This window comes from Schistocerca gregaria, chromosome 2, assembly GCF_023897955.1.
Source record: "Schistocerca gregaria isolate iqSchGreg1 chromosome 2, iqSchGreg1.2, whole genome shotgun sequence".
Classification (NCBI taxonomy): Eukaryota; Metazoa; Arthropoda; class Insecta; order Orthoptera; family Acrididae; genus Schistocerca; species Schistocerca gregaria.
Window position 1 is genome coordinate 823,251,200 of NC_064921.1, and position 144,179 is coordinate 823,395,378.

The window sequence follows — 144,179 nt, forward strand, 5'->3', positions numbered from 1 at the left end:
CGGGGACTTGTTTCGACTTAGGTCTTTCAGTGCTCTGTCAAACTCTTCACGCAGTATCGTATCTCCCATTTCATCTTCATCTACATCCTCTTCCGTTTTCATTATATTGTCCTCAAGTATATCGCCCTTTTATAAACCCTCTATATACTCCTTCCACCTTTCTGCTTTCCCCTCTTTGCTTAGAACTAGGTTTCGATCTGAGCTCTTGATATTCATGCAAGTGGTTCTCTTTTCTCCTCAGGTCTCTTTAATTTTCCTGTAGGCAGTATCTATCTTACCCCGCGTAAGATAAGCCTCTACCCCTTGACATTTGTCCTCTAGCCATCTCTGCTTAGCCATTTTGCACTTCCTGTCGATCTCATTTTTGAGACGTTTGTATTCCTTTTTGCCTGCTTCATTTACTGCAATTTTGTTTTTCTCCTTTCATCAATTAAATTCCGTATGACTTCTGTTACCCAAGGATTTCTACTAGCCCTCTTGTTTTTACCTACTTAATCCTCTGTTGCCTTCACTATTTCATCCCTCAAAGCGACCCCTTGTTCTTCTACTGTATTTCTTTCCCCCATTACTGTCAATCGTTCCGTTACGCTCTCCCTGAAACTCTCTTCAACCTCTGGTTCTTTCAGTTTATCCATCTCCTAAAAATTCCCACCCTTTTGCAGTTTCTTCAGTTTTAATTTACAGTTCATAACCAATAGATTGTGGTCAGAGTCCACATCTGCTCCTGGAAATGTCTTACTATTTAAAACCTGGTTCCTAAATCTCTGTCTTCCCATTATATAATTATATAATTATATTGAATCAAGTGTTAGCTATTATTAAGTTATGCTCTGCACAAAACTCTGCCAGGCGGCTTCCTCTTTCATTTCTGTCCCCCAATCCATATTCACCTACTACGTTTCCTTCTCTCTTTTCCTACTCGTGAATTCCAGTCACCAATGACTATTAAATTTTCGTCTCCCTTCACTACCTGAATAATTTCTTTTATCTCATCATGCATTTCATCAATTTCTTCATCATCTGCAGAGCTAGTTGGCATATAAACTTGTACTACCGTAGTAGGCGTGGGCTTCGTATCTATCTAGGCCACAAGAATGCATTCACTATGCTGTTTGTAGCAGCTTAGCCGCACTCCTACTTTTTATTCATTATTAAACCTACTCCAGCATTACACCTATTTGATTTTGTATTTGTAACCCTGTATTCACCTGACCAGTAGTCTTGTTCCTCCTGCCACTGAACTTCACTAATTCCCACTATATCTAACTTTAACCTACTCATTTCCCTTTTTAAATTTTCTTCCCTACCTGCCCGATTAAGTGATCTGACATTCCACGCTCCGATCCGCAGAACGCCAGTTTTCTTTCACCTCATAGCGGCGTTCTCTTGAGTAGTCCCCGCCCGGAGATCCGATTGGGGGACTATTTTACATCCGGAATACTTTACCCAAGAGGACGCCATCATAAATTAATCATACAGTAAAGCTGCATGCCCTCGGGAAAAATTACGGCTGTAGTTTCCCCTTGCTTTCAGCCGTTCGCAGTACCACAACAGCAAGGCCGTTTTGGTTAGCGTTGCAAGGCCAGATCAGTCAATCATTCAGACTGTTGCCCGTGCAACAACTGAAAAGGCTGCTGCCCCTGTTCAGGAACCACACGTTTGTCTGGCCTCTCAACAGATACCCCTCCGTTGTGGTTTCACCTACAATACGGCTATCTGTATCGTTGAGGCACGCAAGCCTCCCCACCAACGGCAAGGACGATGGTTCATAGGGGGAAGCTGAACACTGTAGTGTGTCTTTTATTAAGTAACTTATATGTGAAACAGTAGTGTACGGTAGAGATAAGCGGAAAGAGCTGGCACTGTTATAAACAACTTGGCCTTGTATTGAAGTGGATGGAGGCTCCAATCTTCATCCTACCGTCTTGATTTAGGATTTTCCGAGATATCTCTAAATTACTTAAATCACATGCCATGATGGTTCCTACTATAAGGCAATGTCTTATCCTTGTCATCTTGTTGTTCTGGTATTCAATTTGAAGACCGGTTTGATGCAGCTCACGAAGGTACTTTATCCTGTGAAAGCCTCTTCATCTTCAAGTAGCTACTGCAATCTACACCTTTATGAATCTGCTTACTGTATTAATCTCTTGGTCTTCGTCCACGATTTTTACCCCCTGCTGTCATACTAGGCCTTTAAGTGGGTTGATGTCTGTATATGTGATTTAGTGTATCTTATTTGTTGTTCTTGAATGATAATAAAGTGTAAAAGGTATCTACAGATGAATAAAACTGTTACTACTACTACTGTTGCTAACGCTGCAGACCTGAATGGTAGGAGTCAGAGAACATGAAAGCGAAGCAGAAGTTGAGAAGGAACTGAGATATGGTTGTAGCCTATACCCGGTGTTATTCCTACTGTACAAACACTAAAGGAAGCCGAGGAGATATCCGGCCATTAAAATTGCTACACCACGAAGACTACGTGCTTCAGGCGCAAAATTTAACCTACAGGAAGACGATGCTGTGATATGCAAATGATTAGCTTTTCAGAGCATTCACACAAGGTTGGCGCCGGTGGCGACACCTGCAACGTGATGACATGAGGAAAGTTTCCAACAGATTTCTCATACACAAACAGCAGTTGACCGACGTTGCCTGGTGAAACGTCATTGTGATGCCTCGTGTAAGGAGGAGAACTGCGTACCATCACTTTTCCGATTTTGATAAAGGCCGGATTGTAGCCTATCGCCATTGCTCTTTATCGTATCGTGACTTTGCTGCTCGCGTTGGTCGCGATCCAATGACTGTTAGCAGAATATGGAATCGGTGGCTTCAGGAGGGTAATACGCAACGCCGTGCTGAATCCCAACGGCTTCGTATCACTAGCAGTCGAGATGACAGCCATCTTATCCGCATGGCTGTAACGGATCCTGCAGCCACGTCTCGATCCCTGAGTCAACAGATGGGGACGTTTGCAAGACAACAACCACCTGCACGAACAGTTCGACGACGTTTGCAGCAGCATGAACTATCAGTTCGGAGAGCATGGCTGCGGTTACCCTTGACGCTGCATCACAGACAGGAGCGTCTGCGATGGTGTACTCAGCGACGAACCTGGGTGCATGAATGGCGAAACGTAATTTTTTCGGATGAATCCAGGTTCTGTTTACAGCATCATGATGCTCGTATCCGTGTTTGGCGACATCGTGGTGAACGCACATTGGAAGCGTGTATTCGTCATCGCCATATTGGCATATCACCCGGCGTGATGGAATGGGGTGTCACTGGTTACACGTCTCGGTCACCTCTTGTTCGCATTGACGGAACTTTGAACAGTGGACGTTACATTTCAGATGTGTTACGCCCCCTGGCTGTACCCTTCATTCGATCCCTGCTAAACCCTACATTTCAGCAGGATAACGTACTACCACATGTTGCAGGCCCTGTACGGACCTTTCTGGGTACAGATAATGTTCGACTGCTGCCCTGGCGAGCACATTCTCCACATCTCTGACCAATTGAAACCGTCTGGTCAATGGTGGCCAAGCAACTGGTTCGTCACAATACGCTAGTCCCTACTCTTGATGAACTGTGGTATCGTGTTGAAGCTGCATGAGCAGCTGTACCTGTACGCGCCATCCAAGCTTTGTTTGACTCAATGCCCAGGCGTATCAAGGCCGTTATTACTGCCAGAGGTGGTTGTTCTGGGTACTGATTTCTCAGGATCTACGCACCCAAATTGCGTGAAAATGTAATCACAGGTCAGTTCTAGTATGATATATTTGTCCAATGAATACCCGTTTATCATCTGCCTTTTTTCTTGGCGTAGCAATTTTAATGACCAGTAGTGTATATTCCAGGAAGAAGAAATAAAAACTCTGATGTTTCCCTATGACATTGTAATTGAGGGACGGAAAGAACGTAGAAGAGCAGTTCATTGGATTGGATAGCGTCTTGAAAAGCATTCATTGTTGCATTGTCTGTGTTTGGCATTGTCTGTAAGGATCAATGCATCCATGTTCGAAGGAACAGATACGTCTGACGATTTATAGCCGTATTAAATCAGGAAATGTATTTGCAGATTGCGAATACCGGTACCCGCGTAAGCTTTTGTAATAAGCAATGGCTACTATCTGCGGTTTCAGCTTACAAGAGCTGATGAATATACCGGTTATTTTTACGTGAGACTTTCTGACTGATGTCTCTCGGCAGAATTCAGCCACTATGTATTTAGAGGGGTTGATGAAGACGAAGTGTATGGTCGAAACCGGTTGCCAATAAATTGATAATGAAATTACATCTGACGGCAGTGTTGAAAACTGTAATATTACTATCGTCTGTGGTCCTCTCTTCCTATTTAACAAGGATGAATATGCCAGAAACACCGTTGGTTTTGAAATAGTGCCATACGCCTCTTCTCCAAGCAGATAAGCCCGCTATCGCTGATTACTATTTCCACTCGTCGCTGGATGAAATATAATGAAACGACAGTTGTGGCCCATACGCCAAAGATTTGGAGCTCAATCATCAATGAATCAGTGGAAATACGGCTGTCTAAGTCCTTTATGAATCGAGACGGCAGTTTCCAGTTGCATTCTGCATGGAACTTCATAATGGCAAACCTTCATGTTCTGCGTAATCAGTGTCAGCCTGAGATTTTACCGTGCGAAGACAATCGTCCTGATAATCGAACTGGCGAGCTGTCTCGACGGAGGGCGCGCAAAGAAGCGCACAGACACAGCAGCAGCACATGCGACGAGATCTTAAATAGGGGTGCTCAGTATATTGTTCGTCAATATTCACCTGAATATGACCGAAAGACTCTACGTCGAAATATCGTACCAGCAAGTTACAGACCTCCAGCAGTTCTCCCGAAATTTTATAGAACAATCTGTACGCCGTGAAAGTTTGACAATTTAACTATTCGTTCAAAGTCATTGGTAGGCATCACACCGTTCCGTAAAACATCTTAAACATTTCATACATCAAGATTGAGAAATTATGTAGTGTATCTCAATGTACACTCTGTACCAACACTTTATTAACACAAGATGGCTACGCAAGCGTTCTTTTTTCTGTATCAGTTCAGCATATATCAAAGACCAACGACATAGGAGACTTGTACATTAGTGATAATGTATTTTAATACTGAGAATTACATACATACATACACTGTTATTGCATTTACACTTTAAAGGACACACATAAATAATAAATCACAACCATAGCACACTGGCATTTCAGTTAATGGCTATGCACAGTAAGAACGTAAAAACATTTCTGTGACCAGATATAGCAAATATTTACTCACGCTCCTTTACATATATGTTTCGGTACTCTTATGTAAATAGAAAGACGCTAGAGACTCAGTGGAATACGATTTTTGTTGAAAAAAGATGGTATTTTTTGCATTTTAAGAGTGTTATTGAGATACACAACATTAACTGAAAGTCGTATGAACACCACTTGCACGTGAATTTTGTTATTCATGCATATGCAAAACGAAAACATGAACAATATGTGTTTGTTGAAATATTAGATATAGAAATTTTGTAAAACAGTTCTCACTTAATATCACGTAATACTAATATAGAATTTGTCTACTGAGGTTGCCCAGCTTAAATTGGGCCAAAAATCTGTTTGGGTTACTTTATTTCGTGGTTGTTAGTTACATTTTCCGTAACCGTTAGATTTACTGAACTCGGTGTAGCTACTGTCGGCTATCATGCAGAAAAGTAATAACATGATGCACACTGTCAATGCCAAAAGCACTTGAAGATGTGCATAAGTACCACGGATACCTGTGACTAATATCCCTTTACCAGAAGTAGAGGTATGTTAAGGTTTATTGACAGACTTTTTTGTTTTTATTCTGGTTGTACGCCATACTGCTAACTCATATATACAGACAAAATTCGCTTGTGATTCGGGGACAGTCGGAACTATTGTATAGTGAGAACATGATGTAAGACGTATTGACTCATATGTGCAAAAGCAACCGTGTTCACATTCACGCAGCAACGGAGGGAGTTAGTAGTGGACAAACTGTTAGCTGAATAAACAACTGTATTGCATTGAAGAATGTTAAAAATTAAATGTGTAAAAGAATTAGAGCCTAAGGTATTTGGAAACGTTAGACCTGTGGTCAAGACAGGGACAGCGAGAAACGATGAATTACTATCATCAAACTTATTAGAAATGAGACTAATAAGTTAATGTACTTTATGAATTTTAGCTTGAGATAGGAAGCTGAGGATTCATAATCGGCTACATGTCTCTTGATCAGACGATCTCTTATCTATCTTAACGATCATCTTCCTAAGCTCAGCATGAAACAGAGGTGTTTAATCTTTACCAATAAAGACAGTGTTACTATTTAGGAGACATTGAAATGTCTTGTGTCTAGATAAATCTTTTTTTACTATCACTGAAGAATTCTGTTATCAGCTTAGGTCTCAATCATTTATGAACGTCATATTTCTTATTAATTCCTCACACGTCTTAAAACAATAAAAATTTTTTTAGGCATATTGGTTTTAACTGGTACCGATAAACCTTCTTTGACTTTAACTTGGAGCTAATGTTTTCGTAAGTGCTAAATTCTGAGATGTTAACAGTGCTAAGTGATGTCTGAATGACAAAATCATTTTAAACGTCCTCCAAGGTTGTCAGTTCTTCATACAAGATGACCTTTAATGTATTACTTACTACGTCACATTCATCTACATCTAAATCTACTGATTACTCTGCAATTCACGATTAACTGCCTGGCAGAGGGTTCATCGAAGCTCTTTCGAGCTAGACTGAAAACCGAAAGAAACTGATACACCTGCCTAACACCGTATAGGACCACTCGCGAGCACACTGAAGTGCCTGACCACAATGTGGCATGGACTCGACAATGTCTGAAGTAGTGCTGGAGGGAATTGACAACATGAATCCTGCAGGGCTGTCCATAAATCCGTATGAGTAAGAGAGGGTGGAGATCTCTTCTGAATAGCACGTTGCACGGCATCCCAGATATGCACAATAATGTTCATGTTTGGGGACTTTGGTGGCCAGTGGAAATATTGAAACTGAAGCCACCCTATAGCAATTTTGGGAATGTCGGGTGTCGCATTGTCCTGCTGGAGTTATCCAAGACCGTCGGAATGCACAATGGACGTGACTGGAAGCAAGTGATCAAACAGGATGCATTCATACGTGTCGCCCGTCAGAGTCGTATCTAGACGTATCAGGGGTCCCATACCAGTCCAACTGCACCCGTCGCACACCATTACCGAGCCCCCACCAGCTTGAACAGTCCCCTGCTGACATAAAGCGTCCGTGGATTCATGCGGTTGCCTCCACAGCCGTACACGTCCATCCGCTACATACAATCAGAAACGAGACACGTCCGACCAAGCAACATGTATCCAGTCATCAACAGTCCAATGTTGGTGCTGACGGGAGCAGGTGAAGCGTAAAGCTTTGTGTCGTCCAGTCATCAAGGTTACACGAGTGGGCCTTCGGCTCCTAAAGTCCATATCGATGATGTTTCGTTGAACAGTTCGCACGCTGACACTTGTTGATGGCCCAGCATTGAAATCTGCAGGAATCTGCGGAAGGGTTGCACTTCTATCACGTTAACTGATTCTCTTCAGTCATCATTGGTCTCGTACTTGCAGGGTCTTTCTCTGGCAGCAGAGGTGTGGGAGATCTGATGTTTTACCAGATTCCTGATATTCACGGTGCACTCGTGAAATGCTCCTACGGGAAATCCCCACTTCATCACCACCTCGGAGATGCTGCGTCCCACCGCTCATACGCCGACTGTAACACCATGTTCAGACTCGTATCTTGATAACCTTCCATTGTAGCAGCAGCAACCGATCTAACAACTACGCCAGACACTTGTCTTGCATAGGCGTTGCCGACTGCATCGCCATATTCTGCCTGTTTAGATATCTCCATATTTGGATTCGCATGCCATACCCATTTCTTTGATGCTTTAGTGTATTTCTCTACCCATCCACTCTCGAACAGCGAGCGGGAAAAACAAATATTTAATCTTTCTGTGCGAGCTCTGTTTTCTCTTACTTTATTATGACTTAAATAGGTGACTTAAATAGGTGGGCGCCAACAAAATATTTTCACACTCTAAGGAGAAAGTTTTGGTGATTGAAATTTCGTGAGAAGATCTTGCCACAACAAGAAACACGTTTGTTTAAATGATTGCCACCCCAATTCATGTATCATAGCCATAGACCTCTCTCCCCTACTTCGCGACAGTCCGAAACGAGCTGCCGCTCTTTGAACTTTTTCGATGTCCTCCGTCGATCCCATCTGATGAGAGCCTACACCGCAAGGCAGTACTCCAGGAGAAGGCGGACAAGCGTAGTGTGGGGCGTCTCTTTCGTAAACCTGCTGTATTTTCTCAGTATTCTGCCGATGAACCGTAGTCTTTGACTTGCTTTACCCGCAACATTGTCTGTGTGATCGTTCCAACTTATATTATTCTTAACTGTAATGCCTAAATATTTAACTGAATTTACAGCCTTTGCATTTATGTACTTTATCATGTAACTGAAATTTAGCGGATTCCTTTTGGTACTCATGTGGATGACTTCACACTTTTTATTATTTAGAGTCAATTGCCAATATTCGCGCCGTACAATACCTTGCCTAAACGTTTCGCAATCCCTGGCTAACATTCACCTATACGTTTCACAAATCACTTACCTCACAAAAATCTTGGTTACTACTGCAATACAGCGAGAGTACTACCAGAGTAAGAGGCAGAATGGGTAGTGTTGGGACAAGCATTCGTTAAATGCCAATGAGAATTCCTCAACCACTGTATGGCGTACCTGATAAAAAGGATTGCTGCAAAGACGCTGCTTGTTGGACGATGTAACTGGGACGGAACATAGATTTTGGGTGGACACAGGGGCTTATGTGTTGGTAACTACTCTGAATCTCGTAGGTAGGAAGAGACTGACGTCTCCACGATGTACGTTACATGGAATAGGTGGCAGTGACGTGGGGTTACTGGGGTGAACGCTACTCACTTTCAGTGTTGGAGCAACAAAGTATGAAAGTGTTACCATATTTCAGTGAGCGGTATTGCGCCATCCTAGGGCTTGAGTTTCTGTGTAAGCATCAAGTAAAAGATGACATTTCGCAGTGTACTACCAAACTCAGTGGGACGTTGTTTCACCTGGGAACGACCACCGCAGGTGTTCCATTGTCATCTGGATCATGAAGGGCACTAAAGTTCAATTCACATGATAAAGTACCGAGAGGTACAGGAGGAGATAAGCGTTTAACGTTCTGTCGACAACGAAGTCATTAGAGACAAAGCGGAAGTTCGGATTATGGCCTGTGGACAAGGAAAGTGGCTGAAGGAACCATCCTGGCCTGTGCCTTAAACGATTTAAGAAAATCACGAAAACCTAAATCGCGATGGCCGAATGTTGTTCTCCCGCACGCTAGTCCAGTTTGCTAACCACTGCGCTACCCCGCTGCTCAGTGAGACATGCAGAGAATTTACTCTGGGTGACTGCGGGAACAGACCTACAAGTGTTGCAGAGCCTGTAAGGATCCGATGATCGATATCCTTGTCAGTGAGCTTCCTGGCAGTAGGCGCTATCTGGCGATCCATAGCTTTTAGAACTTTCTTTTTCAGCAGTCGACAATGCGAGTTAGTAGCAAGATTCCAAGGCTTAGAATAGGAATGTTGAATCGTCCGTGGTCTTTTTTTTCTTTTTCTTTTTTGAGTGAATGAATTAAGAGTTTTTCTGTATCATCCAAGAAGTATGTGAGATGCGATCAAGCATGTTTCTATTCTTTGGAAGTGGAATAAACTACGTTAAATGGTATCAAAGTATACTGAAGAAGGACCTTACAATCTTTTACGGTTAATTTTCGTGTAAATGATAAGACATCGAAACCAGGTAGGCAGTATGCTTTATCAGTCATGGCTATAGTCCGACAGCCAACCGTTAGGGTAACGGCCAGACCACTCAAAATTAGCGGGGTTATAGCTTAAAGGTAGCCTACCGTCCCATTATGCAGTTTTCGGATTTAATAATCGCAGGAAGGAACCATACTGATAAACACAAGTCAAAAATAGGATAGGCGCTCTGCGCACTAACAGCAGCAGTTGCTGATATGTACAGGGGAAGCGTCGCATGAAGATTATTATCATGCAGAAGAGGAGACCGGTTACAACGGTACGGGTTATCACATCAGAACACATCTACAGCAGCAGCTCAGTGAGCTACGTTATGAAGCGGAAAAACGTGTAAGCATCGAAAAACTTTACTGGCGTAGTCGGTTGCATGTGGCACAGCTGCTGTAGGCATTTATGAGCAGTAGCAGATGTGCATTTTCGGTGTGTGCGAGGAAGAAACTAATATATTATGTCAGAAAGTGAAAATTAGTGTAACGAAGCTAAAATAATAGAAGTCACGGAGAAAAGTATCGAGACAAAAAGTGAAAACAATTTTACACTACACAAGCTACGATTCGAAATAGTCGTGGCTGAAAAAAAGGTAGATGCAGATTGAGAAAACGCTGAAACGTCAAGAACAGAATCTGGTTTCATCGATGGACAGGGGAACTGATAGACAGTAGTACACCAATTACACTTCCGTGACTCTGGCTCTGGGACATGGTACTGTATCTGCAACACCAATATGAGCAGCAGTTGACACCACACTGACACAACGAACTGCCACTTCAGTTCAAAATGGTTCAAATGGCTCTGAGCAGTATTAGACTTAACATCTGAGGTCCTCAGTCCCCTAGAACTTAGAACTACTTAAACCTAACTAACCTAAACATCTGTGGTCATCAGTCCCCTAGAACTTAGAACTACTTAAACCTAACTAACCTAAGAACATCACACACACCCATGCCCGAGGCAGGATTCGAACCTGCGACCGCAGCGGTCACGCGGTTCCAGACTGAAGCGCCTAGAACCACGCGGCCACACCAGCCGGCTGCGAATTTGTATGACAGCAGGAGCACTATTGTGGTTACCCCACGAAACCTGACTGCAAATCTATACGTAAATCCGCTGATTCGACCTGTTGTGCTGTCATTCATGAGCGGCTGCCAGGGGGCGTTTCCCAACAGGTTAAAGCTCGCCCACATACCGCTGTTGTAATCCAACACGTTCTACAGAGATTCGACATATTGCCGTGGTCTGCTTAATCACCAGATCTGTTTCCAATCGAGCACATATAGGAAATCGTAGGAGAACTCTAGCGTCATCCACAAACAGCATTAACTGTCCTGTATTGGCCGGCCAGATGCAACAAGCATGGAACTCCATCCCACAAAATGACTGCCGGTACAAGAAAATGCATGCACAGTTGTACGCTTGGTTTCAACATTGTGGCGCTGACAATTATTATTAGTGCACCAGCATTTCACATTATCTCATGCTTTCATTAAATTATGATATTGTAATGTTTATCAATTAATTACGTTACCTTGACAAACGAAATTCTGAAATTTCCTTCCTCTATATCAATTATTTTTTTGTGTTGAAATTTTTTTCCGTCAGTATGTATTATACAGAAAGGAGCTGGAAACATAAATACAGGAGTTAAGAGTATAGTAATAACTGGCTTGGAGGAAATACGAGCTATAGTTAAGAAGTGCAACATATTCTGACTGTGAGGAAGACACACCTATGCAGGCTTAAAAGAGCAGTACCCGAGAAATCATCATCATAATCATCATCATCATTTATTGCGCAAACACAGGTAATTTAGGTTCATGGCAAAAGACAAAAATATACAAATACAAATACATACGTACAACATGATGACATGATTAACACATCAAGTCCACGAATCATGACAAAATAATTGTAACAATACAGAAATGTATTACTTATGTTCGCCCATTTACTGCTGTCTCGAGCATCTTCAGTGCTGGCTGTTGGATCTGCTTCTTCCAGGGTCACTAAGTTCCCGTCACTCCGCCTCATTTGCGGGTGACCTCATGGACGTCTAAAAACTGAGTGATGTAGAAATTACCTGTTATGAAGAGTGCCCTCTGCTCGTAGAACATGTCCAGCCCACTGCAGCCTTCCTTTTGCAATCACTCTCCCAACCTCAGTTTTCTTAAACCGCAGATACAGAAGTATACAGTGTTTTCTTTCCCATCTTGCAGTTGCTGCGTTGTATACCGGGTCATTTTTTTTTTTTTTAATCTTCCTCTCAAACTCATGAATGCACTCTTCCATTGTCTGTGGAGTTGCTCATGTCTATACAACACAACCGGTTGCACCACTGACATGTATAGCTGTATCTTGCTCTCATGGGGTATGCAGCGTGAAATACATAGGTGCTTTAGACTGTAGTACACCCGGTTCGCACTTATTATTGTTTGTCGAATTTCCTTATCTATTTCACTTTTATTTGACAGTATTCACCCAACGTATTTGAAATTTTCAACTCTTTCAAAATTACACTCCTGGAAATGGAAAAAAGAACACATTGACACCAGTGTGTGAGACCCACCATACTTGCTCCGGACACTGCGAGAGGGCTGTACAAGCAATGATCACACGCACGGCACAGCGGACACACCAGGAACCGCGGTGTTGGCCGTCGAGTGGCGCTAGCTGCGCAGCATTTGTGCACCGCCGCCGTCAGTGTCAGCCAGTTTGCCGTGGCATACGGAGCTCCATCGCAGTCTTTAACACTGGTAGCATGCCGCGACAGCGTGGACGTGAACCGTATGTGCAGTTGACAGACTTTGAGCGAGGGCGTATAGTGGGCATGCTGGAGGCCGGGTGGACGTACCGCCGAATTGATCAACACGTGGGGCGTCAGGTCTCCACAGTACATCGATGTTGTCGCCAGTGGTCGGCGGAAGGTGCACGTGCCCGTCGACCTGGGACCGGACCGCAGCGACGCACGGATGCACGCCAAGACCGTAGGATACTACGCAGTGCCGTAGGGGACCGCACCGCCACTTCCCAGCAAATTAGGGACACTGTTGCTCCTGGGGTATCGGCGAGGACCATTCGCAATCGGCTCCATGAAGCTGGGCTACGGTCCCACACTCCGTTAGGCCGTCTTCCGCTCACGCCCCAACATCGTGCAGCCCGCCTCCAGTGGTGTCGCGACAGGCGTGAATGGAGGGACGAATGGAGACGTGTCGTCTTTAGCGATGAGAGTCGCTTCTGCCTTGGTGCCAATGATGGTCGTATGCGTGTTTGGCGCCGTGCAGGTGAGCGCCACAATCAGGACTGCATACGACCGAGGCACACAGGGCCAACACCCGGCATCATGGTGTGGGGAGCGATCTCCTACAGTGGCCGTACACCTCTGGTGATCGTCGAGGGGACACTAAATAGTGCACGGTACATCCAAACCGTCATCGAACCCATCGTTCTACCATTCCTAGATCGGCAAGGGAACTTGCTGTTCCAACAGGACAATGCACGTTCGCATGTATCCCGTGCCACCCAACGTGCTCTAGAAGGTGTAAGTCAACTACCCTGGGCAGCAAGATCTGCGGATCTGTCCCCCATTGCGCATGTGTGGGACTGGATGAAGCGTCGTCTCACGCGGTCTGCATGTCCAGTACGAACGCTGGTCCAACTGAGGCGCCAGGTGGAAATGGCATGGCAAGCCGTTCCACAGGACTACATCCAGCATCTCTACGATCGTCTCCATGGGAGAATAGCAGCCTGCATTGCTGCGAAATGTGGATATACACTGTACTAGTGCCGACATTGTACATGCTCTGTTGCTTGTGTCTATGTGCCTGTGGTTCTGTCAGTGTGATCATGTGATGTATCTGACCCCAGGAATGTGTCAATAAAGTTCCCCCTTCCTGGGACAATGAATTCACGGTGTTCGTATTTCAATTTCCAGGAGTGTATGACCGTTATACTGATGGCATCCACTTCGTTTTGTCAACGAGAGACTACAATATACTTTTTTCTCATCATTGAACAGTAACCTTAGTTTGCTAGCTTAAAGCATTAATAGGGAAAAAAGAATAGATTTTGCGGTGAGTCGTATTTTTTTTGTCTTAGAGGGTATTTCATGATTAGAATTATGGATGTAAATTTATCCTTCTCACAGACCACAAACATTTAGTGGCTGGCTTTGGATCGAAGAATACTGTTTCTATGCAGGCAGCTCAAAGTTTGCACCGCTGGGCGCTACTTTCGTAGAATTATGACCACGAAATTATATTCACGCCCACAGTAGAACACTCGAACGTAGATTTGCTTTCACGTTTGTGTAGCAAATAATTTCAGTTCAAGCAAGTATCCTGACCAAATCTGATCAAATCTGACAATGAATGTAATATTAAGTTGTTGTTGACAACATTTTTTGTATAGATTATTTCTACGATAGCCATTCTGACCTTCCTTGTGTAGCAGATCATTTCAGTTAAGCAACTACCCTGACCGAATCTGATCAAATCTCACAATAACAGAAAATTAAGTCGTTGTTGATAAACATTTTTATGTAGGTTCTGTCTACGAAAGCCATTCCGACCTTTTTCTGTTAAATTAATAGAATATATTGGTTTCCTTTCTTCCTCTTTGTTCTGCCTCGGTGCTAGAATGTTGCATTACTCTTGTATCTTGAAGTTTGTTGTGTAACTATAATGCTATTTGAATTATATCATCTGTATTGTGTAATACAGTGCATAACATTACGTTCCCAAACTAGCGAAGCTTTTGTATATTACTTGACTTTTTAAATTAGTCGGAAGTGCTCAGTTTGATGACACTAGGATCGCTCGTCATAAGCACTCTATCGTCTTTTCATTTCATTATTTGTAACTCGAAGCTTCAATCTGCTTCTATACACGAAGTTCGATTACTATTATGCAAACTATTTCTTTGCACAGACATTTAACAGCAACACGGTTTCTTGTCACGAAGCTCGTTGCATTCCAATGATGAGTTCTTGGCGTGCAGATAATTATTCCATGAGAATGAAATGAAAATCGTAGTCTCTTATAGAATCTCTTAGACCACAAAAAAGGTAAAAGAACCAATGCCTTATTTCTAATTTCATGATTAGATGTTTCCTTTTCTTATTGGCAAATGGTGTATCTTTTCTTCTATAGCAATGTAGTCTCACGAACAAATTTAAAATAACACAACCCATACTGAGAAAGAAAGGAGTTACATTACACTGGCAACAGTTCGACAGGACGAATTTACATCAGTTTTGTGGCATTATATTATTACACGTTGTTTTTCTCTGTTTCATGTACTAAATAGAAACTGTAAAATACTGTACTGTCGAAAACGAACTGAAGTGAAGAAGAATATGTCTCATTGAAAAGGAGCAACATTAAATAAGAGAAATTTCAAACATTTTAAGAAGCAAGGAGGAAACAGGAACAGTAATAATTTTTTTGAAACTATTTATGTTCTTTATGCCTCAACGTATGAGGTAAGGACAATATTACTTGTTTCCTTTGCTTACGCAAATTATAATTGTTGCCTATTGAATTAATTATTCACTGCCCATTTATTGTTCAAAGTATGAAAATTCTAATATGTTTGTAACTGTATGCGATATCATAACGCTATGTTGTATAAGGTGCTTGACTTTGTGCACCGAGTGCATTGTTTCAACAGACTCATCTTCTCACTGAAATGTTCACGTTCTGCGTTGTTATTACTATATGCATGTGTGCTGTTATCAAATTAAAATACGCAATTAGCTCAGACAGTTTCAGCCATCTATGTGTTACGCTAAAGATAGGAAAATCTGTAAATCTGGAATCTGAAGAACATATGTAGAACAATATGCCAAAGCTAGAGAATTCGCTGATACAGCCATCGAAAACATTTACGCTTCAGGATGCGAAATGAAACTGCTGATGAGAGTGAATAAAATATTCAACCAGCTAGTCGTAGCTGCAGCGAAGTTCAGAGACGATGATGAAAACGAGTTTTGAATCCTTATTATTACAGGAAGATAAAATGTTGTCTAAGCTGACAAAATATTCATCGCAGCAGTGTGCCTTAACAACCGTAATTTCGAAACTGAAAACGGTATACCAGGGCATTCCTGGGCCCGTACGAAAATTGATGTTAGGGAAAACAGCTCGTAAAATTGTTGTTTGTCAAAACAAAACCGGTTTCGCGGCCTAAAGCCGCGCCATCAGGTGCAACAACTTTAAATGATCATACGCATACCCATCGCTCACAAAATTTACTATTCAGTGAATATATTCAGTACTATGGCAAGATAACGAAGATGTGCTCCACTCATTAAAATTGGCCTATATCGGTGCGACGGCAGAGTAGCTCGGTGCAGGGCAAAGTAAAATCGACCCTACGAACGAGAAACAGAGACTAGGCCCCGAAACTGGTTGTGTTTAAATAAACAACAATTTGACCGGCTGTTAGCGGAGTTTTTCCTATCATCCCTTTCACCGGCTTCGTTTGCCCGGAATAGAAAATAGTTATATGAAAATGGAATCTGTTCCTTCGGACATAACCGTGCAGCTCTCTAGAATAAAATGATAATTAAATCAAGACCCTAAGCTCCCGATTGGCGTTGATATACATAAACGGCTGTAGTTGAAAATGTGTGCCCTGACCGGGACTCGAATGCAGGATCTCCTGCTTACAAGCAGACGCTCTATACGTCTGAGCCACCGAGGGCACAGAGGATAGTGCGACTCCTGGGACATATCCCTTACACGCTCCCCGTGAGACCCACATTCCCAACTTAATGTCCACACACTACATTCATAGTGCCCCTGCCCATTACACTCATTACTCGCGACAGACTATCTTACCGACTCCTGTAAGAGTTTGGGCAGTGCGTGTGCATCAGCACAGAAGAAGGTCAATGGCCGGTTGGCCTTAACTATATGAAGATGATATGGAAGTTAAGTTGACTCATGTCGTTTTTCACGTCTCCAATACAGTATGACATTTTTAGTGAGACAGCTAATTCTGTTTTCTAGAGATATTAATTTCTCCTATATCTATTGAATTTTGAAGGATTAGACTGATATTGATATATGAAAGATAGGTCAGTATAAGCCAGGTGTATGATTTGTAGATTCTGATGTTCTGAGTAGCCAATGACACATTATAGACTCTGTTTTAAGGTATACAAGCTACCACCACTAGTAAATAAATGCCCTGGGGTACAGCGAGAGGTTGTTTTTTCCAGGCACCAGTTTTGCGAAAAGAGTCCCCAGCAGTCTTAACCTTAATCGTTACGAGGGCTACTGTTTTTATCCGTGCCCTTGTGAAAGCTCATTAGCTGTGACAGCAAAACTATTATTTTAAGAAAATTTTAAGAAAATTTTCGCCACTATTTATGAACTTTCAGCGCTCAGTGCACAACTTATCAACATTTATCACTTGAGCCAACAAATGAAAGAGGACGGGAAAATTTATGTTTAATATTTCGGGGCTGCGGTGTTTTTTATGCAGTTTTGAAAAAGTCCTTGCGGTTAAGAGATATTTTTGTCGGAACTGTGTTGCTGAATTACATTGCCCTTGCCATTTAGACAAACTTTACCATGCGATTAAACGATAAAATTTTTTCTTAGTTTTACATCATTAAATAAATTAACATTGCTTTAAAAAATCATGCTGGACCAAGAATTTCCTTGCGAGGATCACCTCGTGACGATGTAAAACTACACGTATTTACGAAATCTGATGTTGCAATTTTTTCAGCTGTTGCAGAGCAGGAGAGTTGAGAGGGATGTCCTTACCCATTGACTTTAGGTCAAGGCGAGTTGAGCGCTTAGCTTGCCCACGACCACAGGAAGGAGTCAGAAGAAGTCGCCAGCATGCGCCAACTTTTCATCGCTGTGCTGTCCGCCTTGTCGGGAGTTGACATGCAACAACCCCTTTCGGAACTTAAACCACGACTTAAACAATTTTGTGGCAGAGTTTTGTGACACAATCACGACAAGAGAAAATGCACACACTTGTGATGTAAAACAGTCCGTTGTTACTCAGTTCATGCTCAATGGAGAAATTTCTGTTTTATTTTGTTGTATTATTCTCACGGGGGTGGGGGGGGAGGGGGCGATCCTTTTGAAAATGTGTGTTATTTTTAAAAGAAAGTAGTCGCAAGGTGAAGATAGTTTAATGTAATGTAAGTAACTGAGTTTAATGTAATGTAAGTAACTGATTTAGAAACTGAATCTGTGGCAAATATCACCACAAAATGGAGCAACGTATGCTCAGAGAGGTGTATCTTTCTGTACAGTGATTGTATCAGGTCAGAACAAAAATCCACGGCGCCCTACCTTCAGAATTAAATTTTCTGCTTTGTTTTCTTGCCGCCAGAATAGTGTGATGTTTGATTAACATAGCTGCACACGTATTTAAAAGACTATTTTTTTCCTTATGCAAACACACTTAATTTCGTGATCCAATTTGTTAGCTATTATGGACACATGTGGATGCAAAGACACTTTTACTTATCAGATGAGCTCCTCTGTTCCAACCATGCTTTTTTACCAAAAACAGAATTTAGTTCAGATGTATATTTTGTCACTTTTATGCAAACACATCCGGCTGTAATGTCATAATAAATATCCAAGTAAATGGGACAAAATACGCCTAGTGTACAACATAACACTCGCAAAGGTGAGAAATCCCAGTAGTAAGTTTTATTTTTTCTTTAAATTTCAAATAACAATGCTTATTTAAATGATTTAAATATTCAGGTAAACATCCATTTGAGCCGGCAGGGGTGGTAGAGCGGTTCTAGGCGCTACAGTCTGGAACCGCGCGAATGCTACGGTCGCAGGTTCGAATCCTGCCTCGGGCATGGATGTGTGTGATGTTCTTAGGTTAGTTAGGTTTAAGTAGTTCTAAGTTCTAGGGGACTGATGACCTCAGAAGTTAAGTCCCATAGTGTTCAGAACCATTTGAACCAGCCGTCAATTTAACAAAAGCAAATACAGATTCACATCGTTTGTATATCTACATATTATATTGTCATTCATAAAAAATTCATAAAATTTTAATTTATGAATAATGTATGTATGAAATCAACACTGCACGGTCACCAAGCCTGACATATTAATGTGTTTCAATTTCTCTGTGTATGTGAGACCCAAATTCTACGCTTACCTGTTTTTGTGTTGTTTACAAGTTTCTGTTTAAGTGCAAGACATGAGGTACTCTAATTATCCTGACTGTTTTTCCTTATTCTTTGTTATATCAGTGAAACAGTCATTTACCCATCTTGCCGGATCATATATGTTTGCTTTAAGACTGAAAGTGGTCCTTATTTTCACTTTTGTTTGACTAAATCAGTTAATTTGTTGTATGGATACTTAAACCAAGTGGCGGATGAAAGGGGGCGACTTTATTCCTTTTCGAAGAAGGACAAAGTAGTGATGTAACATGGTTTTGCGATTTTGTTTGATATCTGGTACAGTTATGTGCTAATTAATTGCGCGACCTTGGTACGTCTTGCTGGCAGGGGGGAGTAGGTCTGGAGCGGCCAGCAGTCCTGTGGTTTCGGCAGAAGGCTTTACATGATGTCTCAAAAGTAGGCAACGAGCGCCTCCTGGCTTGCAGCCAGTTTTTGCCAAAATTGGTCCTGTTTCCAGAATTGCTTATTGTGGACGGTTCCAGGTGCTGATCTGCTTTCCACAGGTATGGTGCTGCCAGTCACCACAGCTTTCCTCTGAAGGCACTTCAGGGTGAAATCTGCTATTTTTGGTCCACAAATTAAAGAGGAACTGTCTACCGGCGCTATCCGGGTGCGAGAAATTTCGGTGGTTTCGTCCAAAATTACAGACTGTCCACTTCAAAGCAACATCCCTGCTACCAGATGCAGTGTGGATGGTGCTGACCACTCGAGAGGTACTGCTCAAAACCAGTATCAACCTCATGGGTCGTAATGATGCTTTTAGCATTGTTTGATTGGGAAGTTCCTGCTGCTTTCCCCGACTTTACGTAGAAAACGGAACATTTTCGTTTCTACTCTATATGAAGATAATATCCTTTCCCGAAAGAACGGTTACCTTTGATGACCGTGCAGTTTCTCTACAATGGAATGATAATTAAATCGACACCGTAGCTGCAAACAGGCGTTGATATACATCATTGGAGACATATTGAAAATGTGTGCCCCGAACGGGACTCGAACCTGCGATATCCTGCTTATATGGCAGACACTCTGTCCATCTGAGCCACCGAAAGTACAGTAGATAGTGCGCCTGCAGTTACTTATTCCTTGCTCGCTCACCGTGAGAGGAGCGTGGCCGCGGTGGCTCAGATGGAGAGAGTCCCGGTCGGGGCACACATTTTCCGTATATCCCCAGTGATGTATATCAACGACGAGATGGCAGGAAATTTGACTTTACAAGAGCGCGCCCAGGTCGGTTCACGTTTTGAAGTGTTCCGATATGTAGCCCACGTTCAGCGGCAGTGGCAAGACCTTCGTGGCCGCCGTGCCACACTTGATGCTAAAACCATTAGGAACTGTCACACCAAGCTAACGACAACTGGGTAAGCGCAGTTCTGGTAAATCAACACGCCCGGCAGCTCGTAAGATGGAATCAGCAGGCACGCGGTGCGTATTGTGTTAAAGAAGGACTTGATCTGGAAATCCCAATATGGTCAGGAGTAATCGAGAGAGGATTTAGAGAAGTGAATGGAATACGTGGAAATGATGCTGTCACGGCATAACGGTTGGCCAGATTTGTTCAAGAACATTATTTGGAGCGTTGGGGTCAATCGGCACAACTGCCATTATTGGACAGAAACAAGTCCAGAAATTACAATCGAAAAATCACAAAATCTACCAAAATTAACAGTATGGGGCGGTATGACCGCAGATCATCTCACTGGACCATTCATACTGCGAATCACCATGAACAGCGACCGGTAACACCTGATGGTGAATGAATGTGTATGGCCACTAATATCGCAGTGGGACATTGTTGCGGATATTCCTTGTCAGCAGGACGGAGTACCACCTCACTTTGCCAGCGTCTTTCGTGATTGGCTGGACGAACATTTTCCAGGACTTTGGCTTGGACGGCGAAGGCCTCATGAATGGCCCCCTGTGACTTCTTCTTGTATATAAAAAGTAGACATGATTGTCTCAATGGGAATTCTTCTTGTATGTTGCGAAAAAAAGGAGGTATATTGAACAAACCCACGGTCTCTGGACGAATTAGAGGAGAGGATCACAGTTGTCCTCGGAAATGTAACTGTGACTTTCCTGCAGAAATCACTTGATGACATTCCTAGACGTTTACGTCGTTTAGTCGACAGCGCAGAAGCATCTGTGGAATTGTAGTGTAGTCCACATATTCTCATGGTCCTGAGAACCGTATTCAACTGGATCGGTGTACAAATATACATTAATAAAAAATTTATGGACATTTAAAACTAGGGAGCGACTTCTCACCCACCCTGCATTTCAAATATTTGTCTCATTATCTTGCTTTTGCAACCTGATGAAGTCTTACTAGTTTTGCTTCCTACAGTCTTCCAGTTAAACACTAGTCCCACGAAGTTTAGAATCATTTTAATTGGCTACAGTTTTCAGAAAATTTCTCTGTATTATTTATTATCAGTTGCCCATTTTATGAGCTTAAATAAAAGTTTTGTCCTCTCGACCTGACTTACGTTTGGGGATTCCTAATTGTCATACAACTTCCATATGTTAGACAGCCCTTAAATATAATGAGCCACATTTCTTGGATGTTTGCTTGATTGTGGTGATTATCTGTTGAGTGCAGCGACTGATTATTAATTTTAAATATGTAAGTGGTGCAGAGTTAGTAGCTAATGTCAGACGCTCACGAGCTGTTGCGCCTTACTTAGACCTCTTCCCAATCACTGTTCACGTTACTTGGGTCATGCGTCCCTGTAGGAACATTTTGCATAATTTACATTTAATTTTCGCAGGCACTAAATGAAGTGATTACACGCCGATGTAAGTATTTATTACACGATGAGGGATATAATTTTCAATACATGAAATTTTCTTTATTTGACCTACAGTTTCTACTCACTGTGGGTTAGCATAAAATAATAAAATATTTTGTATAAATATCGACCATGAACTTTCTCTTAAAAACAGACTCACTGAGGAACCTGTTGTGTCATTAGCAGACCATAATGTTTTCTAAAAGAAATTGAGTGATGCCTGTTTCAAGAGAGGTGCAATATTTTCGTCTACAGTTTTCTGGCTGCGGCCACCAATGATGCAATGTCGATGTAGCACTTTGGCCCTTCCGTATCCTTTGATAATCCTTTCAGTTTCTCTGCACGCTGTATCCAGTCATCAATGAAATCCTCCTTTAGGTCTTCTGGAACGCGGTTTACGAATGCACACGCCGATGTCAAGAGATCTGAAAGAATAAAAAGGTAGGAATTATTATTAAAAATTACAAATAAAATGCAAGTATGAAATTTAGTAGCGATTTAAATTATGGAAGCTATGGTTTTGACATATGACAGGATGCAAAAGGCTGAGTTTTCTGCTGTACGTTCAATGCTTGAGGTTTTTACCTACCAATAAACGGAAGCAGTTCTGACGTATTTTAGGCAGAGCTGTAATGTTATTGTCAATAAAGAACTTTCGAAAGTAGAAGTATACAAACTACATACGACATTTCGTATCGTTTGCAGTTGAGTTACACGCAAAAGAAGTTAGAAATGTTGCAAGCAAAAATGCCAAAACTGTCTCCGCTTTGCAGATTTCCATCCAGTGAAAAGACCGCAAATTCGGTTACAAACTGGCTATACCTTTTGTGTTGCTCTTGTTTTTGGTATCTTTCTAGCCCTTTCTGTCAACGGTTCTTACGTGAATCAAATCTAGTGACATTTCATTATTATCAACTTTGGAATAGCTTCTAACGTTGGCAAAAAGTGCATGGATTCATTTCAAAAAAGTTTAGGTACTTCGATAGCTCTCAGACAAACAATATCATCTCATTCCACGTTGTCTGGCAAGAGAACTGCTTTGGATGTACTCACTCAACCGTTCGTGAAATTTTACCGCTCACCACGTCAGCAGATGCTTTCCTTTATGACGGTGACCAGACGAATGGTAATTGCATTTTCCAACGTGTCTAATAAAACGGATAGTTTCTAGAGGTGCTTTTATTTTCACGGGTTATGGTTTTTATTTCAAAAAGGCATATGTAACCCTCGGAGCACAAAATGTAGGACTGCGATTATTAAGATCCCTGACATAACAGCTCGAACTCCCAATTAAGGTCAGTGAAACAGGCGCAATACCATCAGACTGCAAGGAGAATGCAACAATCTCTATTCTAAAGAAGGCTTGTGTATTACCTTCCTAAAATTTAAAAAGACATGCTTGCAAAATACTGACACGAATTAATTAGAGAAGGATATAACGATTAGTACAGGGTGACCTGGAAAAAGATTGGTTGGGTTTCAGAGAAATGAAGGAAAATGCGAACCAACACCAATCCTACGACTTATCTAGGAAACAGCTTGACGAGGGGAAAATCCACAATTACACCGTCTTTAGATCAGTAAAGGAAACCAAAGAGAAATTTGGTAAAAGGGAACTGATGTTCACAGAAAAGAAATGAAAACCTAAAGATTTGCCAGTGACATTATAAAAAGGGATGGCAAAACCCTTGGAATCAGTTGAACTGAATGAATAGTTTCCTAAAAAGAGATTTGAAATAATCACCAACAAAAGTAAAACAAGGATATGGAAATGTAATAGAATTAAATTAGGCGATGCCGAGGAAATTAAATAAGGAACACTTACAGAAGTTTTTTACTGCTTCGCCATCACAAGAGTAAACGATGCAAATAGGCCTATAATCTGTCAGTATCAATAAAGTAGGTTCTTAAAAGGGAATTCAAAGTTTAGTCAGAAGATCTTGCCTCAAAATATTTATGTGGCGTGTAGCCTTATATGAAAGTGAAATATGCACGACAAACAGGTAAGCAGCAGCAGTGTGACGTTACAGAAGAGTTACTTCGTTGAATTATTAAGAAAATAAGGCACGTCCCTCCCACCACCCACCCACCCCCACCATGAATCATTGAACTTACCGTTGGTGGGGAGGCTTGCATGCCTCAGCGATACAGATAGCCAGCCGTACCGTAGGTGCAACCACAACGGAGGGGTCTCTGTTGAGAGGCCAGACAAACGTGTGGTTCCTGAAGAGGGCAGCAGCCTTTTCAGTAGTTGCAGGGGCAACAGTCTGGATGATTGACTGATCTGGCTTTGCAACACTAACCGAACAGGTCTTGCTGTGCTGGTACTGTGAACGGCCGAAAGCAAGGGGAAACTACTGCCGTAATTTTTCCCGAGGGCATGCAGCTTTACTGTATCGTTAAATGATGATGGCATCCTCGTGGGTAAAATATTCCGGAGGTATTATCGTCCCCCTTTCGGATCCCCAGGCGGGGACTACTCGAGAGGACGTCGTCATCAGGAGAAAGAAAACTGGCATTCTACGGATCGGAGTGTGGAATGTCAGATCTCTTAATCGGGCAGGAAGGTTAGAAAATTTAGAAAGGGAAATGGGTAGGTTAAAATTAGATATAGTGGGAATTAGTGAAGTTCGGTGGCAGGAGCAACAAGACTTTTGGTCAGGTGAATACGGGGTTATAAATACAAAATCAAATAGGGGTAATGCATGAGTAGGTTTAATAATGAATAAAAAATAGGAATGCGGGTAAGCTACTGCAAACAGCATAGTGAACGCATTATTGTGGCCAAGATAGATACGAAGCCCATGCCTATTACAGTAGTACAAAATTATATACCAACTAGCTCTGCAGATGATGAAGAAATTGATAAAATGTATGATGAGATAAAAGAAATTATTCAGGTAGTGAAGGGAGACGAAAATTTAATAGTCATGGGTGACTGGAATTCACGAGTAGGAAAAGAGAGAAGGAAACGTAGTAGGTGAACATGGATTGGGGGACAGAAATGAAAGAGGAAGCCGCCTGGTAGAGTTTTGTGCAGAGCATAACTTAATAATAGCTAACACTTGATTCAAGAATCATAAAAGAAGGTCGCATACATGTGAGAATCCTGGAGATAGTAGAAGGTATCAGATAGATTATATAATGGTAAGAAAGAAATTTAAGAACCAGATTTTAAATTGTAAGACATTTCTAGGGGCAGATGTGGACTCTGACCACATTCTGCTGGTTATGAACTGTAGATTAAAACAGAAGAAACTGCAAAAAAGGTAGGAATTTAAGGAGATGGGACCTCGATAAACTGACTAAACCAGAGGTTGTACAGAGTTTCAGAGAGAGCATAAGGGAACAATTGACAGGAATGAGGGAAAGAAATACAGTAGAAGAAGAATGGGTAGCTCTGAGGGATCAAGTAGTGAAGGCAGCAGAGGATCAAGTAGGTAAAAAAACAAGGGCTAGTACAAATTCTTGGGTAACAGAACAAATATTGGATTTAATCGATGAATAGAGAAAATACACTCCTCGAAATTGAAATAAGAACACCGTGAATTCATTGTCCCAGGAAGGGGGAAGTTTATTGACACATTCCTGGGGTCAGATACATCACATGATCACACTGACAGAACCACAGGCACATAGACACAGGCAACAGAGCATGCACATTTTCGGCACTAGTACAGTGTATATCCACCTTTCGCAGCAATGCAGGCTGCTATTCTCCCATGGAGACGATCGTAGAGATGCTGGATGTAGTCCTGTGGAACGGCTTGCCATGCCATTTCCACCTGGCGCCTCAGTTGGACCAGCGTTCGTGCTGGACGTGCAGACCGCGTGAGACAACGCTTCATCCAGTCCCAAACATGCTCAATGGGGGACAGATCCGGAGATCTTGCTGGCCAGGGTAGTTGACTTACACCTTCTAGAGCACGTTGGGTGGCACGGGATACATGCGGACGTGCATTGTCCTGTTGGAACAGCAAGTTCCCTTGCCGATCTAGGAATGGTAGAACGATGGGTTCGATGACGGTTTGGATATACCGTGCACTATTCAGTGTCCCCTCGACGATCACCAGAGGTGTACGGCCAGTGTAGGAGATCGCTCCCCACACCATGATGCCGGGTGTTGGCCCTGTGTGCCTCGGTCGTATGCAGTCCTGATTGTGGCGCTCACCTGCACGGCGCCGAACACGCATACGACCATCATTGGCACCAAGGCAGAAGCGACTCTCATCGCTGAAGACGACACGTCTCCATTCCATTCGTTCCTCCATTCACGCCTGTCGCGACACCACTGGAGGCGGGCTGTACGATGTTGGGGCGTGAGCGGAAGACGGCCTAACGGTGTGCGGGACCGTAGCCCAGCTTCATGGAGACGGTTGCGAATGGTCCTCGCCGATACCCCAGGAGCAACAGTGTCCCTAATTTACTGGGAAGTGGCGGTGCGGTCCCCTACGGCACTGCGTAGGATCCTACGGTCTTGGCGTGCATCCGTGCGTCGCTGCGGTCCGGTCCCAGGTCGACGGGCACGTGCACCTTCCGCCGACCACTGGCGACAACATCGATGTACTGTGGAGACCTCACGCCCCACGTGTTGAGCAATTCGGCGGTACGTCCACCCGGCCTCCCGCATGCCCACTATACGCCCTCGCTCAAAGTCCGTCAACTGCACATACGGTCCACGTCCACGCTGTCGCGGCATGCTACCAGTGTTAAAGACTTCGATAGAGCTCCGTATGCCACGGCAAACTGGCTGATACTGACGGCGGCGGTGCACAAATGCTGCACAGCTAGCGCCATTCGACGGCCAACACCGCGGTTCCTGGTGTGTCCGCTGTGCCGTGCGTGTGATCATTGCTTGTACAGCCCTCTCGCAGCGTCCGGAGCAAATATGGTGAGTCTGACACACCGATGTCAATGTGTTCTTTTTTCCATTTCCAGGAGTGTATATAAATGCAGTAAGTGAAGCAGGCAAAAAGGAATACAAACGTCTCAAAAATGAGATCGACAGGAAGTGCAAAATGGCTAAGCAGGCATAGCTAGAGGTCAAATGTAAGGATATAGAGGCTTATCTCACACGGGGTAAGATAGATACTGCCTACAGAAAAATTAAAGAGACCTTTGGAGAAAAGAAGGCCACTTGTATGAATATCAAGAGCTCAGATGGAAACCCAGTTCTAAACAAAGAAGGGAAAGCAGAAAGGTGGAAGGGGTATATAGGGGGTCTATATAAGGGCGATGTACTTGAGGACAACATTACGGAAATGGAAGAGGATGTAGATGAAGATGAAATGGGAGATACGATACTGCGTGAAGAGTTTGACAGAGCACTGAAAGACCTGAGTCGAAACAAGGCCCCAGGAGTAGACAACATTCCATTAGAACTACGGACGGCCTTGGGAGCAAGATGTATGAGACAGGTGAAATACCCTCAGACTTCAAGAAGAATATAATAATTCCAATCCCAAAGAAAGCAGGTGTTGACAGATGTGAAAATTACCGAGCTATCAGTTTGATAAGCCACAACTGCTAAATACTAACTCGAATCCTTTACAGACGAATGGAAAAACGTAGAAGCCGACCTCGGGGAATATCAGTTTGGATTTCGCAGAAATGTTGGAAAACGTCCGGCAATACTGGCCTTACTACTTATCTTAGAAGAAAGATTAAGGAAAGCGTTTCTGAAGAGGAGAAATTTGTTAACATCCAGTATAGATTTAAGTGTCAGGAAGTCGTTTCTGAAAGTATTTGTATGGAGTGTAGCCATGTATGGAACTGAAACGTGGACGATAAATAGTTTGGACGAGAAGAGAATAAATGCTTTCGAAACGTGGTGCTACAGAAGAATGCTGAAGATTAGATGGGTAGATCACATAACTAATGGGGAGGTATTGAATAGAATTGGGGAGAAGAGAAGTTCGTGGCACAACTTGACAAGAAGAAGGTACCGGTTGGTAGGACATGTTCTGAGGCATCAAGGGATCACAAATTTGGCATTGCAGGACAGCATGGAGGGTAAAAACGTAGAGGGAGACCAAGAGATGAATATACTAAGCAGATTGAGAAGGATGTAGGTTGCAGTAAGTACTGGGAGATGATGGAGCTTGCACAGAATAGAGTAGCATGGAGAGCTGCATCAAACCAGTCTCAGGACTTAAGATGACAACAACAACAACAACAACAACAATAAGGCACGTCAGACTACTTAACAACGAGATGGGATCGGTTGATAGAACACATACTGAAGCATGTAGGAAGAGTTAATTTGGTAATGGAGAGAAGGGTTCAGGGTACAATCGGGTAAAGGAAACCAAGATTTGACCTGAGTGAGCAGGCTCTAACGGATTTAGGGTTCAGTGGTTATGCAGAGATGAAGAGATTTAGGCAGGATATATTAGCGTGGAGAGCGTTATCAAAGCACTCTTCGGAGTGAAGAATGCAACAACCATAACAACAACTGTCCAAATGGTTCAAATGGCTCTGAGCACTATGGGACTCAACTGCTGTGGTCATTAGTCCCCTAGAACTTAGAACTACTTAAACCTAACTAACCAAAGGACATCACACACATCCATGCCCGAGGCAGGATTCGAACCTGCGACCGTAGCAGTCGCATGGTTCCGGACTGCGCGCCTAGAACCGCGAGACCACCGCGGCCGGCAACAACAACTGTAGTTCTCGATGTGGGAAATGCACACGTTTGTTAATTGTGCTGCAGCAAATGTGGTTACCAGTGGCAGCAGTATAGTTCGTTTAAGATGGGTTAATTACAGTACTGGCCATTTTTCATTGTCGTCATTCCAATGTACAGCCTATGTAGTTCGTAAAAATGGTTCATACACACAAGAGCAAATACGTTTCCTCACATAATGTAATACGAGTATTTTGGCCTAACCGCCAGCATATTCAGTACAAGAAGCTCTGCTTAGAGCAATTAAGAAGGCGTCGTGAGAAAGACCGCCGGAATTGTGGTCCTCCTCCATGATTGGTTGCTGCGTCCGGAAGCTGTGCCCCGATATGATAATCTTCTGTTATTAATATTAGAAAAACTGAATAGTGTATTTACTCGCATTTCATGTAAGGTATCTCTCAACAGCAGGCTTATTTCAAAACTGTTAATCACCAGCAGAATAAAAAACAATACCTAAACGAAAAGACAGACGAAGCACTTCGGTTATCTTCGGATGACGCCTATCTCGGATGGCGGACGAAGTGGTTCGGCTGTCAGAGCTGGTTCGGCAGTCTCGGAAGACAGATATGTGGTCTGCCTTGGTCGGTATCGGTTAAAGATTTAATTAGCAATCTCTGGTTGTTTTGATATGTAATTGAGAACAATTTGATAGTAATTTGCAAATACGCAGGTTATTGTTTTGTTGATTTCCTATGGAAGTGGGAAGAATGAAAATTATTTGTGACTCAAAAAGTGGACTATTATTGTGCAGTTTCTCGTGTTCTGCCAATAAAAAGCGAGAGGCACCCCGTGGAAACAAACTAATTGAAAATTTAATTGTTTATACAACAGCAGTTCCATGCAAAGAATTTGTTGCAGCCTCAAGATAACAGGTTCACGACCTACGTGCTGTTTTCTCCGCGGGGGACAACAACTACAAAAGACAGCAGGTTGGTGAACATTACTCAAAACTTACGCGTGCAGTCATGAAAAATAGGCACCTCACCTGCACTGCAATCTTACTAAAAATGAGTTCAGTGACACGTCGTCTGTGGTAACACAGAGGAGGTATGAAGCATAGAAATTTTCGGGGGAGGAGATTTATCATACACACACACATATATTCCCATATCTATATTACGGCAAGTTGAAAAAGAAAGGAATAGATACACACACACACACACACACATATATATATATATATATATATATATATATATATATATATATATATATATATTAAAGTTGACAGAGTTCTTGTTATTCTTGATGCACTTCATTTTCTAGATAGAATTCACTAACGGACTTGAGCCAGTACATGCATGTTTTTCTCTAACAGTCACTGTATTCTCGAATTCGTGATCCTCCATCAATTAGTGAATTTAAGGAACAACAAAAAATCAGTCTTTCTTTCTTGATTGATGAAGGCAATTAACACAGAAAGGTACTTAAAGCAGGAATGGGCTCTTACAAACTGCTTCATCAGGCTCAATTTGGATGGGCAGCGGTGAAAGCAATATTTTTTTGTTAGCAACAAGCTGTTCGTCTAAGATATTTTTAGTCTCAGGCACAAAATATCTCCGATTTGGCCAGACCTTTACACTCTAATGCATTTGCTTCGCCTGTCTACGCCACTCTCTCGAATGCCCTGCTGGCTACGCCATGAAACTCCTATAACCGAAAATTTGTTCCATTGCAGTACCGTACGTTTTACAACCAAGGACAGTTTGGTAATAATCTTAAAAGGATTAGTGAAGAACATCTGATATCATGCAGACTGGTATAATCTTCTCGTCAACGCAGAAAAGAATCCAGATTTCATTTTTGTCTGCGGGCAGCGCGCCTTTTCATTGGACAAATGGTGATGTTTCTGTTTCAACAGTGACAAGGATAAACAGTTAAAAGACATAACACAGGCTTAGATGGAAAACTACGTGGTGAAACTGCAGCTGTCTCCATACAAGCCATCCGCTTTTCCTAAGCCTCTTCGGATACGCTGTTACCTTACAGTCCTCTTCACAAAATTCATATCTGAGTCTTTGTCACTGTCCTATAAAGTAGAACCAAAAGAAAACAGGACTCATCTTAAGAGCCCCAGCCTCTCTATGTGTATCATATAACGGCGGAATGTTGCAATGGAGGAATCCAGTCGCTTTCATATATACCCTAGATACTTTTGCGAGAAGTTTCAACGTCATCATCAACAAGAGTCATATTGCTACACTCGTTTTAAAGAGCTTTCGTGTACCGTTTTATCCATAAAAAATACCTTACTTGCCTCAGTGTCTTGGTTGGTAAAAGAGTTATGAGTAGTTCAAAAATGGTTCAAATCGTTCTGAGCACTATGGGACTTAACATCTATGGTCAGCAGTCCCCTAGCACTTAAAACTACTTAAACCGAACTAACCTAAGGACAGCACACAACACCCAGTCATCAAGAGGCCTATGAGTAGTGTATCTGATGAAAAGAAAACTGCTGCTGGTGTAGGACGAAGTTTTTCGGTATAGTGCAACGGGTGTGTGCAGAATGGTTCACGGAAGGCCGTACAACACGACGAGATGGGTCAGGTCGCACTACCCAGACCACCCCTCTTAGAACATCGACTCCTCATCCGAATGGCACTCCAGGACACATCTGCGTCTTCCTCGGCTCTGCCACAACAGTGGAACATTGCAAATCATCGTACACTTTCAGGGGTTATAGTCCGTCGGCATTTATTACGGCATGGTTTACGTGTGTGTCGTCCAGTTCTCCACCTGCCTTTGACGATTGTACAGGAACATGCTAGACGGCAATGGTGTATGGATCGACGTCGCTGGGGACAGGAATGGCATCAGATAGTGTTTTCCGGCGAATCCAGGTTGTGTTTGATGGCCGTATTTTACTTCGCCGCAGACAGGGGGAGCTGCAGCAAAGTGTCTCCATTCGCACAAGACATTCAGTGCCAACTCAAGGCTTTATGGTGTGGGGTGCTATTGGGTACAACCACAAATCACGGTTGGTGCATGTCCAGATCACTGTGACCAGTGTGGCCTACGTGAATGAGATCCTGCCCCCCGCAGCTACATCCTTTCTGCACAACACCTCAGACGGAATTTTTCAACGAGACAATGCACAAACACATGTTTCTGTATGAACACCTGCCTTCTTGGTGTCACAAGACGTCAACCTTTTGCCCTAGCCCGAAGATCTCCAGATTTGTCGTCAATTGAAAATGTGTGGCATTGGTGAAACGACAAGTGCAGCATTGTGATCCAATGCCAACCACCACAGATGAACGGCCTTGACACACCTTGGCATTGAGTCAAACATAACTTGGTTGGCGTGTACCCATGCAGTTTCAACACGATACCACAGTTCATCAAGAGTAGTGACTGGCGTATTTTGACGAGCCAGTTGCTCGGCCACCATTAACCAGACGTTTTCAATTGGTGACAGATCTGGAGAAAGTGCTGGCCAGGGAAGCAGTCGAACATTTTCTGTATCCAGAAAGGCCCGTACAGGACCTGCAATATGCGGTCGTGCATTATCCTGCTGAAATGTAGGGTTTCGCAGGGATCTAATGAAGGGTAGAGCCACGGTCGTAACACATCTGAAATGTAACGTCCACTGTTGAAAGTGCCGTCAGTGCTACGAGTAACAAGAGGTGACCGAGGCGTGTAACCAATGGCATCCCACACCATAACAACAGGTGAATGGCCTTTCAGATCATGATGCACAAATTTTAACTCTAAAAGATTTTTGTGCTGCAACACGTGTTAAATATAGTCATCAGCTGTTTAGGAAAGCTGATCCAGTTTCTGTAGAGACCTTTGTAAACCTTATCAAGGATCAAGAGTGGCAAGATGTTTATAGCGCTGATACAGTAGACGATAAATATAATGCTTTTCTCAAGACTTTTCTCGTGCTCTTTGAAAGTTGCTTTCCGTTAGAACGTTCAAAACAGGGTACTAGCACAAACAGGCAGCCTGGGTGGCTAAATAGAGGGATAAGAATATCTTGTAGGACAAAGTGGCAATTATATCAATACGTTAGAAACAGTAAGAATCTAAATGCATCAGCCCATTACAAACGGTAGTGTAAGGTGCTTAAAAATGTTATTAGGAAGGCAAAAAGTATGATGTATGCAGATAGAATAACTAAGTCTCAGGATAAAATTAAAACCATATGGTCAGTCGTAAAGGAAGTGGCTGGTCTGCAGAGACAGGTCGAGGATATAGAATCAGTGCATAGTGGGAATGTCCGTGTTACTGATAAGTCGCATATATGTACAGTATTTAATAATCACTTTCTGAATATAGCAGGTGAACTAAATAGAAACCTAGTCCCAAAAGGAAATCATATAGCGCTTTTAGAAAAAGTGTTCCGAGACTGTTACCTGAAATGCTCCTCCATGATACTGATAAGAGGGAGATTGAGTTAATAATTAAATCACTAATGACCATGAACTCTCATGGATATAACGGGGTATCTAGCAGAATACTGAAGTTAGCCCAGTACTTAGCCATATCTGTACCTTTTCCTTTAGGAGTGGTCGGTTTCCTGACCGATTAAAGTACTCGGTAGTGAAGCCACTTTATAAAAAGGGAGACAGGGATAATATTGATAATTATAGACCTATTTCTATGCCATCAGTGTTTGCTAAAGTTATCGAGAAAGTTGTATATATAAGGTTACTGGAGCATTTAAATTCACATAATTTGCTGTCAAATGTTCAGTTTGGTTTTAGAAATGGTTTAACAACTGAAAATGCTATACTCTCTTTTCTCTGTGAGGTTTTGGACGGATTAAATAAAAGGTTGCGAACGCTAGGAGTTTTCCTTGATTTAACGAAGGCTTTTGACTGTGTTGACCACAAAATATTACTGCAGAAGTTGGACCATTATGGAGTAATGGGAATAGCTTACAATTGGTTCGCCTCTTACTTTAAGAACAGAAAGCAGAAGGTAATTCTCCGCAATATTGAGAGTGGTAGTGATGTTCAGTCCCAATGGGGCACTGTTAAGTGGGGCGTTCCCCAAGGGTCAGTGCTGGGGCAACTGCTGTTTCTTATTTATATAAACGATATGCCTTCTAGTATTGCAGGTGATTCAAAAATATTTCTGTTTGCTGATGACACCAGCTTGGTAGTGAAGGATCTTGTGTGTAATATTGAAACAGTATCAAATAATGTAGTTCATGAAATACGTTCGTGGCTTGTGGAAAATAATTTGATGTCAAATCACAGTAAGACTCAGTTTTTACAGTTTCTAACTCACAATTCAATAAGAACCGATATTTTGATCAGACAGAATGGGCACATTATAAGCGAGACGGAACAGTTCAAGTTCCTAGGCGTTCGGATAGATAGTAAGCTGTTGTGGAAAGCCCATGTCCAAGATCTTGTTCAGAAACTAAATGCTGCTTTATTAACCATTAGAACAGTATCTGAAATAAGTGACAGTTCAACGCAAAAAGTAGTCTACTTCGCATATTTTCATACGCTTATGTCGTATGGTATTATTTTTTGGGGTAATACTTCTGATTCAAAAAGGGTATTTTTGGCTCAAAAACGGGCTCTTCGAGCTATATGTGATGTAAGTTCAAGAACCTCTTGTCGACCCCTATTCAATAGTCTGGGAATTCTGACATTGCCCTCACAGTATATATTTTCTTTAATGTCGTTTGTTGTTTGCAATATTCGCCTATTCCAAAGAGTTTGCAGCTTTCACTCAGTTAATACTAGGCAGAAATCCAATCTGCACTTCCTTGACTCTTGTGCAGAAAGGAGTGCAGTATTCTGCTGCATCCATTTTCAATAAGCTACCACAAGAACTCAAAAATCTTAGCAGTAGCCCAAACTCTTTTAAGTCTAAACTGAAGAGTTTCCTCACGGCTCACTCCCTCTATTCTGTCGAGGAGCTCCTAGAAGATCTAAAAAATTAAACAAATTCCTGTGTTACATTGTTGATTTTCTTTATTTAAACTTACTTGTCACCTGAATATGTTTTTATATTTCATTTTATCTGTTTCTAATATCGTGTTATAATTTCATGTGTTGACTTGTTCCATGACCATGGAGACTTCTCCTTAATTTGGTCCCACGGAACAATAAATAAATAAATTTAAAAAATGGCGATGACGAATACACGCTTCCAATGTGCGTTCACCGCGATGTCACCCAACACGGATGCGACCATCATGATGCTGTAAACAGAACCTGGATTCATCCGAAAAAATGACTTTTTGCCATTCGTGCACCCAGGTTAGTCATTGAGTACACAATCGCAGGCGCTCCTGTCTCCGATGCAGCGTCAAGGGTAACCGCAGTCCTGGTCTCCGAGCTGGTAGTCCATGCTGCTGCAAACGTCGTCGAACTGTTCGTGCAGATGGTTGTTGTCTTGCAAACGTCCGCATCTGTTGACTCAGGGATCGAGACGTGGCTGCACGATCCGTTACAGCCATGCGGATAAGATGTCTGTCATCTCGACTGCTAGTGATACGAGGCCGTTGGGATCCAGTACGGCGTTCCGTATCACTCACCCGAACCCACCGATTCCATATTATGCTAACAGTCATTGGATCTCGACCAACGTGAGCTGCAGTGTCGCGATACGATAAACCGCATTTACGATAGGCTACAATCCGACCTTTATCAAAGTCGATAACGTGATGGTACGCAATTCTCCTCTTTATACGAGGCATCACAAAAACGTTTCACCAGGCAACACCGGTTAAGTGCTGTTTGTGTATGAGAAATCGGTTGGAAACGTTTCTCATGTGAGCACGTTGTAGCTGTCACCACCGGCGCCAACCTTGTGTGAATGGTCTGAGAAGCTGTTCATTTGCATAACATAGTATCTTCTTCCTATGGGTTACATTTCGCGTCTGTAGCACGTCATCTTCTTAGTATAGCAATTTTAATGGCCAGTAGTGTATATGTCCGGCAATATGAACGTTGAAGGTGTTCTGTTTTTTTTCTTCTTCTTCTTCTTCTTCTTCCGAAGATGAGTATAGTCCTTTACGCAAAGTCGCGGTGCTGGCTGGACTCCTCCTAGCACTCTGATACTCACGAGGAATTTCTTGGGCTGATTTCATTCGATTCTTTTACAAACTCCTTCCGCTACGCCCGACGGTCGCTGCCAGTCACTTCAGGACATCCTTCTCCTCTTAGTTTAGTTGTCGTTGTTCCTTCGCGTTTCCACTTCACGATCACCAGCAGTCGATTTGGACAGCTTTAGATGTTTTATAATGTCCCTGGTGCATGAGTGACTCAGGCGACATCCAGTGGCCAGGCCGCGTTCGAAGTCAGTGAGCAGTGCTGACCAACACATAGTGCTGTCTCTACTTCCCTACTGACAACACAATTCTCCTCGACTCGTTTTATACTGGCGGCCCGACCTCTCGTGAAATCTAGTGGTCAGTTCCGCAATTACATACTTTTGATCAGATACTGTATGCATCATACGGTGCTTTCAAAAAGTCTCTCCGCAGTGCCGTATGATTTTTAGCCGCGTGTGCCGTGTGACTGTTCGCCTGCCTGGGTTACTTCCATTTAAGTTGACTCTCCCAACATTACACTGTTTCGTTTATCTCAGCCAGCGTCAGTAGTAGACCTAACGTTGGTGTGTGCCGTTACATGTTGACGTGAACGTATAAGTTTAGTTCCTTTGTTCGTATGTTTCGTTTTTGTCACTGTTATAATGCTAACCATTGAAGAACGTGTGTTTTTCGTCGAACAAGTGTTAAAAGATGGCGGTAAACACAGAGTTTCAGTTCGTCAAACATTTAATTCAGTTTTCCCGGAGACAACACTCCCGCATCGCGATACTGTGCGAGATTTGATTAACAAATTTCGAAGTACGGGTTCAGTGACAGATGCACCGAGAAGTGGTCGTCCTAGCGTTTTGTCTGAGAATAACTGCTCGATATTTCCGATAAAATGTCCATCAGTCCGAACAAGTCAGTAAGAAAACTCGCCCAGGAAATCGATGTTAGTGTCGGAACGGCCCACTCATCAGTAACGAAAAAATTAGAACTTTTCCCAAACAAAGTGACAGTCGTCCAAGAACTGAAAAATACTGATCATGGCAAGATACTGCATTATTGTTATTGTTTCAAAAATTTCGTTCAACACAATGGAAGGGATATTCTTAATGAAACGTTTTTCACTGATGGACTAGCAAAATTCTCACATGTGGAGTACTGCAAATCCATTGTGTATTCCTGAAGAACCACTTCATTCTGTGAAAATAGGAGTTTGGATTTCAATTTCTAGGCGTCGGAATGTGGGTCCCATATTTTTCAACGAAACAATAAACGCACAACGATACTGCAGTGATATTCTGTACCCATTCATTGGAGAACTTGTGTTAAGTGAGATACTGAACGGTTATTTTCAACAATATGGTGCAACCGCGCATACAGCTCGCGTTTCAATGCCACTGCTTGCTGATTTTTTTGGTGATCGCATACTCTCACAGGGACTTTGGCCTCCACGGTTGCCTGACCTAACACCACCTGACTTTTTCTTCTGGGATGCAGCTAAAGCGACTGTCTATAAAAACCGTCCAAAATCCATCGATGAAACGAAAACTGCAATATCCACTTTCACTGGTTCTGTTACAGAACACACGTTACAGCTTGTGTTTGGAAACATGATTAGGCGAATTGAATTGTGTATTCAACAACAGGGGGGACACTCAACACTTAATGTGAAAATTTATGAGTAAAAATGAACATTAAATAAATTAAGAACTTGTATTTCACTGAGTTTCGTTTCGGTATATTCACTGCCGCATACGGCACGCGCAGCTAACAATCATACCCCACGGCGAGGAGACTTTTTGAACACCCCGTACAACAAAACATGTGGCACTTAGTGTGCTAGCATTTGTCGAAAACACCCTTAAGATATTTTGAACAGTTCACGAAATAAAAAGTCTACTACTTCTCACGTAGCTCGTTTTGTACATACAGAGCACTCTGAACCGACTGTACACTGAGCTGACGAAAGTCACACGATACCTCCTAATATCGGGTTCAAAATGACTCTGAGCACTATGGGACTTAACATCTGAGGTCATCAGTCCCCTAGAACTTAGAACTACTTAAACCTAAGTAACCTAAGGACGTCACACACATCCATGCCCGAGGCAGGATTCGAAACTGCGACCGTAGCGCCTAGAACCGCTCGGCCACCCCGGCCGGCCCTAAAATCGCGTCCCACGTCCTTCCGCTCAGCGTGGTGCAGCATCTCAACGTGGCATGGACTCAACAAGTCATTGGAAGTCCCCTCCAGAAATACTGAGCCGCCGGCCGCTGTGACCGACGGTTCTAGGCGCTTCAGTCCGGAACCGCACTGTTGATCCGGTCGCAGGTACGAATCCTGCCTCGGGCATGGATGTGTACCATGTCCTTAGGTTAGTTAGGTTTAAGCAGTTCTAAGTCTAGGAGATGATGACCTCAGATGTTAAGTCACATAGTGCTTAGAGCCATTTGAATATTGAGCCATCTCGCCTCTTCAGCCGTCCATAATTTCGAAATTATTGCCGCCGCAAGACTTTGTTCACAAACTGACGTCTCGATTGTGTCCCATAAATGTTCGATGGGATCCATGTTAGGCCATGTGGCTGGCCAAATTATTCTCTCGAATTGTGCAGAATAATCTTCAAACAAATGGCGAGCAATTGTCACCCTGTGACATGACGCTTTGTCATCCGAGTCCACGAATGGCTGCAAATGAGCTCCAAATAGCCGAACATAACAATTTCCAGTCAAGGATCCGTTCAGTTGGACCAGAGGACCCAATCCATTGCATGTAAACACAGTCCACACAATTATGAAGCCACCACCAACTTGTACAGTGCCTTCTCGACAACTTGGGTCCATAGATTCGTGGGGTCTACGCCACACTCAAAGCGTACCATTAGCTATTACCAACTGAAATCGGAACTCATGTGACCAGGCCACGGTTTCCATTCGCCAGTCGCGTCGGTCATCTGAGGCCATAGTCCATTAACGCCAAATTTCCTGCACTCTCCTAACGGATACGTTCATCATTCGTTCTGCTTTTATTTCGGTAGTTATTTTACTCAGTGTTGCTTGTCTTTCAACACTGACAACTTTCCGCAAACGCCGCTGCTCAAGGTCGTTAGGTGAAAGCTGTTGAGCACTGTGTTGGGTATGGTGAGAGGGAACGTCTGAAATTTGATGTTCTAGGCACACTCTTGACAATGTGGATCTCAGAATACTGAATTCCCTAACGATTTCCGAAATGGAATGTCCCATGCGTCTAGCTCCAACAACCATTCCTCGTTTAAAGTCTGTTAATTCCCGTCGAGCGACCATAATCACGTCGGACACCTTTTCACATGAATCACCCTAGTACAAATGACAGCTCCGCCAATGCAATGTTGTTTTACATCTCGTGTACGCGGACTACTGCCATCTGTATATGTGCACATCGCTATCCAATGACTTTTGTCACTTCAGTGTGCCGACATTGTTCCTCGCGAATAGTTCGTTCGTGTATTATTGGTAAAATAAGTATTATACATGTCCCGCGAATACACCTTACGTGTCATAAGTACAGTGGTTTCGATTGTCTTCTTCATCCTCATGCTGTTATTCGTTGGTGACTATGTAACACGTGTATATTTCTATTGTCTATTGTCAAACCACAATTTATGGAAGATGTATATATTTTATTAATAGGATTAAGTAGGAATAAACAATATTTGTCATTTTGGTAATAATTGTGTTAGCAGGGAATATCTGCACCAAAGTATTGTTGGCAGGAGAGACCGCACATTGCTATAATTTTAAAAATGGCTGGAGAGACCGCGTATGGATACATTTTAAGAAAAGAGCGAGAAAGACTGCGCATTGATACATTTTGTAATGGTAGCAGGGTCTGGCTGCACCAGAAAGCATTGTTGGCGGGAGAGGCCGCACTTTAGCGTTCGTAGGAAGTCAGTAGTAAGCGAGATGTGAAGCGAGTCGGCAGCAGGTCTGAAGCGAGAAGTTGAGAGGAGCGGTGTGTGTGTGCCAGCCACGAGGGTAACAGCGAGTAGGCCCTTTTTGAGGTTTTAGTGTCCATACATATAACAAAATTTAATGTAAGTAGTATGTATGTTACACGCTTTCTACTAAACCATTGTATTGATTTCAACCAAATTTGATGGGTAAGAATCACTTACTTCTCAAACAGGTAGAGGTCAAAAAGGATTGCAGCTCACGATTCACAGCTACCCAGAGAATGAGAGGACTTCGTGACTTGCAACAAACTTTACACATAATGTCAAACCTTTATGAGACTTATCTCGCTGACACTCCCCGCAAAATGATGAATGGAAAAATTGTTTATCACTTACTGCATTTCGCTCTTCATTCAGTAAAACTGCTGCATCAGGCATGACATTTTAATTCATTACTTCTTTACCACTATTTGATACACACTTCGCAGACAGTACCACTGGATGTACCTGTCAAATCAGATCATTGTGCAACGCATAGTTCTGGAAATATAACGTCACCAACATTGAGCTATGTGGAAACGAAACTACAGGGCGAAAATTGCAAGAGATACAAGCGAAATATGTGTACAGCTACGTGTGAAATACGCTAAATACATGTGAAATACATGTGATATGTGCGTTCTTGGGTAAAGCTATGGGTAAAAAGCTCCTTCTCGCCCCCTGCATAGTTTCAACCACACTTGGCACACATACCACTACCTACCTGAGAAATAATATTGTGGGGATAAGAACCAGCAAACGTTTATGGGAGTGAAGGTGAAAACGTGGAAAAAGTATTGGGGGGGGGGGGGAGAAGATGGACAGACACAGAGGGCAAAAAGAGGACATGAGCAGGGAGTGGAGCATGGAGGAGATAGACAGCTAGAGGAAGAGGAGGTGTAGTTAGAAGGGGGAGAGCAGATGGACAAAGGGCAAAGAAGCAGACAGACAAAGGGAGGAGGAGCAGATGGACAGAGAGAGGTGGCGAGGAGCAGATGGACAGAGAGAGGTGTGGAGGAGCAAAGGACAGAGAGCGAAGGGTGGTAGACAGAGAGAAGGAGATGGACAGTGGCGGGGGAGGGGGGGAGGGGGGCGGCGGCGGCGAAGGAATTGAACTAACAGAAGACTAGAATAAATACTTGTGAGAGCAATGCCAGGTATTCATCTAGTTTCTACATATTACTCTCCATGTTCTGTAGCTAAGGTTTTACATGCATGAAAAACATTAGTACACAATGTTGGTTATCTTTTTTGCCCACTTCTACGTTCCTGTAGACAACAAAAAAATCTAGTGCCTCTACAAATGAGCACCTTTCTTGAACTGAAACGACGTAATATAGTTCCACTGCTCAGCTTAAGCGATTTGACACTGTAACGCTGACAGAGTGAAAAAGTGGAAGCTGTAGTAGAGTCTGCGGAAGTTGTTGATTCCTGACACTTGCAGTGGGCTGGGTGTGGCAGCTTTGTTGGCCTACCTCAATGATGAACTAAAGCAATTTTATAAATGTCTCCAGGGCAACGTCTCAGTGTTGTCACAGCTCTATAGACGGCTACTGTTTTTGCCTGCTTTGCAGTTTAGAGCTGGCAACATCGCTACGAGCTGTCAGAGATATTGACTATCGGCTGAGAGCAACGGGAGAGGCAGTTACAGACAATGACGGACGTAGATATGGATCGACCACACTAAATATTCTACACCATTTGTGGACAACACCGACAACACCTTGACAGGGTGTTGGCTTCTGCATGCAACAGCATGGTCCATCAGAATTATTGCCAGCTGTGTCACAGCATTTCTGCGCATTATAGCCACATTGCAGCAATGTTAATGGCAAGATAATTGCGGCCACACACAGCCGTAAAATATGGCTGACGTAAACACTTCTTTAGCTTTTACAGGCAGTGTTTACAGCTTTCAACTGTCTGGCAATGTTGTGCAGAGAAAAAAGAGAAGAGCACGAAACTGATGGCCACATTAGAGATGAAAAAGCTGCTCACCTCTGCGTTCCGCCTCAGACGCGCAGACGAACGAGTGCGGACTCAAGTCACAGCGCAGAACCTGGAAGCCCTCGCTCTGCAGCAGCTCACGGAACTCGCTGGCTGGGTCCTCACTGTGCTGGTATGGCGATACGAACTTCTCCACGTCCTGCGAGGAAGGGAAACCATCACAACAGCGCTTGCTTCATTTAGGCAAAAAATAGCATCCCTCAAGGTACTGTTATACAATCAAAGAGCGATAGCTCATTTACCTTTAAAAAAATAATATTGTTAATATTAGCAGTCTTTCTTCCTCAGCAGCTATTTCAGTTCTGTTTATCAGGTTGCTAAGAAAAATTTCGTCTTTTCCCACTTAATGCTTATTTCGTTTTCAACCAAATATGTTTTACCTGCCCATGACTGGCCTGTAATACAAATAAATCATTTAATCATACACATTTTGTGAGGAGGTGTGTAGTGCTCCCTGACATCACGTTTTAATTACGTATTTGTAAATCTGTGGGTACAGATTTATTGCTCAGTTTCATTCTTATATTCTTTTCCTGTATTCATTAATTCTTTCGTAGACACTGTGTGGGCACAATACAGTTTTCCAATTCATAGTAGTTCATATTTACACATTTCACTACATATAATCTCTTCTGCTCCACAATGCACGAGGCCCTACAAAAAACTACATCTAAATCTACATCCATACACCGCAAGCCACCTGACAGTGTGTGGAGGAGGGTACTTTGAGTACCTCTATCGGTACTCCCTTCTATTCCAGTCTTGTATGGTTCGTGAAAAAAAAGATTGTCGGTATGCCTCTGATCTCTCTGATTTTATGCTCATGGTCTCTTCGCGAGATGTACGTAGGAGGGAGCAATATACTGCTTGACTCCTCGGTGAAAGTATGTTCTCGAAACTTCAACAAAAGCCCGTACCGAGCTACTGAGCGTCTCTCCTGCAATGTCTTCCACTGGAGTTTATCTATCATCTCCGTAACGCTTTCGCGATTACTAACTGATCCTGTAACGAAGCGCGCTGCTCTCCGTTGGATCTTCTCTATATCTTCTATCAACTCTATCTGGTACGGATCCCACACTGCTGAGCAATATTCAAGCAACGGGCGAACAAGTGTACTGTAACCTACTTCCTTTGTTTTCGTATTGCATTTCCTTAGGACTCTTCCAATGAATCGCAGAATGGCATGTGCTTTACCGACGATCAACTTTATATGATCATTCCATTTTAAATCACTCCTAATGCGTACTCCCAGATAATTTATGGAATTAACTGCTTCCAGTTGCTGACCTGCTATATTATAGCTAATTGATAAAGGATCTTTCTTTCTGTGTATTCGCAGCACATTACACTTGTCTGCACTGAGATTCAATTGCCATTCCCTGCACCATGCGTCAATTCGTCGCAGATCCTCCTGCATTTCACTACAATTTTCCATTGTTACAACCTCTCGATATACTACAGCATCATCCGCAAAAAGCCTCAGTTAACTTCTGATGTTATCCACAAGATCATTTATGTATGTCGTGAATAGCAACGGTCCTACGACACTCCCCTGCGGCACACCTGAAATCACTCTTACTTCGGAAGACTTCTCTCCATTGAGAATGACATGCTGCGTTCTGTTATCTAGGAACTCATCAATCCAATCACACAATTGGTCTGATAGTCCATACGCTCTTACTTTGTTCATTAAACGACTGTGGGAAACTGTATCGAACGCCTTGCGGAAGTCAAGAATCACGGCATCTACCTGGGAACCCGTGTCTATAGCCCTCTGAGTCTCGTGGACGAATAGCATGAGCTGGGTTTCACACGATCGTGTTTTTCGAAACCCATGCTGGTTCCTAGAGAGTAGATTTCTAGTCTCCAGAAAAGTCATTATACTCGAACATGATACGTGTTCCAAAATTCTACAACTGATCGACGTTAGAGATATAGGTCTTCAGTTCTGCACATCTGTTCGACGTCCCTTCTTGAAAACGGGGATGACCTGTGCCCTTTTCCAATTCTTTGGAATGCTACGCTCTTCTAGAGACCTACGGTACACCGCTGCAAGAACGGGGCAAGTTCCTTCGCGTACTCTGTGTAAAATCGAACTGGTATCCCATCAGGTCCAGCGGCCTTTCCTCTTTTTAGCGATTTTAATTGTTTCTCTATCCCTCTGTCGTCTACTTCGATATCTACCATTTTGTCATTTATGCGACAATCTAGAGAGTGCAGTCTTCCTCTGTGAAACAGCCTTGGAAAAAGACATTTAGTAAATCGGCCTTTAGTCTATCATCCTCTGTTTCGCTACTATTTTGGTCACAGAGTGTCTGGACATTTTATTTTGAACCACTTACTGCTTCGATATGAGACCAAATGTAATAAATGTAATAAATAAAAAGGAAGTTAGAAAATTTAGAAAGACTCACACAGTGCAATGACCACCAAGTCTCCATCTTTTCCCACACCAACACCCCCCTCCATTCTCGCCCTCTGTAGCTCCCACGATCCTGCAGTAAACCTTACTGCAAGTGGGCAAGGTAGTGTGCAACAAGAAAGGTAATGAAAGGTACAAAGGTCAGCTACTATCAACTGTAAATGTGTAGTGTGTGCATCTGGTGTCAGCAGATGATCCAATACACACATCTACATCTACATATATACTTCTCTAGCCACCAAGTGGTGTGTGACGGAGGGCACTATTCGCACCAAAGTCATATTTCCCTCCCTCTGTTCGACTCGCGGATCGCGCGGGGGAGAAACGACTGTCTGATCCCCTCAGTACGAGCTCCAATTTCCCATATCTTTGAATGGTGATCATTGTGCGATATGAAAGTTGGTGGTAATAATATATGCTCTACATCCTCGGGAAGATCGGATTTTGGAATTTAGTGAGCAGCCTCTTCCGTTTAGCGCGTCGTCTGTCTGCAAGTGAGTCCCTCTTCAAACTTTCTATGGGACTTGTAACGCTCTCACGATGGCTAAATGTACCTGTCACGAATCTTGCCACTCTTCTTTGGACCTTCTCAGTCTCTTGAGTCAATCCCAACTGGTAATGGTCCCATACAGTCGAGCAGAACTCTAAGACTGGACGAACTAACATATTGTAAGCAATTTCCTTTGTTGAAGAACGGCATCGCTTCAGGATTCTACCAATAAACCTCAATCTAGAGTTCGCCTTACCCGCTACTTGTCTAATCTGATCGTTCCATTTGAGATCATTTCGAATAGTCACAGCCACATAACTGACGGATGTTACCGCTTCCAAAGACTGGGCATTTATTTTGTACTCGTACATTCATGGGGATTTTCGCTTTGTTATACGCAGTAGGTCACTTACTAATATTGAGAGATCACTTCCAGTCATTACACCACGTATTTATTTTCTGCAAACCCTCATTGGCTTGTTCACAACTTTCGTGCGATACTACTTTCTAGTAGACTATAGCATCATCGGCAGTCTAATGTTTCGGTCAGTACCATCAACCAGATCGTTTATGTAAATCGTAAAAAGCAGCTACCCTGCGGCACACCTGATTTTACTCTTGTTTCTGTTGAAGTCTCCCCATTCAGGACGACATACTGCTCTCTGTCTGTTAGAATGCTTACTATCCAACCGTATATGTTATCGGATACACCGTAACCGCGCAATTTTTCGAGCAAGTGACAGTGTGGAACTGAGTCGAACGCCTTTCGAAAGCCGAGGAATATGGCTTCAACCTGGGAGCGGGTATCTACAACCTGTTGTATATCATGCACAAAGAGGGCAAACTGTATCTCGCATGACCGCTGTCTCCTAAAACCGTGCTGGTTTCTGCAGATGAGCTTCTCAGAGTCTAGAAAGGTCATTATATCTGAACACAAAATACGTTCCATGATTCTACAACACATCGATGTCAGTGAAATTGGCCGGTAATTATGTGCAGACGATTTTCTACCCTGTTTATAGAGTGCTATGACCTGGACCTTTCTACAGACCCGTGGAACTTTCCGCTGTTCCAGTGATCTCTGATAGATGATGGGATAAATCACAACAATATATTCATAAATCCAGGGGGGCGTGTATGTTCCAGATCTCCTCGTAAACAACCGGACCGATTTCAACCAAACGTCTTACACATGTCTCTTCCTGTCGGACAACAATAGCTGTTGGGAGTAAAAATCACCTATTCATCACATTTCAAGAAATATGACGTCATAAACACTGAGATGCGTGAAAAAATGCCGCATCATGCATGAAGTTTTTATATATTTATTCTTTACCTCTGAGACACTCCTACAGTAGAGTCAATATAAGGAAATCCATGACACCTGACATCTCTTTTGACAGCTTTAAACTTGTAAACGTAAACGTCTGTAGGCGAAAACGATAGCAGTTGATAAAGCTATGAAGAGGTGTTGCCATAGTGACGTTTTCAAAATCGCGTTGTAGACACGCGGCCCGGCCTGCAAAAACTGTCCGGGTCTTGTTTCTTAATTTGGATGCTGTGCTTACACATTTGTACATTGTGTATATTTCCTTGTACGACTATTTAGTATTCTCAAAGGTGTCTTCACGAAAATGTAATGGAATTTTTACGATACTGCACTAGCAACAGTTACTTCCTTGTTTTCGTTTCTAATACAGATCTGGCAAAAGTAATACCTTAGCAATGCTCACTCTGTCAGAATAGTTTAAATGTGATGCCGCAATGAAATACAGATCGCCTAAGAAAATGTGTGTAGTTAAATAATGTTCTTTATATTATAGGTCACCGACCAAGCCGGGAACGAACATTTTGTTTAAAAACAGGATAGGCATTCGTCTGCAAAATAAGTTTTTCTTAGCTACACGAAAAGCATAATTAAAAAAGAGACACATTCAGTAACATTATTCAATTTATTTCAAATTATAAATCGTTCTATTGAGAAATTATTGTTATGAGGAGGTGAATTATTACACGTCCACAGTGGAATTTTCGCTCCATTTCCCTCATTTTTCGAAATTTTTCAGTGTTCTTTAGAAACTTCCCATTCTGAAAACGCGAAATAGCGGAATGTCACATACTGTATCGCTGCGACGCGCTAAGTGCACCAGTGAGACACGTGAAACGACCGAGAAATACGTTTCCCATCTCCCACAGGCTGTGCAGAACCTGCTCTTGCAAGGAAGCGACGTCTTTTCTGGCCTCTGAGAACAGAGACGCCACAACAACCTGACAAAAAAGGTCTGCATTTGTCTAATGGTGGAGTTGCGCGGTGAATGTGGTGCATAGCACGGGCTATTATTTGCAGCTACATAATTTAATCAGTTATCGGTCAGGTGCTGCGAACGTGCAGTGAAAAATATACATATTGCAAGACAATATTTTATTCCTTTTCAGTTATGTGTCGTTAATTCGTAGCGCCTGTGATAGAGTGTGATACACACAGCACAATGACAATTAATGGAAAAATATTATGGCAACCTTAGAAGCTACACAATCCTTCTTGGCTAATAGTGTAGCCATCTTTATTGCTGTCAAGGTGGATGTCATCAATAGACCAATGACAGTAATAAATTTGCACAATGGGATAAAAATATTATGGCATCCATAAAAATCATTAAGGGCGTATGTCAAGCCAATCGACAATCGTAATCTACATCTACATCCATACTCCGCAAGCCACCTGACGGTGTGTGGCGAAGGGTACTTTGAGTACCTCTGTCGGTTCTCCCTACTATTCCAGTCTCGTATTGTTCGTGGAAAGAAAAATTGTCGGTATGCCTCTGTGTGCGCTCTAATCTCTCTGATTTTATCTTCATGGTCTCTTCGCGAGATATACGTAGGAGGGAGCAATATACTACTTGACTCCGCGGTGAAGGTATGTTCTCGAAACTTCAACAAAAGCCCATACCGAGCTACTGAGTGTCTCACATTACACTTGTCTAAATTGAGATTCAATTGCCAGTCCCTGCACCATGCGTCAATTCGTTGCAGATCCTCCTGCATTTCACTACAATTTTCCATTGTTACAACCTCTCGGTACACTACAGCGTCATCCGCAAAAAGCCTCAGTGAACTTCAGATGTTATCCACAAGGTCATTTATGTATATTGTAAATAGCAATGGTGCTACGACACTCCCCTGCGGCACACCTGAAATCACTCTTACTTCGGAAGACTTCTCTCCATTGAGAATGACATGCTGTGTTCTGTTATCTTGAAACTCTTCAATCCAATCACACAATTGGTCCGATAGTCCATATGCTCTTACTTTGTTCATTAAACGACTGTGGGGAACTGTATCGAACGCCTTGCGAAAGTCAAGAAACACGGCATCTACCTGGAACCTGGGAATCTGTTCTTTGGTACGTCCGCCGCGTCACAATACCAGACTTTTCCCAATAAACAAATGAGTCCTTTCCCAGTTACTTGATGTTCTGTAGTTGAAACATGAGCCAGAGATGGTTTTTCTGGTAATTCACTGATGAAATGATCATTTCCAAAACACAAAACAAACAATGGACAGTGTTGTTTTGCACGTAGAGAATATCTTACCTGCATGTACTGCGCCCAGCGAGGGTCTTTCGCCATTTCTTCATACGCAGCGAAAAGTCCCATGTTAGCTATCATTGTGAAAACAGCTTCTCCGCCTACGGACAGCAGTTTGTGCACATTCTGGACACCACGCCTGTGAAAACACCCACTTATTACGACTACTATAATGAAAATTATTGTTCTCTAGATATGAAATTAAAGTTTGTTAGCCTATGACTGTTTGGTAGAGTATAGAATAAGATTTTAGTTTGTCCCAGCGTCACGGTGGTTGAGCTGACGATTACACGCGTCGTGGTGTGCACCCTACGACAAAGAATCACTGCCGTTTTGAGTGCTGTGTGTCTATACTGGCCCAAAATACAGCTCAGGGATGGAGGTGTTGCTTGGCGTATAATGTGAACTGCTTCTCTCTGTTAGCATGCGATGCTGCTGACATTACTCCAGTCAGTGAGGACAATAGAAAGTTTGACTTTTCCTACCGACTGTTGAGTGGCGCCATTCCGTGCCCGACATTCTCGTTGTTGGGTTAGCCTGTTTGGGGGAAAAGACCAAACTGCGAAGTCATCAGTCTCATCGGATTAAGGAAGGACGGGGAAGGACGTCGGCCGTGCCCTTTCAAAGGAACCATCCCGGCATTTGCCTGGACCGATTTAAGGAAATCACGGAAAACCTAAATCAGGATGGCCAGAGACGGGATTGAACCGACGTCCTCCCGTATGCGAGTCCAGTGTGCTAACCACTGCGCCACCTCGATCGGCCCGACGTTTTCGTTTTAGCTTGGAGATTACGCACCCATACCTCATCTCTTGCAACAATTTTGCCCAGATATCCAACGTCTGCCACCTGGAAACGGTGCAAACGTTCTTCAAAGGCATCAACGCAATAATGTCTCTATCAGTCAACTGATGTTGCACCCATCTCGCGGACTTTTTACTGAATCCCAGCACAACATAGACAGTGTTGTGTTCTGCACCAAGACTAATTGCCCAAACAGTGACTATTTGGTTTACACTATGTTTTCTTTCACAAGCTGTTCCATTGCTGCAATGTTTCTGTTCGCCAGTACGCCAATTTTCTGCACCATTCATACACTTGCTGCAGGGACACACTCGAATTGTATTGAGCTTTCATTTTTGGATACGTTCCATGGGTTTATCAGCTTTACTAGTCCCCCACCCGGTAGCTGAGTGGTCAGCGCGACAGAATGTCGATTCCTTATGGCTCGGGTTCGATTCCCGGCTGCGTCGGAGATTTTCTCCGGTCAGGGACTGGGTGTTATTTTGTCCTAATCATCATCATTTCATCCCCATCGACGCGGAAGTCGCCGAAGTGGCGTCAAATCGAAAGACTTGCACCCGGCGAACGGTCTACCCGACGGGAGGCCCTAGTCACACGACATTTACATATTAACAGCTTTACCACTAAACATACGTGTCACAGACCGCTACTTCAGCGCTGTGAAAGTAGACAGTGAGGCGACCATCATTGCATTGACACAGCTTCGTTTTCTGTGATGCGACAATATGTAACTTTCGATCATTTGTCGAAACACAAGGACACGTCCCGCTACTTGCAAACTACATACTTCAAATTTTAGGAATGTTACAGCTCTTTTAGCTCTTTTAAGCTTTTCATCAATCCCGTATTTGACGTCACTGTTTAAAAAATAACTGAACGGTTAAAATTTTTACCATTCTGACTAAAGTAGCTCGATTTCTAGTGGAGGTAGTAGTGGGGTTACTGCAGTCGACAGTACAAAGTCAGTCCATTTTAAGCAGACCAAACTGCAGTCTCGTGGTTGGAAGCCATCAATCGCCATACGTCAGCCTGGTTATTAACGCTATATACGTCGCTGTTTTGCAAACATAAGTAAACTGTGACAGAGAGAACACAAGCAGCTCCCACAAATCTCAGAAAAGCACATTTTATTGAAGAAAATATATAGTACTTCAGCACTTGAAAACAAAATAATTAAAGAAAATAACAGTGCACTAAAATCCTACGAAGACCCACGTAAATTCTGCATGAGAATAACCAGCCGATATTACTTGAAAATGTGAACATTTTGAGTTAGGTTTGAGCGTGACCCTTACGAGTATCAGTTAATATAGAAAGTGTATGCGACACCCGAGTCACCTGTAGTGCAGCCTGTGTCCAGTTACAGACAGTGCCACAAACAGCCTAAAACTCGTATTACAAATCGTCCGTGCCTAATCATCAATTTAAATCTGCTTACTAATAGAGACTGTCACATTATCTTCGATTATCGAAGTAGACCGATCGCGATACCTGCCAACAAACTCTTTGAATATAAGCGAAAATTCAATATCTGTAAATTCCATTTTTATACGTAAGTCATATTTATGACAACAGTACAATATTGCTAATCGGTTATTGATTATATTCATGCGAAACAATATTTCCGAAATTGTACCACAGGGTAAGGTAAGAAATTCGTATTTCGAATGCTGAAAACACATTAATACGTTACCCAATATTTTGTAGCCGTGAACTGTGGATCAATAGCAGGTAAAGACTATAGTAAAATTGAGGATTAATGGGGAACCACCTCATTTAGTTAGTTCCAAAATTGTGTTGCATATGAAAAAGGAAGTTGTTATGTAATGTTGACATTCAATTAAATGATTGTTTTGAAAAGTGACATTTATTCAGTAGATGCTGGAGGACAAAAAATATGTGTCATGAATTATGCAAGCACTCGTAATCTAAAAGCATCTCAGTTAGTATTACTAAAATATTACTTTGCAAATATTACCGACTCCCAAAATCTAAGAGCAGTTTTGGAATCAGTAAGGAAAAGCCTTTTACATGAGAAAGTGCATAAATGAATCTTAGCCCTTTTAAATACTGTGAATTTTTTTTAATTTGCTGATGTAGCTACCAGGTCTAGGGATATAACAGTAGACTCTAGTGTGGTTGCCATCACGTTAATACACATTCAAGCAAATGTCACATGCAAAAGGATAATGCTTGTGTGTTAACGCATTGCCTGCTGGCTTCTGCTTCAGGTTCTTGGACCGGCGTTTTTTTTTAATGATTATTCTAACGTTTCGCCAGCACTAGTGGTTGGCATCGTCAAACATTCAGTCTCCATCACTGGTGGTGGAGATTGTTCACTAATGAGCAGAACATTAGACCACCTGCTTAATAGCTCGTTTGTCCGTCTTTGGAACGAAACACTTCACTATTTTGGGTAGAAATCCAACACTTTATTGGCAGGTTTGTGGAGGTGTGTGGCATTAGTTGTCTTGGCATAGGTCATGTAATTCGCGTAAATAACGAGCCGCTGAGTTGCGTACGCGGTGATGGCGCCCAATAGCGAAGCAGAAGGGTTCCATAGGGTTTCCATTAGGCGAATTTGGTCGCCAAGATGTCAACGTGAGTTCCCTATTCACTATTATGCTCCTCAAATGACTGTATATATGCTCTGGCTCCGAGACAAGGACAATTATACTGCTGAAAGATGATACCGCCTTCGGGGAAGACATCAAGCATGAATGGATGCAGGTAGTTCACAGCTGTCAGCATATGTTCGATTACCACCACAATTACTACGCAAGCGCAGTAGAATGTGTCCATAGCATAATTCTGCTCCCACTAGCCTGCGTCCGTGGCGAGCTGCACGTTTCTAGCCGGTGTTCGCCTCGATGACGGTTTGTGGAGACGACCATCGACTTAGTGCAGTAGAAATGTGTTTCACCCGGAGAGTCCACAAGTTTATACTGATCGACGGTCGAATCCTGATGGTCCCGTATCCACTGCAATCGTAACTGACGATTTCGTTCGGTCAACTTGTGAACACCTAGGGGTGATGTGCTGCAGAGCTCCACGTTCAACAATGTACGATGAACGGTGTGCTCCGAAACACTTGTGCTTGCACCAGCATTGTGCTCTTCAGGTAGAGATGTCACAGATCACCATCTATCTTACTTTACAGAGCAGGCAATCCTCCGAGCCCCACGTTCTGTGAAGAGGCGTGGACATCCAACCACTTTGCGCCTAGTACTAGTTTCACTATATTTCTTCCTGTTTCAGTAGATGCTCAAGACAGTAGCACGTGAATATTCGACCGGCTTCGCCGTTTCCAACTACTCGTACACAGACTCTGGATAATAATAATCTGTCCTTGTCAAAATCGATTATCTCAATAGATTTCCTGATTTGCAGCGTATATTTTCGCTTGGGTGATCCCCCATCCGTGTCTGCTACGCTTACATACTTTTGTTACGTGCCTGCAAAGCCACCAGCAGCATCCAACGTCGCGAGTGTCATTGGTCATAATATTTTGGCTTAACAGTGTAATTATGTACACGACGCGCCAACGCCTGAGCCGAGGGCTTTTCCCTGGTCATTACGAATGTGGTTCTCCCCTTACTACCTGCAACGTCGTTGGCTGCAGCACAGAAATCCAGGATCCGTTTTTCTTGGAACTCTCCTCTTTCTTGTTGAAACTACTGGCATGTTCGTGTATTTCTATGGCTTTCCTGAGCAGCCGGGAGCGGTAGCTCTTCTCCACATCGATATCTTCAGTGTTAGTGAATTTTATTATGTGATCGGTCTCATACAGCGATTATTCAGCCAAAGTCAGTTTTTCCGGCCACCCAGTCTGCAGTACCGTTTATGATTGGTGATCATGGTACTGACGGATCGTCCAGTCTTTCCAACATACACTTCTCCACATTTATGCGGCGTTAGGTATATTCCCGACATTGCAAGCGGGCTCATTTGTGCTTTGCCGACCTAAGTTATATTTTGATCTTTTTTGTCGGTTTGTAAATAGTCTTGAAAGATATACAGCTGATTCTGGCCGTCATCCTGTGGAAGTATGGCACAAAGGTCAAACCCGACACTTCTTAGTCCGATATGTCAGTTCGCCGAATGTTGGGTTCCATGACATTTCTTATATGAACGCTGAAGCACCCATTGCGCCCCAGAAAGAATTCTCGCATCCAAAAGAAATAAGACTGGAGTTTACCGTCGCGTCAATATCGAGGCTAGAGGCCGAGCACACGCTGGGAATGTTTCATGTATGAGGACAGAAATCGGCCGTTTGCTACGGTTCTGATATACGTTTTGCGCACTCTACGAGAGTATTAATCATTCCTATTTTCCGACTCGGGTGATGATTTGACAGTGTGTGCAGCTATCGGTCCGTGATTGTCGGTTTTCGATACATGTCGTGTTTCAAATTCTCACAATTCTTCGTAAGCAGCACATCTAGAAAGGGTAGCTGTCTGTCCTTTTCTACCTCCGTAGCAAATCTTATATTAGCCTTGAGACTGTTCCAATATTCAAGGAAGTCAGTCAGGTATTTCTCACCACTGCTCCGCAAGACGAAAGTGTCGTCGACATACCTGTCCCACACCTTAGGTTCAAAAGCTGCCAAGTTCACGGCATTTCTTTCGAAATGCGCCATGAAGAAGTTGGCTATTTCTACATTAAGTGAACGTCATTCCACATAAGGATGTAGTTCGTGATAGGACATGCATGAAAGAGCCTATTAATGTTTTGTGAAAAAGTGAAATCGACATGTTCCGGGGAGACAAGGAGAGGCACCTTGGTAAACAAATAAATAACGACATAGCTGAGCAGGATGTCTTTTGGTTCAAGTTGCAGTTTCTTCGGGTTCTCAATAAAATGTCCCAAGTCTTTTATGTACAAGTCCGTTTTTCCGATGTGCAGCGGAAGAGGCCAAGTGTTTCGCTAATTTATATGTCAGTGACACAGGAGCGCTTAGGGTCGGTCTTAGTACAAGATCTTCGGGAATTTTTTGATAATCCATACAGGTGGGGTAGCAGAGCTTCCGTATTGCGCAGTTTACTCTGACGTCCTAATTAACCGGTTCGTATTTGGTATGATTCACTGCGTTCAGATTGTGCTTAGCATAGAACCATACCAGAGCTCTTTAGGAATAGGGTTCCCAAGGAAGGGGAGGGATCTAATGTACACTCTATGTGCACACCGGGAGGAGTCGTTCCAGATGTGGAAGGGGTTCTTCTGGATACCATCACGACCACATGGTACAGCCAACTGCAGGTGGTGGCTCACGTCGGTACTAACGATGTGTGTCGCTTCGGATCGGAAGATATTCTCCTTTCGGGGTCCTAGTTGAAGCCGTAAAGATTGACAGTCTTGCTTCCGAGATGAAGGTGGAGTTCACCATCTTCAGCATCCGACTACGGATCTTTGGTACAGAGCCGAGAGCCGAGTGGAGGGTCTGAATCAGAGGCCCAGACGCTCGTGGGCTGCAGATTTCTCAAGTTGCAGGTGGTGGGTTTTCGAGTTCCGTTTAATAAGTTATTGGCCCACTACACGCAGAAGGTGGCTACATGGGTAGGATTGGGTGGTTTCTTAGGTTAAAAGGTCTCGGGAAACTACAGAAGTATTAAAGGATGTAGGGCAAACACAGGATAAGGGTAGACCTGGCAACAGTAGGTATTAATGTTATAAAGTTTTGTAGATGTGTTGGGAAAGTTCCAAGGGCTAATAGAAAGCGCTGAAGTTGAAATCATTATAGGTACTGATAGCTGGCTGAAGTCGAAGATAAGTTCATCAGAAATTTGTACAAAATACCTAAACGTGTTTACAAAGGTTGGATGAAATACAGATGGCGTGGAGTGTTTGTCGCTATCAGAATTTGATGTTTGGTTTGGGGGGCGCTCAACTGCGCGGTCATCAGCGCCCGTATGGAGTCTCAATTTTTACATACTCCAATATAGCCACTGTCGTGAATGATGATGATGATGATGATGATGATGATGAGGACAAACTGACACCCAGTCCCCGGGCAGAGAAAATCCCCAACCCCACCGGGAATCGAACCCGAGAATCCGTGATCCAGAGGCAGCAACACAAGCCACTAGGCCACAAGCTGCGGACTCTGTCAGAAGTAGTTTAGCTTGTAGGGAAACTGAAACAAATAATTTCTGTGACTGAGAATAGTTAGAGGTTATACTTGACAACCGAAATAAATTAGTAATTGGTTCCCCGCCCTCTCAGATGATAGAGTTGTTTGAAATTTCAAAGAAAATTTAAACTTGAGTCGCATTTTAATTAGGTATTCCATTCATACAATTACAATTGTTGGTGGTTACTTCCATTACCCTCAATATAATGGCGGAACTACACGTTTAAGGTTGATGGTAGACATAAAACGTCGTTCGAAATAATACTGAATGTTGACATAGAAAATTATTTTGAACTATTTGCTCAGGAGCCAACTCTAAGTGTAAATCGCTGCGGAAACATAGTTAGGCTCTTGGTAACAAATAATCCTGACCAAATAGGAAGCATTATGGCTGATAGCACACCACACCACAACGTCGTCGTACCAATACTGAATATCGCAACATCCAAACCCACAAAAAATAAACGCTAAATATATTTATTTAAAAAGGCAGATAAAATTCGCTCGATGACTTCTGAAGAGACAGTCTCCACCACTTCCAATCTAACCATGTAAGCATGGAACAGATGTTTAAATTCAACGAAAAAGTACTACTGCCGGGCGGGACAGCCGCACGGTGTTAGACGTCTTGTCACGGTCCTCGCCGCTTCCCCCGTCGGAGTTTAGAATCCTCCCTCCGGCATGCGTCTGTGTGATGTCCTTAGTGGTCTAGGGGTAGCGTCTTTGATTCATAATCAAAACGTCTTCGGTCCCGCGTTCGATCCCCGCCACGGCCTAATTTTTATAAATAATCAGCACTGGCGGCCGAAGATTTCCGGCACAAGAAGTCAGCCTCACTCTGCCAACGGCCTTGTCAAAGAGGGCGGAGGAGCGGATAGAGGTTCCGGGCACTCTCTTGTCCTAGGGGTGGGAAATTGCCCCTAAAGGAGGAAGAATCAGCAATGATCAACGACATGAGGATGCAGAAGGCAATGGAAACCACTGCATTAAAGACACATAACGTGTATCCACAGGACATGTGGCCTGTAGTTGAAGAAGTGTCTTGATGATCTCTCCATTGGCAAAAGATTCCGGAATAGTCCCCCATTCGGATCTCCGGGAGGGGACTGCCAAGCGGGAGGTTACCATGAGAAAAAGATTGAATAATCAACAAATGGATAATGTTCTACGAATCGGGGCGTGGAATGTCAGAAGCTTGAACGTGGTAGGGAAACTAGAAAATCTGAAAAGGGAGATGCAAAGGCTCAATCTAGATATAGTAAGGGTCAGTGAAGTGAAGTGGAAGGAAGACAAGGATTTCTGGTCAGATGAGTATCGGGTAATATCAACAGCAGCAGAAAATGGTATAACAGGTGTAGGATTCGTTATGAATAGGAAGGTAGGGCAGAGGGTCTGTTACTGTGAACAGTTCAGTGACCGGGTTGTTCTAATCAGAATCGACAGCAGACCAACACCGACAACGATAGTTCAGGTATACATGCCGACGTCGCAAGCTGAAGATGAACAGGTAGAGAAAGTGTATGAGGATATTGAAAGGGTAATGCAGTATGTAAAGGGGGACGAAAATCTAATAGTCATGGGCGACTGGAATGCAGTTGTAGGGGAAGGAGTAGAAGAAAAGGTTTATAGGAGAATATGGGCTTGGGACAAGGAATGAAAGAGGAAAAAGACTAATTGAGTTCTGTAACAAGTTTCAGCTAGTAATAGCGAATACCCTGTTCAAGAATCACAAGAGAAGGAGGTATACTTGGAAAAGGCCGGAAGATACAGGAAGATTTCAATTAGATTACATCATGGTCAGAGAGAGATTCCGAAATCAGATACAGGATTGTAAGGCGTACCAAGGAGCAGATATAGACTCAGATCACAATATAGTAGTGATGAAGAGTAGGCTGAAGTTCAAGACATTAGTCAGAGAGAATCAATACGCTAAGAAGTGGGATACGGAAGTTCTAAGGAATGACGAGATATGTTTAAAGTTCTCTAACGCTATAGATACAGCAATAAGGAATAGCGCAGTAGGCAGTACAGTTGAAGAGGAATGGACATCTCGAAAAAGGGCCATCACAGAAGTTGGGAAGGAAAATATAGGTACAAAGAAGGTAACTGCGAAGAAACCATGGATAACAGAAGAAATACTTCAGTTGATTGATGAAAGGAGGAAGTACAAATATGTCCCAGGAAAATGAGGAATACAGAAATACAAGTCGCTGAGGAATGAAATAAATAGGAAGTGCAGGGAAGCTAAGACGAAATGGCTGCAGGAAAAATATGAAGACATCGAAAAAGATATGATTGTCGGAAGGACAGACTCAGCATACAGGAAAGTCAAAACAACCTGTGGTGACATTAAAAGCAATGGTGGTAACATTAAGAGTGCAACGGGAATTCCACTGTTAAATGCAAGGGAGAGAGCATATAGGTAGAAAGAATACATTGAAAGCCTCTTTGAGGGTGAATATTTGTCTGATGTGTTAGGAAAAGAAACAGGAGTCAATTTAGAAGAGATAGGGGATCCAGTATTAGAATCGGAATTTAAAACAGCTTTGGAGGACTTACGGTCAAGTAAGGCAGAAGGGATAGATAACATTCCATCAGAATTTCTAAAATTATCATTGGGGGAAGTGGCAACAAAACGACTATTCACGTTGGTGTGTAGAATATATGAGTCTGGCGACATACCATCTGACTTTCGGAAAAGCATCATCCACCCAATTCCGAAGACTGCAAGAGCTGACAAGTGCGAGAATTATCGCATAATCAGCTTAACAGCTCATGCATCGAAGCTGCTCACAAGAATAATATACAGAAGAATGGAAAAGAAAAGTGAGAATGCGCTAGGTGACGATCAGTTTGGCTTTAGGAAAAGTAAAGGCACGAGAGAGGCAATTCTGACGTTACGGCTAATAATGGAAGCAAGGCTGAAGAAAAATCAAGACACGTTCATAGGATTTGTAGATCTGGGAAAAGCGTTCGACAATATAAAATGGTGCAAGCTGTTCGAGATTCTGAAAAAAGTAGGGGTAAGCTATAGGGAGAGACGGGTCATATACACTCCTGGAAATTGAAATAAGAACACAGTGAATTCATTGTCCCAGGAAGGGGAAACTTTATTGACACATTCCTGGGGTCAGATACACCACATGATCACACTGACAGAACCACAGGCACATAGACACAGGCAACAGAGCATGCAAAATGTCGGCACTAGTACAGTGTATATCGACCTTTCGCAGCAATGCAGGCTGCTATTCTCCCATGGAGACGATCGTAGAGATGCTGGATGTAGTCCTGTGGAACGGCTTGCCATGCCATTTCCAACTGGCGCCTCAGCTGGATCAGCGTTCGTGCTGGACGTGCAGATCGCGTGAGACGACGCTTCATCCAGTCCCAAACATGCTCAATGGGGGACAAATCCGGAGATCTTGCTGGCCAGGGTAGTTGACTTACACCTTCTAGAGCACGTTGGGTGGCACGGGATACATGCGGACGTGCATTGTCCTGTTGGAACAGCAAGTTCCCTTGCCGGTCTAGGAATGGTAGAACGATGGGTTCGATGAAGGTTTGGATGTATCGTGCACTATTCCGTGTCCCCTCGACGATCACCAGAGGTGTACGGCCAGTGTAGGAGATCGCTCCCCACACCATGATGCCGGGTGTTGGCCCTGTGTGCCTCGGTCGTATGCAGTCCTGATTGTGGCGCTCACCTGCACGGCGCCAAACACGCATACGGCCATCATTGGCACCAAGGCGGAAGCGACTCTCATCGCTGAAGACGACACGTCTCCATTCGTCCCTCCATTCACCCCTGTCGCGACACCACTGGAAGCCGGCTGCACGATGTTGGGGCGTGAGCGGAAGACGGCCTAACGGTGTGCGCGACCGTAGCCCAGCTTCATGGAGACGGTTGCGAATGGTCCTCGCCGATACCCCAGGAGCAACAGTGTCCCTAATTTGCTGGTCAGTGGCGGCGCGGTCCCCTACGGCACTGCGTAGGATCCTACGGTCTTGACGTGCATCCGTGCGTCGCTGCGGTCTGGTCCCAGGTCGACGGGCACGTGCACCTTCCGGCGACCACTGGCGATAACATCGATGTACTGTGGAGACCTCACGCCCCACGTGTTGAGCAATTCGGCGGTACGTCCACCCGGCCTCCCCCATGCCCACTATACGCCCTCGCTCAAAGTCCGTCAACTGCACATACGGTTCACGTCCACGCTGTCGCGGCATGCTACCAATGTTGAAGACTGCGATGGAGCTCCGTATGTCACGGCAAACTGGCTGACACTGACGGCGGCGGCGCACAAATGCTGCGCAGCTAGCGCCATTCGACGGCCAACACCGCGGTTCCTGGTGTGTCCGCTGTGCCGTGCGTGTGATCATTGCTTGTACAGCCCTCTCGCAGTGTCCGGAGCAAGTATGGTGGGTCTGACACACCGGTGTCAATGTGTTCTTTTTTCCATTTCCAGGAGTGTACAATATGTACAACAACCAAGAGGGAATAATAAGAGTGGACGATCAAGAACGAATTGCTCGTATTAAGAAGGGTGTGAGACAAGGCTGTAGCCTTTCGCCCCTACTCTTCAATCTGTACATCGAGGAAGCAATGATGGAAATAAAAGAAAGGTTCAGGAGTGGAATTAAAATACAAGGTGAAAGGATATCAATGATACGATTCGCTGATGACATTGCTATCCTGAGTGAAAGTGAAGAAGAATTAAATGATCTACTGAGCGGAATGAACAGTCTAATGAGTACACAGTATGGTTTGAGAGTAAATCGGAGAAAGACGAAGGTAATGAGAAGTAGTAGAAATGAGAACAGCGAGAAACTTAACATCAGGATTGATGGTCAGGAAGTCAATGAAGTTAAGGAATTCTGCTACCTAGGCAGTAAAATAACCAATGACGGACGGAGTAAGGGGGACATCAAAAGCAGACTCGCTATGGCAAAAAAGGCATTTCTGGCCAAGAGAAGTCTACTAATATCAAATACCGGCCTTAATTTGAGGAAGAAATTTCTGAGGATGTACGTCTGGAGTACAGCATTGTATGGTAGTGAAACATGGACTGTGGGAAAACCGGAACAGAAGAGAATCGAAGCATTTGAGATGTGGTGCTATAAACGAATGTTGAAAATTAGGTGGACTGATAAGGTAAGGAATGAGGAGGTTCTATGCAGAATCGGAGAGGAAGGGAATATGTGGAAAACACTGATAAGGAGAAGGGACAGGATGATAGGACATCTGCTAAGACATGAGGGAATGACTTCCATGGTACTAGAGGGGACTGTAGAGGGAAAAAACTGTAGAGGAAGACAGAGATTGGAATACGTCAAGCAAATAATTGAGGACGTAGGTTGCAAGTGCTACTCTGAGATGAAGAGGTTAGCACAGGAAAGGGATTCGTGGCGGGTTCGTGGCGGGCCGCATCAAATCAGTCAGTAGACTCACGACCCAAAAAAAAAGTTTAAGTTGGGTTAAGTAGTGAGAAACATATAAGGTAGTGGGTTAAAATTGTATAATTATTAAGATTTGGTAATAAAGTAGTGTGTAAGCTTGGGAACCGATGACCTCAGCAGCTTGGTCCCGTAAGACCATTATATATGGACTGAGATGTATAGCTCGCCGCGAAACCCAGGTATCAATACAAATATTGTACAAAAAACAGCACGACGCACCAAGACAAAAATCACCAAATTCAAATTAACGCGGCATCGATAACCTAAGTTGATCTCTGTTTTTCAGCTAGGTACGCTGATACCAAGGAATAAAATCTTAAAAGAAACGCAACACACATTATGTAAATTCACGAAAACTAGCGAAACGCAGTATCGGCAATCACCTGTGCAATACAACTTAGAATATAAGCACCAAATCAGAAAGCAACTTCCTCATAAAAAATCTAATTGATCACTCACAATGTCGATGGATTTTCAGTTGCTTGCTGATATTGGTAACAGTTCGCACGACGAACGATAGGAAGACTATGTGATGAATGACCGCAACCTCGGAAACCATGACGTAGTGGAAGAAAGCAAGACTACAGATATGAGTAATGAGACAGATGTAGATACCTAATGAGATTATTCCCCGTACTTTTATTGCTTCTTAAAGTTAAACTGTGATCTTAGCTCCCTTCCTAACCACACCCTCGGAAATCACAACATATTCGAAGTAAAGAGTCACATATTTGACATATGCAAGACTATAAATATGACTGGTACTTGTTTCACACGCAGAAATTTTATCTGTGTTAAGAGGTCCCAACCTAAACACAACTTAAGAAATTGTGAGGTTTCCGAAGAAAAACAGCCATATACACTCCTGGAAATGGAAAAAAGAACACATTGACACAGGTGTGTCAGACCCACCATACTTGCTCCGGACACTGCGAGAGGGCTGTACAAGCAATGATCACACGCACGGCACAGCGGACACACCAGGAACCGCGGTGTTGGCCGTCAAATGGCGCTAGCTGCGCAGCATTTGTGCACCGCCGCCGTCAGTGTAAGCCAGTTTGCCGTGGCATACGGAGCTCCATCGCAGTCTTTAACACTGGTAGCATGCCGCGACAGCGTGGACGTGGACCGTATGTGCAGTTGACGGACTTTGAGCGAGGGCGTATAGTGGGCATGTGGGACGCCGGGTGGACGTACCACCGAATTGCTCAACACGTGGGGCGTGAGGTCTCCACAGTACATCGATGTTGTCGCCAGTGGTCGGCGGAAGGTGCACGTGCCCGTCGACCTGGGACCGGACCGCAGCGACGCACGGATGCACGCCAAGACCGTAGGATCCTACGCAGTGACGTAGGGGACCGCACCGCCACTTCCCAGCAAATTAGGGACACTGTTGCTCCTGGGGTATCGGCGAGGACCATTCGCAACCGTCTCCATGAAGCTGGGCTACGGTCGCGCACACCGTTAGGCCGTCTTCCGCTCACGCCCCAACATCGTGCAGCCGGCTTCCAGTGGTGTCGCGACAGGGGTGAATGGAGGGACGAATGGAGACGTGTCGTCTTCAGCGATGAGAGTCGCTTCCGCCTTGGTGCCAATGATGGTCGTATGCGTGTTTGGCGCCGTGCAGGTGAGCGCCACAATCAGGACTGCATACGACCGAGGAACACAGGGCCAACACCCGGCATCATGGTGTGGGGAGCGATCTCCTACACTGGCCGTACACCTCTGGTGATCGTCGAGGGGACACGGAATAGTGCACGATACATCCAAACCTTCATCGAACCCATCGTTCTACCATTCCTAGACCGGCAAGGGAACTTGCTGTTCCAACAGGACAATGCACGTCCGCATGTATCCCGTGCCACCCAACGTGCTCTAGAAGGTGTAAGTCAACTACCCTGGCCAGCAAGATCTCCGGATTTGTCCCCCATTGAGCATGTTTGGGACTGGATGAAGCGTCGTCTCACGCGGTCTGCACGTCCAGCACGAACGCTGGTCCAACTGAGGCGCCAGGTGGAAATGGCATGGCAAGCCGTTCCACAGGACTACATCCAGCATCTCTACGATCGTCTCCATGGGAAAGGTGGATATACACTGTACTAGTGCCGACATTGTGGATGCTCTGTTGCCTGTGTCTATGTGCCTGTGGTTCTGTCAGTGTGATCATGTGATGTATCTGACCCCAGGAATGTGTCAATAAAGTTTCCCCTTCCTGGGACAATGAATTCACGGTGTTCTTATTTCAATTTCCAGGAGTGTATTTGTGATACCTGTAAACTAAAATTATGAGAATCAGCGATTGACATTGGCTATTGTATAATATCATGTGCTTGACTACGAACAACGATAACGAATGTATACAATAGCGTGCATAAGAGCTTACCTCCTTTGCATCGTAAACTCGTGACGTCACACATGACGCCGTGGCTCAAAGCCGAGAATTGTAATCGTGTACTAGAGTTGACCCAACCTACCAGTACAGAACCAAGCTGTAGTTAGTGTTAAATGTTCTTTGACGTACATTAGCAAAATGTGAGTGACTTGTGACGATTAATTGTGTTTGTATTTTGTCATTCTGTATGTATCTTGTAATGTGTGGTCGTCATAAACATGTTAGTTTTTTTACCTGTTTTTTATTCTTCTAGTACGTTCCGTATCAGGTGTTTCGCATTCTACAAATGACCTACAACAATTTTTTTTTCTTTATTTATTTTCGATTCCCCCCACCTTGGGGCAACTTACTACGCTGCTCTACAGCCGAGAGAAAGTTAAACAAAACAATGGTGAGAGAATAAACAATATAAAAAAGGCGATAAAATGGTGACTTTGTTAATAACAGTAAAATGGCGGAAAGTTGCGAAACTTAAAATACAAATATGGCGGTGATGATGCGGATGAAGACACACAGGAAAGAGACATGCACAATTTAAAAAAAAAAAAAAAAAACACGACGACAGTCTGGTTTCTGTACGCACGAGATAAAAACACAACTAGCAACAGTATGGTGACTGTTCGCAACAATGACAAGGGATGCACAACACTGAACACTCACTTATAACAGCACTAAATAGGTGAGACAGCGGCAGATGGGGGGGGGGGGGGGCGGGGCAGACCCGGACCTATAAGGGGGACAAGGGGGAGGAGAAGAAAAGAAGAAAAGGGGAGCCAATGGAGCAAGACATAGAAAAGGGGGTTGGGCGGACGTGAGAAGGAGGGGGAAAGTCAGTGGAGGGGAGAGCAAAAAGGACTTGGGGAAGGGAAGGGAGGCACAGAGAGGGTAGGTGGGGAAAAAACAGGATGGAAAGGTGGTAAGAAGGAGCCTAGGGAAGGACAGAGGAAAGGGGGGGAGGGGAGGATCAGAGTTAATAGGAGGGTTAAATGGAGGGAGAGATGGCATCATCTTGGAGGGGGAGTGGACAGAAGCCTCCTTGGGAAAGGAGATGAAGGGTGTAGAGGTGAAGGGTAGGGAGGGGCAGGGGGCTACAGCAAATTATTCTTTCAAGATTTATTGGAACAATTCTAACCAATTCATGTGAGTACCTAATATGTGTTATATTACCTTACGACTATATGATGCTGTGCCATAGTTATACAAGGGGCTATCAAAATGTAATCCAACACATTTTTCTTGGCTGATATCAATTGAAAAAACTTGGAATGTGTTGGGGGACATCATAGAATACTCTCACGTCAGCCCCTGTAGTTTCATGAAGTTCAGATATGTGGCGGCGCTATACGTAGCCCTCAAAATAGAGTCGTAATGGAGGTTAGTTCCAGGTAGATTGCTGTCGTTGGGTTTCTTTTGGAGGAAACCAGATCACCACAGATACTCGTAGGGGCTTGCAGAATATCTACGGACAACTGGCAGTGAACAAAAGCATGGTGAGTCTTTGAGCGAGACGTCTGTCATTATCGCAGCAAGGTCGAGCAAACTTGTCCAAACAGTCAGCCTACCGGGTGCACACAGCTGTGACTCCTACAATGTTGGAACGTGCGGACACTCTCATTTAAGAGTTCGGCGGATCGCAGTCAGAAACCTCGCTGCAAAACTGGACGTCTCTTTTCGTAGTGCTGACACACTCGTTGGGCACTCAATCCACTCTAAAGCCCGGATCTCGCACCTTCCGACTTCCACATATGTGGCCCAAAGCAGGATGCACTCAGCAAGAAGCAGTACGTGGATAATGGGGAAGTTATTGATGCAGCAAGATTCTGGCTCCGAAATCGACCAGTACAGTGGTGCCACACGGGCATACAGGCTCTGCAAGTAATATGGCGTAACACCGTCACATTGAACGGAAATTATGTTGAAAAACAAAAAAATTTGTAACCAAATGGTGGGGAATAATATGGTAGATAGGAATCCTGAATAAAAACAACCTGTTTTCAGAAACGTCGGTTGTATATAAGACGCCGGCCGAAGTGTCTGAGCGGTTCTAGGCGCTACAGTCTGGAACATCGCTCGCAGGTTCGAATCCTGCCTTGGGCATGGATGTGTGTGATGTCCTTAGATTAGTTAGGCTTAAGTAGTTCTAAGCTATAGGGAACTGATGACCTCAGCAGTTAAGTCCAATAGTGCTCAGAGCCATTTGTACATAAGGCGTTTGAAGTTTATAGCGCACTTTTCCTTTTTCACTCTTATCTCTTACTTGGCTCGATTTGAGAATGATCTTGTGACCGAAACTAATCACCGAGAAATATGGTACTCATTAAGCAGCTCTTTGGAGTTCCATAATTAATTCTCCTTTATTACAAGTTGTGCTTTGAAATCTGTGTAGAGTACAGGATTTGGTAATTAGAGACCAAATAACTTTTTATCAGCTTTTGGCAGTGCTGAATAGGAAAGGAGTTAGTGCTTTTCAGAATTCCAACTTTTGTCAGGAGAACTGTTAATGTACATACACATTATTCAGTTGCGTTGTGCTGAAGTGGGGTAATACATCTGTACTGACAGTCTACTAACAGTTCATGTGTGGTATACTTTTATCGAGCACAAAAGACACAGATGAGTACAGACTTAAGACTGCTGAAACTCATTGTGTGATTGCACCATTGTGTACAGGTATCCACTGGCCACGGTGTCGAAGTGAAGTGTGAGTGGTTGGCTGTTGTAGATAACAAGACGTTATGGTTAGTACGCACCTGGTGTCAGGCACCCAGTGCATCAGCATGAAGGCGAACACCTTGCCAAAGGGCGTGTACTGCCACACGGCGGAGCTCTCCAGATCAGGTTCCAAAAGGTCCAGGCGCTCGAAAGTGATGGCGCCAGCGTGTGAGTTGTGCTGCCTGCCGAACTCTACCATCTCTGGGCTGATGTCGCAGGCCACCAGTTTCGTGCCAGGTGGCAGCCGCGGGGCTAAAACCTGCAAAAGTACACAGATACATTTTCTGGATAAGCTGTACAGCGCTTTGCAGAAATATGTAGTGTATCGTTTATATGAGATGGAGGGAATCTGTTACGGTGTCATCCCGTACCCCTGACAGAAGTGTGATGATACCGGTCTTCAGACCCATCGAAGATGGAAAACAAAGGGACAACTGACAAATAAAGCCCACCACTACGCAATGTACAACATTTCTGGCACTCAAGAGAAGTTTGTCTTCCCATCTATCTGTAGATACCAAACACATGCACTTAGGAAGTCTTGTGATAGAGCAACGTGTAAATGTCAGTGTGATCCCGTCTCGGTACGGTATAATTTATGGATTTTGCAGAACAATAGCGTACTCGCTGTAAAGGAGGTAACATCTGTCACCACCAATGTTTGAACTGTCGAGTGGTTTCCATCTTTTAAGTTTCTTATAGAGCACCTTCCGTCAATTTGTAAAATCAAAACATATTAATAGTGACAGTAACAAGAACAAAATTAATTACTGATTTTCATTATGAAATATTATTTAACTCTGCAATAAAATATAATTAACCGCTGAACTGTGGTTGGAACTCGAATCCTTGCCTTTTGTGGGTAGTCTTTTGACTAGTGGATGTATCCAAGTAAGTTTCGCTTTCCGACTCAAAGCTTCAATATTCGAATAGCGATCTTCGAGTCCATCCATAACGTTCGCCTAGATAGTTCAGCAGGTACGACTGTTTCCCCCGGAAGGTAAAATTTTGGAAATTTGTGGTAAGGTTTTATGGGACCAAACTGCTGAGTTCATCGGTCCCTAAACTTACGCACTGCTTAATCTAAGTTAAACTAACTTACGCTAAGGACAACACATACAGCCATGCCCGAGGGAGGACTCAAAACTCTGACACGGGGAGCCATCCGAACCGTGACAAGACGCCCTAGACAGCTCGGCTACCCCGCGCGGCCCCCGGAAGGTGAGGAACACGTCATTTATACACATTGCAACAACGAATGATGAAGGACAATTCCAGGAAATACCAACTTTTCATCAATCATCTAATATTTATGTATGTCTAAGTGTGCACAACTTCTGTTATGTGTGATGTGTGGCAGCGCTATATCCATAGAGATCCCAGGTATTTGTCAGTAGTCAGTTGGCAGACACTTATCTGGATGAGCAGATTAGTTAAAGTTCACCTCTTCTTTTTCCAGACGTTGTTCTGAGTAATGCAGAACATCGAGGCGAGGTGTTGAATAGTTGCTTGTAATGTATTTCAACCTTTGACGCTAATTACCAGTCACTGTTCCAATTACAATCTTACGGGTGCTTTTGCAGATGTGTAACACCAACAGAATGGATCTCTCAGGTTTCAATGACATATGTGAGCCATCTCAGGTGAGCTGTGGGTTGCTCAATGTGTGTGAGTAACTGAATGCATATAAGTCATAAGGGCGTTCACAGGTACTGTTGCTTCTTAACACAGTGCATCGTGGTCCCTAACAGACTGCGTCAGGAAGAATGCCTCATTGTGTCAGTCTACGATGTTTGCCCACATGCATGAAAAAGCGCAGCAGATGAAAGATACTCCCACTGCAGTTAACCTAAGTGGTAAACAGTCTGCTGATACCACATTCAAGATACTTAGCAGGGACCTCCACTTCTCAACCACTCCTAGGAATGAGCCTATTTCAAATTTCTTCAGTGTAATGGAGCAAGTAACCAACACACACACACTAAATGTGGAAGAAGAAATCTGCAGGAGAACTGCAATTCGATCACCAAGACGATAGCTCCAAAATCGAACGTTTCCCACGACGAGAGGCTGGCTCTCACGAAGCTCTGGAAAGACAGCAGTATCGTGGTGTTGCTAGCTGACAAAGGAAATTCCATAGTCGTTATGCAGCAGACTGGTTACAATGAGAAAGTTCTGGAGGATTCAGCCATCTGGAAAGTGGTCCTATAGTCAGTGTGAATAAGGAGACCAGGGTTCTCTTGAAGCCTACAAGTGTGCCTAAGAGGGTCACCAAACAACTGTCATCAAGAGCGGCAGTTCCACCTAGACCGTATGGACTGCCTAAAGTAGAAAAAGAGGGTGTCCACTCATCCATGTGTCAGAAACATTGATTCATCAATATACGAAGCAGCCGAGTATTCCCCACATATGGGGGAGTGTATTCAGCACACCCAAAACCTAAAAAACCTAAAGAATTTCATATAACATCTCAAGCCACTACATACCACAGAACGTAACGAAATTATCAGTTCTCATGTAGTCTCCATGTTTGCCAAGGTACCATTGACAGACTCACTGGAAATGATTGCAGAGAAATGTGAAGATCATATGGTGGACCTAAATTGGCATATACTGATTTCAACACATTTTCTGTATGGAGACTAAAACCACCAACAGACAGAAGGAGCAGCCGTGGGCAACTCATAAGCTCTAGTGGTTCTCAATCGATTCATGGAAACCTTGAGGAAGAAGCACGGCTAGATACAAACGTACATGCTTTTTCTGGTAGGTAGGTGATACCTTTGTGATCTATCTCTGTGATAGGGAACGGCCCAGTGAGTTTTTGGAACACATGAACTCACACCACCCAAATATAAAGTTCATTGTGGGACTCTAGAAGGATAGCCAGCTTCCATTCCTGGATATGCTGGTCAAAAGGAGGGCAGATGAGTTGTTCGTCTGCAGTGTGTATCGCAAACCAGCACGCACTTATTTATACCTGCAAGGTAACAGTTGTCATCATCCATTGCAGATGGATGGAGTACTAACAACATTGGTCTACACACCTTGTCACACCGAAATAAATTGACATCACAAATAGAACATCTACCCTTGGTATCGTATACGATAAAACAGATTCAGAAGGCCATCCAACCAGCCACTCTGCCACACGACAGAGAAGAAGAGCAAGATGAATCAACGACTGTGGCTTGCCTACCCAGTGTAGGACCCATCACTGTAAAGATCAATAGGATTCTCAAGAAGCGTAACATCAAGTGTGTGTTCTGTCCACCTACCAAAGTACTGGGAAATGTGAAAGATGTGAATGCCAGGGAAATTTCCCTGGCTTGCAGCCTGTCGTCGTTTAATTCATTGCATGGTATCTCGACTGGACACCTGCCTGTCATTTTCAGGTGAGCCATCGAAGACTGACAGTAAGCTCGAAATTTGTTTGAACAACGTGAACGATGGCTTTGGTTTACGAAAATCGGGAAATCTAACATAGCTTGCCAATGTGGCTTGTCCTACATTGGCCACACATCAGGTTAGTGAACGTCAGATGCCAACAACATCAGAGGCACACATGGCTGAGATAGGAAACTAAATCAGCCATTGTCGAGCACTGTCTGGAACTTAATCAGACGATGATATATGCAAAAAACCAAGTTCTGGCAGCGATCTCCAGATGCAGGAACAGTTATTTAAGGGACTCAGCAGAGATAAGAGTGGCGGAAAATCGCGGTACTGGAGTCTTGCACTGGAGCTGCAAAAAACACAACAACTGCAACAGTAGAACTCAACAAAAAGAAAAACTAAGAATATGGAGGAGGGGAACGAACACAAGACGGAGCAACAGATGCACCTTAACGAGAACAGCATGGCTGATCGCTATCAGGCACACTGGACCGCAAATGAAACTCTGTCTACACACGACAGAGTGACGCAATGGAAGTGTACTAGGCCAATAACACACATGTGCATGGATCGAAATCATGCTCTGCTACAATTATTTCTTTTTAATTGCGTCGAGTTCAATTACAGTGATGGCAATATATCCTATACGTAGACAGGATTGAGAGGATCCCTGAAATGGCAATTTCAGTGCAAAAATAGGTTATTCATTGGAAAATGTTGAGTATAACGCTACAAATTGCTCTACTACAGTTTGCAGAGAAAACAAAATGTTCAACTGTTAAAAATACCTCCAGGAGGAAACGAATAAAAAACTTACTTGGCATTGACAAAATACAAAACTGATTATATCTTAAGCCTTCTCGTTGAGATCTTTCCAATACAACAGTTCCCTTAGGGAATACCCAATGAAGACGTCGAGTTATGGCGTCGTAACATCGCGTTGGGAAGATGCGAATCAGCGGCAGAAAACTCGATCACAACGAGATGACAACGAATCACCAGGTTAATTCTAAGAGATTATAGTCTTAAGCCAGTTTACAATTTCAAGTAATCATAATTTAGTAAGATATAGAGTAAACATAGATACCTGAAAAAAGACTGACTCGCCTGCAAATCAGGAACGGACACTATGTGAATTTGTGTAGTTAGATGGAAGTAAATAAAATATCAAGTTCAATATTTTAGAAAATCCAGATTCTACAGACGAAGCACAAGCAATAGCTTAGAATGTTATTAAAATTATGGTATGAAGTACGTATTAGTAGACAGACACATTATAGTATATACTGAATTATACTAAAGTATTTGAAAAAAACATTTAGGAGGATTTTAAAAGACACTATCAAAATTCTGTAAGAAAAATTACTGAAACGTACAAGAATATGAAGAAAACAGAACAGAAACTTATACTAGGTTGACATCACATTTAATTACTTCAAATGCTAGATGTCTCGGGACTGATGGCCTCAGATGTTAAGTCCCATCGTGCTTAGACCCATTTAAAGCTAGATTGCTCAGTAACCAACCATAAAGTGGCAACAGTGCAAGTAGCAGATTTTTTAGAAGAACAAAAACAAGATGGAATTACATAATTCAAGAGACGAACCCAACACACAATACTTAATTGTGAAAATAATGATGTCTTAGAAGATACACATGGTCAGTTGTACAATGCCTCTTGAAGTATAAAGAAACGGAAGCCAGCAGCAGATGATGTTGTCTGAATATAAACGATTAAAACTAGAAGAAATATTTGAAACTGAAAGTACATATTTAACCTGAAGGACAAAAGCAATGAAATTCAGAGTCCTTTACAGAATGTTCATCGAGAAAGAAAACTCCTCAAAACTAGAACAATGCTGTAATTGTGGAGGCAACTAATGTGCCGGCCGGTGTGGCCGAGTGGTTCTAGGCGCTTCAGTCTGGAACTGCTCGACCGCTACGGTCGCAGGTTCGAATCCTGCCTCGGGCATGGATGTGTGTGATGTCCTTAGATTTGTTAGGTTCAAGTAGTTTTAAGTTCTAGGGGACTGATGACTTCAGATGTTAAGTCCCATAGTGCTCAGAGCCAATTGAACCATTTTTTGCAACTAATGTAGACAAGAAGGAATCAAATGGGACCTACTTTGAAAGACACTACAACTAACTCACTGCATCAGTCTTCTCACTTTTATAACAGTCCTGATCAATTGCTCTTCCACTGTCATTCAACTGACTAATGTTGAGGAAACCTGAACCAGATAATGTGAGACAGAAAGTAGCCCCTTATCAATGCGAGCAATCTCATTTCTTTTGTGTAGAGCTAGTACTACATGTGCTGAGATACTGCCACAGCTACAGTGGCAGATCGCATGGGATACGCTTATAATGTGTGAAATATATTGAGGAATACACCATCTTTTGGCGAGTGTTTCCCGATTCAGTCGATACGACTGATTCTAATTATCCGTGTGTTGGCGGTGTGGCTTTACTCTGGTGGTGGCGGCAGCCAAAAGCAGCTCAATAACAGTGAGAACCTTTTACTTACTTTTCCAAAAGTTCGTGAATGTATATCATGCCTAGACCGGGGGAGGGGGGGGAGGGGGCACTCGTTGGTTGACGGCGGCATACCCACGAACCTTGGCAGCGAAGCAGTGTCGTGGTCTACAGTGGATAACCCCCAGCCCAGCTTCATGGCAGAATGACCTTGTAACTCGCGCGTTCCTAGTAAGGCGCATGGACTGTATCAGGTTCTTACGCAGCAAATTGGCTCGGGCAGACCGAGCCTATGTGTGTGGCGAGTGAGAGGTGGATAGACGTCAGCGACACGAACCTCGACTGCTGTCTGGCTAGTGGCGTCTGGCGCTGGTGCTCAGTTGCTCGGTGGGCCTCGTTTCGAGCTTCGTCCCACTAGTGCTGTGGCTGGACCCCCCCAAGACGGTTGGGCAGCGGTGGCCTCATGGCAGAAGCCCACACTTTAGTGCATGCTGACTCAATGATTCACCAATTCGGTCACTTGCCAATTCGGTGCTTAGCCCGGTTGGACATTGGTTCACACGTCTGACTTCAATGCTGTCAACACTTGCCACAGCTGGGGTAGGCTCCGAGCAACTCCTGCGCTCGGATCGTCCATACCAGTCTGCTGCATCAGCTCCTCATGATGGTCAGCCTCCCAGGAAGGAATGTACACATCACATGTCGTTCCACAGCCAAGCCAGGCTGGGGAAACTGCTACTGCATCTCCAAGACAACACTTCGCTGCTGAAGTATGTGGATTCGACGATTACTACCCACCACGCATCAGATACACGCATGAGGTACCTCAAGAACTATTGGAAAGTAAATAAAAGGCTTCTACTGTCATGAAGTTACCCTCATCCACCATCCACGACCAGAGAATAGCCACATTCTTCACGAATAGTGTGAAAAGTGGGATGGAGAGTACAATGGTGGCTCAATGTCCAGAGCAACAAAGGGCAGAAATGGCAGAAATACATCAGGACTGGTGTTCTGTAGGATATTACACGTAAGTGCCGACTTGAAGCTTTTGTACGGGCCTGTAGAGTTATATTGTCCTTTACCTACACTCGATGGTATTTTTTGTTTTCTGCTTTTGATAGTCATAGGTGGTAAGCCACATGGCGTCTGGAGGAAAGGAGTCATGCAAAGAAACAATTCAACAGTTACTTGATCAGATTGCTCAAATCCAAGATGGTAATATGCAAATTGGATAAGAAACTTGAAAGTTTACAGGAGGACAGTAAAGAACCTATGATGTAACAGTATAATAAATTGAGAAATTATCTAAATTTTTCATGAAGTTGTAAATCGATGTTACTGTGAATCGATAGTAACCGCACGAAGACCACTGTAAAACTTTGCTAATATACAGGGTGGTCCACTGATCGTGAGCGGGCCAAATAACTCACGAAATAAGCGTCAAACGAAAAAACTACAAAGAACGAAACTTGTCTAGCTTGAACGGGAAACCAGATGGCGCTGTGGCTGGCCCGCTAGATAGCGCTACCATACGTCAAACGGATATCAACTGCATTTTTTAAAAAATAGGAACCCCCATTTTATTACATATTCGTGTAGTACGTAAAGAATTATGAATGTTTTAGTTGGACCACTTTTTTCGCTTTGTGATAGATGGCGCTGTAATAGTCACAAATATATGGCTCACAGTTTTGGACGAACAGTTGGTCACAGGTGGGTTTTTTAAATTAAAATACAGAACGTAGGTACGTTTGAACATTTTATTTCGGTTGTTCCAATGTCATACACGTACCTTTGTGAACTTATCATTTCTGAGAACTCATGCTGTTACAGCGTGATTACCTGTAAATACCACATTAATGCAATAATTGCTCAGAATTATGTCCGTCAACCTCAATGCATTTGGCAGTACGTGTAACGACATTCCTCTCAACAGCGAGTAGTTCGCCTTCCGTAATGTTCGCACTTGCATTGACAATGCGCTGACGCATTTTGTCAGGCGTTGTCGATGGATCACAATAGCAAATCTCCCTCAACTTTCCGCACAGAAAGAAATCCGGGGACGTCAGATCCTGTGAACGGGCGGACCATGGTATGGTGATTCGACGACCAATCCACCTGCCATGAAATATGCTGTAAAATATAGCTTGAGCCACACGCGAGCTATGTGCCGGACATCCATCATGTTGGAAGTACATCGCCATTCTGTCATGTAGTGAAACATCTTGTAGTAACATCGGTAGAACATTACATAGGACATCAGCACACATTGCACCATTTAGATTGCCATCAATAAAATGGGGGACAATTATCCTTCCTCCCATAATGCCCCACCATACATTAACCCGCCAAGATCGCTGACGTTCCACTTGTCGCAGCCATCGTGGATTTTCGGTTGCCCAATAGTGCATATTATGCCGATTTACGTTACCGGTGTTGGTGAATTACGCTTCATCGCTAAATAGAACGCGTGCAAAAAATCAGTCATCGTCCCGCAATTTCTCTTGTGCCCAGTGGCAGGAGTGTACACGACGTTCAAAGTCGTCGCCATGCAATTCCTGGTGCACAGAAATATGGTACGGGTGTAATCGATGTTGATGTAGCATTCTCAACACCGACGTTTCAGAGATTCCCGATTCTCGCGAAATTTGTGTGCTACTGATGTGCGGATTAGCCGTGACAGCAGCTAAAACACCTACTTGGGAATCATCATTTGTTGCACGTCGTGGTTGACGTTTCACATGTGGCTGGACACTTCCTGTTTCCTTAAATAACGTAACTATCCGGCGAATGGTCCGGACACTTGGAAGATGTCGTCCAGGATACCGAGCAGCATTTTGATCACAATAGCCATACATCAACACGATATAGGCCTTTTCCGCAATTGGTAAACGGTCCATTTTAACACGGGTAATGTATCACGAAGCAAATACCGTCCGCACTGGCGCAATATTACGTGATATCACGTACTTACACATTTGTGACTATTATAGCGCCATCTATCACAAAGCGAAAAAAGTGGTCCAACTAAAACATTCATATTTCTTTACGTACTACACTAATATGTAATAAAAATGGGGTCCCTATTTTTAAAAAAACGCAGTTGATATCCGTTTGACCTATGGCAGCGCCATCTTCCGCGCCAACCATAGCGCCATCTGGTTTCCCCCTTCAAACTAGACGAGTTTCGTTCTTTGTAGGTTTTTCGTTTGATGCTTATTTCCTGGGATATTTGGCCCAGTCACTATCAGTGAACCATCACGTATGTAAATACTCAAATATCTAAGTGTTTTAATTATGTGTATGGACTATTAATCGTAAATGACTGTCATAGTCCCAAGGGAATTATAAAGTATTATTTTGAATTCATATTTGTTTCAGTCGATCGAGTACGCAGGGGAACTACGTTGTTATTTCGTTTGGAGTGTTTTTGTGATTACCTTGACGTGCTTAGCCACCGAGGGCAGAACTGAGCAGCAGTACCGAACTCGCTTGTAGGTAGTGAAGTAGTGAAGTCGACGTTGTGGAACGCACAGTTAAGATATATTATAGTGCGGCAAAATTTTATTAAGAAGGTCAACGAAGTGTTGTTACAATAATGTTCAAGCTCATTTGTTGTTTCAGTGAAATATTTGTCACGGATGCATGATTTTTCAGGACATAAATTGTGGTATTCCTGGATATAACCAAGTTATAGAAGTGTTAACGAAGGTAGGCAGTGCAGTGAAGTGTTTGTGATTGTATTTTGTAGGGAAAGAACCAAAACCTATGTCCACAAAACATTTCGGGTAAATTTATTCGACAGCCTTTCACAATAATTCAGATAGAGGTCAAAACACGGTTACAGCTTTCAGATTTGTTGTTAGTGACGTCCACTTTTAATTTAATAGAAAGTTCCAAATATAAACGTTTAACAAGAACAGTCAAACCTTAAATTTACGGTTTTTACGACATGCGTGAGGGTTAAGATCGCGCATCTAAGCTGCACGACCAGACGCACGCTACCGCTCAAAATGTAACAGTTAAAAAAAGACGACATAGTTACATGTGGGGACCGGATTAATAAATATTTGACAATATAATAAAAAAGTGGGTAAGGCTGCGAACCAACGAGCCCTTTGCATGTCGTTAACCATGTAACCAGTTACTACGGGCTTACTCTATTGCAGGCTCTTTGACTGCGGTGAAGGCGTTGAGGACGCGTTTAGATGTGGGCGCTGGCTTTTCTTTAAGCGTTATTGACGTCCCATTCCACCGACTTCTCACTACTAAGAAGGTGCTACTTCCGTGTCTTGGTGAATTAAAACGTTTCGAGTATTTAACATAGCACATACGTGCCTTTTTGCGAGCTGTCTTTTGCAAATCAACCTACTTTCGAAATCTTGAACCGTTTATCAATTATGACGTTTGTTATGACCAGCGACAGAAATGAGAGTGTTGCGCGCGACCGTCCGCCGGATATAAAAACCAATAAATCGAGAACGTAATGAGATATCATTCTGCTCTTCATTTTATATAAAATTTCTATTCTTATCTACATTTCATAGCCTACAATATTTGAACTAAAAGTCTAATACACAAAAAGTTTACGCAATGCCTTTTTACCTCTGCAAATTCCCTAAAATTTCGTGAAATGATTTACTTAATTTGATGCTGCACAGTAACTATGTTGAATAAAGAAAGAAATTCAGTTCTTTATAGAGAAAATATGTCAGATGGTAAGATGTGGGAAAATCAATTGTCTTTTACAGAGTAGTTTGATGAAAGGAGAAAAATTAAAAGGTTTTGAAGTATATTTCACTAGCGGAAAGAGAGATACAGCCTGCAGGAAAATTAAAGAGGCTTCTTGCGGGAAAAAGAGCAGCTGTATGAATATCATGAGATCAGATGGTAAATTAGTCCTAAGCAAAGAAGGGAAAGCTGAAAGGTGGAAGGAGTTCATAGAGCGTCTAAGAGGGAGATGAACTTCAAGACAGTATTATAGAAGGGGATGTGGACGTAGTGCAGATGAGAGGGGAGATATGGCACTGGGAGAAGAGATATACACTCCGAGAAGAATTTGTCAAAGCTCTGAAAGATCTAAGTCAAATTAAGGTCCACGGGGGTAGATGACACTCCGTCTTGGGAGGGCCAGCAATGACAAAACTCTTCCATCTGGCGTGCAGTATATATGAGACAGGCAAAATACCCTCACACTTCAAGAAGAGTGTACTAATCCCAATTCCAAAGAAAGCAGTTGCTGGCAGGTGCGAAAATTGCAGTGTTTTCAGTTTAATAAGTCTTCGTTGCGAAATAATAACATGAATTTTTTACATAAGAATGGAAAAACTTGTGGTAGCCGACTACGGGGGAGATTGCTTTGGATTCGGAGGAAATACAGCAACATGCGAGGCAACATTGATCCTTCGACTTATCTTAGAAAACAAGTTAAAGGAAACATAAACCTACGTTTTTAGCATTTCTAGACTTAGAGAAATATGTGTCAATGTTGACTGGAATACTCTCTTTGAAAATCTGAAGATAGCAGGGGTACAATACACAGAGCGAAAGGCTATTTACAACTTGTACAGAAACTAACGTCAGTTATGACAGTTGAGGGGCATGAAAAGGAACCAGTGCTTGAGAACGGAGTGAGACAGGGTTGTAGCCTATAGACAACGTCATTTAATTTGTACATTAAGCAAGCAGGACAGGAAGCAAAAGAAAATTTTGGTGTAGAAATACCCGTAAAAACTGTAGAAGAAAAAAAACTTTGACGTTTGTCTATGACATTGTAATTCTGTTAGAGACAGTAACTCACTTGGAAGAGCAGTTGGTCAGTGTGTTTGGAGTAAAATATAAGATGAACATTAAGAAAAGCAAAACAAGGATAACGGAATGTAGTCTAATTAAATCAGGGGTACTAAGGGAATTAGATTAGGAAACGAGACACTTAAAGTAGTAGGTGAGTGTTGCTGTTTGGACAGAAAAATAACAGATGATGGCCGAAGAAGAGAGGATGCGAAATGTAGAGTGGCAATGACAAGAAAAGCATATCTGAAGAAGAAGAATTTGTTAACGCCGTATATAGGTTTAAGTGTCCGCCACTCGTCGTCTCGCGGTAGCGTTCTCGTTTCCCTAGTACGGGGCCCCGGGTGCGATTCCCGGCGGGGACAGGGATTTTCACCTGGCCCGTGATGGCTGGGTGTTGTTGTGTCGTCTTCATAATCATCATTCATCCCCAATACGGTCGGAGGAAGGCAACGGCAAACCACCTCCATTTTGCGGGTCACCCGGATCTTTCCCCTACGCTCTGATAAGAAGAATAGGACTTCATTTCCATTTCCAAAAATTTAAGTGTTAGGAAGTCTTTTCTGAAGGTATTTGTATGGACGTTGCCATGTGTGGAAGTGAAACGTGGACGATAAACGGTTGAGGAAAAAAGAGAATAGAAGCTTTCGAAATGTGGTGCTACAGAAGAATTCTAAAGACAAGAAGGGTCGATCACGTAACCAATGAGGAGGTACTGAACAGAAATCGAGAGACAATAAATTTGTGGCCCAACTTCACCAAAAAATGGTTCAAATGGCTCTGAGCACTATGGGACTTAACTTCTAAGGTCATCAGTTCCCTAGAACTTAGAACTTCTTAAACCTAACTAACCTAAGGACATCACACACATCCATGGCCGAGGCAGGATTCGAACCAGCGACCGGAGCGGTCGCGCGGTTCCATTCTGTAGCGCCTAGAACCACTCGCCCACTGTGGTCGGCAGTTGACCAAAAGAAGGGATCGGTTGATAGGACACATTCTGATACCTTGTCTCAGAAGGTATCACCAATTTAGTGTTGGAGGGAAGTTTCTTTTTTTTTGGGGGGGGGGGGTTAAAAAACGTAGAGGGAGACCAAGACATGAATACTGTAAGAGGATCCATAAGGATAGGCTGCAGTAGTTGTCCGGAGATGAAGAGGCTCTCACAGGATAGAATAGCATGGAAAGCTGCATCAAAACAGTCTTCGGATTGAAGACTACGACAGCAAATGTTTTCTGAAAAACGGATAATACGTATTTCGCAGCGGCCGGAACACTTGCTCTCAGCATAGGTAAACATTGCATCGAGCAGTGAACCGACAACAAAGCCGCGGTCAGCACGAAATACAAGGATGATGGCTGTAGCAGCGAAAGAGTTGAACCGCTTTTACTTGCATTTATTCACATTTTTTTAAAAATGAGGAGCCATTCATTTTGACAAGTGTAACTTTTTTCTAGGACTTTCTGAATTTCCAGCAATGATGGTAGTTTCCAGAATGCAACAAAGTTTTCTGGCTCGTCGAAGGGTCCGAGTGAGTAGTATTGTGACTGGAAGGAACTGATGTAGCGCCTACCTTGCTGGCGATGTCGCCGGGCCCGCAGCCGATGTCTAGCGCGGGCAATGGCGGCTCTGGCCACGTGAGCAGCGGCCACAGTTGTTCAGCATGTTTCGTTGCAGTCACCACGAGGTCCGCGCCGTTGCGACTGTACATCTCTGGCTTGTCCATGCTGCTCTGCTGTCTGCGACACTCGCCTTCAACAGCAAGATGCTAATGCCTGTACAACAGAAGTGGGCAGGAATAAGCTCAATCTAGCGCAGATTAGCGGGAAGAAAGAAGATTACGCCACGCCAACGTTGAAGTGCAGAATTTAACTACATTAAATTCCCTATAAAATAAGGTCCTGTTTATCCTTTCTGTAGGACTAACATTTTTCGGGTAGCGAGCGAGAGAATATGAAAATCTCGCACTTAGTTTTTGAAGGCCGGTTGCATAGAAAGACAGCGACAGGGGCAGCTGAATCACGCTGTGCAGTACCACGATTCAAAACCTTCATTTCTGGTCTACCCTGTTTATCGCCAAGTGTGAAAAATGTTCAAAAGTGTGTGAATTTTTAAGGGACCAAACTGATTAGGTCATCGATCCCTAGACTTAAACACTACTTAAACTAACTTAAACTAAGCTATATTATAAACAACACACACACCCATGCCCGAGGGAGGACTCGAACCTCCATCGGGAGGGACTGCGCAGTCCGTGACATGACGCGTCAAACCATGCGGCCACTCCGAACTCAAGTGTCACTTCCTTACAGGTATACAGATATCCATGCAAATAATTTCAGAAAATATGTCCCAACAATTAAATTTATGTGTCATATCAACAAATTTCCCTGTTTCAGAAACACTTCTCTCGCTACAGTCGGTCTGTATTTGACATCCTCTCTATTTCACCCATCGTTTCTTAACTTTGTTTCTCAAATAGCTCAACTCATCAACTAATTTTAGTGTCCGGTATCCTTAGCTAATTGTATCAACATCCCCTGACTTAATTCGACTACATTCCATCACAATCGTTTTAATTTCCTTGATGTTCACCTTATAACGTCTTTAAAGGAAAACCCGTACCTGAAACAAATTGACCGCTCTAGGTACCATACATATCTAGCCATCCATGGGTACTACCTACCTTGTAAAGCATATCTCCCTAAACTGTACAGAAATGTTATCAATAAAGGAAATGGAAATGAGCGTTTGGCGTCATTGGCCGGGAGGACCCTTATGAGGCAGGTCCGGCCGCCTTGGTGCAGGTCTTATTACATTCGACGCCACATTGGGCGACCTGCGCGCTGGATGGGGATGAAATGATGTTGAAGACAACACAACACCCAGTCCTTGAGCGGAGAAAAACCCCGACCCGGCCGGGTATCGAACCCGGGCCCGTAGGACGGCAATACGTCACGCTAACCACTTACCTATCGGGGCGGACAATACAGGAAATAAATTCCTAATACCACCCTGTTATTGTAATGAACATCATGAAACGAGGTCAGTCATGGTCATTTTATCATATAAATTCACGTAACACATTTTAGTACTATTATCACCGTGGCTCAAATCTCCAGGTGTATCCTTATTTACGATTACCTACGGCTCTCGCATTCACGAATAATGCCGTCTTAAAGACTTTTTCTTATTGCATTTCTTCATGAGATGCACTGAGGTGAGAAATATCACGGGATAGAGATATGTACGTATACCGATTGCGGTAGTACTGTGTAGACAAAGTAAAAAATGGCTGTACATTTACGGAGGTATCATTTGTGCTCAGGTGGTACAAGTGAAAAGGTTTCGGACGTGATAATGGCCGCGCGACGGGAATTAATAGATTTTGAACACGGAATGGTAGTTGGAACTGGACGCATGGAAGATCCCACTTCGGGAATCGTTAGTGAATTCCGTATTCGAAGACCCACAGAGTCAATAATATGCCACGAATACCAAATGTCAGGCATTATCTCTCACCATAGACAACATATTGGCCTATGGCTTTCACTTAAAGACCGAGAGCAGTTGTCAGTGCTAACAGACAAGCAACACCGAGTGAAATACCGCAGAAATCAGTGTGGGACATACAACGAACGTGTCCGCTAGGAGGACAGTGTTGCGAAATTTGGCGTTACTGGGCTATGGTAGAAGACGACAGATGCGAGCAGCAAGGCATCGCCTGCAGCACTTCTCCGGGGGTCTTTACCATATCGGTTGGATCTTAGACGACTGGAAAACCGTGTCCTGGTGGGATGAGTCCCGATTTCAGTTGGTAACGCCTGATGGGAGAGTTCTAGTATGGTGCAGACCTCAAGAAGCCGTGAACTCAAATCGTCAATAAGGCACTGTGCAAGCTGGAGGTGGCTTCATAATGGTGTGGGCAGTGATTACTAGAATGGAGCAGGTCCGGTGGTCCGACTGAACCCATCATTAACTGTACATGGTTATGTTCTGCTACTTGGAGACTATTTGCAGGTATTGATGGGATTTTTGCGAATCACAATGCGCCGTGTCACTGAGCCATAATTGTTATAAGAACATTCTGAGTAATTCGAGTGAATGATTTGGCCACCCAGCTCGCCCGACACAAATCTCTTCGTACACTTATCAGACATAATCGAGAGGTCAGTTCGTGCAGAAAACCTGCACCGGCCACACTTTCGCAATTATGGACGCCTATAGAGGCAGTATGGCTCAGTACTTCTGCTTGCGACTTCCTACGACTTGTTGAGTCCGTGCCATGGGGAGCTGCTGCACTCCGCTGGGCAAACGGAGGTTCGATACGATATCAGGAGGTACCCCACGGCTTTTATCACCCCAGTGTAAGCCCTGTGAGGCAGCTGTCTGAGGACACAGGATGTCCGTTATCTACCGTTGTGCCGTTAGAGTTCCTTCAGTCACTACCACCGTGACCTGAAGTTATACCCGATGACTCCTCACACCATGCCTCTCCAAAACATTAAAAGTATGGGAGCTCTACCCAAGTAGCCGACGATGGTTATTCGGGGCAGTGCAAAACAATGATTTATTGCTGAACACAATTCCAAGCCATTGTATGGTAATTCCCTAGTCCAGTTGGTGTTAGTCTCTGACCAATTCTGTGGGATAACACAGAACGTTGCACTGAGTCCATTACTAGAAAGTAAAATCCTCTAGGTTGTTAGGTTGTGTCATGTTTCTTCTATAGCATCCACGTTTTAAGCCCTGTTGTGTGATCTTCTTCAAGAGGTTCACGTCTTCACGATTAACTGAACGTCCTATTGAATGTTCAGCTAGACATGAACACCAAAAAGTCCCTAAGAAAATTCCAGCGGAGGTGTCCAAACGTCGATCGTGTAGTTAAAGGGTAGTCAATCTTTTTTACCTACCGCCCACTTTTGTATGGCTGTTAGTAGAAAAAATCTCAAACCACCCAGCGGTTGCACAGTAATGGTTCTTTATAAAGTAGGGGAATTATCAAATTTATAAAGCAGAGCTACAGCAATTTAAAGCATATAACAATGATTGCTTACCAAATTTTATGAACACCAAATGAAAGTGTTTTTTATGTCCCTACCGCTTAAGCCGACATTAATATTCGCGACCGAGCTTGGCGGCGCAGTGGTTACCACACTGGACTCGCATTCAGGAGGACGACAGGTCAAACCCGCGTCCGGCCCTCCTGATTTAGGTTTTCCGTGTCTTCCCTAAATCGCTTCAGGAAAATGCAGGGATGATTCCTTTGAAAGGGCACGGCCGACTTCCTTCCCCGTCCTACCCTAATCCGATGGGACTGATGACCTGGCGCCGGCCGTGTGACCGTGCGGTTCTAGGCGCTTTAGTCCGGAACCGCGATGCTGCTACGGTTGAAGGTTCGAATCCTGGCTCGGGCATGGATGTGGGTGATATCCTTAGGTTAGTTAGGTTTAAGTAGTTCTAAGTCTTGGAGGCTGATGACCTCAGATTTTAAGTCCCACAGTGCACAGAGCCATTTGAACCATTTGATGACCTCTTCGCACATCCATAGTTGAAACTGAGGACAGTGGGACGTCAACTGGTATAAATTTATATTAAAAATGAAGAAATTCCTCCAGCTGAATTTAAGGTGTCGATTTTATTTTGGCAACTAGTTTCAACGTTCTAATAACGTCATCCTCAGGCGCATACACTTGTTGACGACAACTGCGTGTGGCTGATACTAGAAGTCAGTGGTGAGATATGGACGTGCTCCGTGTGGAAGGTGGCTAGTGAATGAGTTACTAACCACCTTCTACACGGAGCACGTCCATATCTCACCACTGACTTCTAGTATCAGCCACACGCAGTTGACGTCAACAAGTTTATGCGCCTGAAGATGACGTTATTAAAACGTTGAAACTAGTTGCCAAAATAAAATCGACACTTTAAATTCACCTGGAAGAATTTCTTCATTTCTAATATAAATTTGATGACCTGGCTGTTCGGTCGCCTCCCCCAAACTAGACAACAAAACAAACAATAATTTTTAGTACACGACACACGTAACGTGTACTAATCAGATGTAGACGGTCTGCCACCTGACGGCAGAGCGAGTGAAGCAGCGACTTCAGCAATACACTTCACCAGCACGAGAGAAATAACAACCGTTCTGTTCTGCTGTGGATCCGCGCATGCGCAGTGGAAGAGGTGTATACAGGCATGCGTTCATGTTGCATCTCGAGTGGGCTTCCTGCTCGTTATTGTTTTCACGCGTGATCAGCAGACGAGAAATACGTGAGCTCTTGAGGACTTTTTGGGTAATTGCGCGAAATACTCGACACATTTTAGTGAAACATTTTTTTATAAATACAGTAATAAAACAAATGAAAATTCTCTGTTTTGTACTGCCGCTTAGAAAAGCTGTACATCTAATGAAAGCTTCTTATTGTAAAAAAGGGATGAAACAGTACGTATCACACTAGTTCGTGAAAGAACCGCACGTATTTGATCTGACTGCACATTTTGCGTTATTTCAGTATGCCAGCAAATAGTGCTGAGAGAATAACAGTCAGAGCAGTTATGCCGGTAGCCACCAATGAGGATTGTAAAAGGCGTTTTGCTTCTTTTCGGTTGCACTATTATGAAACAGCTTCCCTCATTACCGAGTCTCTTGCGCGAATTCCGTCGTGTTTGACTGACAAGGCACATCCATTTTGACGAAGTTCGTAAGGTCCTGTGGATATTCGGGCCTCGGCCCCTTCATTAACAGGGAGTGTAATTATGTCACTGCCTACAGACCTTATTTCCAGCCAAGGTCGAATCCAGTTCCCACTCCTAGCATAACGTCGTCGCTCTGCTCTACTCCTAACGACTATGGCGGACACTGGCACGGCAAATGCTCCATAGAGATCTGCGTACTCCGTGCCTAAAATCCCGTGAAGCAAAAACAGAGACAGTCACTTGCTCGTACCAGCATGACATAAAACGAATACTTCATAATGCTGTATAATCATAACGTAATTTCATTGTAGCTGTACAAGATAACAATAACTTCTTAATAAATACGAATAGATCTATCAGGCCGGCCACGGTCGTCTCGCGGTTCTAGGCGCGTAGTCCGGAACCGTGCGACTGCTACGGTCGCAGGTTCGAATCCTGCCTCGGGCATGGATGTGCGTGATGTCCTTAGGTTAGTTAGGTTTAAGTAGTTCTGAGTTATAGGGGACTAATGACCACAGCAGTTGAGTCCCACATTGCTCAGAGCCATTTGAACCATCTATCAGAAGTTTCAGTACGTGTAAATAGCAGCGTCAGAAAATATCGACTATCACACTCAGCAGCGCAACCGAAGTAAACAAGTGTGTGGTTACAAATACCCTGATCAGCCAGAACATTATGACCAGCGACCTACTATCGACATAAACTCGTCCAGGCGACATTAGCGCCACCTGGCGAAGAATGGCTGCTAGTCGACCAGCGTTCGGTGCGCGTAGTGAGGGTGTTATCCGTGTGTAGAGTGGGGAAGGCGCGCGATCTGAGTTTGACTGAGGGCAGATGGTGACGATCCGTAGTCTTGGCACGATCATTTCAGAATCGGCACAATTTGTCAGGTGTTCGAGGAGTACTGTGGTGTGTATCTTCAACAAGTGGCTGAACCAGAGTGAAACCATACCCAGGCGTCGTGGTGTTGGACGGCCACCCCTCATTACAGATGTCGGACGTCGTAGGCTGGGTAGACTGATAGAAGAAGACAGGCGACGAGATGTGGCGGAACTAACATCAGACTATAATGCCGTGCGTGGTATGAGTGTACGAAACGTGGCATTGTGCTGAGCACAAACGACCACTGTTCAGATAAGCAATAGTTTTAAGAATTTCATTCGATAGCTAAGAATGTGAGGTGGCTTTAGAAAGAAACCCGGTTGTTGTACGAGCAATGAAACTGAAATTGAAGCCTTTTTAATCAAGCGAGCACCGATTAGAAGGCAGCGTGACAGCAGACGAGTGGAGGGGCAGAGCGGAGGTAGCGTGCCGAAGAGTGGTCCGGCACGATGACCTGCAAGAGCTTGAAGGCGAAAGGACACAGAAAAGCCAGGGGTAGCTTAGAGTATGACGCAATATCCACAGACGGACATCCCTTGGGGGTGGAGAGGGGTGACCTGGTCCGAGCAGAGGCTACCAAAGGGTAAAACAGTAGTTCGTTTGAAAAAAACTTTAAATTACAGCAGAGGGCCTGAGTAAAATATGCAGAAGAGTGCAAAACAAAAGTGCTTGTGCACAGAAAGCAACAGGGAAAGTGTAAGGTAAAATTCGTCTGTTTTAAGGGAGAACATGGTGGCTGATGTCACAAGCGGTTTAGTGTGTGAGAAGGGGCGCACAGCACGCCACTGTTGAGGACTGGCGGCTAGACCAGAGAGCAGTACGGATGGCCGGCAGTTGCGCTCCCACAAGACTACCAACCAAGCTTTGCTTTTGGCTAAATCTCAATAAGGCCGAGACAAAGTAAGGTTCGCATAGCAGGTGAAGTTATTTTGACTGTTAATGAATGTTTATCTTACTGCGTGACAATTACTGAGGCGTAGATGCAAATAGTTAATGGAGCAAAGCTCATTGCGTGCAACCACATGAACACGGCAAGTCAGCTGCTGTGCTCGCTCCTGCTGCTGCAATTCTATTTTGTTTAACCTATTGGTTATGACCATGCTTATTTCTATGAGGGGTGTGTAAGTGAAGACTGAGTTCCGTGGTATCCGGCCTTTTGCATTAAACGGCCCGTGTGGCAGCCGTGTGAATTGTATTAATACGATCACAGTTGGGATTAGCCTGATTGAGACAACAACCAAGTGCAGTTGGTATCTGACAGTGGTCTTAAACCCTCTTAGGGAGTCATATCCGTCTGACAACTACCAGGCTGGATACTGATAGCTCTACGTATGTACTAAGTCCAAAATCCAAATGATACTAATAACGTATGAGCAGCTGAACTGCAGGTAAGGGCAGGTAAGATTACAGGTCGAGGAAGTGCGGAGGCTGACAACGCTACCACCGCGCAGGTAAGTCACAAACAGGACCCGCCACACACTCTTGTAAATCTACAGCTTACCGTACCAGACAGTCCAAGGGGTCCAGTACGTAAGTTAGAGTCTGTCATTCCGCAGAGGGTACGAAGTGGTACATCGGCCTAGGGAATGTTACAAGGGTCTGAACACAAAGTGCACTCAACACTCCTAACGATGGGCTTCCACAGCCGACGTCCCATTACGTGCCAGCCTTAACACCACGACACCGGAAACTACTAGTGAACTGAGCACTGCACGTTGGCGCAGTGGCAGAGCTGACGGGAGGGCGCACATCCGTAGCCTTCCAGGGGAGCAGCTCCTTGACACCTGTAATGTGGGACGGAGACAAACTGGCGACGGGTCCATTATGGTCTGGAGAACAATCACATAGGCACCCATGGGTCAATGGTCCTCGCGCAAGGCACGGCCAAGGACTATCGTACACAGGTTGCGGGCCACTACACCCATTCAAGACTATCATTTTTCCCCGTGGCAGTGTAATTTTTCAACAAGTTGATGTGCCATGTCACACACGTGTGATGGAGTGGTTCCAAGAACACAATGGCGAGTTTCAGTTGATGTGCTGGTCCCCCAACTGGTCAGATCTGAAACATATCGAACACATCTGAGATGTGGCAGAACGTGGCGTCACACTCATTGTCCCCTTCCCCGAAATTTACTGGAATTAAGTGACTTGTGCGTGCAGATGTGATCCCAACTCCCTATAGCGACTTAGCAAGACCTCGCTGCCTCCATGCCACGATGCGTCGCCGCAGTTATTCGTGACAAAGGTCATAATGTTGTTATTGACCAGTGTATTTACCACTTGGGCGCTGTTTCTCACTCACACGTTAAGTATATTTTGTAACAGCGCTACGAAAAATTTGGCAGATCCAGATCTGGACGCTCTGGATGCTGGTGCAGATTTGTTTATGATAGATGTGTCGTGTAATACCGCCTCTACCGCCCACCATGAAAGCTAGAATGCCGACTAACAGGGGCCAGGTTGACTACCATTGGTGCAGAAGAAATAAGATGCGGCCTAATAACCTAGAAGACTTTTACCTTCAATGGCATCGGCCACGACATCCTACAGACTAGTCCATTACTTGTACTCTGATGGCAGGCACAGATGTGAAGGAGCCACGATGTGCATGGTGCACAACACGGCGAGTCCTCCTTGTGGTGCTCAGACGTGGTCGACTGGAACCTTGACAAATACGCCTGCCCCCGTGTTACTATGCGGTCCAACACTGGGTTACTGCACATCCAAATCTGGATATTGCACGATTCGAACAGGCAGCCAAATGGAGACCCAGACTAGGGCCGCTTCCAAACTGTCAGGCGTTGATAGTGCTGCCTTAGAGTAGTAGGAAGCATATGTGTCTTTCACATCCCTCAACATCTGACGCTTTCCACGCGTCATATATACTGAAGAGCCAAAGAAACTGGTACACCAGCCTAATATCGTGTAGAGCCCCCGCGAGCAGGCAGAAGTGCAGCAACGCGACGTGGCGTGGACTCGCCTAATGTCTGAAGTAGTGCTGGAGGGAACTGACACCATAAATCGGTAAGAGTACGACTGGGTGGAGATCTCTTCTGAATAGCACGTTACAAGGCTTCCCAGATATGCTGTATAATTTTCATATCTGTAGAGTCTGGTGGCCAGCGGAAGTGTTTAAACTCAGAAGAGTGTTCCTGGAGCCACTCTCTGGCAATTCTGAACCTGTGGGGTGTCGCATTGTCCTGCTGGAATTGCCCAAGTCCGTCGGAATACACAGTGGACATAAATGGATGCAGGTGATCAGACTGGATGCTTACGTGTGAGCCACGTGTCAAATTGGTATCTAGACGTATCAGGAGTCTCAGATCACACCAACTGCACACGTCCCACACCATTATAGTGTCTCCACCAGCTTGAACAGTTCCCTGCTGACACGCAGGGTCCATAGATTCATGAGCTTATCTCCATACCTGTATTCGTCCATCCGCTCGATACAACTGGAAACGAGACTCGCCCGACCAGAAAACATGTTTCCAGTCATCAATAGTCCAATTTCGGTGTTGACGAACCCAGTCGAAGCGTAAAGCTTTGGGTCGTGTAGTCATCAAGGGTACATGAGGGGGCCTTCGGCTCCGATGTTGATGTTTCGTTGAATGTTTCGCCCGCTGATAGTTTTTGATGGCCCAGCACTGACATCAGCAGCAATTTGTGTAAGGGTTGCATTTCTGTCACGTTGGACGATTCTCTTCGATCTTCGTTGGTCCCGTTCGTGCAGAATGTTTTTCGTCAGCAGCGATGTCGGAGGTTTGATGTTTTACCGGATTCCTAATATTTACGATACACTCGTGAAATGGTCGTATGGGAAAATCCCCACTTCATCGCTACCTCGCAGATGCTATTGACACCCGACCATGTCTTCTGAGTGCTTCGCTGTTTTTATTTCTTTAGAAAGGATTGGAGGAAAATAGCTACTGTGACTCAAATAAAATTTATTTTTTCAACACTTTTATTATTTTTATGTATTTTATTATTTTAAACGAGAAGTATATATAAGTATTTGAGAATACATAAGAAAACTTCAATTTCATTCAATTTTTTATGCTTAATAAACTGTTTCATTAAAGTTCGTGTTCTAAATAAGAAGATAAGTCTTTTTTTTAAATTTGGAACACCGGTCTCAGGGCTGCTATACTTCTGAGTTTCCCCGGATTTGTCCTACCGTACTTTATGGACTATAATGCACATTTTCTTCGGAAAATTGCCTTCAAAATTCAGGTGCATCTTACACTAGAGATTAACTAAAAATGCCCAGCATTTGATTTAAAATTCGCGCCAGTCTTAAAAATGGCCATATATTCGATGCCGCGAGAAACCTATAAAAAGTGGGCAAAAAAATGCACTACATTGTTGTCCTTTTGTGCTGTGCTGATGATACTAAATCCAGTGATCATTTTCAAGGGTAAAACAATTGTTTTGTTGTTCACCTACATGTCAAGGGTTGGATGGACGAGGCTGGTATAAAAATGTGGATTACCAGTGTGTGGGACAGAAGAAAAGGTGCTTTATTGAAGAAGAGTTTTTATGCTAGATATGTCTAGTAGTCATTTGAAAAATTGTGCGCAATAGAAATTAAGACAGGGAAATACAGAGCCTGCTATATTCCGGTAGGATTTACTTCACAATTGCAACCTCATAATCCCTCGAGAAATAAACCATTTAAAGTGTATATGAGAGAGGAATGGAACACATGGATGATGGATGAAACCCAACATGAATTCACCCCGAAGGAAGCTTTAAATCGATCTACAATCAAAGAAGTGTGTCGGTGGATAAAACAGTCATGGTGTAGAGTGAGAGAAGGCATAATTGTTAAATCTTTCAAGACGTGTGGCGTAAGTAACGCTTTCGATGACAGTGAAGACCATCTAATATATGAAGAGGACGGCGATGACGGCGAAGAGGAAAAACAAAAAGGAAGGTCAGAAGACGATTTTCAGGGATTTTAAAGGTCAGCTCGGTTTTATGAAGTAAGAATTTTTTAATCTGGCTTTCAATCTAGTAATAAAAATAGTAAAAATGCCATTTTTTTTTAAATTGCTTAAAATTTAAGGTGCGTCTTATAGTCAGTACCGTATTATAGGCCGTAAAACACAGCAATTCTGTGGGCGTTCTGAGGCGTCCTGGGAGGAGGGATACTACATAAATAGATTGTAATAAATCTTACTTGAGTTCCCCTAAGGGATTGCGCGCAGGTAGTTTCATTCCTTTTATACAGGGTGTCCAAACCTTTTGAGTCAAATTGTAACAGGTGATAGTGGGTCCACAACTGATTATATTGAGATGGTGAACCAATGGTCGGGAAATGTTGTGTTATGGACATGCACAGCGTACACCGCATAACAACAACGTAACTCGTAGATAACTGCTCACCATGACAACGCCGGTCTCGATTCATGTACTGCAAGGCCTGCAGTTCTGTCGCACTCTCATCAAGGTCCTGGGTGTCTGTTGTACACCAGATCATACAGCGGGTGATGAACAGCGTACACCCCTTGCCTCGAACGAAGCAGTTAAAGAAGCGGTGCATTCCTGGCTCGCAGCTCAACCAAGAATCTTTGCTATGAGGGCATCAGCAAGCTTGCACAACGATGGACCACGTGCGTTGAAAAGCAAGGAGACTATGTCGAAAAATGATGTTCTTGTAAGTTTCCTATTTGATTACAACAAAATTATATAACTACTTTGCGGATAATAACTGACTTACCCTCATACTATATCTTCCAAACAGGTCGCTACGGCCATATCTCCCATAGAGAGTTGAGGCGACCGTATTATGATGCCGACAGAAGTCTCATTTGTCAGAAATGTGAACATGCTCATTAAAGACGAAAACATAAATAAGGAACGAGAGGTGAACAGTGAACTGTTTCCTAATGCAGTACTATCACACAGACGGGAAAATCAACAGCAGCTTTTGATGTAGTCTGTTCAAAGGCCCACACACAGTTACACAACAAATATGGCTGTGTCTACGGATGCTAGATAAGTGAACAGGCTGCAAACATTTGTTTGCAGGAAACACAGGGGACATTAGGTCAATAGGTTGATAAGAAAGTAGTAGCAATGTGGCCACGAACTTACATATTGGAGCGAGAGGAAATGACTAACACATACATGAATAAGTTTTTACATTCGGGCATCGATGAATAGGTTGGTGAGGCTGGTCTATTACTTTGCGATCCCTGGTCAGAACACAAAGACTACCGCCTGTAGAAAGTTTTCCTACCAAGGATATTACGTTAATGATAAGGCCACAAGTCATCCCCGTATTCAAGAAGGGACGTCGAACAGATGTGCAGAACTATAGACCTATATCATTAACGTCGATCAGTTGTAGAGTTTTGTAACACGTATTATGTTAGAGTATAATGACTTTTCTGGAGACTAGAAATCTACTCTGTAGGAATCAGCATGGGTTTTGAAAAAGACGATCGTGTGAAACCAGCTCGCGCTATTCGTCCACGAGACTCAGAGCGCCATAGACACGGGTTCCCAGGTAGATGCCGTGTTTCTTGACTTCCTCAAGGCGTTTGATACAGTTGTGTGATTGGATTGAAGAGTTCCTAGATAGCAGAACGCAGCATGTCATTCTCAAAGGAGAGAAGTCTTCCGAAGTAAGAGTGATTTCAGGTGTGCCGCAGGGGAATGTCGTAGGACCGTTGCTATTCACAATATACATAAATGATCTTGTGGAAAACATCGTAAGGTCACTGAGGCTTTTTGCGGATGATGCTGTAGTATATCGAGAGGTTGTAACAATGGAAAATTGTACTGAAATGCAGGAGGAATGGTGCAGAGAATGGTGCAGGGAATGGCAATTGAATCTCAATGTAGACAAGTGTAATGTGCTGCGAATACATAGAAAGAAAGATCCTTTATCATTTAGCTATAATGTAGTTGGTCAGCAACTGGAAGCAGTTAATTCCATAAATTATCTGGGAGTAGGCATTAGGAGTCATTTAAAAAGGAATGGACCAAATAAATTTAATCGTCGGTAGAGCAGATGCCAGACTGAGATTCATTGGAAGAATCCTAAGGAAATGCAAGCCGAAAACAGAGGAAGTAGGTTACAGTACTCTTATTGATCCACTGCTTGAATACTGCTCACCGGTGTTTGATCCGTACCGGATAGGGTTGATAGAAGAGATAGAGAAGATCCAACGGAGAGCAGCGCACTTCGTTACAGAATCATTTAGTAATCGCAAAAGCGTTACGGAGATGATAGATAAACTCCAGTGGAAGACTCTGCAAGAGAGACGCTCAGTAGCTCGGTACGGGCTTTTGTCGAAGTTTCGAGAGCATACCCTCACCTAGGAGTCAAGCAATATATTGCTCCCTCCTACGTATATCTCGCGAAGAGACCGTGAGGATAAAATCAGAGATATTAGAGCCCACACAGAGGCATACCGACAATCTTTCTTTCCACGAACAATACGAGACTGGAATAGAAGCGAGGACCGACAGAGGTACTCAAAGTACTGTCCGGCACACACCGTCAAGTGGCTTGCGGAGTATGGATGTAGATGTAGACGTAGATGTAGAATGCCATCACAGACAATCATTTGACAACATCATCAATGTGGATTCTGATATTAGACTGCTGCAGTGTGAACACACCGAAAATGATGTAGCAGATCCAAGCGCGCGCTCTGCTAAATTTCGCTGTGTTTTAATCACTTTCTTGAAACTCCACATCTGCACTTCGCTCGCTTTTAAGAGAAGAACTGCGATAGTAGAGCAACTTCTCATTTGGGAAACATGACTCTGTAAGTAGGCACTCCACACGTGTTAGAATATATCGTTTTCAAGGAAATGTTTACTTTTTCGCCAAATAATATCTCATTTATTATTCTTGTGAATATGCCGGTCACAATTATCTATTAAATGGTACTGTCTATTTAGGGATTTATACTCATGTAGTATTTAGTTCCGTTAAAATTCAAACATTTATTTTACACAAATACAGAGTTTTACAGATGAATGGTTTTGATAGGTGGTAGAACAAATACGTCACTGCATATTAAGATCATTTTATTAGGTTTTAGTAGATTGAGGTAGACCACTTTTCCTGTACGAATAACACACAGGTGGCTGGACGCTAGCGTTTACAACAAGACAAATGGATCCTGGTTAGCGTAACCAGAGGACTCCGAACTTATAGCCTCAGATGATTATCATAATTTGCGTGTCAGCAACAGAGAAAAGTAACATACAAGGTTTCACTACATAGGACAGGGAATACAGGGTGAATCAGAACGCCATCGACAAGCTTTCCTTGGTGGTAGGTATTACAGACCAAAACAAGAGAAAAATCGAGTAAACGTGAGCTTTAGAATGCAACTCTTAAGCGCTATGAGCACTTGTTCAATACGAGGAGTGTATATCCGAGTAGAACACATGAACAATTGCTTATAGCTTTTGAAATATGTATTTTAGAACCCAAGTTTACTTGACTTTTTTTTCCTTGCTTCGGTCCATACTATCACCTCTGAACGTTTGTCGGTGGAGTTCTGTACACCGAAATTGGCCACACTGTTCTCGTACTTCATCGAATTTCTGTCTATATTACACCATAATTTTTCGTCATTCTGCGACAACTTCGGTGCAAATCTTGTGATCGATAAATTATGGTCACCTTCATAGTAACAAATACTATTATATGTAGGTGCTTTCTGAGAAGTCGGTTTACTGACTAGCACTGTGAGAAATTTTTGTGAAGAGCTCCTCCCAAATATTAAAAGTCGGACGACAGCGCCTTAAAGAATTCCACCAAGTTCGAAAATGATGTAAGGTTCAATTTAGCACTGCTCAGACTCGTTCGTAGTCCACAAATTTCACCAATTACTCAACTATAAAAAAATAAAAACAATTATCTGTTTCAGTCACTTGTTTGTGGAACGTTTATATGTTTTAATGGTTCACGCCATTATTTTCAGATGGTGCGTTATGCAGCTAAATTTTTGGTGTTATTGAAGAGGTCAGACACCTTTTAAACAGTAACAGGTCAAGAAGAAGTAGGTTATTCTGATGGTAATTAAATAAGTTATTTCCCAAAACTATCAAAACGTAGAGAGGTATAACAAACAACTGACTGGTCCAGAAAAATTTATTTATATTCAGTTTTCAGTCGAAGCCCCCATAATGCGTCATTTATCTACGAAATATATTATTTTAAGCACTACTACTAGAGCTGAAAAGATATATTATGTAGGAGAAATGCGTACTGGCAGTTAAAGTAATAGCAAACCGAATCTGTGCATTGCCGTTTGCCTATAAGTACGCGTTAGGGGTGACCGGCGAAATACCGACACCTTAAAAGAGTTTTCATTTTATTTTAGAATCTGTCACTTGAATGAAAAAGTCATGACTGTGGGACCCAGTCATGTTGGACGGATAAGAAAAATCGAAAAATTTCGAATATCTTTGGAACTATACAAACATGTTCTCAACTCGGTTACCTCTCGGTATAGCCCCGAGTACAGGGGTAATGCTGGCACCCTTACAGGGCAATACCAACTGCATAAAATACAGACGGAATAAAATTCTTGCCCCAAGAAAGTACACAGTTTATTATCTTCACTTGTATCAAAGTACGTATAAAGCATGTTTTTCGTAAATGATGTTCAGGTTGAAAAAATAAATCAGTCTGAGCTTAATTGGAACCTAGAATTCTGTTGATATTTGTGTGATAATTTTCTTAAGGACCTTACTTTCTCTTTTTAAAATCAGAAACGCAGTATTCTCTGGCCATTTGGTAATTTCATCGAAATTGTGCTGAAGGCCTAATTTTTGTCCAAGGTCACAGTCAAATATATCAATACCCTGTCGACATTGGCCCACATTCATCTGTCGATATTACTCCACTCAGACTTCATGGTGGAGACCAGACTTAAATGGCTTTGCTAACGCTCGAATAGTTTAAAAAAAACGTGCTAAAATATCCTCTAGAAAACGTACTGTCTACTTACATTATAGTTCTTAACATTAAAAAAGTATTAAATGCTAACCTCAGTATAAGAATAAACAAGAAATAATATCAAAATTAAATAAAAATTATTTGTTAGCGCTTCTGTAAGATTGTCGTTTATAATAACTTATTGCCTCTGCATCCTACTTCTGTCATTATTCGCTATGCTGCATCACTGTCTCCTAATGACTGAAGTTCTACTGAGCTGAAAAAAAGGATGGTGTCGGTATTGCCTTGTTAGTCGGTATTTCTCCGGTTCCTCCGCTCTTACGTAACCTATGTTTGTATCTATAGCACTGATATTTTTGGGAAAAAAGTATTTCTATCATTAGGAAAAGACGTAACATATCAGATATTCACTTTGACTTCAGCTGTGGTTTGCACTAATACCAAGAATGTAAGTACCTAACTATCCACCTGAAAAATTGCTGGCGTCACCTTCGAAACTCGTAGTGATACAATAAACCAAAGACTTGCGCATAAAGCTTTTATTTATACTTAATTATCGTAGCATTTTTCAAGAGTACGGTCTCAATGGAGGAAATAAATTCTTCACTTTCAACTACAATAATGATGCAAAGATCCAGCTGTTACTTTGTCGAAGGTTTAACGAATTTTGAAACTGCTCGCTAGCGCACAAGTAACTCCCCCACCAATTTTTCAAAGCATGAGTAATGCCTTCATCCAGAAAACGATCGAGTCGATGTCTGGGAAGATGCTGGCACACCTGCCAAAACTCACCCACCACCAACGGAGACCACGTCACAGATGACTAGGACGGCGGGGCAATGGCGTCCGACGTTTATATAGCAGATAAATGAGTCCCCCTTATCCCCTCCCCTCCCACTAGTTCAACGGTTACGCGGTGATTACCACTTGACTAGTCTACGAGCTAGCTTTCTCTCTACGGGTCTATACAAAATATTCACACGTGATTGGCTGCGCTCCTATAAACCGATAAATTTCATACAACATAGTCCTGAAAAATTATAATAATTAACAGAGAGATAGTTAATTTAATGTTTTCTAATACACATATTGACAATAAAAACATAAAAGTTACATAAAACTTGCAAGTACACTGTGAGTGCGAAATAGCTTTGTTTCTTCATACGCTTCAATGTGGTATTGATGCGCTGCTCTTCTGAGACAATTTGGTTACGGCATGGACTGACCATGACGTTCGTGAAAGTGGTGATCAATTTAATTTTATAGTAACTGACATAAATTCTTCAAGAATAATGCAAGTGTCACCGGAGGGAGGCAGAGCAATACATCATTTAGATGGTGGTAACGCCGCCTTAAGACCGCATCGCTATAACCTCGTAGTATGTCCAGCAAAAGTTTCAAATATATTATTAATAATTCCCTGAGACATTTATGTTAATCACCATTTATCAATATTGTTTATTGGATCCGGTATCTGATGGCATCGAAGCCAGACGGAATCAATGAGCACATATGAATGACCGAATCACTTACAATAGTTTCTTGCACGTAATAAGCGCAAGACACACTAAACTAACTGGTATCTAATCTTGGGGCGTGGTTTTCTAAACCCAGTAACAACTAATGAGTGAACGCAATGCGCGTTCCGCCATTACGTCTCTTCACAATGATCTGCCGACTTCGCTGTTTCAGCAAAACATGATCTGATTTTTTTATATCTCTTTCCTATTTCATTCTAAGAATAATTCCAGGAATCGTCAAGTTGACTTCACATGTGCTCTCTAAGGCAGCCTGAGACAAAAGTCGTAATAAAAATGTGCAAAGCTACGCCCCTGCCACAAGACAAATGAAAGACACAAGATACTTTTCTGTGTCCGTTTTGTTTTAGCCATAAGCTGATTTTATGTCGCTGATTTTCTTTGGATTACTTTACCATCCACTACGTTTACATGCGACACATCATTCGGAAGACGAAAACAGAATTTCGGAAACCGTTTCTCGCTTTCGCGTTTACATGTTAAGGCCTGAATCGGATTTACTAGTCCAGTTATATATGGCATCTGGAAAACAGCTGATCCAGTTTCTGATTCAGTCAACACAATATTAGAGGTAGACAGCTTCATGCTCAGTCTAATATTTCTGCTTCTTCTGCACTGCACAATAAGTCCATATTAACAGAATATTCTGAAGACAACAGGTAACTTGACAAACCTAGCACGTTTCAAAACCGGTTGCGTTTACTTGGGAGCGATAATCGATTGCGGAATTAGAAAACCTGCACTTGAAGCGGATTTTCAGAACCGATTTTGAAGTGTCAACGTGACCAGCCAGAAGCAGAAGTGGGAAATTGGTTTATGAAATCCGGTTCTGGGAGCCCATGTAAACGGGCCGATTATATGGTTCTTGAGTCACAGAAATTGACGAAAAATTTTCATGAATTAAAATAAAATAAAGCGCCCAGACTCGTGAAAAATGGGTTCCTACGGTATGTTACCATAAAATAGGCATTTACGTGACTTAATACTTTAATATACTTTCTATTATTATTGGTAGTTCTACTTAGGTTTTTTCATGTGGTATAGATCTGTTAAGGTCAACGAAATTTGTTGACTGTATTACAAAGTTTATGAAACATCACTTTCGGCTTCAGTCTCTTCTATTTTACAACGTTTAAGATCGTTTTCTTGTCAGTCAGTTCGTGTATTCCGTAAAAATTTTGCACCGGGTTTAAACTTGCCGAGCCTAGACTTGCAACTTTCAGCACAGCTCAGCACTGGATGACAACGCATTATTAACTCGCTTTCTTGTCTCGTGTACGTCGGAGGGCAGTTTGTGTACCACTGTCGTTTCCCAGTTTTCTTGTTCCAGTCGCTAATGGTTCGCGGCAAGAGAGGCTCCTGTGTGAACTCGAATGTCTCTAGTTTTTACTTTCAGTGTCTTCTCGCGGGATGTACTTACGAGTCAGCACTATGCAGGTTGACTCAGGCGAAGAAAAACCGAAATAAATATTAAATTTACCACGCGTCTGTATTGCAGTCACATCAAAATGTGTGAAATCGATTGAAAGATTTCTCATCCACACAAGAACAAAAAACAGAAAATAATTATTTCGATAAAAATAACCTTTTAATATACCACAAACCTACCAACAAACTGTCGAATCCTGACATGCAGAATTGGTGACATGTTGCTTTCCAAAGATGGACCAACAAATTATTAAGCAGGTCGTCATAATGTTTTGGCTCGTCCGTGTAAGTTTTATGCTAACAGTTTAGAAGCTTTAGAATGTTCAAAAATGGTTCAAATGACTCTGAGCACTATGGGACTCAACTGCTGTGGTCATCAGTCCCCTAGAACTTAGAACTACTTAAACCTAACTAACCTAAGGACATCACACACATCCATGCCCGAGGCAGGATTCGAACCTCAGACCGTAGCAGTCACGCGGTTCCGGACTGAGCGCCTTAACCGCGAGACCACCGCGGCCGGCCCGGCCTTTAGGATGTAAACAGTTACATGTGCAAGTGGTGAATGTTTATTCTTATACTCCGTGTGCTAGACAACGAAAACTTGAGAAAAATGTAAGTAAAGGCGTCACTGAGGTGAATTTAAACATGCGGTTCAGTTAAGGGGCTCACTAAAATAAACAAATCTTTCTGGACAGAGACTAATTTCGGTACATAACGTCACTGGCACACTCAGCAAATAGACCTCGTAACACAATTGCCGGCCGCGGTGGCCTAGCGGTTCTAGGCGCTCACTCCGGAACCGCACGACTGCTACGGTCGCAGGTTCGAATCCTGCCTCGGGCATGGATGTGTGTGACGTCCTTAGGTTAGATATGTTTCAGTAGTTCTAAGTTCTAGGGGACTGATGACCTCAGATGTTAAGTCCCATAGTGCTCAGAGCCATTTTTGAACACTTCAACTGAAGCTGTAAGTATAAATTAATGTTCGTGTAACTGTAAAGCACCTGTCTGATGGCAGAATGTGCTGGAACGCGTCGCGTTTGTGGGTACTTGCAAACTGAAGTGCCTGGAACTGCAAAATTATTTCATCAATTATTAACAATGTATTACATTTTACTGTCGAAAATTTCTCGGGATTTCAGCGGAGCGGCAGCTCGTCTTGAAGCGAAGTTTTAACGAATCTGTTACTCGTCATTATGAGTTAAAGACGACGACTGGGTGACTCGTTGAAGCCCCGATTCATGACGAAGATACCTTTCCTCTGATAGGTTTTCATCAGAAAAATTTCCCGACAAAGCCAGCGTTGGAACACTAGCAGTTGTGTGCTAGACCGGAGACTCCAACCCGGAATTTCGCTTTTCGCGGATCTTGCTCTTACCGACTGAGCTATCCAGGAACAACTCACGACTCACGTGACATCTTGACTTCCAAACTTCACAGGAGCTCTGATGCATAACATCCGGGACGGACACTCCTGGAAGAAATGATTCTGGCTTTTTTTAATTATATGTGTGAGTGATTCTAAATGTTAATATTTCTACATAAAGAAAAGTATTATCTTCTCAGTAACCTTCAGATCGTGAGCTACACCCTTAATTATATGCAAATGAATTGATGAAGTCACTCACGTCACTTTTGTCGCTATGCCTATGGTCAGTTTCAGAACTGAAATTAATAATCAAATTAATTAATTTAGTAACATTGAACCTTAAATTGCTGGTGTACCCATGTACCACCATAGTAAAATAAAGACAGCGAATTGCTGAGGGAATGTGAATGAGAACAATGGCGCATTTAAATTTACAGAATAACGACAAGGTTTGGTTCAAATGGCTCTGCGCACTAAGGGACTTAACATCTATGGTCATCAGTCCCCTAGAACTTAGAACTACTTAAACCTAACTAACCTAAGGACATCACACAACACCCAGCCATCACGAGGCAGAGAAAATCCTTGACCCCGCCGGGAATCGAACCCGGAAACCCGGGCGTGGGAAGCGAGATGCGGGCAATGACAAGGTTTGTTTATCCTTTAGTAACTACAATTGGCTGACAAACCTTACACGAAAATGACAAATACATTGGCAAAGCATACATAGGGGTGGAAGCTATACAAATTCTTCCCTGAATTAATCCTTTTTACAACGCAATCTGAGTTTGTTTACATGAGTCCATTGTAAGGCCCAACTTTATTCAAATGGAATCAACTACGACCAAATATACCACATACTATAGTTCACCTGAAAGCAGGGACCTGTGAATATCTTTCAACAGCCCTACGCCGGTGCAGCAACACTTTACACTTTCACCTCGATCCAGGTGGCAGCAGAAAACGGCGCTCTGTAGGGGAGGAGCGGCGCGCTGCGGCCGCTGTGATGTCCTGACGCGTCCACGAATATTTGCAAACTACGCGGTGTCACGTTCTGATTATCGGAACGCGAAAAACTTGCCTATCAGAGCCCTGAAATCCCGGCACATTTCAGTGTGAAGTGCATCCGTTCGCTGCTCTGGCCAAACCAATTAGATTGACGGAGACGACACTGCTTGCTGTAATTGTCAGACAGACGACTCAGGACGAATGAGTTCACCCTTCTTTCTTTCTTCTTTGGCTACTGCCTTCATCCCGCTTTGTATGAACGGTCGGCAGGGATAAGTACGGATTTGACATGGTGAATTTTAAGAGGTGGCCGGATGCCCTTCCTGCCGACACCCCATATCCCCCTGGACGGAATTACGGTACCCCATCTTTCTGCGTCTAGTGTAAAGCGCGAAATAGTGTGAATGTGTTTCAAATGTCTGCGAGTAGTGTAACTGTGGCGGGACGTGTGGACCAGCCCGGTATTCACCTAACAGGATGTGGAAAACCGCCTAAAAACCACGTCGTGGCACACCGGCCACGTCGTTAGCCCGCCGGGCGGATTCGAACCGCGCCTAACGGAGTCAATGAAGCAGCGCGTTAGAGCTCTCGGCTATGCTGGTGGGTAATGAGTTCATCCTTGTGACACAGGTTACGACAGAGATGGTATGCAGTTCGACTGTCGGTGCAGTTGGAAACTGCCATTGGCACTTAGTGCATCACAAGTTACAGACCATAAATCTTGCCCACTAGAGAAAGACCTGAAGTTCTCCACCAGGGTAGAACCAGAAGTCGAAGAAGGCAAAGAATCACAAGCGCTTTCAACCAAGCCTCGGTACAGGAGCTGCGTAAGCGACTGGTTCGTGAACACAAAGGGGATCGTGGAAAATTTGTCAGTTTTCTCAACAGTGTAGCTCAGAGAATAAGAGTTGTTATGCCCTGTAATGCTATCATCTTTGAATAGACCTTTTAGGAACAATTTGATGTTTGAACCAAAGCTTTTGATCTCAAACTTTTTTCTGGACTATATCTTGAGTCACAAGTGATATAAAGCATGTTAAATATTTATGTACAGCATAAGTTTGCGTATCTCGAAATCAAAACGAAGTAGAAGCTTGATTTTTTCTAGATGTTCTTTACGCTAATATGTTTAAAGTGGACCTTTAATAATATGTTGTTGTCACAAATTATGGCTCAAAATTTTTTTATAATAATTGTCAAAAATTTCAGTATTTAACTCATAGTTTTTCTTTTAAAAAAAGACGTCAACAGTCTGCTCATTAGGTAATCATGTTTTAAGACAGTACACAAAATTTCAGCTCTCTGTCTTCAACAGTTTTTAACCAATGTTTAAAACAACATCAAAAAGTGAACTTCCGGAAAATACAAGAGAAAAGTTAAAGCTAGGTTCGCTATCTACCCTGATTAATACTAACGCATCTCAGGTCCATATTCATCTTGTTTCTCGTGTTGTTCTCCCCCACTCGTTTTTTGTGCAGAATTCTTATTCTTGCTTCTTTGCTGGCTTCCAACATCGATTTCTCTGCTTCGAAGAGTCGCCTAAGGTCAATGTCAATTACACTACTGGCCATTAAAATTGCTACACCACGAAGATGATGTGCTACAGACGCGAAATTTAACCGACGGGAAGAAGATGCTGTGACATGCAAATGACTAGCTTTCAGAGCATTCGCATAAGGTTGGCGCTGGTGGCGACACCTACAACGTGCTGACATGAGGAAAGTTTCCAACCGATTTCTCATACACAAACAGCAGTTGACTGGCGTTGCCTGGTGAAACGTTGTTGTGATGCGTCGTGTAAGGAGGGGAAATGCGTACCATCACACTTCCGACTTTGATAAAGGTCGGATTGTAGCATATCGCGATTGCGGTTTATCGGTGGGTTCAGGAGGGTAATACGGAACGCCGTGCTGCATCCCAAGGGCCGCGTATCAGTAGCAGCAGAGATGACAGGCATCTTATCCGCATGGCTATAACGGATCGTACAGCCACGTCAATTCTATCCACCTAATAACTATTCTGGTCACGTAGGTCCTTAAAGAGTTCTATTAATTTTGCCTGATTAATATACCGGGTGATCAAAAGGTCAGTATAAATTTAAAAACTTAATAAACCATGGAATAATGTAGACAGAGAGGTAAAAATTGACACACTTGCTTGGAATGACATGGGGTTTTATTAGGAGAAAAAAAAGTATTGCTAGACGCGTGAAAGATCTCTTGCGCTCGACGTTTGGTGATGATCGTGTGCTCAGGCGCGACTTCAATCATGCTTGGCCTCCCAGGTCCCCAGACCTCAGTCCGTGCGATTATTGGCTTTGGGCTTACCTGAAATCGCAAATGTGTCGTGATCGACCGACATCTCTAGGGATGCTGAAAGACAACATCCGACGCCAATGCCTCACCATAACTCCGGACATGCTTTACAGTGCTGTTCACAACATTATTCCTCGACTACAGCTATTGTTCAGGAATGACGGTGGACATATTGAGCATTTCCTGTAAAGAACATCATCTGTGCTTTGTCTTACTTTGTTATGCTAATTATTACCATTCTGATCAGATGAAGCACCATCTGTCGGACATTTTTTGAACTTTTGTATTTTTCGGTTCTAATAAAACTCCATGTCATTTCAAGCATGTGTGTCAATTTGTACCACTCTATCTACAATATTCCGTGATTTATTCAGTTTTCAAATTTGTACTGACTTTTTGATCACCCAGTACATTCAAACTTGGAACTTTCCAGTTATTCATCCCACAAATTAGGTACTTACGTCAGATTAATATCCTCTTCGAGAATGTCCAAATGATGTCGCCAGTTACTTTGTGCTAGGTATGGTTCCAGACCTCCTTTGCTCTATGTTACATTCGAAGCTGTACGTGCGCAATCTTACATGCGACATCCGTCTTGCCACAAAAGCCCTCTGAGCCATTATATTTACCCTGCAGTCACGTTTCCGTGTTGTACTTTGCCTGCCTGATGCAACAAGGACTCTCGCTGACGCCAGGTTCACCCGTATTATTAGTTGCGATCGACACCGCACACCGAGGCAAAACATTTGCTCAGTTGCTTGTCATCTTACATGGTTTGCGTCCGATCCGAGTAAAGATTTCGTAGCTTTCTCCCTCTCAAATCGTATCTTGTGCGGAGATATGCAGTGCACTTATCAATGAAACTGTAAATACATCTACATGCAAGGGACTCCTTTTTTTGTTTTTTAACCGCGTATGTGTACCAAGCAGGAAGTACTTTTCACTTTTGGAGACGGTACAATTACAGCTTGACGCCTTTTAGTAGTGGTTGCCGTAGTTCTCTTCTTGTTCTTAGTGTTTATCCCGCGCTAACAGGGCCCGCTTGCTGACACATCTGCCCCCATTTGGGGCATCTACAGAGGCATCTACATAGGGGGCATTGATGAATTCCATGTCCTTCTTAATGCGGTCCATCCATCGCGTTTTGAGTCTGCCACGAGATCGTGGGCCATTTATTTAAAGATGCTTTACTGCCCATGAGATGTCCGTATCATCTTAATCTATTTTCCCGTAGTTTGTCTGAGATGGGAGCAACTCCAGGTCGCTGTCGGACGTGGACGTTTGTTGCACGGTCAAATCGGTTAAGCTAAAGGCACCATCGGAACATCGGCGTTTCCATGACATGGAGAGCCTGCTCATGCTTCGTTGTCGTTGGCCAACATTCTAGTTTCCACTTTTCCGAGTTTTCAAATTTGTTCCGGTTTTAGACACTTGAGTAGGAAGGACACAATAAGAACACGTGATGGCGAAGGTCTGACAACATGCGGTCTTGCGTCATCGTGTTGAAAGATGACGTCACAGAGACCACGAAAATAGGGTACAGCCACTTGTTTTAACACGAACGAAATGTTACGACTGCTATCAAAATTAGTGGTTACACGAGAGACGGCGTGTTGTATGGCCAATGACATCCAGTACAGTCACGACAGTTTAATAAACACACATTCTACATTCTCCAAAAAGTGTAAATATTGTTACTTAATTCTTTGTTCGAACAATCTTTTGACCTGTAACAGGAATTTTCTGTAGCTGCGAGCTTCCTATAGAAGAAATACAGTGCTTAATACACTACTGGCCATTAAAATTGCTACACCACGAAGATGACGTGGTACAGACGTGAAATTTAACCGACAGGAAGAAGATGCCCTGATACGCAAATGATTAGCTTTTCAGAGCATTCACACAAGGCTGGCGCTGATGGAGTCACCTACAACGTGCTCACATGAGGAAAGTTTCCAACCAATTTCTCATACACGAACAGCACTTGACCGGCGTTGCCTGGTGAAACGTTGTTGTGATGCCTCGTGTAAGGAGGGGAAATGCGTAGCATCACGTTTCCGACTTTGCGGTTTATCGTATCGCGAAATTGCTGCTCGCGTTGGTCGAGATCCAATGACTGTTAGCAGAATATGGAATCGGTGGGTTCAGGAGGGTAATACCGAACGCCGTGCTGGATCCCAACGGCCTCGTATCACTAGCAGTCGAGATGACAGGCTGTAACGGATCGTGCATCCACGTCTCAACCCCTGAGTCAACAACCATCTGCACGAACAGTTCGACGACATTTGCAGCAGCATGGACTATCAGTTCGGAGACCATGGCTGCGGTTACCCTTGACGCTGCATCACAGACAGGAGCGTCTGCGATGGTGTACTCAGCGACGAACCTGGGTGCATGAATGGCGAAACGTAATTTTTTCGGATGAATCCAGGTTCTGTTTACAGCATTATGATGGTCGCATCCGTGTTTGGGGACATTGCGATGAACGCACATTGGAAGCGTGTATTCGTCATCGCCATACTGGCGTATCACCTTTCGTGATGGTATGGAGTGCCATTGGGTACACGTCTCGGTCACCTCTTGTTCGCAGTGACAGCACTTTGAACAGTGGATGTTACGTTTCAGATGTGTTACGACCCGTTGCTCTACTCTTATTCGATCCCTGCGAAACCCTACATTTCAGTAGGATAATGCACGACCACGTGTTGCAGGTCCCGTACGGGCCTTTCTGGATACAGAAAATGTTCGACTGCTGCCCTGACCAGCTCATTCTCTAGACCTCTCACCAACTGAAAACGTCTGATCATTAGTGGCCGAGCAACTGGCTCGTTACAATACGCCAGTCACTACTCTTGATGAACTGTGGTATCGTGTTGAAGCTGCATGGGCGGCTGTACCTGTACACGCCATCCAAGCTCTGTTTGACTCAATGCCCAGGCGTATCAAGACAGTTATTACGGCCAGAGGTGGTTGTTCTGGATACTCATTTTTCAGGTTCTATGCACCCAAATTGTATGAAAATGTAATTACATGTCAGTCCTAGTATAATATATTTGTCCAATGAATACCCGTTAATCGTCTGCATTTCTTCTTGGTGTAGCAATTTTAATGGCCAGTAGCGTATATTCCAACGTGTCCTGAATCGTCTGAATTCCATGATATACTGATCAGTCAGAACATTATAACCACATACCTAATCGCCAGTACGTCCACCTCTGGCACGGGTAACAACAGGGACTAAACGTGGCATGGAAGCTGTGAGACCTTGGTAGGTCGTTGGTGGGAGCTTGCATCACATCCGCAGACGAAAGTCACCTAATTCCGGAAATTCCGTAGACATGGGTGATGATCTCTGCCGCAACGTTAATCGCATCACAGATGTGTTCGATAGGGTACGGATGTGGGAAGTTGAGCCAGGACTTCAATTGGAACACGCCACTGTGTCACTCGAACCACTCCATTACGCTCCTCGTCTTGTGACATGGCGCATTATCTTGTTCAAAAATGCCACTGCCTGTGGGGTACATGATAGTCATTACGGGATGTACACTCTTTGACATAAAACTTGACCGGGGGCCGGCCGCTGCAGAGGCTAAGTCCGCGCCGATCGCGACATGGGACAAATAAACTGGCCAACTCCCTACTTCTCTAAGCCCGGCTATCTGCACAATCTGGCAAGGCTGTAGACTGCGGCACTTCGTGGAGGAAGTCTTGTCCCATGTTAGAGCCGTAGCATGCGTTGTTTCTGTGTACTATGTCAGTGCACCGAGACCACCTGACGTAAAACATTTTTATAGCCTCTTCTGTCTGAATGATGAAGACGCGAATTTAGTGGTAGCGCAGATTCAATCTATTTCACTTTCTGACACACCGACAACAAAATTTTATCCAGTAACCATTTTGCGACAGATTTCCCGCAGACTGTCGTACTCTGGACTCTGTATGCGGCAAAGCTCCGGGATCCACTTGCTGGCTACCGGCAGCGGCCGTGGCGACAGCAGCGGCGCTGCACTCCCCCGTTCATTATCGAAAGCGCTTCCTACCGCTCATCACTTTTGATCATTTAAAACGCTTCATTATTATTAAATGTTGCCCCACAGAAAATTTCTACGATATATATTCTTGCTCGAAAGCAACGGAGATTACTGTATTACATTAATCGGCAAGAGCTGACTATGGCCCGAAATTAATTTTATAGACTGGGACGAAATTAAACCACCTGACTACATTCGATGAATTTATAAATACTTCATACCTCGTTTCTTTTTCTTTCAAAGTCAATTATCTGTGCAACTTTTGGCCAATATTGGAATGTTTTCGTCAAGGCAGAGTGAGCGTCTGTGGGGTAAAGTGTATTAACAGTTTCCGTTTCATTCCTAGCGGTAAGTCTACGCGATAAATTGTGTGAATACCTTGCAATGCATGCGCTGTAGCAGTGCAGGAACATTGCATGTTTGGAGTTCCATGAATGGGTTCATGAAGTATTTAACGTTGATCGGGAGTGATGGTTAGGGTCATCAGATTTAAACCAGAAAAAGTTATCATTTTTTAGGTTTAAGAGAAGGGAAAGGAATTGCTAACGCCGGTGTCAGAAAACCTCTACAGTTAAATGCTATTGCAAAAATTTAGAGGAGAGGAACTATATTAATCAACATGTTCACTTCATAAATAACCTCCTGACATGTTAGATCTATATGACGAACAAAGCTCAAATTCGTATCGTTGACAGTCGTTTTGAATCTTTTCAGAAACTAGTTTACAGTGAAGCAGCTTGGCATTTGCAAAGCAGACATCCGTGATATTAACATAATTTACTAGGTAGAAATTGCACAAGGATTTGTGTGTAAAGGCATTCTTCAGATTTCGTATAATAAAACGTTGTGTTCAGCTGTTTTCACCGAGATCGGAACTGCTCTCTCATATAGCACTAGCGTCGCAACGCATAAGGGAACCTCTGAGCTAACAACACACTGGCAGCAATAGGCGGACTACAATCAATGCGATTTTGCGTGATCCTCAAAAAGCAACATTAAACACACAAACAGGTGTTACTTATGAGAAGAACGCCGTTCTTTGAGTCCAGAAATTAAATATACATTCTAAGTGTCTCTACTTACAGTGGATTATATCGTATGAGTCTTCGAAGCGAAAAACGAATGCCAAGTGAATTTAGCGAGGTAATGCCGGCCTACACCCGGAAGTAAATGCACTCTCACAGTGTTGACAAATACTTGCTACGACGCTGCCAATTCTCGGCTCTCTTACGAGGCAGCTCTTCAGCGAAATGCTTGTCGTGATTGTCCGACACGGTTCTTCAGAGGGGAGACGCGCGCGCACGTTTGGTTTTTATGCGGCGTTCTCCCCTGATCGTTTCTGACGCCGCCTTGTGGGCTATGTATACATTTGAGGCATTCAACTATCATTAATCCAAAATGATACAAGTTTCAGCTTCCGGCGTGGAAGAAGGCTGTTTACGCCTACGTTATATCTTTTAAACATAGGGAAATCATAGCGGATGATTCAGTGTTTCTCATTCAGCATAAAGCATGTGAGATAATTTTCCGTAGGTTTCATAATCATCTCAAAATACAAACGAAGTAAAAATACATGGGAAGCTTACTTGGATTGAATATAATGTAAGATATCAAACGGTTTGCCCCTCGATGTCGAATGTGTCCACGTGCAATGTTTTGCAGCATACATATAGAATGTCATGATTAAGAAGAGAATGAAGAAATATATTGGTAGAGATGGAAGCAAGAAAAGATGCAGTTAACAAATATTCGATTCCTCATGGCATTCATTTCATTTGAGATTTAAGAAGAGGTAAAACGGGATATTACTTCTGCTAACGCAAAAGCATACGTTCCCTCCTTCCAATCTGTATGGTCTATTATATACTAAGTAGCCAGATCATTGTTTCCGTAATGTTACCCTCGTGTTCAGCCCCTAAATGATGAACAGATTCCAAATGTATGTCTCCGGATGAAAGTAGTTGTTCGAATTCTTCCTGCGTTGTTTTCTGTGTTTGTTTGGAATTCATGAAGCAGACCGCTGTGCCTCATTCCCCCCCTCCCCCCACCACACACACGCCACTCGAGGATTAGGTCACAAAACTGAACCGTTTTTTATCCACTGGCATAATTTAAACAGACAGAATCAGCGCAAGACTATCAAACAAAGCCTTCCATTTACATTTGCAACATTCTAACCAGCAGCTGACCCGAGGGTAATTCACAGTCATGGTCCGACGTTAGCAGTTCTCTGCTACTGTGGCAAAGTCCGTTCTACATATTCGATCCTGCAGCACCAGATTATCTGGTAACAAAAATTATTCAAATGGCTCTGAGCAATATGGGACTTAACATCTTAGGTCATCAGTCCCCCGTAACTGAGAACTACTTACACCTAACTAACCTATGCACATCATACACATCCATGCCCGAGTCAGCATTCGAACCTGCGACTGTAGCAGTCATGCGGTTCTGGACTGAAGCGCCTAGAACCGCACGGCCACCGCGGTCGGCCCTGGTAACACTGTTATATCAACAGGAGTAGTTGCAGAGTTATGCCAGGCTATCTGTCCTCACATTGTTAACTTTATGTATCTCACTTCTCCTGTAGCGTTGATCACGAGGTGCCGAAGTAAAGGAATGTATTCTGCATAACGTAACATTCAGTATTTCCTTCTTTCATAGCCACACTTCATGTGCATCGATACCAAATAGGGATGCGAAAACTTTTGTAGGTGAGAAAATGACATTATAATTGTAACAAGAACAAGCAAATAATGAGTGAAGTTTATTGCAATGCAGAACGATAATGGCTGTGAATATAAAAATCTATAAAAATAGGTTTGCACAATGCAAATATCTTCTTAGCATTTTGTTAATGAATTTAGTTCTAGATGTTTGAAGAGAAAAAAGAATATTCGGTATTTCTGTTTCTCTAGTGTAATATAATGTGAACCAGGAACTACCCTTTCCTTAGAACACGACTCAAGCAGGTCCCCAAGTAGCTAGCAAGGCATTGCTGCAATCTGTTCCCTGACATTGCTCTGATGACGGCTAATGCAGATAGTCCCGATTATGAAATACAAATCGTATTGCAGGTTAATTCCTGGGATCATAATATTAAATTTGCGATGTGACGGTTATCCATATTACTCTTGAATATAAAAAGAAAATATTATGGGAATTCGGCATGATCCCACAGCCACTTCCTCTTTTCCACCCTATACAGCCCCTTTCCTGGTAATATTTCTGTCAGCGATTAGCTGTTCTTGCCAGTACTCCCCACTTTTCTCCAGCTTCTGATGCCGAGTAGCTGCCATGCTCAATCATTGCAACCACTCGCACCCTACTCCCTCGATTTCACTGTGACTGCATTGCTACTGTCGCCCTTGTGACGTTACCACGCGTTTTATAAAGAGAACTGTTTACTTCTCAATGGAGAAACGAAGACTGACAAAATAAAAGAATACCTTTTTTCAGTTATCTGACCACAAAAATATAAACTTCGTTAAAATGCTTTGTGAAGATGATTATTAAGAAAGAAACGACACTCATTGGGCAAGATAATAAACGATGCTGTTGTTCACTTTAGTCGGACCACAAATAAGCAATACAAGGTAAATTAAGGTTTTTGTTCCACTTATAATATTCATGTGATCCATTTGACTTATTACTTGAGTCACATGTTGAAAAAACACTCCTCCCTCTTGACACGGCCACTCGCAGCATGAAGCGTGATGAGCAGTGTGCTTAGTCACGTGCTGTTTGTGTTGACGAAGCAGGAACGCTGCGCCAGCCACTGTGATGTAGAAATAGCTGTCGGTCTTTACCATCATCGCATCACTCGACTACCAAAAAATGACTCCCATTCTCAAATCCAACGAAACTAGTGAAATCTGTCTTACCCAAGTTTTTATCATCACAAGGGCAACACCCTTCCGGTACGCTACCAGACTCGAAAGCATTCATGAAATGAGTTTTTCGGAAAGCATGTTAATCACTTCTGCATCTTGTGAGCCTGCCGCAGTGGCCGCGCGCTTCTAGGCGCTACAGTCTGCAACCACGGGACCGCTACGGCCGCAGGTTCGAATCCTGCCTCGGGCATGGATGTGTGTGATGTCCTTAGGTTAGTTAGGTTTAAGTAGATCTAAGTTCTAGGGGACTGATGATATCAGAAGTTGAGTCCCATAGTGATCAGAGCCACTTGAACTCTTTTTTTGCATCTTGTGACGTAAAACATGTGCATTGTTACTGTCCACAGTGTTGTATTCGAGGAGTTTCTGCCAGCAGGCACTTCTTCAGAAGTGGTCTTTTGTATTTTTGAATCGCTTCTCAAATGATTTGATACTCTACATCAAGTCAGAGCTTTATTGTCGTCTAACTTACAGTGTGACTAACACACGATATAACGCTTGAGGAAATCTCTGAGGTAGGAATCAATGAGAAAAGTCCGAAAATATTTCAGTGTTTCATCAAGGAATGGGTTGAAATTAAAATTAGTGACGGCCGCAAGCGAAACGCTACCTAACACGACCAGGTATTCTATCATTTACACGTTGGAAGTAGTTCCCATGTGAGTACACTGATGCTTTTGTATCAGGTTCACATTTTGATCTATCAGGAACTAAATTGGACGGAGACTGGTCCAATTCACGGTACTACAGCAAATCCTCCCCACATTCGATATAGTCAACTTGCACCTCTTAGTAATATTTTCTTTCATTCGGCCTCGAGTGCGCTGCAAATTGAAAGGCTCGTTCAGCTGTTCTGAGTGCTTTTATAACCACAATTTTGTGATTTCATCACGGTAAGCGTTACATGTTGATGTTATTTCTCTTTCCTTGGTGTATAGCCTTTAATAAAAGGGCAGTGAGCAGTAGTAAGATTAAGTAAGGCTATGCAGAGAGGTATTAGGTCGGGAAAAGAGACGACGGTAGTCGTAGGCGTGGCTTCCCATGTGGACAGCAAAATAAGTGCTGCGTCAGAAGTAAGAAGGATATGAAATGTTGTCTAGAAATAGAAACAATAGCTTTTTTTTGAAAAAGAAAACCTGCTACATCCGAAAATTAATTCAAATATCAAGGCGTCTACTCCGAAAGTATTTCTCTCATTTCCTGTTGTTATTTGGCGATGTAGGTAACAGTCGCTAAGCATGAACAGGGATAATAAATAGGCTTTAACCATGATAAGTCACAGACGTGGGAATATTACTCAAAGGGTTAACAATTAGGTTTTCTGCTCTTTTTAGATATGTAGGCATACAGATACATCTGTCATTCGGATTGCATTGTACCCCCATCCGCTCGTGAAGAATTCCAGCTAAGAAAATGGAATCTTCTTACCACTAACGTAGTCAAGGACTCACAACGTCGTACGTCTTATTTGTCAACTGTGTTGGTATGAGAATGATCTGCGGTTGTGGAACTACATTGTATCTGCTACAGCAATTTAATATTTTCTTGTCATCTCGATAAAATATTGTGAACAACTGCCACAGAAGGAGTGGTTTTGAGTTAGCAAACGTTTTTCAGTTCAAAATTGTCGCTTCAGGCCTTGTTCGCAGTAGTAAATACTGCCCTTACCATAATCGTAGCTGACGTATGCAGCTCGCAACGTGAAACGTGATAGTGCGGCTTACTATCATGTTTCACGTTGCGAGCTGCATACGTCAGCTACGCTTATGGTAAGGGCATTATTTACTACTGCGAACAAGGCACTGCTGCAGTGAAGTGCTCAATTTACATAACTATATCAGTTTTTTTCAATAGTTCCAGTTTTTCTGCAACAGCTTTATCTTATCAGTTCCTTCCGCTACTGCTCTTTTTTTAAGTTTTAATGCCTAAGGGACCAGACTGATAGGGTTATCAGTCCCTAGACGTAGAAACTACTTACACTTACTAACTTATTCTAAGTACAACACCACATCCATGCCCGGAGGAGGACTAGAACCTCCTGCGGAAGCGGCCGCGAAATCCGTGACACGGCGCCCCAGCCCGCGCGGCAGCTGCTACTCTAAAGATCACAACTAAAAGACTATTCTTAACCCTCCGTTTCATATGTGTTCTGGAAACCTCTCAGGATTTGCGACAGCAGTATTCTTCGCGAATACCAATTTACATCAACAAAAAAAAAAACAAGACTAAGACCCTTAAGACACTAGAATTAACTGTCAGTGACACGAATTTGTGTTGTATGAATGCTGAGTCTCGCGGCGGTAACATTGAATAAAATTTTCTCGGGTTTCCAACCTCGTCAATTGCTTAAAACTGTGTTTAGTTTTAAGCAATTGACGCGGTTGGAAGTCCGAGAACATTTTATTCACGAATTTGTGTTGTTACATCATCTAGGTGTCAAACAAGACGGTAACAGTTGCTGAAGCAATAAACGACGTTATTATTGATGTATTAACTATGGCAGCTATGAAGATAAAAACGTATGAAAACCCACATCAGCGCATTTTACCATTGTTTCCTTTCTTCTTCAGTAGTTTCACATTACATTTTTCTTTGTGAAACCACCAATTAAGTTCCATAATAACACCTGATATTCTAGTCATGTATAACAAATTTCATTGAAGCTGATCAGTACAAGTACACTATTCATTTGTAGATTTCAGTGGTGTACTGTGCTGTCGGGTTGGCGTCTGGCAGCGCAGCACCACTACGGCTGACACAAAGGGTCTATGGATAGTAGTAAGGCCTTGCTGATGTGTCCAATGATTTCTTCATATTTCTACTGTTTTTGGTAATTGGCCGACCTATTGAAAGTGTTTGCACGCCTGCGGTCATTCACTCTCTTTCAGCATTGATGCTGTGGGACAATGATCAATTCCCATAATATTGTCTTTTTATATTGAGGAATAATCTGGATAGCTGTCACGATCATGTGCCATCTACATCGCTAATTTAATATTACAATCCCAGGGACAAATGTGCAATACGTTTTGTATTTCATAATCGGAACTATCTGCATTAGCCGTCATTAGAGCAATGACACGGAAAAGATTGCAGCAATGCCTCGCTAGCTACTTGGGGACCTGCTTGAGTCGTATTCTAAGCAAAGGGTAGTTGCTGGCTCACATTATATTACACTAGAGAGTAATACCGAATTTTCTTTTTTCTCTGCAAACATCCAGAACTAAATTCAGTAACAAAATGCTAAGAAGATATTTGCTTTGTGCAAACCTTTTTTTATAGATTTTTATATTCACAGACATTATCGTTCTGCATTACAATAAACTTCACTCATTATTTTCTTGTTCTTGTTACGATTATTATTGTCATTTTCTCACCCACAAAAGTTTTCACATACCTATTTGGTAACGATGCACATGAAGAGTGGCTATGAAAGAAGGGAATGCTGACTGTTACATCATGCAGAATACATTCCTTTACTTCGGTACCTCGTGATCAACGCTACAGGAGAAGTGAGATACATAAAGTTAACAATGTGAGAACAGATAGGCTGACATAACTCTGCAACTACTCCTGTTGATATAACACAGTGTTACCAGGCCCGGCCGCGGTGGCCGTGCGGTTCTAGGCGCAGGTTCTAATCCTCCCTCGGGCATGGATGTGTGTCATGTGCTTAGGTTAGTTAGGCCACAGTGAATTAGCCTTGGGTCAGCTGCTGGTTAGAGTGTTGCAACTGTAAATGGAAGGCTTTGTTTAATAGTCTTGTGCTGATTCTGTCTGAATAAATTATGCCAGTGGATATAAAACGGTTTAGTTTTGTAACCTAACCCTCGAGGGGCGTGTGTGTGTGTGGATGAATTCGAACCACTACTTTCATCCAGAGACATGCATTTGGAATCTATTCATCATTTAGGGGCTGAACAAGAGGGTAACATTACGGAAAAAAAAACAGGCTACTTAGTATATAATAGACCGTACAGATTGGAAGGAAGGATTGGAAGGAGGGAACGTATGAAGTCGCAGAATTCCGCGTATGTGTGGCGTGTCTTTTGCTTTAGCTGAAGTAATGTCCCGTTTTACCTCTTCTTAAATCTCAAATGAAATGAATGCCATGAGGTATCGAATATTTGTTAACTGCATCTCTTCTTGCTTCGATCTCTACCAATATATTTCTTCATTCTCGTCTTAATCATGACATTCTATATGTATGCTGCAAAAGATTGCACGTAGACACATTCGACATCGAGGTGTAAATCGTTTGATATCTTACATTATATTCAATCCAAGTAAGCTTCCCATGTATTTTTACTTCGTTTGTATTTTGAGATGATTATGAAAGCTACGGAAAATTATCTCACATGCTTTATGCTAAATGAGAAACACTGAATCATCCGCTTTGATTTCCCTATGTTTAAAAGATGTAACGTAGGCGTAAACAGCCTTCTTCCACGCCGGAAGCTGAAACTTGTATAATTTTGGATTAATGATAGTTGAATGCCTCAAATGAGTACATAGCCCACGAGGCGACGTCAGAAACTATCAGGGGAGAACGCCGCATAAAAACCAAACGTGCTCGCGCGTCTCCATTCTAAAGAACCGTATCGGACAATCACGACAAGCATTTCGCTGAAGAGCTGCCTCGTAAGAGAGCCGAGAATTGGCAGCGTCGTAGCAAGTATTTGTCAACACTGTGATAGTGCATTTACTTCCGGGTGTAGCCCGGCATTACCTCGCTAAATTCACTTGGCATTTGTTTTTCGCATCGAATACTCATACGATATAATCCACTGTAAGATGAGACAGAAAGTATATTTAATTTCTGGACTCAAAGAACGGCGTTCTTCTCATAAGTAACACCTGTTTGTGTGTTTAATGTTGCGTTTTGAGGATCACGCAAAATCGCATTGATTGTAGTCCGCCTATTGCTGCCAGTGTGTTGTTAGCTCTGAGGTTCCCTTATGCGTTGCGACGCTAGTGCTATATGAGAGAGCAGTTCCGATCTCGGTGAAAGCAGCTCAACACAACGTTTTATTTTCCATTTTAATTAATGGAGTTGCAAACTGTTAGTAAAAATTCCTTATACGAAATCTGAAGAATGCTTTTACACACAAATCTTTGTGCATTTCTACTTGGTAAATTATGTTAATATCACGGATGTCTGCTTTGCAAATGCCAAGCTGCTTCACTGTAAACTAGTTTCTGAAAAGATGCAAAACGACTGTCAAGGATACGAATTTCAGCTTTGTTCGTCACACAGACCTAACATGTCAGGACGTTGTTTATGAAGTGAACGTGTTGATTAATATAGTTCCTCTCCTCTAAATTTTTGCAATAGCATTTAACTGTAGAGGTTTTCTGACACCGGCGTTAGCAACTCCTTTCCGTTCTCTTAAACCTCAAAAATGATAACTTTTTCTGGTTTAAATCTGATGACCCTAACCATCACTCCCGATCAACGTTAAATACTTCATGAATCCATTCATGGAACTCCATACATGCAGTGTTCCTGCACTGCTACAGAGCATTCATTGCAAGGTATTCACGCAGTTTATAGTATAGACTTACCGCAAGGAATGAATCGGAAACTGTTAATACACTTTACACCACAGACGCTTACTCTGCCTTGACGAAAACATCCCAACACTGACACAAATAATTGACTTTGAATGAAAAAGAAACGAGGTATGAAGCATTTTTAAATTCATCGAATGTAGTGAGGTGGTTTGATTTGGTCCCAGTCTATAAAATTAATTTCGGGCCATAGTCAGCTCTTGCCGATTAATGTAATACAGTAATCTCCGTTGCTTTCGAGCGAGAATAGAAATCGTAGAAATTTTTTGTGGAGCAACATTTAATAATAATGATGCGTTTTAAATTATCAAAAGTGATGAGCGGTAGCAAGCGCTTTCGATAAAGAACGGGAGAGTGCAGCGCCGATGCTGTCGCCACGGCCACTGCCGGTAGCCAGCAAGTGGATGCCGGAGCTTCGCAGCATACAGAGTCCAGAGTACGACAGTCTGCGGGAAATCTGTCGCAAAATGGTTACTGGATAAAATTTTGTTGTCGGTGTGTCAGAAAGTGAAATAGATTGAATCTGCACTACCACTAAATTCGCGTCTTCCTCATTCAGACAGAAGAGGCTATAAAAATTTTTTACGTCAGGTGGTCCCGATCCACTGACATAGTACACAGAAACAACGCATGCTACGGCTCTAACATGGGACAAGACTTCCTCCACGAAGTGCCGCAGTCTACAGATTTGCCAGATTGTGCAGATAGCCGGACTCAGAGAATTAGCGAGTTGGCCAGTTTAGTTGTCCCATGTCGCGATCTGCGCGGACTTAGCCTCTGCAGCGGCCGGCCCCCGGTCAAGTTTTATGTCAAAGAGTGTACATGGTCTGCAACCAGTGTACGATAGTCATTGGCCGTCATGGTGCCTTGCACGAGTTCCACTGGACCCACGGATGCCCACGCGGATGTTCCCCAGAACGTAGTTGAGCCGTCGACAGCTCGTCTCCGTCCCGCAGTGCAGGTGTCAAGGACCTGTTCCTCTGGAAGACGACAGATTCCCGCCCTCCCATCGGTATGATGGACAAGGTATGTCGGTTCACCAGACCATGCAATGCTCTGCCACTGCGCCAGCTTCCAGTACCTATGGTCACGTGGTCATTTCGGTCGTACTTCTCGATGTAGCGGCGTTAACATTGGCACAAGCGTGGGTCGTCGGCTGTGGAGGCCCATCGTTGGGAGCATTCGATGCATCGTGTGTTCAGTCAAAACTGTACTCTAACTAGCATTAAAGTCTGATATTAGTTCCGCCACAGTACGGCCTCCGTCCTCTTTTATCAGTCTGCCTAGCCTATGACATCCGTAATGAGGGATGGCCACCCAACCCCACGGCGTTTGGACGTCGTTTCACCTTGGTTTCGCCACGTACGTCTACATCTACATCTACATTTATACTCCACCAGCCACCCAACGGTGTGTGGCGGAGGGCACTTTACGTGCCACTGTCATTACCTCCCTTTTCTGTTCCAGCCGCGTATGGTTCGCGGGAAGAACGACTGCCGGAAAGCCTCCGTGCGCGCTCGAATCTCTCTAATTTTACATTCGTGATCTCCTCGAGAGGTATAAGTAGGGGGAAGCAATATATTCGATACCTCATCCAGAAACGCACCCTCTCGAAACCTGGCGAGCAAGCTACACTGCGATGCAGAGCGCCTCTCTTGCAGAGTCTGCCACTTGAGTTTGTTAAACATCTCCGTAACGCCATCACGGTTACCAAATAACCCTGTGAAGAAACGCGCCGCTCTTCTTTGAATCTTCTCTATCTCTTCCGTCAACCCGACCTGGTACGGATCCCACACTGATGAGTAATACTCAAATATAGGTCGAACGAGTGTTTTGTAAGTCACCTCCTTTTTTGATGGACTACATTTTCTAAGGACTCTCCCAATGAATCTCAACCTGGTACCCGCCTTACGAACAATTAATTTTATATGATCATTCCACTTCAAATCGTTCCGCATGCATACTGCCAGATATTTTACAGAAGTAACTGCTACCAGTGTTTGTTCCGCTATCATATAATAAAGGATCCTTCTTTCTATGTATTCGCAATACATTACATTTGTCTATGTTAAGGGTCAGTTGCCACTCCCTGGACCAAGTGCCTATCCGCTGCAGATCTTCCTCCATTTCGCTACAATTTTCTAATGCTGCAACTTCTCTGTATACTACAGCATCATCCGCGAAAAGCCGCATGGAACTTCCGACACGTATTGCACACACTCACCACAGCACTCCTCGAACACCTGACAAGTCATCCATTTTATGAAATGCTAGTGCCAAGTCTCCGGACCATCACAATCTGCCCTCGGTCAAACTCAGATAAATCGCGCGTCTTCCCCATTCTACGCACGGACAGCACTCTCACCGATACCACATGCACTGTGCGTGTGTCTGACTGGCAGTCATTCCTCAGGTGACGCTGCTATCGGTTGGACGGATTTGTATCGATAGTGGGTCTGTGGTCACAATGTTCTGTCTGATCAGTGTATACTATAGAAATTCTTCCAATCCATATGTGGCATACAGTAAACCAGTGCTTAACAGTAGCGGTTAAAAACAGTCTTCGTTGCAATTTTAGTTTTCTATTTTTCAACGACGCGTTTCGCCTTATTTAGGCATCTTCAGGTTATCACTGGAACGCAATATGCAGATTTGGTGCCTCTCGCATCCATTTAAAAAAAAAACCTGAAGATGCCTAAATAAGGCGAAACGCGTCGTAGAAAAATAAAGAAGTAAAAACTAAAATTGCAACCAAGACTGTTTTTAACCACTACAGTGCATATTAATTGAATTTACCCCTAGTTCATATTACAAAGAAAAACCCGCAACTGAAATCTAACTACTGATTAGGAATTGAATTTTAAATGCTTCCTAGTAAATTTCTCTTACAGGCCACACGACGTGAGGGTGGATGGCCTGCTAGGAGCACATTGGGGCAAAATTTAATGAACTAAATCGTAGTTAAGAGAATATTTAATTACAGAATGGAGCGTAGTCATGAACTGCATTAAACATGGAGCAGATATAAAGTCCTAATTCTATGGTTTCGTAAGAGCAATGTATAACTGAGCCAAAAGTTGGTTAACATTTGGAAACGCACTAATTGATTAAATAATGTAGGCAGAGGCGCAAAACTTAACACAGTTGCCTGAAATAACATGAAGTTTTATTGACACCGAAAACGGGTGCAAAAACTGTCCAACAGAAGGCGCTGGACAGCAGGTTGCTGCTTTCCACTCTGTCAGCGTGACGGATGTCGGTGCGCCCATGAGTTACAGATTCGCATCATCCCTTGCCTGACTGACAAATACCTGCTGCAAGACACGACTTTTATGCAGGATGGGGCTCTACCCATATTGGTACACGCGTGAAAGATGTCTTGCGTACATCTTGTGGTGCCGGGAGGTGTGGCCGAGCGGTTCTAGGCGCTTCAGTCAGGTTCAAATCCTGCCTAGGGCATGGATGTGTATGATTTCCTTAGGTTAGTTAGGTTTAATTAGTTCTTAGTTCTAGGGGACTGATGACCTCAGATGTTAAGTCCCATAGTTCTCAGAGTCATTTGAACCATCTGAACATCTTGTAATAAGGATGAGGCTCTACCCATATGCCTTGCGCACTTCTTGTGGTAAGGACTGCGTGCTGAGCCGCCACTTCCATCATGCTTGGCTTCCCAAGTACCCCGGCCTCAGTCCCTGTGATCATTGGTTTTGGGGTTACCTGAAGCCGCAAGTCTACCGCGATCGTCCGTCCTCGAAGAAGAATTAAGATTCGGTCTAACGTCTCGTCGACATCGAGGTCATTACAGACGGGTCCGATCTCATTAGTGATGCTAAAAGACCCAATTGCAATTTCTCACCATACGTGCTGATGTGCTGTTCACAACTGTCCACAACAGAGTCCCTCCGCTACAGGTATTGTTGATGAATAACGACAGACATGTTGAGCAGTTGTTATAAAGAAATCGTGTTTGCCAAAAATCAACTGTTATGCTAATTATTGCTTTTGTGTCACACGATATGTTGTTAATTTTGTGCACTTTGCTTTAGTTTCAATAAAACCCATGTCATTTCAAACAAATGTGTCTATTTTTACCTTTCTACTTACGTTGTTCCGTGAAGTACAGGTAAGGAATTTCCAAATGTTAACGGAGTTTTGGGTCACCCTGTATATTAATCATTATTATTAATCAGCGAGGATTACACTGAGACAGGGGCGCCAAACGGACACATTCACGCTAACACTCGAAGTCTCATAGCTTCATAGAATTACCAGAGATGATACTCACCATTTTCTAGCCGAAAGTTGAGTAGTAAAAATTGCGTTAATGCTCGCAGCAGAAACAAAATATGAAACGTATCAGTAAATCATGGTGCATGAAGTGAGTCGTGACCGGGAAGAGAACACGCTCTGCCCCATCTGAGTATAGTTAAACGATAGCAGAGTTATCACTTGCCACAACGTCATAAATCTTCTAACAATGAGTTTAAACTTACAGAAAGTTCCCAACTCGAAAAATCTGAACTAATTCCCGTCCAAAACCAGCGCCTAAAAGCGCACAGAAGCCAGCACATGGCGCTCACCAGACACGAGTACGTCTACTCGTCTGCGACTCAACTCTTCCGCCATTCCCTAACTTTTACCCTAAAAGAAATTTTTCTCACCTCCAAGCACAGAGACCGAAAAAGAAGAAAACCTGGAGGGAGCGCGTTGATCAGTGAACTAGACGAATTCTTTTTTTTGGTACCAGACACCTCCTCCAATCAGAACACAAAAGAGGTGAGGCCTGTTTGTCACGATCATAGTTTTGCATCGGTTGAACGTCTAAAATTTGGACAAACGCGTCCCTCACATGTCGATATGAAGAAACCAATCGCAAGGGAGCCCATTAAGAAGAACCCACTGCGGCGCGGCGGGGTTCTGTCTGTGCAGGCTGCAAATTGAAATTCACCTACCTCAGAACGGCGTCTGATCAATGTTCCTTCACTCGGCAACGTAGATACTTACTAGATGAAGTGAAAGGAGCGTTGATGAAAAACTCCACCTAATATCTACAATTACTGAGGCCGCGCAACTCTAGTTGTGAAAGAAAGTTCTGTGGAAAAACTGTCATTCAATTTTATCGGGCAGTAAGGAAATGGACTGACTTCTGGAAAATAATGTCCGAAATTTCCACACAAAATTATTTATTTTGTCCTTATAGCCAAAGAAACGGTACTATTCAGTCCACATTTAAATTATTGGCTATGTTCTTCCAGATCACAATTATACACACATTTCATACGCACAACAGCCAGAAATCTGTCGAGACCCGACCCAAATTAAACGTTTTCACAGTCATTAATTTCACCACTAATTTGAGTTATTACATTCCATCCTTCTTGTAGATTTCTTAAAAAGAAACTGCTCGCCAAAAAATGCTCAGTGGTTGAATACTGAAACATGCCACACACATAGTATGAAGGCCAAATTTTCACACCCAAATATCGTTCCAAGAAAACAATTCCAAAACTTCCAAACTTCACAAAACTGTCCGTAAATGCAACTGCTATTACGGCCACACAATCTGGATGCAAGAAGCCAATTATTTCTTCTTTTTGCACATTATCTTAACTGGCACTAGCAACATGACCTTCAACGTTCAGAGCTACTGAGCAACTTTACTCCTCCAGCCTCACTCCCAGTATAAACTATCAGGTAACGAGCGGGAACCGTCTCAATTCTGATTGGCTGACCATACTCGTTGCCAATAAGAATGCTCGCTCAAAATTCATACTTGCACCGAAACTGGCCTGCTCCAATCCTTATACAAAGATGCATTTGCGTCATTCTGACATGCAAATATTAAAGTAATGTTTAATAAACGACACGGCCAGAGTGGCCGAGCGCTTCTAGGCGCTACAGTGTGGAACCGCGCAACCGCTACGGTCACAGGTTCGAATCCTGCCTCGGGCATGGATGTTTGTGATGTCCTTAGGTTAGTTATTTATTTTATTTACTTATTTATTGATTTATTTAACCTGGAAAGATTAGGGCCATCAGGCATTCTACTTATTTTACATTCATATGTTTTAGTAGGCATGTTAAACTACATCTAGTACAAAAAGTGAAATAAACAATTAGAAAGGTACACCTGGAAAAATACATACATATAGAGTTTATATTCGTAGATCATAAGTACTGTTATAATTAGACATTATTGAAGAGACAGATTTTAGATAGGAGTGTTGGCAGCAGGGAGTATGAGGGAGATTCATGGTGAAGGGAGGAGAAGAATAGAGAGAGATGATGAAACATAATTAAGGAAATATAAAGGAAAAGAAGATTGCGTGGCTAATAGCCACAGATGAAGAGGAAGGCATCTCAGGAGCAAGATAGGAGACGCTAGCTTTGCTATTTGACGGATGAGAGGATTGGCCTTGTACATTAATTTTGTGGAGAACTTTATGAGGATGATAGAAGGAAATGCTTCAATTTCTTCTTAAAAGCAGCAGGAGATTGAATTTTGCGCAAGGTAAGGGGCAGTTTGTTCCAGAGGCGGACAGCGGCAACTAAGAAGGAGTTTGCAAAAATTTTTGTTTTGTGAGTGGGCACAGTTAGGATACCAAATAAGAGTGACCTCGTGTTTCGATTATGATGGCATGGCAGGTTTTTAATCTCTGAAGCAAGGTACTGGGGTGCTTGAGCGACGAGGAGTCGGTGAAGTAGACATAGAGTGTGGTAGTCACGTAGTTTGTCCGGCCGCAGCCACCCTAGCTCGGAGTATGAAGCACTAACATGGTCATATCGGCGAATGTTTCAGGTGTAACTCACACAGGCATTCATGGTTAGTTCTAGCCGTCTTTTGTTTTCACTACTCATGCCTTGTTGAATCACATCACAATAGTGGAGGTTCGGTAGAACGAGTGCTTGCACGATCTGGCGCTTCAAGTCCTGTGTAAATATGTTCCCAAACTTTTTGAGAGCATAGAGACAAGCAGACGTCTTTCGGCACACTGCGACTGTATTCTCCGCCCAGTTGAGATGCTCATCCAAAGTTACACCCAAGTTCTTCACTGTTTTCTGATATGGTATCGGAGTAGTTAGGTTTAAGTAGTTCTAAATTCTAGTGGACTGATGACCTCAGAAGCTATGCCCCGTAGTGCTCAGAGCCATTTTAATAAACGAAAACGAAAAGGCAATAATTCTGGAAATATTCTTTAGATACAGATTTTATTCCAGCTGACTTTCTGGCTGCTCCGTTACAATATCAGTCACACCTAGACATACGTCATCAGTAAACTGGGTAAATTTCCTAGGATCATTTTCTCACAACAGACTTGTGTAACTGTTGCGGGTTACTTATGACGGTATATAATGCAATATTTAAATCTGACGAATGTTCCACGTACACATTCTCGTTTACTCACATTTATTCCCACAACAATATTAGACACAAGTAATAGTTTTGTCTGATTTTTATATTACAAAAGCGAAAAATATTTAAAGTTTTAATATGAAAATCTCAATTAATTAATTCTGCGCACTGGGAGTTCGGTTTGAGTTTTCGAATTATACCAAAAGATAAACTATCATATTTCCTAACTGGATTTAGTTCCCTAAGTGTCGGTTGTTTTACTTTTTTAGCAATTTTTTCTATCTCTGAAACTATGATAGATGAAATGTTGAAATTTTTAGACAATCTTCTACTAAATAACAAAAGGCAGTGTGCCCATTTTGAAAAAAATATCATTTATTTAGGTTCATAGGTGGTACGAATATACAATCGCCCGAAGTGACACAGGAGCCGTTCTCACGCTGCAATAGCAGCAGGTGTACATGACACATTGATAGGACCCAACTTGAGGTTTCCTTCACAGCCTCCGGATTCAGTACTGCAGGCTGTATAGCAACGAATGTTCTCGTGCATTAACTCATGACGTTACACCACGCAGATTACGACTCGGCGAAATGGGGCCTCCCGCCACCTTTCAAAATAGACTCACCTGCCATTCACATATCTCAGTTGCAGAACTAAGGAATTACGTTTCAGTCGTTGATATGGAGAAGGGGTTGTGACCCAGAAAGTAAATTTTTCAGGAGACACAAAACACTATTTTATTTCACAACGGGTTTAAGCACAGCGACGTGGCGTTGCCATTTCACAGTTGGCCCCGCCGTGAAACAACATCTGTCATTACTGCGGCGTTTGAACGTACTGGAGATGACCCCTTTTCGAACCTGACGGTGTTGGTAAGGCAATTAGCATTCTTTTCGCAGCGGAAATACTGCATTATGCTAAGTTTTTGTCATTCCTATATAAGGAATGTTTTATGAGCATACATGTTTACTCGTAATTAGCTTACCGCTTTCTGCTTCTTTCGTATGGACTGTATGGTCTGAACAGCGTTTTTTTTTTTTTTTTTTTTTTTTTTTTGTTTTTCTCTAACCGAATTTTTATGTTGGCCACAAGTTTAACTGACTACTAAAATTTTCTTGCTAATAAGGCCATAGAAACGTGATATTTTCTGAGTCTTACATCTGTGAGGTTATAGGGTGACAATTACTGAACTACATACATAAAAAAAATGTAAATTGGTTACAAACTAAGGCGGCCACACAATTTATTTAAGATGTAGACGTCACTACAAATATTCGGATTTAGATTATGACATGTTCGGTATGCCTGACATATGTGGAGCACACGAATAGTGAAATTCTGCATGACCCGCTGAAGAGTCGGAACTTCGATGCCGTCTATGACCTCCAGTACACCTAGTCTTTAGCACAGCCCCACAAAAAGGAGTCGCATGTGTTCAGATCCGGAGAATATGGCGGCAAATCGAGGCCCATACCTGTGGCCTCCGGGTACCCCAGAGACAGAATGCGACCCTCAAACTGCTCCTCCGGGACTTCAAACACTCTCCTGCTTCGATGTGGTCGAGCTCCGTCGTGCATGAACCACATCTTGTCGTAATCAGAGTCACTTTGGATCATGGGGATGAAATTATCTTCTGGAACCTCCACGTGCCGTTCGGTAGTCACCATGCCATCATGCAATATCGAACCGATTTATTTCGTGACTGGACATTGCACACCACCCAGTCACCTGCTGAGGGTGAAGAGACTACTCGATCGTGAAATGCGGATTCTCTGTAAAGCATATGCGCCAGATTTGTTCGGTGACGAACCTATCCAAATGAAAGTGGGCTTCGCCGCTAAACCAAACGATAATTCCCATTACGACCCGCAATCAACCGTGCGATTTGCACGTCCTAAAGGAAGCAGTTCAGAAGCTATGACGATTTTGTTTCACACAGTTTTTCACCCTGTAGGTCAAGACACGGTGGAAACGGAAGTTGTGGCAGCGGAACAGGTTACGACAGCGGGCCTGTTAGCACACGCGAGCAGGCGGCAGGCGCGGCCGACAGTGACACCAGGACACTGATCCGAGAACAGTAAAAGACCTTATTCAGGAATGCGACAACTGCATCGAGGATATAGAAAAGTATATCCGGAAACAGCTGAGTCAGGAAAGACAGAAGAACTAAGTGTGACTGATAAAGCCGTTTAACAATTCTCCCACTGGAGGACGGCAGAGCATGGGAAGAACCCACGAGCAAATGAAGACGTACCGAGTATGGAACGGTATGAAGAAGCTGTAGGATAACATATCCGTATATGCGAAAGTTGTCAAAAGAATAAGTTCACTATCAAACATAGAAACATGCACCCAGAGATCCGGAAGACACCTGAGCACGTTTTTGGAAGGTGTGACGTTGACATACTAGGTCCATTAAACGAGACGGACAGAGGGAACAAGTATACCCTAACTTTTGGCTATGCGCTGACAAAGTTTTTGCTAGCTGAACCAATTGAAAGGCACAATGCGGACATAGTAGCGAGAGTGCCAGTTTAGAACATTACACTGAGGACTGGATATCGTCAGTATAGTTATGTGACATGGGAAATAATTTCGTGAGTAAGCTGTGGAAACAGTATGTAAACTACTGCGTACCAAGAAGATACAGACAAAAAATTACCACCCTCAAGCAAATAGAGGGCTAGAGAAGTCGCATCGAAAATTACAGAGATGTTGCAACGGTATGTAAACACAGCACAGACTAATTGGGGCAGATGGGGTCCATTCGCGGTTTTTGGGTATAATACAGCACCGCATACTCCAACAGGTTATGTTATTGTGCTCTTCAGTCCAGTGACTGGTTTGATGTAGCTCTCCATGCTACTCTATCCTGTGCAAGCCTCTTCATCTCCGAATAACTACTGCAACCTACATACTTCTGAATCTGCTCACTGTGTCCATTTCTTAGTCTCCTACGATTTTTACCCTCCACGCATCCCTCCAGTACTAAATTGGTGATCCCCTGATGCCTCGGAACGTGTCCTACCAATCGAACCTCCTTCTAGTCAAGTTGTGCCACAAATTCCTCTTCTCCCGAATTCTCTTCAGTAACTCCTCATTAGTTACGTGATGTACCCATCTAATCTTTAGCATTCTTCTGTAGCATCACATTTCGAAAGCTTTTATTCTCTTATTGTCTAAACTGTTTATTGTCCGTGTTTCACTTCCATGCATGGCTACTGTCCATACAAATACTTCCAGAAAAGACTTCCTGGGACTTAAATCTACACTCGATGTCAATAAATTTCTCTTCTTCAGAAACACTTTCCTTGCCATAGCCAGTCTACATTTAATATCCTCATTACTTAGACCATTATCAGTTATTTTACTCCCCAATAAGGAAAACTCATTTACTACTTTAAGTGTCTCTTTTACTAATTAAAAACCCTCTGTATCGCCTGAATTAATTCTAGTACATTCTATTATCCTCGTTTTCCTTTTGTTGATGTTCAACTTACATCCTCCTTTCAAGACACTGTCCATTCCGTTCAACTGCTCTTACAGGTCGTTTGCTATCTCTGACAAAATTACAGTGTCGTCCGCGACCTCAAAGCTTTTATTTCTTCTCCATGGATTTTAATTCCTGCTCCAATTTTTTTTTCATTTTTTCTACTGCTTGCTCAATATACAGATTGAACAATATCGGGGATAGGCTACAACCCTGTCTCACTCCCTTCTCAACCACTGCTTCTCTTTCATGCCCTTTAACGCTTATAACTGCCATCTGGTTTCTGTGCAAACTGTGCAGAGCCTATCACTCCCTGTATTTTACCTCCGCCACCTTCAGAATTTAAAAGAGGGTATTCCAGTCAACACGGTCAAAAGCCTTAACTAGGTCTACAAATGCTAAAAACGTAGGTTTGCCTTTCCTTAACCTATCGTCTATGATAAGTCGTAGGGTCAGTATTGCCACGTGTGTTCCAACATTTCTATTGAATCCAAACTGATCTTCCCCGAGGTCGGCTTCTACCAGTTTTTCCATTCGTCTGTAAAGAATTCGTGTTAGTATTTTGCAACCGTGACTTCTTGAATTCTGACGGTATTTCACCTGTCTCATACAACTTGCTCACCAGATGGAAGAGTTTTGTCAGATCTGGCTCTCCTAAGTGCATCAGTAGTTCTAATGGAATTTTGTCTACTGCCAGGGCCTTGTTTCGACTTTGGTCTTTCAGTGCTGTGTCAAATTCTTCACACAGTATCATATCTCCCGTTTCATCTTCATCTACGTCCTCTTCCATTTCCATAATACTGTCTGCAAGTACATAGCCCTTGTATAAACCGTCTATATACATCTTCCACCTTTCTGCTTTCTGTTCTTTGCTTAGAACTGGTTTTCCATCTGAGCTGTTGATAGTCATATAGGTGGTTCTCTTTTCTCCAAAGGTCTCTTTAATTTTCCTGTAGGCATTATCAATCTTACCCCTAATGAAGTATACTTCTACATCCTTACATTTGTCCACTAGCCATCCCTGCTTAGCCATTGCACTTCCTGTCGATTTCATTTTTGGGATGTTAGTATTCCTTTTCGCCTGCTTCATTTACTGCACTTTTATATTTTCTCCTTTCGTCTATTAAATTCGATATATCTTCGGTTGCTTAAGGGTTTTTATTAGCCTTCGTCTTATTACTTACTTGATCCTCTTATGCCTTTACTGTTTCATCTCTCAAATCTATCCATTCTTCCTCTAGCGTATTTCTTTCCCCTGTTCTTGTCAATCGTTCCATAATACCTCTCTGAAATTCTCTACAGCCTCTGGTTCTTTCAGTTCATCCAGGTTCCATCCGCTTACATTACTACCTTTTTGCAGTTTCTTCAGTTTTAATCTGCAGTTCATAACCAATAACATGTGGTCAGAATCTACATCCGCCCCTGGAAATGTCTTACAATTTAAAACCTGGTTCCTAAATCTCTGACTTACAATTATATAATCTATCTGAAAGCTTCCAGTGTCGCCAGGCCTCTTCCACATATACAACCTTCTTTCATCGTTCTCAAACCAAGTGTTAGCTATGATTAAGTTATGCTCTGTGCAAAATTCTACCAGGTGGCTTTCTCTTTCATTTCTTACCCCCATTCCATATTCACCCACTAATTTTCGTTCTCTTCCTTTTCCTGCTATCGAATTCCAGTTCCCCGTGACTACTAAATTTTCGACTCCCTTCACTATCTGAATAATTTATTTTATCTCATCATACATTTCTTCAATCTCTTCGTCATCTGCGGAGCTAGTTGGCATATGAACTTTCACCACTGTCATAGGCGTGGGTTTCGTATCTATCTTGGCTCCAATAATACGTTCACTGGGCTGTTCGCAGTAGCTTGCCCACGTTCCTATTTTTTTATTCATTAGTAAACCCGCTCTTGCATTACCGTTATTTGATTTTGTACTTATAAACCTGTATCCACCTAACCAGAAGTCTTGTCCCTCCTGCCACCGAACTTCACTAATTCCCACTATATCTAACTTTAATCTATCCATTTTCCTTTTTAAATGTTCTAACCTACCTGCCCGATTAAGGGATCTGACGTTCCACACTCCGATTCGTAGAACGCCAGTTTTCTTTCTCCTGATAACGATGTGGATTATCTTTGAAGCTAGAGTCATTCTTTGTCACTTGTAGAGTCGGCTGTGGTCGGTTGAGACGCAGTCGTGGAACAAAGATGTACTTCCCTGTGAAATAAATTGGAAGTGAATGATGAACTTATGAGTTTTTCGTATAACTTTTTATATCAAGTAGCAGCAAGCAAGCACATCCAGAAAGAAAAATGGTATTAGAAACACCCAAATTGAGACAGACACGGTGAACAGCGGAACTTCTGCATCCAACAAACGGCACTATTGGAATCATACTCATATTAGACAACTGAAGCCACCTGTAGGAATTTAACTATTATATATATAAAAAAAGTGACTACTTTATTTGATCTATGCCAGGTTTTATTACAAAATAAAAATAGTGGAAACGTAGACCCCACCCGGAGATCCAAATGAGGGACGATTTTATCCCCGGAATATTTTACCCAAGAGAACGCCACCATCATTTAACCATACAGTAAAGCTGTATAACCACGGGAAAAATTACGGCTGTAGTTTCCCATTCCTTTCAGCCGTTCATTGTACCAGCAGACCAAGGCCGTTTTTGTTGATATTACAAGGCCAGGTCAGTCAATCATTATAAGCAGTGTGTCAGAACTCTCCATTATATTGAAAAAAATATAGTCAACTTAACGGTATTCTTTGCTTTGTGTAAGCAGTCAGATATCGATAGTAGCAATCTTAGGGCGCAACATGGGAGCGCGATTCTAAGCATTGTTGTGAGATGAGGTCTGTCTGTGAGAGTGGAAGTAGTAGTGTCGGTCGAGAGCTCGGAGACAAAAGACATGCCATGCTGCCCTCACATCAGTGATGTCAGTTCTTACCACACTCAAGGCCTAATTTCATTTATATAACCTGGAGAGATTTAGATGGCTTAACTACGCTTGAAGATGGAATTCAAGGAAAAATTCCCAAGCATAGCGCATAGCAATAACAGAGTTAGGCTCGTGGTTGTTAGTCCGAGTTTGCAATAATCCCATGTTTTTCTTGTCATTTAAAGAAGCCTCCTCGTACTGCAAATAATAATAATTATTCTCCACATCTAAATAATATGCTGTGCTTATTAAACGTTAATGTAACTTTGAAACTGAAAAATTTGTTAATCTGGCAGTCAGTCATTATTGATACTTATGCAGTTGTCATTATTATTTGTCATTAGATTTTCTGAACTTTTAAATAGACTTAATTTATGACATCCGTTCTCATAAGTTACTTAGCAGTTAACAGCACCCAAACAAACACCTTTTTATTAAATTCATTCTTAGTAAGAATAAGATCTAGCCGTTGCTGCTGCGAATTGCTGCAATCCACATTGAAAAAGGCAGTCATCTGAAGAGGTGAGTGCAAAACTTAGGGTCAAACCAGAGACACTGACGCACCGCAACATGTCATCTACTCTAATCCAGTAAATTCCGTTGGACAAGCCAGACTCTATATCACATGTAAATTCTTGTTCAAAAACGCAGTCAGATAGCTTAGGTATTCTTTGTTACAGGTTCATTTGTCCTTGTTGTTTTTCATACTCAAATACGCAGTCAGATACCTTATCCAAATGTTAGTGTTAAGTTCTTCATGCAACGATCTGTTGAGGATTTAAATGACAGTGAAATTGACACTCATACAACACGCACACAGTGTTATGCATGTTAGATTCCGATTACTGATAGCTCAGGTTCCTTATCGAGTCTACTTTCCGAGATGAACTTAGGTATATTTGTGGCAGATACGTTACCTATTGGTTGTAGCTACGTTACATATTTGTTGCATATACGTTACATCCTCCAGACTGTTGCTCCTGCAACTACTGAAGAGGCTGCTGCCCCTCCACACATTTCGCTGACCGCTCAACAGATACCCCTCCGTTGAACGCGGCTATCTGTATCGTTCAGGGACCCAAGCCTCCCCATCAACGGCCAGATCCATGGTAGGCGAAAGGCTATACGCCACATGAAATGTTATTTGGAATAACCTGTAACATTACAGAAATACTACAGAAAGATCCGGCTGGAGTGAGATATAATTTTGATGATTGTGTCGCAGAGGTAAAGGAGTGCATGCAAGAAATCCACCGACATGAAAGAACACTTAACACGCAATGTAAGATAAAAAAAATAAGGGATAACATGATAGCATCCAAATTCCTAAGGAAATCCGTTGTGGGGTTAAGGTCCTGTTGTTTGATGAGAGCATACGACGAGGCATATCACGTAACTTACACACATAATGACGAGGTTAGTACTCGGCCGGCCTTGGTGACCGAGCGGTTCTAGGGTCTTCAGTCCGGAACCGCACTGCTGCAACGGTTGCATGTTCGAATCTTGCCTCGGGCATGGATCTGTGTGATGTCCTTAGGTTAGTTAGGTTTAAGTAGTTCTAAGTTCTAGGGGACCGATGACCTCAGTGTGCTCCCATAGTGCTCAGAGCCATTTCAGCCATTTTTGTCAGTACTCGGTGGTACGAAGAAAGCGTCCTAGAACTTAGAACTACTTAAACCTAAGTAACCTAAGGACATCACACACATCCATGCCCTAGGCAGGATTCTTAACTGCGACAGTTGCAGCAGCGCGGTTTTCTGACATGAAACAAATATGTCACAGTTCATGTAAACAGACTAAAGGAATTTTTCCAATATCAGATGTCGGCTCGTACAGTTTTGTCGACGTTATCCTACTGCCCATTGGTGTTGATTGGTTGGTTGATTTGGGGAGGAAACCGATTGTGTGAAATCTTATGGGACTTAACTGCTAAGGTCATCAGTCCCTAAGCTTACACAGTACTTAACCTAAATCATCCTAATGACGAACACACACACCCATGTCCGAAGTAGGACTCGAACCTCCGCCGGGACCAACCGCACAGTCCATGACTGCAGCGCCCTAGACCGCTCTGCCAAATCCCCGCGGCCGGGAGGAAACCGAACAGCGAGGTCATCGATCCCATCGGATTAGGGGTGGATGGGGAAGAAAGTCGCCCGTAACCTTTCAAAGGAACCATCCTGACATTTGTCCGAAGCGATTTAGAGAAATCACGGAAAACCTAAATCAAGATGGCCGGACGCGGGTCCAGTGTGCTGACCACTGCGTCACCTCGCTCGCTGTATACACAAGTAACGAAGTTGCTGTCGTCATCTGGACTGTATAGTAACAATACGGGTCGAGTGAAAATTTACAGCGTAACCTGGAAAATTGTGAGTTATTTTAATGTAATAGGACTGAGAGAGAAATTTGAGACTACTAAGACTCTTGCAAGGTGGCCAGGTGAGCAATCGGATATAGTAAAGGCAGGTTGACATTGCTGAATATGAGTGCAACAAAGTGTAACAGTGGGGAACTTGCGTTAAAATGGCACGCAGGAGAAATATAAAAAGCACTGGGTCTGATTGGGCAGTTGGTACGGCATGAATCCCGCATAAAGAAACAAGGAATCTTAAACTTCGTGGGCGAGGACAAATGATTCTCTTCGGAATACTACTCGATGATGATGCCATGATGAAGGTAGGTGTTCCCCTTCTAAGAAATAGAAACTGCTACTCCGACTTTCGAAGGAGCAAGTGACAATATTAAAGCAACCTTGACTACATTTAATAAAACGGTAATCTCCATAGCGAAAAGTTAAGAAATTATCATGTATGGAATGAAGCAGTTAAGCCAGCACATAGTAGAATTTTAGAACAGTGCTAACAAGCGGTTACAGAGAGCCGTAATTTTTACCACCGTTAAAGAACAGCTGATGCAGCTGGCAGGCTTTTACAATGACCTAGAATGGGAATACAATATGTTAATATCAGCAATTGTCAACGCTCAGAAAGATGTTCTGGACCTGTAGCTGATCAATCCAGTTCAGGTCATAAAGTTTCTAGAACTAATAAAAGATGACATGAAAGACAGGCGGTTCCCTATGGACCTTGCGGCGGACAGAGGATACCAATTAAGCAGATCATTGATCTGGATATCTTCATTTCTGGAAACATCTTAAGGTATGACTTCTGAAATTTTCCCGGCATATTTGTTCTTCTAATAATTTCCGGGTATGCAGCCGGATCCCGTCGACATTCTGCCACGATATTTCGGCCCAGAGACGTCCGGCCATCATCAGGTGAGTACACAACTACTGAAGAGCCCAGGTGCAGTCGCGGTATTTATACCGATTCTCGCGCACGTGTTGACATGCGCGGCATAGCCGAGTTGTACGTGCTGCCCTCGGTGGTGAAAGTAAAAGATCATCTAGTCATTGAGTATCGAATGACGCTGTCTATTCCGCTGTGAATGTATAACTTTAATAACAGGATTCCAAGTTTTATCCAGTTGAAAGCCGTTGTCACGATTTATAAGATTATCGGCAAGACGTATTTCCACTGATTCCTTGATTACGGAATCCCAAAATCCGGAAACCGGAGCTAAAATTTTTGTTCCATTGTATTCCATTGAATGTCCCAATGAAATACAGTGCTCTGCTACTGCCGATTTTGACGGTTGCCGCAGACGGGTGTATCTTTCATGTTCTGTACACCGTTCATGGACAGTTCTTGTCGTCTGGCCAATATATGCAGAGCCACATTCACAGGGAATTTTGTAGACGCCTGCTTTCTTCAGTTGTAAATCGTCTTTAACGGATCCAACCAGGGCCCGGTTCTTTGCTGGTGGACGGAAGATAACCTTGATTTTATTCTTCTTCAGTAATCGGCCTATTTTCGACGACACATTCCCGGCGTATGGAAGAAACGCAGTTGATTTAAAGTCGTCATCAGCGTCCTCAGTGCGCTGCTTCTTGTTATGACAGTTGCGCATGGCCTTTCTTATTTGGCGTGAAGTGTAGCCATTCTCTTTAAAAACCTTCTCCAAGTGTTCTAATTCTGCGTGGAGGTTTTCATCGTCCGATATTACATGCGCTCGATGTATTAAGGTACTGAGAACGCCGGCTGTTTGTGCTGGGTGGTGGCAGCTTGACGCCTGGAGATACAGATCTGTGTGAGTCGCTTTCCTGTACACAGAATGTCCTAATGACCCATCATTTTTACGGCATACTAGCACGTCTAGAAATGGTAAAGTGCCATCTTTTTCAATCTCCATCGTGAATTTGATGTTCTCATGTAAAGAGTTTAAATGATGAAGGAATTTCTCCAGTTCCTGTCTGCCATGAGGCCATACAACAAAAGTATCATCTACGTACCGCCAGAAGACCGTAGGCTTTAAGACAGCAGACTCAAGTGCTTTCTCCTCAAAGTCCTCCATAAAGAGATTAGCTACCACAGGGGACAAAGGGCTCCCCATGGCGACGCCGTCTGTTTGTTCAAAGAATTCGTCATTGAATAGAAAGTACGTTGAGGAGAGTATATGTTCAAACAAGGCCGTCATTTCTGCACTGAATAAGTTACCAATAAGATGTAACGATTCCATTAAAGGCACTTTGGTAAATAGTGAGACCACATCAAAGCTGACTAATAAATCCGAACTGCTAAGCTTAACTTCCTTCAAGCGACTGACAAAATCCTCGGAATTACGTATATGGTGGCAACACTTACCCACATACGGCTTTAGTAGTGAGGCCAGATATTTTGCTGTAGAATAGGTGGCAGCACCAATATTACTCACTATTAATCGTAGTGGGGCACCATCCTTGTGTATCTTGGGAAGACCGTAGAGTCTTGGTGGTACTGCATTGTGTGGTCTCAATCTCTTGATAATTTGTTCAGGTAGAGAACAGTCGTTCAAAAGGGTAGCAGTTTTCCTTGATATTCGGCTTGTTGGGTCCTTTTCAATTCTGCGGTACGTGGAATCATTTAGCTGACAATATATCTTCTCGTTGTAGGCTTCCCTTGTCAGAAGAACTGTGGCGTTACCCTTATCCGCAGGCAGTACGACTGTGCTAGTATCTTCTCTGAGGCTGCGGAGAGCAGCTCTTTCAGCTGGCGAGATGTTACTCCGTTGTGGCGCACATTTCAACAACGTTCGGCAAGATTCACGTCGAATTTCGTCTGCATTATCCGCAGGGAGACGTCTAATAGCTTCCTCAATGGAACTGATGAAATCCGTTAAAGGCAGTGAAACAGGAGTAGGGGCGAAGTTTAAACCTTTCGCAAGCACTGACATCGTCGCATCGTCAAACGATTTCTCCGTAAGGTTCACCACGGATCGTCCAGAGATAGCTTCTTGCGGCTTTCGTGTTACGAGTTGGCTAAACTTCGCACTTTGCCTGTTCGTACTGTTCCTGTGAGCCCAGTCTGCCTTGGCCCAAGATACACCGTCAATCCAGTCCCAGCTAAGGGAAGAACATCTTGCTGCAATCTTCAGATGTAAATAATATAAATTCCTGGCAACAGTGTCTAACTCACGACGCGTATAACGGATTCGTTCTCTTAATAAAGCCAGACTCGCCTTGCGTTTTATATTGTTGGCGGCCACACTATTAATAAAATGAACAACTCTGGCGAAAGTTGGAATCAAGTTATTGTTTCTACATTTCAGTAAAAAATTTAGTGAACACAGCAACCTGGCTCTTTTCTCGCGTAATTTATCCAGTACGTGGATATCCTGAACCATCTCCTCCCCGTAAAGGTATTTGATGTGACTTCTGAAATTTTCCCGGCGTATTTGTTCTTCTAATAATTTCCGGGTATGCAGCCGGATCCCGTCGACATTCTGCCACGATATTTCGGCCCAGAGACGTCCGGCCATCATCAGGTGAGTACACAACTACTGAAGAGCCCAGGTGCAGTCGCGGTATTTATACCGATTCTCGCGCACGTGTTGACATGCGCGGCATAGCCGAGTTGTACGTGCTGCCCTCGGTGGTGAAAGTAAAAGATCATCTAGTCATTGAGTATCGAATGACGCTGTCTATTCCGCTGTGAATGTATAACTTTAATAACAGGATTCCAAGTTTTATCCAGTTGAAAGCCGTTGTCACGATTTATAAGATTATCGGCAAGACGTATTTCCACTGATTCCTTGATTACGGAATCCCAAAATCCGGAAACCGGAGCTAAAATTTTTGTTCCATTGTATTCCATTGAATGTCCCAATGAAATACAGTGCTCTGCTACTGCCGATTTTGACGGTTGCCGCAGACGGGTGTATCTTTCATGTTCTGTACACCGTTCATGGACAGTTCTTGTCGTCTGGCCAATATATGCAGAGCCACATTCACAGGGAATTTTGTAGACGCCTGCTTTCTTCAGTTGTAAATCGTCTTTAACGGATCCAACCAGGGCCCGGTTCTTTGCTGGTGGACGGAAGATAACCTTGATTTTATTCTTCTTCAGTAATCGGCCTATTTTCGACGACACATTCCCGGCGTATGGAAGAAACGCAGTTGATTTAAAGTCGTCATCAGCGTCCTCAGTGCGCTGCTTCTTGTTATGACAGTTGCGCATGGCCTTTCTTATTTGGCGTGAAGTGTAGCCATTCTCTTTAAAAACCTTCTCCAAGTGTTCTAATTCTGCGTGGAGGTTTTCATCGTCCGATATTACATGCGCTCGATGTATTAAGGTACTGAGAACGCCGGCTGTTTGTGCTGGGTGGTGGCAGCTTGACGCCTGGAGATACAGATCTGTGTGAGTCGCTTTCCTGTACACAGAATGTCCTAATGACCCATCATTTTTACGGCATACTAGCACGTCTAGAAATGGTAAAGTGCCATCTTTTTCAATCTCCATCGTGAATTTGATGTTCTCATGTAAAGAGTTTAAATGATGAAGGAATTTCTCCAGTTCCTGTCTGCCATGAGGCCATACAACAAAAGTATCATCTACGTACCGCCAGAAGACCGTAGGCTTTAAGACAGCAGACTCAAGTGCTTTCTCCTCAAAGTCCTCCATAAAGAGATTAGCTACCACAGGGGACAAAGGGCTCCCCATGGCGACGCCGTCTGTTTGTTCAAAGAATTCGTCATTGAATAGAAAGTACGTTGAGGAGAGTATATGTTCAAACAAGGCCGTCATTTCTGCACTGAATAAGTTACCAATAAGATGTAACGATTCCATTAAAGGCACTTTGGTAAATAGTGAGACCACATCAAAGCTGACTAATAAATCCGAACTGCTAAGCTTAACTTCCTTCAAGCGACTGACAAAATCCTCGGAATTACGTATATGGTGGCAACACTTACCCACATACGGCTTTAGTAGTGAGGCCAGATATTTTGCTGTAGAATAGGTGGCAGCACCAATATTACTCACTATTAATCGTAGTGGGGCACCATCCTTGTGTATCTTGGGAAGACCGTAGAGTCTTGGTGGTACTGCATTGTGTGGTCTCAATCTCTTGATAATTTGTTCAGGTAGAGAACAGTCGTTCAAAAGGGTAGCAGTTTTCCTTGATATTCGGCTTGTTGGGTCCTTTTCAATTCTGCGGTACGTGGAATCATTTAGCTGACAATATATCTTCTCGTTGTAGGCTTCCCTTGTCAGAAGAACTGTGGCGTTACCCTTATCCGCAGGCAGTACGACTGTGCTAGTATCTTCTCTGAGGCTGCGGAGAGCAGCTCTTTCAGCTGGCGAGATGTTACTCCGTTGTGGCGCACATTTCAACAACGTTCGGCAAGATTCACGTCGAATTTCGTCTGCATTATCCGCAGGGAGACGTCTAATAGCTTCCTCAATGGAACTGATGAAATCCGTTAAAGGCAGTGAAACAGGAGTAGGGGCGAAGTTTAAACCTTTCGCAAGCACTGACATCGTCGCATCGTCAAACGATTTCTCCGTAAGGTTCACCACGGATCGTCCAGAGATAGCTTCTTGCGGCTTTCGTGTTACGAGTTGGCTAAACTTCGCACTTTGCCTGTTCGTACTGTTCCTGTGAGCCCAGTCTGCCTTGGCCCAAGATACACCGTCAATCCAGTCCCAGCTAAGGGAAGAACATCTTGCTGCAATCTTCAGATGTAAATAATATAAATTCCTGGCAACAGTGTCTAACTCACGACGCGTATAACGGATTCGTTCTCTTAATAAAGCCAGACTCGCCTTGCGTTTTATATTGTTGGCGGCCACACTATTAATAAAATGAACAACTCTGGCGAAAGTTGGAATCAAGTTATTGTTTCTACATTTCAGTAAAAAATTTAGTGAACACAGCAACCTGGCTCTTTTCTCGCGTAATTTATCCAGTACGTGGATATCCTGAACCATCTCCTCCCCGTAAAGGTATTTGATGTGACTTCTGAAATTTTCCCGGCGTATTTGTTCTTCTAATAATTTCCGGGTATGCAGCCGGATCCCGTCGACATTCTGCCACGATATTTCGGCCCAGAGACGTCCGGCCATCATCAGGTGAGTACACAACTACTGAAGAGCCCAGGTGCAGTCGCGGTATTTATACCGATTCTCGCGCACGTGTTGACATGCGCGGCATAGCCGAGTTGTACGTGCTGCCCTCGGTGGTGAAAGTAAAAGATCATCTAGTCATTGAGTATCGAATGACGCTGTCTATTCCGCTGTGAATGTATAACTTTAATAACAGGATTCCAAGTTTTATCCAGTTGAAAGCCGTTGTCACGATTTATAAGATTATCGGCAAGACGTATTTCCACTGATTCCTTGATTACGGAATCCCAAAATCCGGAAACCGGAGCTAAAATTTTTGTTCCATTGTATTCCATTGAATGTCCCAATGAAATACAGTGCTCTGCTACTGCCGATTTTGACGGTTGCCGCAGACGGGTGTATCTTTCATGTTCTGTACACCGTTCATGGACAGTTCTTGTCGTCTGGCCAATATATGCAGAGCCACATTCACAGGGAATTTTGTAGACGCCTGCTTTCTTCAGTTGTAAATCGTCTTTAACGGATCCAACCAGGGCCCGGTTCTTTGCTGGTGGACGGAAGATAACCTTGATTTTATTCTTCTTCAGTAATCGGCCTATTTTCGACGACACATTCCCGGCGTATGGAAGAAACGCAGTTGATTTAAAGTCGTCATCAGCGTCCTCAGTGCGCTGCTTCTTGTTATGACAGTTGCGCATGGCCTTTCTTATTTGGCGTGAAGTGTAGCCATTCTCTTTAAAAACCTTCTCCAAGTGTTCTAATTCTGCGTGGAGGTTTTCATCGTCCGATATTACATGCGCTCGATGTATTAAGGTACTGAGAACGCCGGCTGTTTGTGCTGGGTGGTGGCAGCTTGACGCCTGGAGATACAGATCTGTGTGAGTCGCTTTCCTGTACACAGAATGTCCTAATGACCCATCATTTTTACGGCATACTAGCACGTCTAGAAATGGTAAAGTGCCATCTTTTTCAATCTCCATCGTGAATTTGATGTTCTCATGTAAAGAGTTTAAATGATGAAGGAATTTCTCCAGTTCCTGTCTGCCATGAGGCCATACAACAAAAGTATCATCTACGTACCGCCAGAAGACCGTAGGCTTTAAGACAGCAGACTCAAGTGCTTTCTCCTCAAAGTCCTCCATAAAGAGATTAGCTACCACAGGGGACAAAGGGCTCCCCATGGCGACGCCGTCTGTTTGTTCAAAGAATTCGTCATTGAATAGAAAGTACGTTGAGGAGAGTATATGTTCAAACAAGGCCGTCATTTCTGCACTGAATAAGTTACCAATAAGATGTAACGATTCCATTAAAGGCACTTTGGTAAATAGTGAGACCACATCAAAGCTGACTAATAAATCCGAACTGCTAAGCTTAACTTCCTTCAAGCGACTGACAAAATCCTCGGAATTACGTATATGGTGGCAACACTTACCCACATACGGCTTTAGTAGTGAGGCCAGATATTTTGCTGTAGAATAGGTGGCAGCACCAATATTACTCACTATTAATCGTAGTGGGGCACCATCCTTGTGTATCTTGGGAAGACCGTAGAGTCTTGGTGGTACTGCATTGTGTGGTCTCAAGGAAAACTGCTACCCTTTTGAACGACTGTTCTCTACCTGAACAAATTATCAAGAGATTGAGACCACACAATGCAGTACCACCAAGACTCTACGGTCTTCCCAAGATACACAAGGATGGTGCCCCACTACGATTAATAGTGAGTAATATTGGTGCTGCCACCTATTCTACAGCAAAATATCTGGCCTCACTACTAAAGCCGTATGTGGGTAAGTGTTGCCACCATATACGTAATTCCGAGGATTTTGTCAGTCGCTTGAAGGAAGTTAAGCTTAGCAGTTCGGATTTATTAGTCAGCTTTGATGTGGTCTCACTATTTACCAAAGTGCCTTTAATGGAATCGTTACATCTTATTGGTAACTTATTCAGTGCAGAAATGACGGCCTTGTTTGAACATATACTCTCCTCAACGTACTTTCTATTCAATGACGAATTCTTTGAACAAACAGACGGCGTCGCCATGGGGAGCCCTTTGTCCCCTGTGGTAGCTAATCTCTTTATGGAGGACTTTGAGGAGAAAGCACTTGAGTCTGCTGTCTTAAAGCCTACGGTCTTCTGGCGGTACGTAGATGATACTTTTGTTGTATGGCCTCATGGCAGACAGGAACTGGAGAAATTCCTTCATCATTTAAACTCTTTACATGAGAACATCAAATTCACGATGGAGATTGAAAAAGATGGCACTTTACCATTTCTAGACGTGCTAGTATGCCGTAAAAATGATGGGTCATTAGGACATTCTGTGTACAGGAAAGCGACTCACACAGATCTGTATCTCCAGGCGTCAAGCTGCCACCACCCAGCACAAACAGCCGGCGTTCTCAGTACCTTAATACATCGAGCGCATGTAATATCGGACGATGAAAACCTCCACGCAGAATTAGAACACTTGGAGAAGGTTTTTAAAGAGAATGGCTACACTTCACGCCAAATAAGAAAGGCCATGCGCAACTGTCATAACAAGAAGCAGCGCACTGAGGACGCTGATGACGACTTTAAATCAACTGCGTTTCTTCCATACGCCGGGAATGTGTCGTCGAAAATAGGCCGATTACTGAAGAAGAATAAAATCAAGGTTATCTTCCGTCCACCAGCAAAGAACCGGGCCCTGGTTGGATCCGTTAAAGACGATTTACAACTGAAGAAAGCAGGCGTCTACAAAATTCCCTGTGAATGTGGCTCTGCATATATTGGCCAGACGACAAGAACTGTCCATGAACGGTGTACAGAACATGAAAGATACACCCGTCTGCGGCAACCGTCAAAATCGGCAGTAGCAGAGCACTGTATTTCATTGGGACATTCAATGGAATACAATGGAACAAAAATTTTAGCTCCGGTTTCCGGATTTTGGGATTCCGTAATCAAGGAATCAGTGGAAATACGTCTTGCCGATAATCTTATAAATCGTGACAACGGCTTTCAACTGGATAAAACTTGGAATCCTGTTATTAAAGTTATACATTCACAGCGGAATAGACAGCGTCATTCGATACTCAATGACTAGATGATCTTTTACTTTCACCACCGAGGGCAGCACGTACAACTCGGCTATGCCGCGCATGTCAACACGTGCGCGAGAATCGGTATAAATACCGCGACTGCACCTGGGCTCTTCAGTAGTTGTGTACTCACCTGATGATGGCCGGACGTCTCTGGGCCGAAATATCGTGGCAGAATGTCGACGGGATCCGGCTGCATACCCGGAAATTATTAGAAGAACAAATACGCCGGGAAAATTTCAGAAGTCACATCAAATACCTTTACGGGGAGGAGATGGTTCAGGATATCCACGTACTGGATAAATTACGCGAGAAAAGAGCCAGGTTGCTGTGTTCACTAAATTTTTTACTGAAATGTAGAAACAATAACTTGATTCCAACTTTCGCCAGAGTTGTTCATTTTATTAATAGTGTGGCCGCCAACAATATAAAACGCAAGGCGAGTCTGGCTTTATTAAGAGAACGAATCCGTTATACGCGTCGTGAGTTAGACACTGTTGCCAGGAATTTATATTATTTACATCTGAAGATTGCAGCAAGATGTTCTTCCCTTAGCTGGGACTGGATTGACGGTGTATCTTGGGCCAAGGCAGACTGGGCTCACAGGAACAGTACGAACAGGCAAAGTGCGAAGTTTAGCCAACTCGTAACACGAAAGCCGCAAGAAGCTATCTCTGGACGATCCGTGGTGAACCTTACGGAGAAATCGTTTGACGATGCGACGATGTCAGTGCTTGCGAAAGGTTTAAACTTCGCCCCTACTCCTGTTTCACTGCCTTTAACGGATTTCATCAGTTCCATTGAGGAAGCTATTAGACGTCTCCCTGCGGATAATGCAGACGAAATTCGACGTGAATCTTGCCGAACGTTGTTGAAATGTGCGCCACAACGGAGTAACATCTCGCCAGCTGAAAGAGCTGCTCTCCGCAGCCTCAGAGAAGATACTAGCACAGTCGTACTGCCTGCGGATAAGGGTAACGCCACAGTTCTTCTGACAAGGGAAGCCTACAACGAGAAGATATATTGTCAGCTAAATGATTCCACGTACCGCAGAATTGAAAAGGACCCAACAAGCCGAATATCAAGGAAAACTGCTACCCTTTTGAACGACTGTTCTCTACCTGAACAAATTATCAAGAGATTGAGACCACACAATGCAGTACCACCAAGACTCTACGGTCTTCCCAAGATACACAAGGATGGTGCCCCACTACGATTAATAGTGAGTAATATTGGTGCTGCCACCTATTCTACAGCAAAATATCTGGCCTCACTACTAAAGCCGTATGTGGGTAAGTGTTGCCACCATATACGTAATTCCGAGGATTTTGTCAGTCGCTTGAAGGAAGTTAAGCTTAGCAGTTCGGATTTATTAGTCAGCTTTGATGTGGTCTCACTATTTACCAAAGTGCCTTTAATGGAATCGTTACATCTTATTGGTAACTTATTCAGTGCAGAAATGACGGCCTTGTTTGAACATATACTCTCCTCAACGTACTTTCTATTCAATGACGAATTCTTTGAACAAACAGACGGCGTCGCCATGGGGAGCCCTTTGTCCCCTGTGGTAGCTAATCTCTTTATGGAGGACTTTGAGGAGAAAGCACTTGAGTCTGCTGTCTTAAAGCCTACGGTCTTCTGGCGGTACGTAGATGATACTTTTGTTGTATGGCCTCATGGCAGACAGGAACTGGAGAAATTCCTTCATCATTTAAACTCTTTACATGAGAACATCAAATTCACGATGGAGATTGAAAAAGATGGCACTTTACCATTTCTAGACGTGCTAGTATGCCGTAAAAATGATGGGTCATTAGGACATTCTGTGTACAGGAAAGCGACTCACACAGATCTGTATCTCCAGGCGTCAAGCTGCCACCACCCAGCACAAACAGCCGGCGTTCTCAGTACCTTAATACATCGAGCGCATGTAATATCGGACGATGAAAACCTCCACGCAGAATTAGAACACTTGGAGAAGGTTTTTAAAGAGAATGGCTACACTTCACGCCAAATAAGAAAGGCCATGCGCAACTGTCATAACAAGAAGCAGCGCACTGAGGACGCTGATGACGACTTTAAATCAACTGCGTTTCTTCCATACGCCGGGAATGTGTCGTCGAAAATAGGCCGATTACTGAAGAAGAATAAAATCAAGGTTATCTTCCGTCCACCAGCAAAGAACCGGGCCCTGGTTGGATCCGTTAAAGACGATTTACAACTGAAGAAAGCAGGCGTCTACAAAATTCCCTGTGAATGTGGCTCTGCATATATTGGCCAGACGACAAGAACTGTCCATGAACGGTGTACAGAACATGAAAGATACACCCGTCTGCGGCAACCGTCAAAATCGGCAGTAGCAGAGCACTGTATTTCATTGGGACATTCAATGGAATACAATGGAACAAAAATTTTAGCTCCGGTTTCCGGATTTTGGGATTCCGTAATCAAGGAATCAGTGGAAATACGTCTTGCCGATAATCTTATAAATCGTGACAACGGCTTTCAACTGGATAAAACTTGGAATCCTGTTATTAAAGTTATACATTCACAGCGGAATAGACAGCGTCATTCGATACTCAATGACTAGATGATCTTTTACTTTCACCACCGAGGGCAGCACGTACAACTCGGCTATGCCGCGCATGTCAACACGTGCGCGAGAATCGGTATAAATACCGCGACTGCACCTGGGCTCTTCAGTAGTTGTGTACTCACCTGATGATGGCCGGACGTCTCTGGGCCGAAATATCGTGGCAGAATGTCGACGGGATCCGGCTGCATACCCGGACATTATTAGAAGATCTTAAGGTATGTGTTAAATGTTCCGGTAGTAGAGATCAATGTGTATAAACTCTACAAAATACTATCGTTACCGGCAGAAGTAGACGGAACGAGACATT

At 43.2% G+C, this 144,179-nt stretch overlaps 1 protein-coding gene across 3 annotated transcripts; it reads right to left on the reverse strand.

Annotated features, from left to right (window-relative positions):
* Positions 1–21,920: 21,920 nt before the first annotated feature.
* Positions 21,921–102,991, reverse strand: LOC126335164 (juvenile hormone acid O-methyltransferase-like). Of its 3 annotated transcripts, none has more exons than XM_049998141.1 (6): positions 102,902–102,991; positions 78,833–79,034; positions 65,633–65,853; positions 48,103–48,235; positions 41,589–41,736; positions 21,921–22,350 (listed from the first exon to the last, which is right to left on the reverse strand). In XM_049998141.1, exons 2-6 carry the CDS (start codon positions 78,983–78,985, stop codon positions 22,175–22,177), a joined length of 831 nt encoding a protein of 276 aa, XP_049854098.1. In that variant the 5' UTR covers positions 78,986–79,034; positions 102,902–102,991; the 3' UTR covers positions 21,921–22,174. The 3 variants fall into 3 exon arrangements, with proteins under 3 accessions (XP_049854098.1, XP_049854095.1, XP_049854097.1); XM_049998138.1 differs by lacking the exon at positions 102,902–102,991 and adding an exon at positions 95,573–95,617; XM_049998140.1 differs by lacking the exon at positions 102,902–102,991 and adding an exon at positions 95,559–95,611.
* Between the last annotated feature and the right edge of the window lie 41,188 nt (positions 102,992–144,179).

What these genes read in the sequence shown, in the direction of transcription:
- LOC126335164 (XM_049998141.1), bottom strand. Translation starts at nt 78,985, where the DNA reads ATGGACAAGCCAGAGATGTACAGTCGCAACGGCGCGGACCTCGTGGTG. An exon ending in CACTGGGTGCCTGACACCAG is followed by an intron (nt 48,236 to 65,632) that starts GTGCGTACTAAC and finishes GTGTTTTCACAG; the next exon opens with GCGTGGTGTCCAGAATGTGC. An exon ending in GTCTGAGGCGGAACGCAGAG is followed by an intron (nt 22,351 to 41,588) that starts GTGAGCAGCTTT and finishes TTATTCTTTCAG; the next exon opens with ATCTCTTGACATCGGCGTGT.